We start from the raw sequence: 144,179 nt of genomic DNA, 5'->3' as shown, positions 1-144,179 counted from the left end.
AGAGTTAAAGAAGTGATGGGGGGGGTGTGATCACTATCATAAGTGCGGTGCTGCGTGTACTGGATATGGAGATCGTGATTGTCACAGAATTGTGATTTAGTGTCGTGAGACATTGTGCCTACTTCTCCTGTGCTTTTCACAGGTTGAGTGTCTGTAAAAAACTCGCCCCCCCCAATAGTGCTGTATCCTTTGAAATATTAAGTGAAAAAGGGGCCCGGGTGTTTTTCTCCTCATTTTAGGTTCTTTATGGAACACTGTATTAAATTTACGTTTTTTCCGATCTGCAAAATTATATGTTTTATAAGAGGAATCTGATCCACTCATATCACTTTCTGACTGAGTGTCCCTATCTGAGTGTTTAGGGGGTCCTCTAATCTGTGGACCCCCCTGGGATCTTTTTACACCCCCCTGTCTATCTCTTATATAATGAGGAAAATGTCTCTTTTGTTTATTCCAAAGATAGGCTTGATTATTTTCATAATCTAAATTGTCTCTCTCAAATTTGCGCTTTTTTATCTGCATGACCTCGCTATTTAAATTTTCCATGAAGGTTTTTAAATTATTGTCTAGTTGTTTAAACTCCTCATTTAATTCATATTCCTTTATTTGTTCCCAAATTTGTTTCTGTTGGGCCTTGATGGTTTCTAATTCCTCCATGTTATGTTGTTTGAGAAGTAACATTAATTTACTGGAACATTCCTGTAATATTTGTTCCCATTCAGTTTTAAACGCAGTCGGAATGTCTTCGAAGGAAGGAAAAATCTGGATACGCAATCCCCTGGGAACAATGTGACGTGTCATATATTCCTCTAGACAAATAACGTTCCAGAAAACATTTAACCTTCTACGTAATAAATTTTTGCTTTTAGTCATGAGATGAGATATAGAGGGAGAGCCACTCCCCGTATTAGCAGAATCTCCCGAAAAAACAGTTTTGGCTAACTGTGCCCATTTTGTATCATCTTGGAAAAATTCCATTGTTAAACTGCAATAAACCCTGCTGTGACCGATCTAACCATAAATTGTGCAAATAGATTGTAACAAGTATAGAAATAAGTATAAGTAATGCTGCTGGCGCAGCTTGGGTTCTGCTAGGGAATTCGAGTCCCACAATTGGATAAATTAGAACGCCGGGTTAAAAGAAGCAGACATCCACAGTTGCGCCAGCATTCAATTATGTATCAGTGCAAGGGGGGAGGGGTGTCCGCCACATTTAAAGCAATTATCCTATATACAAAAGAGGACTTATCCCCCTATCCCGTTGCACTGTAGAAATTTAGACACAATGTATTACAGTAAAAAGCAATATTTATTAATAACCATGCTAGTGAAACAAATTAAAACATATTTAAAAACCAACAGCGCTGCTGGAAACAAAAAACGGGGAATACCCTGATGTTAATTAGTGATCACTATTTTCCATACTGGTTGAAAAACCTTGCGTAAGTAAAAAATGTGGTTGGAGCAGTGTAGATGGTTTAGTAAAGCGTATTAGATGTGAACTCCCGGCAAAGACCACATTAAGGGCATATGTGCCAAAATGTCCCTTCTTCTCTGTATAAGAACTATATCCCAAGCAGGGTAGGGGCTGGCTCCCCTTGCAAGTCCCTCAGCAGAAGCCCCTTGAGCCGAGGTTAAATGCAGGGTAAGTAAGGAGTTAGCTGTAGCAAACGCTGGATCCAATGTAGTAGCCTAAAGGCTATATATGCAGAATCCCAGTTCAGTATGCCAGCAAAAGGTTTCCTATACTTGCCCTTGTGTGGATATCGTCCGTGGTGTGGGACGCTCACAAATATCCGTCAGATCATCCCCGGGATAAAAACTGCATCCAATCCGCAAGGGAAAAACACCGCTTTGAGCCCAGCAGCGCCGAACTGCTCGACAGCTGTTTCGCCACGAAAGTGGCTTTGTCAAGAGATCAAGCGTCGGAAATCAAGTGGGGCTTTAAACATCTCATCACGTGATCAGTCCTCTCGCTGTGTCATTGCAATTATGTTGTAAACTGCACTTGTTAGACAATGTTCATTGTGAAAATCGGATCCACATGCTACTCAGCTGTTACATTTTGTTCAGAGTTGAATTTGTATCCAGAAATGCCCGGAAATATCATTTCACTTCAATTGCTGTTCGCACTGTTGATAGTGCGCTGAAATAACATTAGTTATATCTCTGTGATCCATAAATGCTAGAGGGACAGTACGTGATTGCTATACAGTCACTGCATGGTATTATATCCTAAAGATTGACGTATAATGACATTAGAACAAAAATTATAAACAACAAAAATAACAAAAAATAAACAAAATTAAGGTTAAAGATTAGTAAGTGTTATGGAAGGCAATATCGCTCAAATAGAGCACGCTACCTTTCTCAAATAAGCAAAATAAATATTTTTATGTCTATTATTTACAATAGTAAGGATCTGTCACAGCAGGGTAATAATCCCCAAAAAAAAGGCATATAAAATATAATATACAATATAAATGCCACCTTAACAGGGAAGACAATTGTACTATCATAAACGTAATAGTTGGAAAGGGGGCATGTTGAGATTGAAATGTAAAAAGAGCTCCAAGGGGCCGTCCACATTTGCGAAAAAATAGTGATCCCAAATGTTAAGTGGAGGAACAGCAATTGAGATTACATGGGCCTGAAGATGTCAAGGATAAGTAAGTTCATACCAATATTAGTTCAGCTATGTATTTCATCATTTATTGATGAATGCCTGAAAGTTTAAATGCCCATTTAAGCCCCATTGTGATTTGTAAGTATTCAATCTAAAAATCCATTCCGTCTTACGGATACTAAATAATACATTAAAACATTTGATAAATTATATCAAAACGTGCCACCAGCATGGATTTTTGCAGCTTAGCTACCATGAAGTAGAGATTACTGTTTAATTACTCTATAGGAGACAGCCTTCCTCCATTTTTAGAGCTTTATAGATAATGGGTTTCCAGATAATAGACCACATATCCGTATCAGTAAAGCCAACTTACTTATTTACTTCTTAAGTCTGCTGAAATGGTCCACATTCATCATCACATACCTTAAACCATAATAATACCCCTAACTCTTGCAGCCAAAAGCAACAATAAGCACCAGATTGGTCGCTGAATTCTTACCTGTGTCCTAATATGCAACAATGCCTGCGTATTTCCATTAACATATTTCAGCTAGGGTTCAAATTTTGTTCAGTATTCAGCCAATTCTTTTTGAAAGGATTTGGTGCTTGGACAGATTGAAAAAAAGCGACAGATTAAATACATCCCTAAATTGAAACATTATGGATTAGGTACTGTACGTCCCTAATTCCACTGAAAAATTATATGGTCCTTGCACAGTTTGTATAAGAAAGGAACCTAGTGTTGCTCGAACCAATATTGATGCATTATTGTTCTACAATAGTGTACCTTCCATGCCATAATTCCAAAACCATATTTCATTTCTATTCCTTGTGGAATAAAGGAAACAATGAATATCACAGAAGACATGGAATAAAACAGATGTATTAAACATCAACCATTATATCCATGTAGTATGTACCAATATAACAAATATTCTAAGACTGGATTATAATAAGAATTATAATATCATTCAAAGGAGTCGGAGGGGCCTATGAAAATTTTGGAGGTGCAAACGTTATTGGAGGGTCACATCTGAGGGCATGCATCCAACTGCACAGCAATGTTCTAAAATAGTCTTAAAAAGTTTTTTTGATGGACAGTTACTCTTTGCAGAGTGCATAAATTGGCCATGTACAGTTTCACAGCTTTAAATACAGTTTTTTCTATGGTTTTCTGCATATGTTATTTGCAGGCCCGGACTGGCAATCTGTGGGTTCTGGCAAATGCCAGAGGGGCTGCTATAAGGTGCCATAGAAAGTCAGTATTTAGTGTGGTGGTGGGGGGCTGTTTGGGCCTCTGTGTGGGCTGAGTGGGCCTCTATGTACCTGAAATGCCAGGGCCTATTTTAATTCTCAGTCCGGACCTGGTTATTTGTATATGTTGAATTATATGTTTTAAGGTTGGTTGCACCCTTTCCTTCTAAAAATATAGCCACTGGGTATTCATCATGAGTTTAAGGCCTAATTTCTAATCATTGAGCATCAACAGTCACAATAACATTGTTGTCTATCTATCTTGGTTGGTCATAATCAAATCTCCCCATCTATAGTGCATGCAAGTGGCCACAAAAAAATGACAATTCTTTATTTTCTTTTTTTTTTTATATATTGTTTTGTATTATCACAAAATATTCAATAAAAACAAGATGTTGTTTTCTTTTTTTTTTTTAAAAAAATTATTCATTATTTTCTAAGACTGGTAGCCAGATGGTCTAAATAGAGGGATATTTCCCTTCCATTCATTAAATACAGCAGCAGCACTGATGTGCCTGCTAGTAAAAAGTCACACTTCTTTTGTGCAGAATAACCAGGTTGTCATTCTGTGGGAGGAGGATCTGTGGGAAAGTAGAGGAAACTCAAACCATAGCCTTGTGCTAATAACCTTGCTGTCAGCCAACAATTATTTGTATGCACCATGAACTCCCATGCTTTCTTCAGACAGTTCTCCTCCCATTGTAAAGCTCATGGACACAGAAAGTTGTGAGAAACTTTCTCAGGGGACTTTAAATTACTAACACAAGGGAAGTATTTTTTCCAAAATAATCTGCTATAAATGGCAGATAGATTCTCCTGGGAGTGTGTTTTTTTCCTTCTTGCAGACATAATCTGAAAATATAAATAAATATATTTAATAGAAGAATTTTTAATAAAGTGGGAAAATAAATCAAATTATCAATTTATTAAAAATATAAGAAACCAGATAATTATAAGAAACAATTTAATTCATGGGTTGATCCAATTTCATATAAATAAGGGAAGGGGGCCATAGAACAGGATATTTATTACTAAATATCACAGCAATTGGCTATACCACCAAGTGACATGGTGTCAGAATTAGTAATAAACATCATTATTCAGTGTTCTCTAAACAAATAACTAGTGACTAGTAATTCTACATGTAGCTTTGCCCAATGAGTGTCTCTGCTGAAGGTAATTTTGGTAAGTGTATTAAGCTGTTTTGATGGACAGAAAGAGATAATTAGGAAGAGAATAAACTTAGTCGGTCTTTAAGTCTTTCTGTTCGTCCTTTACACTTCCAACCTGTAACTATTATGTCCTTAACCACCCAAATTTCTCCCTACCCCCAACCTTATTTATGTGTCCCTATCTCTAACTATTTGTCTCTAATGCTCCCCTAAAATTAGCAACCAAGTGGTTTGAAGATACCTGTTTGTTCCTAATTTATCCTGCCTTGTTTCACTATAAGCCTTTAGCTAGCCACAAATTAACAGATATTTTATGTTGACCAGTTTCCAACAGAAAAACAACAAGATGAGTGTATTTGTGGCCTCCTTACATCACACAGTTGAGGCATAATGGAAAACTAGGATAACCAATGATCCATATATAGCATATGTACACAAAAGGGTCAAAGCTAGCTCATTCTGTGTTTTCTGTCTCTCTCTGGCAGATGCATGGGATACCATAGTGCTGCTGTTCTTTGGAGCACTTCTAAATGCCAACCCCCAGAAGTGACAGATCATATTCTCTCTCTCTATCTCTTAAAACTCTGGCAAAGCAGGCGAATGTACTATGCAGATACAACTATACCAGCAGCAGACTGATTACAGAGGCGCATATAGGCTGTGGTTTATGTGTCTGTAGCAAAAGTTCTTTGTGCAATACATATAACTTGTCTATGTGTTCCTTTCTGGAAACTGCACAAGTTTTGATGGCATTGGAACCAGTATTTGCCTGTTGTTTTCTACTTTATTTGTATAGTAGGAATAAGCACCCTAACTACAGCTCCCCAAATCCTTCTGGCTGAGGGTAGAAACCTGAATGACCTACATCTCTGCAAAATCGATCTAATTCCACCCTTATTATGCTGTCGATGCCAAATTATGTTCTCCATTTACACATCATTTACCACCAAAATAAAGTCTGGTGAATTTGGAAAGCCACGTTGCAATATACTTCTAAAAATTTTTGAGTAGCATTTTTGTTGCCTGCACATGCCAAAATGACTGCACCTCTGAATAGACTAGCTGCAGGCTCTCTAGCAAGAGGATCATAATGGGGTTAGCCCACTGAAGTTTTTCTGTTTTAAAGGAGAAAGAAAGCTACAGAGGCATTTTATTGCCAATATATTAGTGCAAGCTAGAATGCTATATTTATTATGTAGAATGAGTTAAAAAAAAAGCTGTAGAAGCTCTCTGTTTGTTTATGATAGCAGCTGCAGTATTAGCTTGGTGTGACATCACTTCCTGCCTGAGTCTGTCCCTGCTCACTTAAAGCTCTGGGCTCAGATTACAGCAGAGAAGGGAGGGGGGGAGGAGCAAATTGAGCATGCTCAAGCTGAAGGCAGGAAGTCTGATACAGAAGCCCATGTGTACACAACAGAAGGAAAGAAATGTAGTTTCTTTTGAGGACTCAGAGCAGCACTACTTTGAGGGTTTTAACATTTCCTTCTCCTTTAAAATGGCTCCTGAAACAATACTTAGTGTATATACTCAGTTATGTCTTATGGATCCCTTACAATACATGCGCATGCCCAGAATAGTAACATGGGGAAATGTCACATCACCATGCATTACCAGACAATATTAATAGAATAATAACACAATTATATGAAAAGGCACAAAAGGTTTTATCATTACCATTCCTTTCCCCCTGCCTTTGGCAGCTCTTACTAGATTCACTTAATACCACTTCAGAGCTTTTGGAATCTAATACATGTTGAATTAATGTAAAAAAATTGAACTAGTGTAGAATTAATGCTGGCATTGGTAGTCCTATACCTGTACTTCTTAGCCTAGTTCTGCTAAATGGAAGCAACTTTTGGATTATACAATGTAGTCTAGGTGGCATTTCAGCAATTCAAAGAGATGTTCTCACACTGAAAGATACATGTCAGCTGAAGAGTGGCAGCCATTTATTGCCCCAATTAATCAGACAAAGGCCCAGGACTCTTTTGAGATGTGCATGTGAGTGAAAGCTGTGAATATATATCCTGTGATAAGCCCATCTCACAAATGATTCCGGACATCTTGCACCAGGCGAGTCTTGCTGGGGGTCAGATCTTTCCCAAGTCCCCTACATATGACTCTATTGTGTCTGCCTTTTGTTCAGCGCACTTCATTTGTTCATGGGAAAAAGAAACTTAATCTTTGTATTTCATTGCATTGCCCCTGGAGGTGTAGCTGCAGGGAGTGGAGTTTGTAGAGGCTCGTGTTATTAGTTGCATATTTGTATTTGTTTGTTGTAAATACTATACGGCAAAGTCACTTTAACTTGGTTGTGTTGTTTTGACTCTGGTCCTTTATATTTTTCACCTTTTGTACTGCACTCTGGTTTGCAATGTTACTATGGTTTGACTAACTTAGCAATCACAGTGACATAGATGCCAGACTGGAAGCTGAATAGGGAAGGATCTGAAAAGAAAGAGAAAAGAGAAAGAAAAGTGGTAAAAATATTAACAACAATAAACATCTAGCCCCATGATTAATTTGCTTTCAGGTTAGCAGGATCAGTGACTCTGGCAACCACAAAGCATTTTAAGAGGCAAACTAAAAATGTTTCAGAAACCACAAATAATAAATAAAACCAACTGTGCATTTCCGCAGAACACTACTTTCTGCATCATACTAGAGAGTTCATTTTTAAGTGAGCTGCCTCTTTATGCCCTTAAATACCAATACCTGGTGCTGTAATTTGATAAATGTTCAGTCTAAAAATAGATAACAAGAAGGGTGCACTCCCCTCGTCTAAAATCCCCACAATCAATTTATTAAATGTAGATAAAATGCACTTACAAAATTTGCAGGCATCAATAGCGTATAGCAGGGATGGCCAAAAGGTAGATCGGGATTTACCAGTAGACCTTTAGCTGGTGATCAGTAGATCTCAAGAGACTGTCCACAAACAGCTTGTCTAACTCACCCTCCTGTTTCATGCTTTTCATTCAAATATTTATGTTACGGTTACATAGGAAATAATTGTTTGTTAAAAATAGCAAGAAACATTTTTTCATAAATCAATATTTAAGTTGTTCACATTTGAGAACTTTTAGGGGCCGATTCACTAAGCTCGAGTGAAGGATTCGAATGAAAAATACTTCGAATTTCGAAGTATTTTTGGGGTACTTCGACCATCGAATGGGCTACTTCGACCTTCGACTACGACCTTCGACTTCGATTCGAACGATTCGAACTAAAAATCGTTCGACTATTCGACCATTCGATAGTCGAAGTACTTTCCCTTTAAAAAAACTTCGACCCCCTACTTCGGCAGCTAAAAGCTACCGAAGTCAATGTTAGCCTATGGGGAAGGTCCCCATAGGCTTGGCTAACTTTTTTTGATCGAAGGATTTTCCAGGATTTGCGCTAAATCCTTCGACTTCGATATTCGAAGTCGAAGGATTTCAATTCGAGGGTCGAATTTTGAAGTATTTTTTACTTCGAAATTCGACCCTTAGTGAATCTGCCCCTAAGTGTGATGTATAGAGTGATATTCTGAGACAATTAGCAATTTGTTTTCATTTTTAATTATGTGTGGTTTTTGAGTTATTTAGCTGTTTATTTGGCAGCTCTTCAATTTGAATCTTGAGCAATCTGGTAACTATGGTCCAAAATACCCTAGCAACCATACATTGATTTGAATAAGAGACTGGAATATGAATAGGAGAGGGTCTGAATAGAAGGGTCAGTAATAAAAAGTAACAATACATTTGTAGAATTTGTTATTTAGAAGGGAGTCGGTGATGACCATTTTAAAGCTGCAAAGAGTCAGAAGAAAAAGGCAAATAACTATAAAACATAAATTATGAAAACTAAATAAGAAGTTGCTTAGAAGTGGCCGTTCTATAACATAATACAAGTTACCTTAAAGGTGAACCACCCCATTCATTAGGAATATATTAAGGACATTGAGACATTTTGTGCCTTCAGCTACAAAAATACCTTCCCTTTAAACAAAACAGAAATTGTTTGTCAATATATTGCAATATATTTGAAGTGGACAACTACATTAAAGTCATCCCTGGTCTGGCCAGTCCTACACTCATGTTCAACTGATTCATTAAGAATTCTACTCAGGGGCGATCCTGGCCCCTTCACTGCCTGAGCCCCCCTCCCCCAGAAATTCGCTCTTAAAGTACCAGGAGCAGCATTTTTGCTGCCCCTGGTACCTAGTGGGGCGCTGCCGCCTGAGGCGACAGCCTCAACTCGCCTCATTGGTGAAGCACCCCTGATTCTACTACTACTTTGTACATACTACTTTATGCTACTTTATACTACTTCTTAACACAGGGAAAGTTTTACCTAAAACTTGCTTGTTTTCAAGGCTATAACTCCCAAATGGCTCCCCCTTATAGCACAACATCTCCCTGTATGGTTGCCCCTCACCCCCAAAAATGTACACATATTTAACCCATCTCTTGCATGGTGTCTTACATAAATACTGAAGAAATTGCTAACTCGCTATGCACCATGCATTAAAGGAAAATGGTAATTAGCCAATCAGTATGTAACTGTCTGCTATCCATTTTTTTTAATTGGCCATGTTAATTTGTTGAACATCAATGGCACTTACACCAATGGCAACTGTTACATTGTATAATAACATGTAATTTACAGCTTCACCAAAAACATTGGCTAGCCAAGAGGCCCCTCTGAGGCTGTGTGCAAATCCCCTCCCTCCCCTTAAAGTTGGCACCACAAAGGAAGTGAGGCTTCATTTGGTTTATTTATATGTTGGTGTTTTCATTATTGCTTTTCTCTTATTAAGCCCTGATATGCATTTGCACTGGACTTTGCCAGATAATATGGAATTACCTAGTTAAAACAAGTAGAAAGGCGATGACTGGCCTTGATCAATTTTCCTGTGCTGACTCCAGATGGCCTGCCTAGATTCGGATATCCACTGAGCACAAAACAAAGTCCAATACCATAGCTAATACAGCATGTAGCCCGGCACACTTCTTTTGTTCTCCTTATGAATGAAGTGAATAGACAAAAGTGTGGGAAACTCTGAGCTACTTGGAACTCACAGGAGCTCTTAACAAAGTCCTGTCACAAGTTCAACATCTGCCTGCGAGAGAGAGCGGGAAACTGCACAGAGAGAAAGAGGGAAGGCCTGGGGTCGTTTAACAAATTAGATTAGCACATAGTTCTGATTTTGTTTTGCCAACATTCATGTACATAAGATATTCATTCAGGCACCAACATTTTGTGTGCCACCTGGTTCCTTTAAATATGATTGATTACCTTTAAATTGTATTATTGTTATAAGCAGAAGCCTTTTGTGTGGAGATAAAGTGTTTTTAGTAAGGCAAATGGGATTGTGCCAGAACTGTGAAATAAGGGGGTTATTTACTAAAATCTGAACGTTTCTCATTATTTTATTAAAACAACTTTGACCAAACCTCCATCCACAATTTTACCATATTTATCAAAAAAATAATAATTCAGTTCAGGAAAGATTCTATAAAATCTCAATAAACTTGTGAAAAAATCGAAAACGTACAATTTTTTGACACCTGAAAATTCCAACTTTTTCACATATTGCCTAAAAACCACATTTTTTTTTTAAATTAAGGTACGAAACGCAGAGCAACACATGATATTTTCTAATTGTAAAAGAGACATCTTCCATTGACTTCTACATGACCTCGGGAGGTTTGAGATGGAACATTTTTGGATTCGGACTTTTAGCAGCCTCGGGATATAATAAATGTTGAAAATTTAAGTTTTTTCCACGAAAAAATTATGTTTTGCCATTTAAAACTCTGACCACAAAAATTCAGACTTAGTAAATAACCCCTAAATGTCTGTACATACAAAATTCTTCTTACGAATATCCAGTATGTGGGCTCACATTATCTTGCGATAGCCATTCAGTCAAAATGCATTTTCATCTCCTTCTCATAAAGTTGCTGTAACATTGGAGTGCAGAGTTACATACACCATATTATGCTTTCTGACCTCAGAACTCACATAATATATTTGCACAGAAATCTTAAAAATGGTCATAATCGGCACAGCAATGTGAACCATTCTCAATGGAGGAGCATATATGCATACTGTATATTCACTTAACTGCAAACAGAAATAGAGAACTAACTGCTTCAACTTTTTCATTTATGAAACAAATGCAAAAGTTGAATGCAAAGTTGTGCTTTGCATAACACTTGCTCCTTGCTAATAGATAGTGTTGTAGAAAGGGAATTATGTATGTACATGTTAAGTAGCTGGGGCTTAAAAGCTCCCTGCTTTATCACTAGAGTGAAGGGTAAGTGCACTATGGACTTACTACTCAGTCACACTGTTTCCTGGGGACTTGTTGTTAAGTGCACTACAAACTTAAAATGCTCACAGAGACATGGCTGATCTTACATATTTTGGCCAAAGTGTGGTACTAACACCTAATTTTTTGTAATAACTATTTTAAAGGCAAACATGCACTGCCAATTTTTCTCTTTCTCTGTAGGTACAAATATTAATTTTTTAACTTTTATAGCAACTGGCCAACTCCAGATTGTGGGTTAGACCGAGCTGTTTCTAGCAACTGGTCAACGTTAGACTGAGTGCTGGCTATTTTTTCTGTGTTTTATGTACAAATTGTAGCCAAATATTGCCTATAGCTGCCATTCAGACTTTAAAACAGGCAATTTATTTATAGGTGTATGTTCTATACAAATCTTTAAGCAGTAATTTTGGAAAAAGTACTGCTCTCTAGTTTGATCTACAACCATATGCAAATGTGCATACAAGCCCTGAAACAGGTTGTGCTACTGTTTTCACAGGGTTCCTATTTGTAAATATTTCAACCCTGTGCCAAACGCCTATAAACCATGTTAATAATCCTTCTTGTGTTTACAGTATCTGTAACAAACATATCTTCCTGTCACATTAGATGGCTACTTATCAATAGCTTTGGCAACTGTTTTCCCTCAGCTATATGTTCTGTTAGTCTAATTAGGTGAAATATTCATGTCCTTCACTTTCCCACACTAACCCCCATAGAGCCATATTCATCTGTTCATAAAAGAAGTGTGCCGTGCAACAAAACTCATTAGCAATGCTGCTTGAATTTGCCTTTGTATTTGGTGGGAAAGCTGGTCATCGTGGTAACAGTGATGAGAGCAAATGATTACTCCTACTGACCACTATATAGCCTTTAAAGGTTTCAGACAGCCACAGTTTTTTTCACTGCTGCAAATTTACCTTAACATTAACATCTGGTTAAGTTACACTGTGGAATCAACAGGCACACTTGCACACAGTTCAGGAGAAGATACAGAACAGATGCAACAGAACTTAGAGCAACTGTACAGAAGTGCAAGAAGCATGTTTGGAGGCAAGTTCCTTTAATTAATAGGATTCAATAAGTGCAACATCTGTGTCCATTTTAGAATGACCACACTTGAGAATGCATCCATATATGACCCTTTATATAAATAAAAACAAGCTCACCATGTGCTTATTCAGAGTTCTGTCTGGTTGCTGTTATGTGTCCAAGAAGTCCACTTGAACCTCCCCAGATATACAGACACTAAAGAGAGACTGGCCTTAAAAATTTGAGAAATACTAGACTTTGATAGACCAAACTGAATCTGAACCCTAATTTGCATATGTAAATAAGGGGGGAAGAGAACCGTGTATGTATAACATGGATAAAAAATCTTTAGCTTGTTTGTATGATGAAAAGTCATATTTTTTTTTGCATTTGGATTGGCCAGGCACTTGGATTCAGATGAATCCAAGTCCTGACAAAAAAGGCTGAATCTTGGACAAATCCTAAACCCAATCCTGGATTCGGTTCATGCCTAGATATAACTACTTTAGTTTGCTTTAGAAAATGTTGTATATGAAGATTTTACTATTAGATTGCTACAAGCGCAATGGCTAGCACACGAAAGGGTCCAGTATTGCATCCCTAGGTCACAATTTCAAGAATACTGCCCTACCATCTAGGTATGTATGCCTGGTTGATTATTGGCTTTGGCTGATCTTGCTGCAAGTGAAGCAGCCATGAATGTGCATCCATGTATTTGCCCCCTGGAAGACTGGCCATTGAATGGCCAACTTTTTCAGTTAGGTTTTCCTCAAGCTGTTTTCCTTCTGTCTGCCAAAATATAGAACTTGAACAATCGCGTTTCGCAATACTGGCTTTGTCAAGGCGCCTTGACAAAGCCAGTATTGCGAAACGCGCGTCGGCGTTCTGAGTCCTTTTTAACCTTAACTTTTTATATTTAAGTCAATTGGGTTTTCAAAGTAGTGGAGGGGGTGGGGAGGTCTCAATACCTCAACCAGTGCTCGGTTCATACCTAATCTATCTGATACTAAAGCTCACATGAGCCCGTGGATTTGTGGTTTTTTAGGCCTATATAGCTCTCTTCCAGTTTAGGACTAGATTAAAAATTGAGACCACAGTCCCGGGTACTCTGCCTTCTTTGACTTTGTGGTGTCCCAGGGATAGAAATAATTAGGTAGTAGATTTGGGACAACTCCACCTCCTCCCTTTTTTCCATTTCTGACTTATTTTCTGAACCTGAGCATTGTGTGTTTTTTAATATTTATCCTATTTATTGCGGTCTCTATTTAATCAATTCTCTCAACTTTAATTTATTGCTAAGCACTATCGAGCACTTTAAATTTTATGAATTTTTGGTCAGTCTGGATGAAATTACTATTCTTCATTAATTGTTAAGCACTTGCACTTTAAAGTTTTTTAACTTAAAGTGATTGGAGGGGGTTACTATTAACTCTTAGACTATAATATATCCTGTAGTAAAAGGATATACACTATCGTGAAATAGAATTGGCTATAGCTAAGGGTATATGTGTACCTATTTTTCTTAACCCCTGCATATATAATAGAATTAATTGTATCACAATTATTTAATGAATTCATAATCATTGGATTTTAATCGGTTTCATCATAGCACAAGCACTTTTTTGGGATTCATATTTAAAGTAATTAGCAAATTTGCATGCAATTGAGACTATTTAAATTAGGTAGGTTTAAACTACTAGAGACTGCTGAGCGAGTTTTGAAGCTAGTGGGGTACTTTTTTCTCTTTTAAATTAGTAAAATACTAACCGTAAACAACATTTTATCTTGCTGTTTTTTCTGAAGCAATATATTCTCTAATTGTTCTAAAAAGAAGTGTGTGGGGGGGTTTTTTTCCTAGAAGGAAACAAAAATCAGATTTCACGTGCGTCTATTCCAGCCCCTGCATATTACTTTTGACTGGATGCCATATGATGCAAAAAGATGTTACCCATAGAATAAAAGGTCTGCCCTTTATGTGGAGCAGATTGCCCTTAGAAACAGAATGAGCTAATCTTTGGTTTCTTACAGCCCGGCTGAGAAGGAGTGGCAGACACTTTCCCACAAGTTCACAAAAAGGAACAAGGCCCAACAGCTGCTTCTCTATACAAAAGGCCTGACCTTATTCATTTAAAAACCAATGGAAAAGAAAGAATGGGATTGTGTACTTAAGTCTTACCTAGGTTTGGTTACACGAATGCCAGTAACTGTAAGTTATTGGCTGGAATATATGATCTTTGCATTCATATATCATTTAGTGCCCTGCAGGCATCTGAGCAGCCACTTTTCTTACAGCTTATGTCATTTTGGTTGAAATCGATGGCTATTTCAAAGAATACAATTATGCACTATGCACTACTAACATATGTAATAAAGTAAACTGAGCTTATTCCCTTCTCTCCCTCATTCATTTATGTGCATTGGATGATCCAGCTACTTGATTAGTTTAATCCAAAAAAAACATGGGACATTCAGCTAATCTGGTAAAATATTTAAAATTCTTTGAATAGAACAGAATAAAAAAGGCAGTTTTTAAAGAGAAACATATCTTTCATAATTATGACTTATTTGCCAATTATTTTGACCTAAGGAGCGAGATTTGTAGATACAGGTATGGGACCTGTTATCTAGAATGCTCAGGATCTGCGGCTTTCCTTATAACAGATCCTTCCGTAATTTGAATCTTCATACCCAATGTTTTGCTTCCAATAAGGATTAATTGTATCTTAGTATGAAAAACGTATAAGGTATTACTTTATTATTATTACAGAGAATCTATCTATCTAGCTGTCTCATTATATCTATATACTGTATCTATCACTATATAATTATAATTATATCTAGCTTTATCTCATGTTATCTAGCAATCTTTAATATTTATCTCTAACCTCTAATCCACCTCTATTTATCTCTATCTAATTGTATCTACTTATCTCTAATTTTATCTAATTACAGGTATGGGACCTGTTCCCCAGAATGCTCTGGACCTGTGTATTCCAGATAAGGGATCTTTCCATAATTTGGATCTTCATACCTTAAGTCTACTATAAAATCATGTTTACATGAAATAAACACAATTAATTGGTTTTGCTTCCAATAAGGATTAATTATATCTTAGTTTGGATCAAGTACAAGCTACTGTTTTATTATTACAGAAAAAAAGAAGGACATTTTAAACATTTGAATTATTTGATTATAATGGAGTCTGTGGGAGATGGCCTTTCCGTAATCGGTTTCTGGATAACGGATCCCATACCTGTATATCAATTTGTATATCTATAGCTAGCTGTCTGTCTACCTACCTATCTATTTTTCATCTATTCCTGTCAGTTTACCAGTGTGATCACACTACTGAGTTCATGTGCTCGTTTGAATCTATGAAATTCAGCTATTTCCAGCCAAAAGCAATGTGCAGCTAAATACATGAATTACTGGTCTCATTAGTGTGTGCTGCCAGAATGCTATTGATTGGTGGTATGAGTCAGAAGCCCACCGCTGGTAAAGGCAATATTTTCCCAGCACAGGTCACAACATTCTCAGAATACTATATCCCCTCTCACACACTCCCCACCTGCTCCTCTGAGAGGAGGTCATTATATCCAAGCCATTCACTGTCACTGCGGCATGACATAATGGATGCTTCTTCTATTGTACTCTTGGTTGTGCTGATTGGCTGCAGAGTGTGGGAAACTGCTGCAAGCCAGAGACCCACATATCTTAAGTCAGTGTGACGAGTATAAATGCAGAGCACATGCATTTTGACACTGCACATATTCATATCAGACTGACACAAGTGGATTGCTACTCCTGAACCTAAAAGATGGCACCCAGCACTGCTTTTCTAAAGCAACAAAATATTTCACCAAAGAAAAAAAATAAGGTACGTTGTTTTGATACCTAGATACATTAGTATTTTGTTGGAGGATAGCTGGGTACAAAGGGTTTCTTTAAAATACTCTACTCCAAATTAGCAGCTGGGAAATGGCGGCAGCAGCAGTCACCGTACCAAAGGGTGCCTATTCCTGACTAAAACTTAGCTCATGGCAACCTGTTTCTAATTACAATGATAAATAAGAGCATCTCCAGTGGACTAACCCAAAGTTCTTCTCTCTTCTTTAGCTACGAAAGCCAGTTGTGGAGAAGATGCGCAGGGACAGGATTAACAGCAGCATTGAACAGCTGAAAGTTCTGCTGGAAAATGTCTTCCACCAGCAGGAGCCCAATGTAAAGCTGGAGAAGGCCGATATCTTGGAGATGACAGTCACTTACTTAAGACAACAAACTCTTCGGCTAAAAGGTAAGAAATGATCAACACACATATCTCTTTGTCATTAGATTGGAGTTCTAAGTGCCTGGACCTAAGGTGTAAGATTTCAACAAGAATTCTTAGATGTTATTATATGAAACAAAGAGATGGAGTTTGTTTATGACTACTAGATATGTTTAATGGTTTTTAGTTTCCTATAACTGCTTTAAACTAGGCTTCTTTATGCTTAGGGATTCATGCAAAGAGTGCCAGTTGCTGGATATTTATACATTTGTTACATTAATAATTGAGGGGTGCAGATCATATCCGAGTCAATATTTTACAACCTTGACAGCTGAAATTGTTTTGTCTTTATGGATATTACAAATGCTTCTAGAGCTTCAAGGATTGCAGTGTATGAACACAATAGTTTCAGGTCAGTTTGCTAATCCTAGATTTGTGGGTGCCACAGACCAGATTTGGGTTCCTCTTCTCAACTGACTTATATCACAGTGGAACACTGGCTAGGGAAGAAGTATCTCGGAATTGATTCATTATATCACTCTATGACTCTAACCCTATTTCCCTCTTTCCTTCAGGTGAAATCCCTCACAACAATAACATCCAAATGGAATACAAAGATGGTTACTCCAGATGTTTTGAAGAAGTTATTGACTTTTTATCACTTCACCAAAAGCAGCCAGAAGCAGAAGCCAAGCTAATCAGTCATTTCCATTCAAATGCGGCAGCCAGCAGCATGTCGTCTTTTCCTATGAGATACAATCAATCCAAGCCAGAAAATAATATTGGCAACAGCAGCAGTCTTTGGAGGCCATGGTAGATGTGAAGAAGCTTGTCAATCAAGAACAAAACAACCCAGAGGATTATGTAACTTGTTCGGTTATGGTCCTCTTAGACTGTAGGAAATATTTTCCTGTACCTCTAGTGTAAGGGGTTTATATTTGTTTGTTAAAATGGAGTGTGGCTCCTTAGTCATTTTAGCCCTGCAGGTGCACTGACAATGGCATCCAAGAGGTCTTAATGGCTATGAGCAATATGGTTGTTAGCCCAGCACTCTGTTATATTGTACTTTGCAAAATAGTAGTGCATTGTATGTAAGCCAGTGAAACGCATATGCGTAGTTGCATTTGCCTTCAGTATAAAGATTTTCTATTAAGATGTATAGGTTGTACATGTTACAGTATTGGTAGGTTTATAACCCTTAGTACTTGCCAATAAGCGCTTTTTTCTCAGACCAGTTTGATTCTGCAAAGCAGAATATCACTGTGTAGCAGTTGCAGTAATGGATATCTCCATCTATAATTCAGTATAAGAAAATGTTTTAGGCTTTGAATATATAAATGTAATATATATATATATATATACAGGTATTATATATATTATGTCATACTATAATGGGTAACTAACTAGAACTTGGTTAGTCTAAAGAGCACATGGGGCACATAGCTTAAGCTATATTCCGTTCAGTTTAACAGGGGAAGTTAAGCAAAATATTGTGAAAATATTATTGCATATGCTAACCAATGTAAGGCTCAATTAAATGTAGAATATTTCTACAATTATGTTTGTTTTTCATAAAAATAGCATAAGTATATTTGCTTTATAGTAAAGAATATATGTAAGAGATTCAATGTATTTCATTATGGAACCAGTTCCCTGTTTTCATGGCAAAATGTTTTGTTGAGGGAAAAATATGTTAATGCATATTGTATATGCCAAACGTGTATCTTTATTTAACTGAGAAAATACATTTATTTTTGTTATAATAAAAATCAAGCTGCATGTTCATCTTTGTAAATGTCCCCACTATGTATTGATATAGACAATTTCAGCACACAATGAAGAGAGCAAATTAAATGGTAGTTAAAAACTAAAAATGATGATGGTGGTTCTGGGGAACTCATCAATGAATAAAACTAGAACACAAAGGTTTTATTAAACTGAGACTGATTTTCACTTGGAACTATGTAATTAGCATTATTAAGTACTCTAGAGGATCACCACCTAAAAATAGTTTTGCTTAAAGGGGAAGGAAAGGCTATTTATACTTGGGGGTTAGGCACCCCCAAGTGGTTGTATTTACTTACCTGACACCCAGACCGGTGCTCCTATCAGCAGAAAACTGCAACCGGCCCGGGGTTCTGCCAGAGAGTACCATGGAGCAATAGTCTTCATCTTTTCTTCGCTTTTCAAATTTCCTGGGGCAGACGCATGTGGAGTAGAAAGAAATAGCCGGCTTTTTCATTAAAGTTTGGCTTTTCGCACTACTGCGCAGGCGCAAGCTGAAAGAAGAAGCAGGAAGAGGATTTCTCTGTGGTGCTTGCTGGAATAACCCCGGGCAGGGCATCAAGTGAACAATGATGTGACCAATCATATAAGTTATTGTGGCTGGTACAGATAGACAGAGCCTTTAGTCTATCAGTTTCTCTGCACCCTGAACAGGCTATATAGCCATCCTGCTCTCTTCTGTAAACCCCTAACTGGCTATATTTCTCTTTAAATTTCAACTGTGTACCCCACAGTAGCTATATTGCTGTACACTCTTTATTCATGCACTCCAATCTGGAAACCTGAGGCACAGGGCCCTTAAATACTTTTCCCCTCTTCTTACTGTTCATTCTCTCTTCCTTTTTTCCTGTTAAAATGTAATTATCCCCTTTCTGTCTTCTCCTTATACTTATTCTTCTTATAATTTTTTCTCCATCTTTCCTTTTCTACTATCCCCATACTCTCTCTTCTGATACATTCTGTCTTCTCTTCATTTGTCTGTCTGTCTGTCTAGTTCATCATGAGCAGAAGAGCCATGAAAGGGTAACAGGAAAATTACTATACAAGTGTAGGGGTCTGATAAATGTATCCATGTTTACTTTGCATTCCCCTAAGGATTAGGCACAGAGGGTACCCTTAGTCTAAGGAAGGAGGTAATTCCCAATTTCCTGTGTTGCATTATGACCCTTGCTTTCCTGGAGTTGGCCACTAGGTGTCACTGGGTAATAATATATAATGACTGTGCCATGCGGTCTCAGGGCTTTTTGCTTAAGGCTCCTAAGTGAACTGAAGTCATTTGTGGCGCAATCATTAGTCTGGACCAGTGAAGGGTAATCCAATTCTGTAATAGTTTCTCTAGGAAAGCCAGCAAGGTTTAGGGCTACCTATATTGAGCAGCTCTGGGCTCCATCAAGAAGTGATAGAAGGCATTGTTGCCTAGTCAGGGAACTAGAGACAGGTAACAGGGACTTAGATAGATCCCACCTTGGTTCCACATAAGCAGTGTCCTCAGAGATAACAGAAGAAACACTGGGTAGACTGATATTTCCCTTTCAAGCACTACTAGAAGGAACACTCTGCTATTGGTTATAATTGTGAGTATACACTGGCTATCGTTCAATGACTATTCTTGGTTTTGTTTTGCTATTAACCTACGTGGATTTCTGTTACTAAATCAGTGCAACAACCAGTGGCACCCATTTATTACTGTTACATTTATACTGAACCCTTTTTACACACCATTTTGAGGGCTCACGCCTGAGGAATAAAGGTCTCATCCGGAGAGCAATTTGGGGTACAGCTACTAGTACAGAGCAACGCGGCCGTTCATTTAACTAGAAGCTTACATAAGCTTAGTTCTTTCTAGGGTCTTGAGGCCCAATGCCTTAATTGAGCCTTAGAGTGAGAGCTGTACTCCTGTTGGACAGAAAGGCCAGAGTTTAAGTGGTTTGGTCAGAGAGCTATGACACATGACAACTTTTATATATAAAGTTATTAGAGGTGATGTAAAGTAGTGGGAATTGGGATGGATTAAGTAAATCTGATAACTGTCCTGGCCTTAGATAGTGTTTTAGTCACATTCAAAATGTAAAAGTAGTAAGATGGAACCCTAGGTGTTTGCTGGGAGTTTACGTCATTTAACTAAATAGGCTAGGGGGACCAGTGACAGATCTTATGTAGCCATTGCAGTGCTGGCAAGGGGCTCAGTCACACACTTCCCCAGGCCCTATTATTTCCTTTAAGGTATTGGCTTCATAACTCTAATGGTAATTCCTTATTAGCCCCTCATAAGTATCCCTCTCATACTCATCCTTATCCCTCCTACCTACTTATGTACCCCTACTGACTACCCCTCTCCGTTTCTTCCACCTATAGTGCTGTCCCTTGGGAAAGGCCAAGACAGGGAAAGAAGGGGTAAAACTAAAGGCTGATTATGGGGAAAAAGTGAAAGTGTCAGTATGTCTAGAACTATAGGAGAGTGCCTGTTACACCCAAGTGTTTGTATATTTATAATCTTGAGTTGAGGTACCACAACCAAACTGTTTACTGCAAAAAGGGACCCAAGCCCAAAAGACAGCTTTAGCACTGAAACCATATATTGAGTATTTCTACAGAAACAGAGGGAAAAAGAAGAAGGGCAGGTGTAGAACAAAGACATCGCGTAAGAATTGAGGTGGAAATGATGAGGTGGCAGCAGAGGTCTCTGAGGTGAAGGAGCAGGGCCGGAACTAGGGGTAGACAGAAGTGGCATTTGCCTAGGGTGCCAGGGTAGGGGGGCACCAGGCACATACTGTACCTCTTTTGCCTGCATGTCCCTAGTCTGGCCCCCCAGAACTGCACATGCCGCCTGCTGCCACATTCCTGACCCCTTGGCCTGGCACTGCAGCTCACCCTTAAATGTAAAATGGGTAACAGGAGTTAAACAGTGGTTGCAAACCTTTTAAAATGTCCGCAATGTTATTTTTTCCATAGCCTTTTTCAACATAGCTTGGCCTTTGCATATCTGACAATTTGTTCACATGAATTTTAAAAAGAAAATACAACAATAAATATTAAAATAAGTACACCAGCAGCAACTCAGGTATACTTCATAGCATGATATTTAATAACAATCTAAAGCAAGCCTCCCTAGGCCTGACTTATTACCATGCCATAGGTGCCACCAGGTCTGGAATTCACAATTGCCATTCCAAGTAAACAGAGGCCCAAACAGCCCACACCAGCCCAATAACTAATGACTGTCTATGGCAACTTACAGCAGCCAAAACACACAGATAATGAAGGGAAAAGTGGGTAGGAAATGTAATGGCTATAAATAAGGGTAAAGGAGAAAGGAAAAATGGAGATAAATAACAAATTGGTTAAAGAATGAGTGCTTAAATTGTTCCTACTGCATTTCTGGGTGTCTCATGTACAATGTTTGTGGAGCTGACATCTTCAGGGTGTTGCTTAATTGGTAGCTTTCTAGATAATAGGTTTCCGGGTACATACTGCAAGGTGAGCTCTAATATTCCATATCATTATTATCTGACCCAACAGTATCACCAAACCCATGTTTGTACTGTAAAATAATATAAATGGAAACCCTACATCTGAGAAATGTATTAATTGCAAATACCATTAAAATTACAATGGTAGTTACAATGTAGTTAGGTTAAAAAAAAAACATTAAGGTTCCTTCCAGTTATGTCAACACAAAACCTTGTAGAGAGAGAACAGTGAAAATAATAGGTTGTATTTTACATAGTTTAGCAGGGCCAGATAATTTCAAACCAAAGTGTCCCTAGGCAACCACCGGGCTCCCCTGCCAGCAACCCAACTGCCTCACCCACTCCTGCTAGTGCCAATCTCTGGCACTGGGGACCCAGTTCACATGCAACAGGGGGCGTCATGCCGGCCATAGATTTTTTTTGTGGCCTGTCTTCAAATCTGGGCCTGTGATTTGGGGAATAGAAACATTTCTTTTCATTTGGTGCTAACTGTACATTGCAATATATTACATATTATCCACTTACCCCCACGGACTAGGCTTATCTCTAAATGTGTTTGCTACTGTTTAGGGATTGCACATACAAATGAAATTACAAATAGCCTAATATTATCACATATTAATAAAGCTCCAATATATTCCACAGTACTGTACAATAAATAGTTGTATACATTGAACATACAAATTTACATACAAAAACAACCAATAACCAATACAAGAGGTAAAGAGGGCCGTGCCCAAAAGTGCTTCAAAATATGAAGCTTGATGGAAAGATCAGTACTGAAAATATAATTACAAATTAAACCCTGGGGTGCCTCAACATTTCTTCCCTATTATTAACATTCGTGTATAATTTTTACTGGCTAGACCGGTAAAAAAAAGTTGGCAACACTTAAAACCAGGCTACATGTGCTCACTCCAAGAATGAATCAGACTGCTTAGCAAACTGCAGGATACAGTGGCAATGATTTCCTGTGGATTCCAGCAGGAGGAGCCCAAGTACAGGCAGCGGAGCTCAGCACTAATATTTTCAATTGCTCAGAACTATCATGTTGCTGAAGTGTTGTTAAAGCAGGTCACACAAGAAACATTTTATTGCAAAGTTATGTAATTCTACATTTAAATTTTATAAATATGAATCAATGTTATCACACTCTAAAAAGAATTATGGCCTATTACACATTAGAATTTGCAAAACTGAGAGACAGACAGATTTATGGTCCAAATGGACACAGGTATTCGCCCAAATCTGCACGAGTCAGCATTGCTGTCTCTGCATAGACTGTTGTTGACCCTGAGTACAAGGCAGCATTAGCCAAATTTTGGCAGCAGACTCAGAGATGACATCTAATATTCTTATATTTTACAACAGGGTGTACGGAATTACTTATTATACACAAGTTTCTGTGAGTCATGTTACACAAATTACATCTCTAAGCACCTATTACTTAATTAATGCCATCCCGATGCACCATTTATAAGGATATAATGTACAGGATATTCATGGCTCATGTATTATATAACAATAAGAGCATCAGGAATTAGGAATTCTTCCAGTTTCAAGAACTACGTGGTAAAAGGGAAAACATATTTCAAATAAGCTCAAAATATAGGGTGTGTATTGAAAATGCATTCTTCTATATGTTGTGCCATATAGAACTAAAAGTAACTAAAAGTAACTGCTTCTTATCTGTAAATCCAAGACAAATAAAGCAGTCTGCAAAAATAAGGAACTTTTTTTACAGTGCTCATAATCTAATAAACTAATATGGCATTTTCCATGGGTGGGAGGAAGAAAGGTCTATGGAGCCAGTCTGGATTTCAAACATCAGCAGCAAAAGCACCAGAAATCGCCCATGGCTTAGGAAAATGTCTTTAAAGGTTCAATGCTGGCATTTATCAAGCATTTCCAGGCTAAATAGTGTCTTGTTTTAGCTATTTCTCCTTCAACAGGAGAGGCTGGCCCAGTTATATCTCATTCGTGTATGCATTTTCTGACTGGCATGACCATCATGGGGACAGCAAAGAGTACTGTCAGAGGTATTACATATGCACACCTTCAGATGGTCGAGATAGACAGACCACAAAAGGGTGGAGAGTAGGGATTTTTGCAGTGTCGGACTGGTGACCCTTGGACCCTCTGGAGGAACTGACCTCAAGAACCCTCACTGCCACAGACCACCTTTGTGCGGATGACACCCCCCAAACACACACCCACACCAGTGGCGTAACTAGAGTACGCCGCCCCCTAGGGTTGCCACCCAGCCGGTATTTTACCGGCCTAGCCGGTAAAATACCTGCCATGGCCTGGACCGGTATTAAAAATTTACCGGCAATGTAGCTGCCGGTAAATTTGTAATACGATTAAAAGGAGCCCTCGGCCTGCCCCCAATCCCCTGGAACTTACCTTTTCTTTTGCTTCTTCTAGTGTCCTTGATGCGGCCCCGCCCCTTTTGATGTCACGGCCCGCCCCTTTGTGTCCCCGCCCCCAACCAGCCAGTAAAGCAATTTAAAAAAGGTGGCAAGCCTTCGCCCCCCTCCCTGCAAAAAAATCTACAGAGCGGCCCAGTGCATTCCGATCCCCATCCTCCCGCCCACTTCCCATCCCACTCTCCGCCCAACTCTGCCCACTCCCACCAACTTGCGTCCCCCTTACTCACCACAGGTCTGCTTCCTCTATAGTTACGCCACTGACCCACACTACCTTTTGTCCACTATGAGCAGAGTCCACCAGGATTTCTACGGGTACCCTGGTGCACCAGTCTGACCCTGCCTGTCTGGGTCTGAGAGATTTGGTCTACCAAGCTCCATTCTATTTAGTTCACAATGCCCACCCTGTTGTGTACTCTAAGAAATGTCCTCCCAGTACTGCATTTGGTACTAGCCATAGGCATTACTTTTGCTAACTGAGATTAAACTTTTCTCCTAGTTAAATTTCAGATTTTTCCATAGACAGAAATTGGGTTTTCACAAGATATACCAATGATTTGAATGTGGCCCAGTGTGCTATAACTGGCATACGCACAAAGGTGCCAAATGCAGAAATATGGAGTCACAGCCTTTATGTATGTAAGTGTAAGGGGGTTAACAAGTTGCACTCAGGAGAGAAATATATCACCATCAGGCTCATTCCTTAAGGCCTGCAGCATCTCATGAACAAGTTATATATAGACACAGTGTCTAGACTTTGCCTAAATGTGACACTGGCAAAACCCTGCTAAATCCCTATTGATGCATCACAAGACAAGACAACATATGAATATGTAAGTCCAACCTTTGCAAAGATTGTAGGACTTCAGTTAAAATAGAATGATGTGAGTTCTCCTGCAGCTTCAAACATAGATATACTGTAAATATTCAGACATTATAAGGATAGACCATTATAATAAATGAAAGTACCAGGGCCACAGGGTGCTTTGATGTGACATTATTATAAAAGAAAAGTTTAGTCCTGTTTGAGTGAATTGTTCTCTGCACATACATCTGTAACATGCCATTTAGCATTCATTTTCATTTATTGAATTTGTGCTCATGGTTTCTAAATGCAATGCATACCATTTCTCTGGGTAAAGTGTCTGTGGCCAATTAAATGCTTTAGAAAAGATTGCTATGATATTTTACCCTCTTTCCTTACTGGCACCATTCTTTCTAAGTTGAGAAAATCAGCAGAGAAAGAGATACCTTTGCAGAATGGGTTTCTGAATCTTTCAAGCTAGTTTGCTGAATGTTAAAGAACACATTATGCTTTATGTATATAGTGCCAACATATCGGCACGGCACTGTTTTACAGAGATCATATGTCTTTCACATTAGCCCCAGCCCCAGGAGGACTTACAATCTAAGGTCCCTATCCCTAAGGTCCCTTTCTCATTTAACACAGTAGGGTCATTATCAGAAATGAATTAACCTGCCTATTTGGTTTTGGAGGAAACTAGAGTATCCAGAGGAAACACACACAAGCATGGGGAGAACACACACTATTATTTGGATGGAATGGATTCCAGGATCTCAGTGCTGCAAGATTGCAGTTGTGACCATTGTGACACTGTTCTGCCAAAGTGTGACTAATTGAGGTGCCCTATGCAAACAACATGTGTGCCACTTAAATATTCAGGTAGTATTAGGTTATATGATTCCCATTGGGTATAATTCCACTCAACCGAAAAAACCAAAGAAACATAATGGTGTAAGCCACAATTTTTTGCTTATCATTCTGCTTGCGTTAAGCTTTAAGTGCAGGGTTCTTTTGCACCTGTCAGCTTCTCAAATTCCACTTGATTTTTAGTCCAGAGCAAGACTCAGAGTACAGTTTGCATGTGCAGTGGGAAGGGGTACAAATGATTATTTATGGGTTCCTGCTAATTGTAAATAAACCCATACTATAACAGGACCTCAGAGTCATATCCTTCTTTTGGTATTTTCCAAACATAGACTCATAGGCCCTGATGCTGGGAAAAGTGTAAAAGGTTGAGTCTCTGAGCATACTGTATATCATGTTTCTATTTCATTTCTGTGGCAATTATACAAGTATTTTCTCTTATTTGTATTATTGTCTGTAATGAGTGTTTTTAGTAGGGCCTGATCTTGGTTTTGGGACCTGATTTTTGCTTAAAAAGTATTAATTTCTGCACGTATCGAAGGTATTGATGTGGTACACCACTCATGTTTTTTGGAGGTCAAGCATGTCTGGTCTTTTTGATGATTACATGCTTACATACAGGCGTATATACAAGAAAGACATAAGCCAATGTATACATGACATACAGTCCATTGGATCTGATTCTGAGCCTTCTGTCATGTCTGGGTCAAATATTCCTTTTATAACTCAGGCCTAGTCAGTGTCTTAAATTATAAGCAACACACAGACCAGATGAAGTTTTCACTCTTAACAGGCTTATCATTCACTATGATCATATTTGTTATTACAGCACCAAATTTAAATTTCCAGCTGTGATTTCTTTTTGCCTTGACAGTCCATAATAAAACATACTGGTATTCCTGTAACTGAATTTGAGGAATATAAAATTATTTTTCTTCAGTGTGACATTCTTGAAAACAGAAGCATTTAAATGTAATCTGGTTTGTTTGCTGGCATAAATAGTAATACCCTCCCTTCTAAAAGCTTTTGTATCCAGATCAAGGTGTGATTTTATTCTTGTGTATCCAGATCAAGATGTGATTCATTTTTGACTGAACTGGTTTACAATTTTGGGGTGTTGCAATATACATTATTATATGTAGTTAATGAAGCATAAATGATTGCTGCTATATTTATAATTTGTGCTTTATATGTAACTTTTTCCAGGCCTGTTAATTACTTGTCTCAGAAATAAAAGTGTAACGCTATTTTGGCCTATATTAGACCAATAAAGGTTAATTTCCAGCTGATTAGTAGAGCACTTAACTCACAAGGCTGAACCTTCACTATGTGGAAGGAATGGTGTAGTTACACTACAACTCACAGGCTACTGTGCATAAAGAATAAAAGGTCCCAAGGAGGTTCTTGCAGCAACAAAACAGAACTAAGTTTATTTGTCCAAGACAAATGATCCAAAATCCCCAAAGGTAAGTGCAGTTTCAATACACTGTAACACCATGTGGATGTAACTACGGAGGCAGGCTGAAATTCTGTCATTGTCTGCATTCCATGCAGATGAATGATCAGGGAGCATAAATCTAAAGCTGGCCATAGATGCAAAGATCCGATCATACGAATCATCGTACAATCGGACTTTCCCATCTCCCGACCTGCCACTAACCATTCCGATCAAATAAAGTAGTTAAAGAAAAGATCAGCCGATGTTCTGCCCCTGACAGCAATCGTACGAAAGTTAGATATCAGCAGCCGACAGAAATCTTTTAACCTGTCCGATCAACCAAACGACTGATCTCCGCTGGACGAAAAATGACGGGACTCTCCACACACGGTCAGAAAATCGTACGAATCCGCGATTGTACGATCAGATCTTTGTGTCTATGGCCAGCTTAAGCCTCATTCCCTATCCAACTGTGGTTCCTTCACTTTAGGCAGACTCAGAGCCTAGGGGAGAGCTAATCCCTACTACATGTAATGGAATCTTCTGACCTGCTCCAAGATGGCGTCCAAAATGGCGATTCCTCTTCCCTGCACATGGTTCCGGCTGGTCGCAATCCTCCTGCATCATCTCCTTCTCGCCCTGTGATTGGTCGCCGGCGACGGAACGGACGCCGGCGTCAGAATCGGGCGCCGGCGTCAAGGCGTCAGCGTGGGGACGCTGGCGTCTGCGTCTGACGCAAGCGCGTCAATTTTGGCGCCAATAGACTGGACTATAAAGACCCTCATTTCCTTCCTGACCTTGCCCAATTATAGCTCTGTTTCATATAGTTCCTGGGTGCGATATATTCTGTCTTGATCTTCCGTGTTTTGAACCTTTGCCTGTTATCGACTTTGAATCTGTGCTGCCTGTCTTGACCATTCTGCCTGTTTGACGACCGTTCTTTGATAAACCCTTTTCTGTACTGCGAACCTGATTTGTTGCTTCCTCTTTGGTCCTTACTTCAACTGCGCCTTCGGGCATTACAGTATAATTGGGCCATGGACCCCTCGGAGGAGGCCCAAGTACCCCTCGATGTCGGAGGGGCCATTCGGGGGTTGGCTTCTCGCATGAAATCCTATGAAGCCCAGCAGTCTCAAATTGGCCAGGCTATTGATGTTATCCTGGAGAAATTGACTGCCATGTCTCCTGCGGCTCCTGCGGCTGTGCCTGTTCCTGCCATTCCTGCTCCTCTTCAGGTGTCTGAACCTCGTGTTCCTGCTCCACCTCTTTTCAGCGGAGACCCAAAAGCTTGTCGAGGTTTTATTAACCAATGTGAAATTCAATTCACTCTGCAGCCAGGCCAGTTCGTCTCCGAGCAAGCCAAGGTTGGTTATGTCATCTCCCGTCTGCAGGGGAAGGCTCTGGAATGGGCATCACCCCTTTGGGAGAAGAGAGACCCGCTGATCGACAACGCCGGGGCTTTTCTCCAAGAACTCCGGACGGTGTTTGATGCTCCAGGTCGTACTACTGCAGCCTCGGCTCGACTGTTCCAGCTTCAACAAGGCACTCGCTCAGTCCCCGAGTATGCCATTGAATTTCGTACTCTGGTGGCAGAGACCTCCTGGAATAACAATGGTTACCACGCGGCCTTTTACAACGGCTTGGCTATACGCATTAAGAATGACCTCGTTTCCCGGGAAATTCCTTCTCGGTGGGAGGATCTGGTGGCCTTGGCGGTGAAGGTGGATACCCGGCAGAGGGAGTTCCAGCTCGAACTCGACCGAGAGCGTACAAAAAGGTACCCCCGGTTCCAACCTTCTTTGGCCCCCCGCTTCCAGAGACCCCTGCTTTTCAATCCTGCTCCCCCAGTGCTTCCTCCTGCTCCTATGGATTCTGCTTCTTCCTCCTTGCCGGCTGAAGAACCCATGCAGATTGGGCGGGCCCGTCTGTCCGAACAGGAGAAACTCCGGAGAAGGGCGGCCGGTCTATGCCTTTACTGTGGGGGTAAAACCCACTTTGCCCAGGAGTGTCCAGTGAAGCCGGGAAACGCCAAAGCCTAGGTAAGCATGGGGAGACTTACCTGGGTGGGATTTGTCATTCTCCCCATTCCTCTGCTCTACGTTTCCTTCTTCCGGTACAGATCCAGCTTGGCTCTCTAAAGTTTTCTTCACAAGCCTTTCTAGATTCCGGTGCTGCAGGAAACTTCATGGACCGAACCTTTGCAGGACTCCATTCCATCCCTCTTCAACCCTTGGCTGTTCCTCTTCGTGTCCTGGCGATTGATGATCGTCCCCTGTCGTCTGCCTTCATCTCGCATTCTACTCAGGAACTTTCCTTCAAGGTGGGCACCATGCATTTGGAGAGACTATCCTTCCTCCTCATTGATTGCCCTTCCACTCCGGTTGTCCTGGGTCTGCCATGGTTACGTGTACATAATCCAGTCATTGACTGGTCCTCATTGCAAGTTTCCAGATGGAGTCCTTTTTGTTTACAAAACTGCCTACCCACTGTTCCGGTTGTCAAAGTTTCTTCTGTGTCCTCTAATTCCTCTATTCCCTCTGTGTACCAAGCATTTTCCGATGTATTTAACAAGTGTTCCGCTGAGACTCTTCCTCCCCATCGGCCTTACGATTGCCCTGTGGAACTTCTATCCGGCTCTATGCCCCCCAGGGGCCGCACCTACCCACTCTCCCCTTCGGAAACTTCTGCTATGAAGTTATACATCCAGGAGAATCTCCAGAGAGGATTCATCCGTCCTTCCACCTCCCCTGCTGGAGCAGGTTTCTTCTTTGTTGAGAAAAAGGATGGTAGTTTGCGGCCCTGCATCGACTACAGAGGACTCAACAAGATCACAGTTAAAAACAGGTACCCTCTTCCTCTTATTTCTGAACTGTTCGATCAGCTTAGGGGTGCCAATATCTTTACAAAGCTGGATCTTCGGGGGGCATACAATCTTATCCGGATCCGTGAAGGGGACGAGTGGAAGACCGCCTTTAATACCCGTGATGGACATTACGAGTATTTGGTCATGCCCTTTGGTCTCTGTAATGCTCCTGCGGTCTTCCAGGAGTTCGTTAATGATATTTTTCGGGATTTGTTGGGTCTATGTGTGGTCGTTTATCTAGATGACATTCTTGTTTTTTCTAAAGACCTTTCGGAACATCGTGCCCATGTACGTGAGGTCCTCTCCAGACTAAGGAAGAACAGTCTCTTTGCTAAATTGGAGAAATGCACCTTTGAAGTCTCTTCCATTTCTTTCCTTGGCTATATTATTTCTCCTCTAGGTTTCAAGATGGATCCTGCCAAAGTGTCTGCAATCCTGGACTGGCCTCTTCCTACCAGTGTCAAAGCCATTCAGAGGTTTGTTGGCTTTGCCAATTATTACAGACAGTTTATAAAAATTTTTCTTCCAGACTCTCTCCAATTCTGGCCCTGATTCGTAAGGGGGGCAAACCTCAACACTGGTCTCCCCAAGCCCTGGAATCCTTCAAGTCCCTCAAAGAGGCCTTTTCTTCCGCTCCAATTCTTCGGCACCCGGATCCCCTACAACCCTTCTTCATGGAAGTTGACGCCTCTGATGTCGGAGCTGGTGCAGTCTTATCACAGAGATCCATCTCTGACGGTAAACTTCATCCTTGTGCGTTCTTTTCTAAAAAATTTTCTGCCCCTGAACAGAACTATGATGTGGGGAATCGGGAACTACTCGCCATCAAATTAGCCTTGGAGGAATGGAGACACTTACTGGAGGGTTCTTCGGTTCCTGTGACGATTTTTACCGACCATAAAAATCTTGAGTTCATCCAAACCCTCAAACGTCTGAATCCCCGACAAGCCAGGTGGGCACTTTTCTTTTCCCGTTTTAATTTTGTCATTACTTTTCGTCCTGGCTCCAGAAACAGGAAGGCCGATGCCTTATCCAGAAGCTTTATTCCCGAAGATTCTGTGTCCAAGGAACCTGAACCTATTGTACCCTCTATCAAGATTATTGCTGCCTTGTTCCCTTCCTGTGCCTCCCAATTGTTGTCCGCTCAAGATTCTGCTCCTGCGGAAACTCCTCTTGGTGTTGCTTTTGTCCCTCCTGAATTTCGTCTTACTATTTTGTCTCAGTCTCATTGTTCCAAACAGGCTGGACATCCTGGAATTCAGAAGACGACCGAGCTTTTGTCTCGTCTAGTATGGTGGCCAACCTTAAGAAAGGACGTTAAAGATTTTGTCTCCTCATGTTCCACGTGTGCTGTGTCTAAATCCGGACATTCTCCTCCCAAGGGTTTTCTTCTTCCACTACCCATCCCATCTCGACCCTGGACTCATCTCGCCATGGACTTTATTGTAGATTTGCCCATTTCCTCCGGCCACACTGTCATTTGGGTTGTTATCGACAGATTCAGTAAGATGGCTCATTTCACTCCTCTCCGCAAACTGCCTTCCGCTCCAGAACTTTCTGAACTATTTATTAAACATATTTTTCGCCTCCATGGCTTTCCTGCAGAAATTGTGTCCGATCGTGGCCCCCAATTTGTGTCTAAGTTTTGGAGGTCACTGTGTAAAGCTTTAAATATTTCTCTTCAATTTTCTTCTTCTTATCATCCTCAGTCCAATGGTTCCGCTGAACGTGTTAACCAGGCCTTGGAGCAATTTCTTCGTTGCCATGTATCCTTGTGTCAAGACGACTGGTCGGACCTTCTTCCCTGGGCGGAGTTTGCTCATAACAATTCTTTTCATTCTTCTTCCCAGAAATCTCCTTTCTTCTGTGTGTATGGCCGAAACCCATTGGCATTCCCTCAGGATCTCTTACTCACAAACGTTCCTGCTGCTAATGATCAAGCCGCTCATATGCTGGCCATCTGGCAGGCCACCACTGCTAATTTGGAAAAAAGTTCGTCCTCCCAGAAGAAGTTTGCCGACAGGAAAAGAATTGCCGCTCCACCCTATGCTCCTGGTGACAAGGTCTGGTTGTCTACACGGAATATTCGCCTCAAGATTCCCACTCCCAAGCTTGGCCCCAAATTCATCGGTCCCTTTCCCATCATCGAGGTCATCAACCCTGTGGCAGTTCGTCTTCTTCTTCCTCCCGAGATGCGGATCCCCAATGCTTTTCATGTGTCTCTCCTTAAACCTGCAGTGTCTTCCTCCTCTTCTTCTTCCACAGCTCCTGTTGTTATCGATGACCATCTAGAATTTGAAGTCAGCAGGATTCTGGACTCTCGTTTTTCCAGGGGCGCTCTCCAGTATCTTGTCGAATGGAAGGGTTTCGGTCCCGAGGAATGCTCTTGGGTGAAAAAATCTGATGTCCATGCCCCCATCCTTGTTCGCAGGTTTCATAGGCAGTTTCCTTCTCGTCCTGGTCCCGGTGGTCCTGAGGCCCCCCCTAAGGAAGGGGGTACTGTAATGGAATCTTCTGACCTGCTCCAAGATGGCGTCCAAAATGGCGATTCCTCTTCCCTGCACATGGTTCCGGCTGGTCGCAATCCTCCTGCATCATCTCCTTCTCGCCCTGTGATTGGTCGCCGGCGACGGAACGGACGCCGGCGTCAGAATCGGGCGCCGGCGTCAAGGCGTCAGCGTGGGGACGCTGGCGTCTGCGTCTGACGCAAGCGCGTCAATTTTGGCGCCAATAGACTGGACTATAAAGACCCTCATTTCCTTCCTGACCTTGCCCAATTATAGGTCTGTTTCATATAGTTCCTGGGTGCGATATATTCTGTCTTGATCTTCCGTGTTTTGAACCTTTGCCTGTTATCGACTTTGAATCTGTGCTGCCTGTCTTGACCATTCTGCCTGTTTGACGACCATTCTTTGATAAACCCTTTTCTGTACTGCGAACCTGATTTGTTGCTTCCTCTTTGGTCCTTACTTCAACTGCGCCTTCGGGCATTACACTACAATTCTGGTTGGAGCACAGGCTGCTCAATATATTTAACCTCTCTATCTCACTAGAACGTGCTATTCGTTAATCTGTCTCTGGCTAAGCCTCATTCACGGGGGTCCCTGCTCCCTGACTTTCATTTGGGGTACAGGTCCCTCTAGGGCACAGCAGCTTTACTGGGCCCTTGTTGATCCTTTGCTCAATGGAACAGATGCAGCTGGGTCAGCAACCACAGACCAAACATGAAGATCCACCTTAACTAGACACTATGTTAAACTATGTGTGGCAGGAAGTGGTCATCGGCCAAAGGGCAAATAAAACAAATATGTAAATTAAGTAACTAGATACATGGGCATTTGTGTATCCTACCAACCAGCTTGCTGAAATTCAGGGGCTATTCTGGCCCCTCCGCCGCCTGAGGCAGCAGCAATTGCTGCTGCCCCCCCCCCGGTAATTCGCTCTTAAAGTAACAGGAGCAGCATTTTTGCTGCCCCTGGTACCTAGTGGGGCACTGCCGCCTGAGTCAACAGCCTCAACTTGCCTCATTGGCGAAGCACAACTGCTGAAATTGCAGCTTGGAGAGCTACTGATTATAAAGCTAAATAACCACAAATAATAAAAAGAAAAACCCCTTGAATGTTTTCCTTGGGTCGAAATAAGTACAGGGTTCGGGAGATGACTTGCCTGTAATCATAGAACATACATGAGTTGTACATGTGGATTTCTATGGAATTCCCATATGCATGTGTAGTAATATATATATGCCCCTTACATGTCAGGAGTAAGGGGCATGTAAGAAAAATTCTCTGCCGGTGTATAACAGAAACAGAAACAACTCTTTGCTCTTACACCACCAAGCACTACAAGGGGCAAAAGGTGCATTATGGGCAAAAAAAGCATGGCAATTTGCACTAGTTTTTTGCACTTTCCACCTTAGCTCCCCATTGTAAAAAAAAGCTTTACATCACTACTCTGGGAGGGTCACTTGGACCTTCTAACTGAAATTAATTTTATCGATAATAGACTCTAGTTGCTCTCTAGACATGAAAATAAAACACAGAAGCTTACTTTAACTAGAATTAATACTGCCTATCCCTATAGGTATTTGCTGCTGACCAGAAGACAGAGCTAGTAGTTTGCTTTACCAATGACATGGGCATTCTCTAACCACAAACTGATTAAATAAAGCCCAAGTATGACACTGAGTTCTCTGTGTATGTCTGGCAAGTACTTGTGAGTATATTTATACTTGTGCATACTTGTGCATATGTGAATATGTCCTGTATTTGAGGCATTACAATGCTGATAAACACTTGCTTCTTCCTATGTTGGATTCTCTCAGTAACCTTTGAGTAAAGTAAAAAATAAATCTTTCTTGCCAGATCAGTTTTGTAATGTGTTTCAGTTTTATAAGAGATTGCCCTTGGGGATGATGTGGTAGAGAATTGTTGTTAAACACTCAGGTTACTGAACCACACAAAATGTAGTGAGCTTTGTGTGGGGCTGCCAAGTACAGGCAGATGTGATGTGCTCATTCTGTAACCGTCTTAACTAACTCAGCAAAATCTGATTTATTGGAGCAGAAACCCTGTCAAATCACAGACAAAATGTGATTATATCCTGTTCAACTCTATTTACTAGAAAATAGCCTACCCATCAACTTCAATAAAATGCAGTCAGTAGAACAAATACAGTATGTTGGCTTTAAATGTGGACATTAAGTTGCATTTTTATTGAATTACTTATTGATTTAATTTTTGTCAATGGCAAATATGTTCCCTAATATGTTCTTATAACAACAGTCTTATGTAATATTTATACTATGATGTATTTTGGTCAAAGAAGGGCACAGCACAGATTGGGTTTAATTAAGATTTAATTCTGCCATAATCAATGGTATATACAGTACCGACATTTCCCAGTGCAGTAACATGATTTGCAAAGGACAGACAATGTTTTTCACCCATGATCCACATTCGGATGTAAAAAAGTTTGCAGAGCAATATAAGCATGCAAAAAGTTCCTGGTGGTGCCAAAAATAGGCTGTGATTAGCTATTGGTAGATTTTATTATAGCCTATAGTCTCTGTTTTGCAGTTCATCTGGTTTGTATGCCGGCAAAACTTGCCTCCAAGCCGGGAATTCAAAAATAAGCTCCTGCTTTGAGGCCACTGGGAGCAATATCCAATGGGTTGGTGAGCATAATGTTGCTCACAAACAACTGGTTGGAGACCACTGGGTTAAACCATCTCTTGTTGGGAGTATTGCTATGAGGAGGGAGTGCATAGAACATTCCTGCTAATATAATAAAAAGACAGTGTGCTTTTTGTATTTACAGACAAGTACAATGTGATCTGTACAGTGTCGACTAGCCCACCGGGATACCAGAAAAAATTCTGATGGGCCCGGTGTCAGTGGGCCCTCTTGCTTCTAAACAACTATTTCTTTATAGGGAAAGGAAACAGGGCTCATATGTAAAACCCTGCTTCATGTAAATAAACCATTTTCATAATATACTTTTTTAGTAGTATGTGCCATTGGGTAATCATAAATAGAAAATTGCCATTTTAAAAAATAAGGGCCGCCTCCTGGGATCGTAGGATTCATAGTGCACACAAACAAACCATACCTGCTAGGTTACATGAGCCAATCAACAGACAGAGTTCTGTCTTTTGCTTCCACACTTCTTCCTGTTACAGTTAGAGCTGCAGTATTTCTGGTCAGGTGATCTCTGAGGCAGCACACAGACCATCACTAAATGGTGGTTAAGGCAAGAGATGTAAAAGGGCAATATTTACTTAATTGTCATATTAAAGAATCTTACCAAACTGGAATATATATTTAACATGATACATGTTGCTAAAGTATTAATTTTGAGGGTAAAGTTTTCCTTTAATAATGGAAGAATAGAAAGAGATATAAAAAAACTAGAAGAATAAAGAGGTTGAGTGAGGAGAGGGGGGATTATAATTTGGAATATGGGCCCACAGCCTAAGGTTTTCTGGTGGACCCCGGGCTTCCCATTAAGACACTGGATCTATAAGAACTGCATGGTAAAGGCAGCACATATATATTTTATAAGATAATAAAATTACATGACATAATGAGAGGGGTAAGGTACCAGGCACTCAAGAGAACACAGGAGAGATGTGGCTATATAGCTGGTAGTCAGCACAGTAGCACAGTGAGAGTGGCTCATCATAAGAGCAGTTTTTTATTTGTTTTCACTTTTCTATATCATCTGGTCCTCATCTGCCGCTAACACTGCCAAACAAACAAATCAGTATGATTATAGGGCCCTGCTTGCAATTAAAGTGCTCTGCTGTCGTAACAGAGTAAAACTGTTATACTGCTCTATTGTCTTCAACTAATTATTCTGTTCAGGTTGGGACCCCAACAAACATTTTGGGTTCTTTACTCTGGTCAATCCGATGGTTGTAAAGAAAAAGGAAAAGAAAGATTTGAGAAAGGTTTCTAATTTTTTTCCTAAGCAGAAGAACATCAGATCAGCCCTCTTTCTTTCTCCTGACAATTCCCTTGACTACTGGGTGGTCAGAATGATCAGAAACTGACCAGCAGGTGGTGCTGTTGTAACAAAATTCATTCATATTAACAGTACATGTTTTCCTTAATATCTTGGAATAATAAAAAAATAAATAATGAATGCACATTGCAAATGTTCTTAGAATAGCACTCTCACCAATTTTACAGTCACTTATTTTAAAGGTTTATTTATCATTTAACTCAACTGTATGTATATATTTTTCCAAGTTAGACAAAATCGTACCTGGCATCTTGACTGTGTTTTTTCTTTCCATGGTTGGGTGCTGATGGACAATGAACACGAAGGTACAATTGTGCAACCTGACCATGTCTGATAAGGGTTGTAACCATGTACAGGCTGTAGATCTCTGTAACATGCCATAAATTCCTTAACCAACTAAGTACTCCATTGATCCCAATCCATTGGATCTCTGTGGAGGAGCTTTCACTGATGAGAAACTGTCAGAGATACTTAGTCTGGGAATTCTCTGGGGAAATATCACATAGCTGGAGAAATATCTTTGGAATTTCCCTCACAGCTGATACCTTTGCCTCTCCTAAATCCCTCTTGTAAAAATGACAAAAGACAATTACTCTTTTTATCCCAGGCTCAATTGCATTCCCTTGCAGAAGTCCATCTCAGCTAACCCCATAAAAACAAAAAGCTCTGGGTTGGCGGTAAATTCAATGCACACAATATGCTATAAATCTGTCTTACTCCGAGAACCTGCTGCTTTGGAATGAATGGGACTGAAAAGCATTCACACGCAAGGGAAGGGGCTTCACTGCACAGTTAATAAATCAGATGGTGCATAAAGCTAAAGCAAATTATTTTGAGCATTAATATATGAGTGCAGAATATCATTTATCCATCATAAAATAATAGGGAAATAATGTGACTTTTATTCCTTGGCATTAAACCACGTGTGCAATAAGTCATTTTTAGACGAGTGGTGTTCCAAGGTACTTTGGACAATATAAACCTGTTGTTGAAATCAAATAAGTCTACTTTTTCAGCAAATATTCAGATTCCTGATGGTGTTTAGAAACTCCTTAAGAGATGATTTTGGGGGAAAGCTGAGCTATGCAAACTGATCATTGATGTGGCCCCCAAACCCTGTGACTCATTCACCTCTTAAGATTGGAGAAAGATGATTGAGAGTTGATAACTTGGTGTTCAATGTAGAGATATTGCAACTGGTAATAAAAATGTGCCTCTTTGTATAGGAATTCATTTGCAAACTCGCCAACTCATACACATTTAGGGTCTGGCCACACGGGCAGATTCAGGGAGATTAGTCGCCAATCGACAAATCTCCTCTTCTTCACGGCGACTAATCTCCCCGATCTGCCTTCCCCTGCCTTCCGCCGGCTAAAATGTAAATCGACTGGGGGCAGGCACACGGAACGATTTGTTTTCCGAAGTCACCGAAAGTTTTCTCGTGAGGCAATTACAGACGACTTTGGAAAACGAAACGCTCCGTGTGCCTGCCCCCAGGCGAATTACATTTCAGCCAGTGGAAGGCAGATCATGAGATTAGACATTCGTTGGTGAATATTGCATTGCGCATTATCGCTAAGCAAAGGTTAGTGTTAACACCTGCTCTGGAGTTAAATATTTTGTCACAAAAACACTTTGTGATTGTGAAATTTTAATTTATACACTGCGAATGTTCGCAACAGCCATTTGCTCACAAACTTTGCAAGGAAGTTGCTGAGGTCTGTACTCGGTCAAAAAGGATGCATGGGCACTAATGTTTGCAAAGGTGCCTGTGGACATTTTTTGCACTAACACTAACACATGTTACATTCCCCCTTAAGTCCCCTTTCACGTTTACACACACTAAGGTCAAATTACCCTGCCTGTATGTTTTTGGGGTGTGGGGGGAATACAGAGTATCGGGAAGCATATAATGGTCACTTGCAAAAACATGTATGCGTATGAACATATAAGGGGTGATTTACAAAAACATTGGCATTAGGTGCATGTGCTCTAAAATGGACACAGTGGAGAATGCACACTGAAACAACTCAATCAACACAAGTTGTCAGTGCATCCATCCTGCCTCTTCCAAAGAATGATGAACAACTATTCTAATTGATGCTGGGCAGCCCTAGAGCTGCAGCCACCCTGGAACAATGGAAAGTTATGGAAAGAAACACTACATTATGGGTAGGGATGCACGGAATCCACTATTTGGGATTTGGCCGAATCCCCTATTCCTTCATGAAAGATCCAGCAATATATGCAAATAAGGAGCGGAAAATTAAAAAGTAGGAAAACATTTTTTTACCTCCTTGGTCTGTGACGGAAAGTCACGTGAATTTCCATTCCCACCCCGAATTTATAAATGAAAATCAGGATTCGGATTTGGTTTGGCCAGGCACAAGGATTCAGCTGAATCCTGGCAAAAAAAAGCCAAATTTTGAACTGAATTCTGGATTTGGTGCATCCCTAATTATGGGCCAAATAAATTGTTACTTGGGTCTGAAATTAAGGAAACACCCCCCAATTTAGTGTAAAACTTGTATTTCTATTATTTCTGCCAAAGTGCATAACCTTGCATTTATCAACACAAAACCTCATTTTCCAGTTTGCTGCCCAGTTTTCCACTCTGCAAGGTGACAAAATAACAGTTTAACACACTGCTGATAATATAATACATACCAGAAACTACTGCTAGCTCCAATAACTGCACTCAACTTCTCTTAACAAATCGTTGGCACATTCTTGATCTGGTGTAAATTTTTGATATTAACATCTTAAATTTATACATTTCCATTTCCTATGTGCAGGGCAGGGTGCAAAATGCTTAGGAGAATTGTAACGGGTCTTTTATCTCCAAAACAGAGTGCAAAGCAGCAATTACAGCAATTATGTAACCAGGTGTATAAAAATGGCATTTTCAAGTTTCTGCCCTTTTCAGTATAGAATGAGTTAAGTACAGATGGAGGAATTCTCACAGCAGAAAGCCAACCTTACTGCACTGTGTTTGTACCGTGTTCTAGAGAAGCCAGTCTTGGCAAGATATTATTACAGACCCGTCATGAAGAATTATTATTTATAATATTGCTTTACTTTGTTGAGTGCTGGAAAGAGCCCCTGTCTGGTGTGAGTTCACTTGTTTTAGCAACTGCTTGGTAACAGTGCAGATTCATCGCCTGGCTGGTGTTCTGGGTTCTCTCTCATTCTGATGTTATGTTCAGGCTCATTTATACAGAGCACATGCCAGCACGACTCACTTCCAGCCAGATGTATGTATGACTTATATTATTCCAGTCTTGTGAAGTTTACGATTATTGCATTTGATACACTTTCGTTTCATTTTTTTTCCTACCTTTAACGTACCGTAAGCTTTTGATGGTTAAGAGCAGTTAAAGTGCCTCTACCTTCAGTAGATTCATTTTTATGTAAATGTATTTCAAGCTGCTAATAACACACATGAATCCACCAATAAATATGTTCCCATATTCATGGGAAATGATTATGAAAAGTATATACTGCAAGCTGTACAACCTCCTAGAAACATTTTGCTTCTTGTTCTGCCTATACACATATATTACATCTGAATTTTAAACATACTTTGAATATATATACTTACATTTGTCCCTGTCTCTGGTGTGAGTAGAATATATAGTGAATAAAGTACCCCCTCTTGTAAAATATAAGGATATTATAAGTTACCGATGAGTTTCATGACCATATACAGTAAAAACACAAGGCCAAGGTAACTTTTAATATCCTCATATTTTGCAACTGGCGGTACTTTATTATAAGAGAATTTCCATAGGGAGGAAGCACACCAAACAATTGGCTTTGCCTTTTAGAACATTTATTCAGCAGAGTTGGCACAAGCTTTCGGGGTCAACCCCTTCCTCAGGTGCAATTATAATACACAAATTTCAATGAGTCATGTGACAGAAATGACATCAGAACTCACTGTTTATAACTGATGACATCAGAACTCACCGTTTATAAGGAAATAATTTACAAGATATTCATAGCTTTTGTGTATTATAAGGATATATTTAGCTACAGTCTCCCTTTAGGTAAGAGCACATAGTCCTAAAAACTGAACATAACTGATGCTCATAAGGCTCATATTAACACATTTGGGATCTATTATGCAGAATCCAAGGTTTTCTGGATAAGGTATAATGTGTAAATTGGAGTGCTAAAGGTTACTAAAATATCCAATCATTTAAAAAAAAAACAGAAGCTACCAATCAGCATAATGCTGTCTTAAAGGAGCTGTTCACCTTTAAATCAGCTTTCAGTATGATGTAGAATGTGATAATCTGAGACCGTTTGCAAGTGATCTCCATTTTTTATTATGTGTATTTAAAAAAAATAAAAATAAATAAGTATTCCAGATTGGCATTTCAAAAGCTATCTGGTTGCTAGGGTTCAAATTACCCTAGCAACCAATGGTGTGCATAAGACATTAGAATATGACTGATAGAGGCCTAAATAACAAGATAAGTAATAAAATATAACAATATCAATATACGTGAAGCCTCACAGAACAAAAAAAAGTTTTTGTAGGTCAATGACCCCCCCATTTGAAAGTGGAAAGAGTCAGAAGAAGAAGGCAAATAATTAAAAAAAACTATTTCAAAAAAATTTAATTAAATGAAAAGCTGCTAAGAATCACATGTAATAAACTAAAGAATATGTAAATCAGTCAGTAATTCTCCAGCACTAGCTTATTTAAGATAAAACTTGAATAGAATAACCTGGAAAATAACTTAAAAATGTAATTGCTTAAAATTTTCTAAAGAAACTAGTAGGTTTTGGTTGCAGAATTTTTCACTCACAAACAAAAATCATATTGTTCCATTTATTTTCAATAAGGCAATAAAATCTCAAGAGTTTTCATAACCTGGAAAATATCTTGACCATACAAATACTTTTTATTTTCTTAATCGCATGTACAGGTTCCCAGTGCCAATAAATAAATTAGCATAGCTACAGGGTGAATTGTGTGCCCATAGCTGTTCCCTTCTTTTGCCAATATAAATTAACATTAACCCGAAAGCATTTGTTTTTAAGTATAAAACAAAAAGTATATATATATATATGTATAGTAAATTGGCTTTGTAAGAGATTAACTGAAAAAGTTCTGTATTGCACATGAGCTCAGTCTGGGTGGCAGAGGGTATGACTGGGACACGGAGTAAAGTATTATGGCCAGTAGTCGGTCACTATAATCCCTGAGTGGGGGATAACACAACTTGCCAGTGATCCAGTGATTCTACTTTTCCTTTTAGTTCAGGAAACTGAATGCAACAGCTTTTTGCTAATAGATGATGCCACTTTTTCCTTTTTCTCATGTTATAATATGCAGGTTACAGATCAAATACAGTTCCATATTCAGCCAAAAAAATTATGGATTCAGTGCGTCCTTAGTAGCTTTTACACCCTCCTTCTTTCTTTATGAGCAATACCTTAGATACTAGACTGCACTTACAAGTCTCTTTGGGCAAAAAACTTAGCAGGTTTACAATGTCTTGTAATACAATTTACTAATACAGCTCACAAAGACAAAGAATCTTCACTTTGTATTATTTGTATTATTGTTGCCTTTCAAGTGCTTTTTCTGAACAGAAGTTAAAGAGGCACAAGGAATTCATATAAAACTTGCAGTATCATTTTAAAGTAACATCATATCATTTAGCTCTGTAAAGAAGAAACAATACCAGCAGATTTTGTAGCAAGGCAAACAAAACATGTTGTGATGACATTCGCATGAAGGAGCTTAGCATGGCTCAGGGTCCCTGAAGGGTGATTTCGAGTCATTCAGTAATAGCTCAAACATTGGGAAAAAATTGTATTTTCAAGTGTGACTGAGTGAGAACATCTGTTCAGTGTCGAATCACAAAAGAGCCCAATACAATGAGGCAATGGGTCTTAGAGAGCTGAGCTTGAACTACTCAATTCCTCCATCTTTCAGAACTGTTCAAAAGCAGATTTAGAAAGGTGAGGTTTAGGAAAGAGTCATCCAAAAAGCCACTGGGAATGTGCTGTGCCAGTAACAATATCTTAAACGAGTGGAATTTAGGAGTCATTTCTTCAATCTAAAATCATAATCTTAATTACTAATACTGCTACATGAATTTATTGATTGGCTAACCAAACAAATTGGGGTGAGTGATAGAGATGGTATTAGGTGTTTAATACAATTCCATTAAAACAATGTCACTACTGGGCAAGGGGATAGTCAGGGCCTGATAAGCTGGAGTTACTGACGAACAATAATCAGAACATGAAAAATGAAACAGAAATATTTTTTAAATAAAAACTATAGGTTTAAACTGAAAGTTACCCATATGTGAGATAGAACTCGTTGTTTATTTTAAATAGAAAACTGAAGCATTCTGTTGCCATGTTTTTTTAAGGCAGATTTGACACGGGTTCTGAAAACAGGTTCTCTTGGAATGTTTGCAAAAACTTTAAAAATGTCCTGCTGACCAAAATCAACCCCACAATATGATGCTACCAGCACACTTTTGCATAATAGATAAAGACCCACTATATCCAGAGCTCTGCACACCATTAATCAAATGAGAGTGTGGCACAAAATAAGCCAATACTCCAAAGTACCTTTGGAGTTGGAGTATAAAAAGTGACCCAATCATGTGGGAAAGGTTTTGTGGATATGATACCAAGAGCTTTCTGGCCAAAGTAAAAGAATTTGTGTAGTGAAATTTAACACTACCTATTCCCCATACATACACTAAGGACTACATGGCGTTGGCATACCTCCCAACTGTCCTGTTTTTCGCAGGACAGCTCAACCCGCAGTACCTGATTGTTACTGAAATGTCCCGACTTTCTCTTTGATCTCCTGCACTGAACAGCCAGAAAACGATACAGTGTTTCTAACTTAATTGGCTTTTGGCAGAGAGCCCAGAATAGATACTTTTGTAACAATTTAAGATAAGCAGGTCTCTTGGGGAAACTGTGACTTGCAGCTTAAAGGGCATTCACCTTCATTAGCAAAACTGTAATAATATAAAAACCACAGAAATGTGTTCAGACTTTCATAACCTGCCAAATTTTGTAAAATGGTCATGGTAATTAGGGGGTGTGGCCACAAAAATGGGTGGGTTAACAAAAATTTCACAGCACTTCGCACAGCAAATCTTTTTGTCCCTCTTTCTATTTCCAAAATCTTGGGAGGTATACGTTGGTAACAAGGTACAGCAGGGCAGCTTAAATATCATAAACAATGGTTTGTGAGTATGGATATTTTACTGCAGTAGCTCTTCCTAAGAGAATTAAGGAGGTCAAAATGAGCTGTATGTAGGGTTGCCACCTGTCTGGCTTTCACCTGGACAGTCCGATATTTGGAAGGGCTGTCTAGGTGAAACCTGTCCGGTTTTGCAAGTTAGGAAATCCAGACAGGACATTGAAAATTATGACAAGGCGATCCACCAATCACAGATCACCACGTCATCAGTCATGCCCCCCAACGTCATCAGTCAAGGCCCCGACGTCACTGCCCCATGACGTCACCACTCCCGTCCCGCCTCTGATGTCATCCGCCCCACCACCCTGCCCATTTTCCAACCCCAGAAAAAGTGGCAACCCTAGCTGTATGTTTTGTAATATACTGTATACTGAATGATATAACCCCCCATTGTAAAATATAAGGATTTTATAAGTCATTGAGGAATTCCATGACCATTTAAAGGCAAAGTGTTTCGACATAGCATGGGACTCTGAGTTAACTTTTATTACCCTAATTGTTACAGCAGGGGATATATTATTTAGTATAATACAGTGAGTTTCAGTAAGTCATGTGATACAAATCACTAAACACATCACTAAGCAATGTTTTTAATGATCTAATACAGACTATACTATGTTATATACTAAAATGTATTCATGTATATTAATCATACTCTCCCACTACCCAAATTGATATACCTATTTGTTACAGCTTCCAATAGAAAATCCAAAAATTGTAAAATCAAATTTCCCCTACCTGTCTAGATCAGGATGTATTAAATAGGAAAGTCAACTGAACAAACCTCACAATCCCAAATGAATGGTCAGAGATCCAGGTCCCCTACTGACCTCAAGCTTACTTTATTCCCCTCTAAACAACAACAACACATGGCAAATATAACGGACTCTTCTTTTTGGTTTCCCACTTTTCCAGCTTATAGGATGTGACAACTTTACTTTACAATAAAACAGAACATGGGTAAAAAAAACACATATACTAATAGCCAGTGTGTAGCCTTGCGGTCCTGAGTTTGCTTCCAGGGACTATCTGCAAGGAGTTTGTTTGTGCTTCCTGTGCCTGCATGTGTTTCCCCCAGGTTGATTGGTTCCTGATAAAATTGTAATAACAAAAGGAAGAAGGTGCTCCAGAATATTAGCATAAATCACAAATATGAATAGCTCACCAAGTTGAACATGTGGTCCAGGTGCCCCAGCCCCAGCCCCTCAGCCACGGGGAGCGGAAAACCGAATTGTATAACAGGAAAAGCGGGTCTATCCGGCACTCAGAGGAATCCACAGGGCCAAAAGTCAGTTAAAAAATACATTTTTATTGGTCAAAGTTAAGAATGTACATACATCTCCTAGGGCTCTACACGTTTCGTACCTTTAGAGTACTTAATCATACTTAATCACTAATCTAGAAAATGTATGTACATTTTTAACTTTGACCGATAAAAAATTATTTTTTAACTGACTTTTGGCCCTGTGGATTACTCTGAGTGCCGGATAGCCCGTTTTTCTTGTTATTCAATCCTGATAAAATATGATAGGGACCTTAGATTGTAAACTCCGCTGGGGCAGGCACTGATGTACAATCTCTGTAAAGAACTACAGAATCAGCGCTATATAAATACCAGGAAATCCATTGTATTAAAACGAGTGCTTGAGAGCTACTAGCAAGCCTTTACTGCCTCTAAGCATTATTCATTGAGACTCCGGTCACTGCTTAGAACCAGACATAGAATAGAGGGGGCCCTGTCAATAGTTATGTGTGGGTCAACCTGCAACTGAACCTAACCTGCCTCAGATCCAGCAAGGTACCACTATTTATAGACCCTCACCCCATCACTGAAATTTCAAATGGGGCAGAGTGGGGCAGGCATGTGCCTATAAATAAAGGCTGCTGGAAGCAGAAGTTGGGTAGAGTAAGGTGTCAGGTGGGGAGGGCAGAAGGGAGAGCTCAGCCCGAAACCCACCAGCTACATGGAAATCTTTTGGGAATGTCAGCCTGAACCCATCAGACCAATCAATACTGGGCAATGCAGGGAGGTTGGGCATCCCAGAAGAATAAAGTTAAATTAGGGGTGTTCCAAGTATGGCCCTACAAGTCTTGATGTATAGTAACTCCCAGTCAAATTTCTGTTTATGGGATGCAGGTTAAACATACCTAACGCACATGTCTATACATCAGTGGACTGATATTCTATCTCTAATGTTATCACAGGGATTTTTTTAGGCAAGGAGCCACTCTGAGCCTGAAGGATATATGCCCACTTTGCCCAGTCCTGTAGCTGGACTCTTCTACCAAACAAGTGAGTGTAACATTATAATAAAGCATTTATCAAACTGTGATGCATAAAATTCACTCAAACGCTGAGCATGCAAATCAGTATTGTTGGGCGACCTCCTATAAATTGTAGGTAGAAAGCAGGAAGCCTTGTTACTGATGGGGTTAAGTGCTCTTAAAGCAATGGCTGACAGCCATAGGAAGATCCAGCTGCTGCTTTGTGGTTTTGCTTGGCGTCTGACTATGCAGAAAGCCATGGAACAAATTCTGCATACAGGAACACAAATACATTTGATATCAAGGTAAGACTGCTGGAATGAACCTGCAGAAAGGATGGAGAGGACAATATTAATGATTCTGTTTGCCTCTCCCTTGAATTTGGGTAGAGCTGTGAAATGCATTAGTGCAATGGGTTATTACATAGTGTTCAGGAGGATGCAGCTGTATCCGTGCTTCCAGGTTATGTACATGGAGACTGCGTACCCAGAATGACCTCGCCAGCTCTCAGTCCTGTTACTCATGAAGAAGTCTAACGAAGAAGAACTGAGGAGGAAGAGCGTCTAGACGAGTTCACACAGCAATTAATGAAGTCATTTGCACATCATGACACTTGCGGTTACATCTTAAAGGAGCAGCTTTCTGATTAAAGAGGCTCACACTAAAATGAATCTAGAATGATGTTACTATATAGCTCCCAGAAGGCTCTAATGCAAATCAGACAAATGCAAAGTAACTATTCAAACTGAACTGTATCTCTCTGCATCTGCAGTGTTACATAGTTATATAGTTAAATGAAAACTAGTTGAAAAAACGGGTTGAAAAAAGACAAAGTCCATGAAGTTCAACCCCTCCAAATGAAAACTCAGCATCCATACACACACCCCTCCCTACTTTTACATAAATTATATATACCCATACCTATACTAACTATAGAGTTTAGTATCACAATAGCCTTTGATATTATGTCTGTCCAAAAAATCATCCAAGCCATTCTTAAAGGCATTAACTGAATCAGCCATTACAACATCACCCGGCAGTGCATTCCCCAACCTGGAAGAATCTAGGCAGAGGGGTAAGTATGGAGTATGGGGTATCTCCCTGGGGGGGGGGGGTAGTTAGCCTGGGGGAGAAGGGTGGGAGGGCTACCTGCGGTAGGGGTAGGGGTTTTTTTTCCCCTACAGGTTGATTTCTCCTTTGTTTTCTGGTGGGCCCCCAGCATCCCAGTCCGACACTGTCCCCTGCTATTTGTCACTCTATAATGTCCTCTAATGTACTTGTAAAGTGTAATCATATTCCCTCGCAAGCTCCTTTTTTCCAGAGAAAACAACCCAACCTTGACAGTCTTCCCTCATTATTTAAGCTTTTGATGTGCCGTGCCAGGGATACATTATGTCAACCCAGGTGCAGACACACTCGGATTTTGGTGCAGAGGATCAGATGAGCCTGATTTGGTCAAGCATGTGGGTTGCTAAATTGGCAAAGATAAAGTAGATTTTTTTGTAATAATATTTTTATTGACATTTTGAATTTAACAACACAGTGTGGATATCTGGCCTACATAAAGTGGATGTTTATGTGTATGACAAGCTTTAGTCAATTCGCTTCAGCATGTCATCAATTTAACCATGCGTATATATCTCACATGGTTATGATGCAGGCCTACAGTTTGATATCATTTGTTTAATAAAAATTGAGGGCTAATGTTTTGATTGCCTTACCAGCAATCTACATAAGGGGCAACCTATCAACTTAAGTAGCTGTTGTGGCTGGCTGGCTCAAGTGGTGATGTGGTGAAATATCACTGTATTTACATTCTAGTCCCTGTTCTCTTTTTACCCTGTTCAAACCTTTTAAGAAAGTGTTTGCCTTAGAGCAACATGATTTTACAGCTACTGTATAGGACTTGCCATATCCCAGCAATTTATAAAAACAAATGCATTTTTGCCTTGATCTTTGCTTAATCCACAACATTGCAATGGATAAACACAGACCAAGAATCAACCCCTATGCTGGCAACAGCCTTCTTTCTTTCCTGCACCTGGAACCTCTGCATCACACTGGGTGCTGGTACATGCAGTGCATTATGGTACCAAACCACATGAGTATGCACGAAGGCACCAAAATCTGCAGCGTATCCCAGCACCTAGGCCGACGTAGTGGTTTTGGGTGCAGGCAAGGTAAAAGGCTTATGCCAACATTGGGCTGATTCTCGGCCTGCAAATTATCTGAAGTCAAAAATTTGCCACATCTGCTGTTAGTCTAATGGGGGAATGTAATAAAAGTCACAAAGAGAAAAACAATTTGCACAAATATTAGGAAGGGTTTTTTTTAATGTGAGAGCTGTGAAGATGTGGAATTCTCTCCCTGAATCAGTTGTACAGGCTGATACATTAAATAGCTTTAAGAAGGGGTTGGATGGCTTGTTAGCGAGTGAGGGAAAACAGGGTTATGGAAAATAGCTCATAGTACAAGTAGAGCCAGGGACTGGTCCGATTGCCATTTGGGAATTTTTCCCCCTCTGAAAGAGAGGCTTTAAATAAGATTTTTTGCCTTCCTCTGGATCAACTAGCAGTTAGGCAGGTTAAAATAGAGTTAAAAGGTTGAACTTGATGGAGTCTTTTTTCAACCTAACTTACAATGTTATATTAAACATAAGAATAAAAATTCACATTTCACAATGTAATATTCTTCTACACTACGTTGCATTGCAAATTTTAATAACGCACTTTTAAGAAGTGCTTGAAGGTGTTGTAATCTTTTGGAGCCGACATAATGACTTTTTCAGTAAGAAGTTTTATTGCATACACTGCGCCCTGGCACAAACTATAAAATTCACAAACCTTCTGCCACTGTCGGAAGAGGTCGCTAAACAGTTTCCGGGTTTGCAAAAGCTATATTAAATTTGTGTTTGCTCAAAGGCATAACTTTCCGAATATTTTTCCGTTACTTACTTTTATTAAATTCCTCCCATAAGTGTTCCTTCTTCAAAAATACCAAAAACTTGTGTCATGGTTACCTTTGAATGGCTTCACACCTGCACAAATGGACACTTCATATAGTTGAACATTCTATAAGCAGTACCAAGAAAAAAATGAGGTTTTTAATTTACTTTACTTTCACTTACATCAGTTCCTTCAACCCAGGGGTGCTGCGTCAATGAGTTGAGTTGCGAAACTTGCCTAAGGCGGCAGTGCCACACCAGGTACTCCCTGTAACTAGAGTGGCTCTAATTCCATTCCTGCCCTGAGGTGATTTGTGATCCATGCTCACCTTTTCGGCACCGGAGAGGGTCCAGGGGGTCCATGTCAGACCCCCTCTGGTGCCGAAAAGGTGAGCATGGAACAAAAACCACCTCAGGGCAGCAATGGAGTCAGATTTATCCCTGCTTCAACGTTATCCAAGTACCATCATAAACTGATCCTTTATAGTCCTTATTTCTATTATGGAATACCGTTATCTTGGCCATTCATTTTTTCAAATATACTAATCACACCACTTTATATCTCTATGCCCAATTATTTCTAGATTTATTTTTAGGCCAGAAGCAAACATAGAAGCATACTTACTGCACACATACCGTACTATGGATACCCAGCTGGCACATTATTGAATCATTAGCTTCATGACTTGATTTATCTTACCAAAATAAAAGCTATCACTTTGTCAGTACGGTAATAATAGAAAATTCCAAACCACGGATTGTTCATTGTGCCTAGTGCATTAAATAGCTATAGTGACATACCACAAGTCTTGTGAAGCAGAACAGAGAACACAGGTGCATGTGGGTATAGCAGAGCACTTTTCTTTTTATTTGCTTAGAATAGGCACACTGTTCAGTTACCTTTAAACCCCTAAATGAGTGATTCCAACCAATAATAGCTCCTTATGCAATACAAACTCATTCTTTTGTTTTGAGTCAAGACAAACATTGTTTTGGCTTTAGCATTTATTTATAAAACAGCGGCCTTTGTCAAAGGAGCATTAACAAATGTGCAGAATGCAGGTACATACAGATTTGGGTTTGTATTGGGTTCAGAATTCAGATGAATGTTTTGCAGAAGATTCAGTTGAACCCAATCTTAGGGATGTGGTGTGTCCCTTATACAAACAAGTGACAATGTGCGAATGTGCTCTTAGCGTGAGGGCAACAAGCTAAAATAACAAAGAAAGATTGCAAAAACAGATTAAACAAGACTGTATTGCAAGATGATATCAGTCAGAGACACCTGAGCTTGTTTTCATTAAATAATAGTTCCTTATTTGCCACAAGCTAAGAGATTTCCATTGCTATAATGGAAATAGGTTTCGAATATTGCTCACTTGAGAAAAAAAAGGTTTTCATAACGCATGTGCCCCTTCCTTAGGGCTCAAACTCTTAAGCATTTTACCTACACTCCCCTGTGATTAGTTTTTATGTATTCCACCACAGGGGAGCACAGGACAAAATGTAGCCTATTCTTTCTTCAGGGCCTGTACTCACACATTCACTCACTCAAGCACTGAACACAGGTAAAATGCATCATATTGTGTAAGTACAGGCCCAGAAGAAAGAAATAAAGGGAATATCTCCAAGTGAAGCTTTGGAAACTGTCATTTGAACTTACATTCTCTTAAAAAAAAAAAAAGCATTATAGCGTTATAGGTCTGATAATTCTAAAGCAGTTTATCTACATAAGGCAAAGGTTATAGAGACATAACCATTTAAGAACAAGGGAACTGATGGGATGCACCCATTAGTCTTAAAGGAATAGTTCAGTGTGAAAATACAAACTGTGTAAATAGATAGGCTGTGCAAAATAAAAAATGTTTCTAATATAGTTAGTTAGCCAAAAATGTAATATATAAAGGCTGGAGTGAACAGATGTCTAATAAAACAGCCAGAATCCAACTTCCTGCTTTTCAGCTCTATAACTCTGAGTTAGTCAGCGACTTGAAGGGGGGCCACATGGTACATTTCTGTTCAGTGAGTTTGTAATTGATCCTCAGCATTCAGCTCAGATTCAAAAGCAAATGACCCATGTGGCCCCCCCCTCAAGTCTCTGATTGGTTACTGTCTGGTAGCCAGGGTAACCAGTCAGTGGAAACCAAGAGATCTGAAAAGCAGGAAGTAGTGATCAGACTGACATGTTATACCTCAAATCACTCCAGCCTATATACATTACATTTTTGGCTAACTAACTATATTAGAAACATTTTTTATATAGCACAGCCTATCTATTTACCCAGTTTTTATTTTTACACTGAACAATTCCTTTAAGAGAGCGTAGTTCAGTTTTAGTCATTATTTCTAATCTACTCAAAATTCCTCTTTTCTGATACAGTGCCACTAACTCATAACCAGTATTTGCTTTCAGCCTGTATTTACAGAACTGCGAATCTAACATTAGCAGTCACTTAAGTTAAGTGTCTAAGGTTGCATTCAAAGCTATTATTTTGTAGAACAGTATCAGGGGTACAATGATTCCATGGCAGAGACAGTTTGTCAAACAAATTGGCTTGCTCTGTAGTGCAAAGTGAATAGAATTCAGACAGCGGAGTTTCTGTACGTGTAGCCCTGCTTACAGTAGTTATTGTGTATCTTTTGATATAGTGCAACCTAATCACTTGCTATTGAAACTAAGGCCTCTCTATCTTAGCAAACTATTTGTACATGTAAAAACCTTGGCTGAAGGATCCCCTGAAGAGTATTTGTTATTGGCACAGAGGTGTATTTAGCCAAAATGTATTTAGTCGGTTTATTAAATAAATGTTGACACACCCCTTTTTTAATTAAATTGCTGTATTTTCTGGAGTACAGTCTCCCAAACTTCCCTGGCTCAATCACAATTCACCAGGATATCAGGTTGCTGCCTGCTTTTTTTAAGGGTGAGCACATCAACCCAAATTTCAAAATAGTTCCTTTAAAAAAGTGGTTTTGATTTTAGGAGTCATTTACAACCTCTAGTATAGTGAGCAAAGTCCTGGTGTGGATATCAGACTCAAGCCCCCACATCTGGGACCCATTTTCATGCACCTCTAGTTTTACTCTAGTCCTCCAAATCAGGTTGTACCACCTCCAGCCAGCCCCAAGGGGGGCAAGATTATGGGTGCAGTCTCATCCACTGCACCCCCTGTAGTTACTCCACTCATCACCATCCAGTCTGGAGTAACTCCGGGGTTCCCCTGCGTCAATTGGCACAGCAGTGCTCAATTCGAAAAAGGCTGCAGTAGGAAGGCAGCTGCTGTGAGCACAACAATGTGGAAGTACAAGGGGTGCATTTTGTCGCTGTAATGAACAAGATTTTCCGTGCAACAGACTGCCCGGCCTCTTGAGAAAGCTGAGTTGCAGGCAAAACAGTTGTCGAAGTGGAGACCAGTGCTGTTTGAGGGTGGGCCCCCTTTGTATTGTTTGTGTCCCCCGGGTCATTTCTTCTGTGCTCCAGGACGTATGTGACACAGGACTTTACTACGCATTGAAGAATCTAACGATTGAAAAAACTCTAGTGAAGTCAAATCATGTGTATCATGGTGGATAAGTATATTCTACCATTCTCGGGTACATGTTTTAAACATACATAAAGATTGGCACAATCTGTGTTTATATATGGAGCTTTAAAAGTACAGCACATTCAATTCTGTAATATCACAAGACTTAAGGCATCCAGAGGTGCCACAGTGGATAACCTTGTGTGATTAAACCTTGGTGGATTTCTGCTCACTTACAACATTGCTTTTAAAGTAAATCATGATGAGGAGGATTTTGAGATTATTATACTGTATGTACTTTTTCAGTTTTGACTCTAAACCTGGAGGCACAATTTTACATACACTTCAAGCTATTTGATGTGTGTTTATGATTGTTGTTGCAATCTAATGTGTGAATGAGAGTGTATATCAAAATTAAGTGTATGTACAGAGTGCTGTTTGGTGCTAAACTGTGAATGTGATGGGGGCCTACATGAATGGTACAGTCTTTGGGTTAAGTGTTTTAGTTATGCTGGCAGAGTTGGGAAGAAATAATGGCTTTTATTCATGGTATGATTCTTTTGGTTTATTTTGTATACTTATCAATTGTTATCTGGGGGTTATGTCAGTACAGTTGTGTTCTCTGCTGGGAAATTTGCAAGAATTCAACTGCGCTTGCTGTCATGAATGACCCTTGGGTCTTGGATGGCTTAGCAGCAATCTTTCACTTTACTCACACAACAGAAAGCATTAAAAGCAATGTGTCTGTTTGCCAATAGCACATAAAAACCTTGATCAACTGAATCCCCGCACAATGGTTCAGCTTTAGTTTGTGCATTTTAAATAAGTAAGAACCTAGAAGGCTCACATGACCAGGGGCAATTGGGAAATTGACAAAATGTCTAGCCCCGTGTCAGATTTCAAAATTGAATATAAAAAAATCTGTTTGCTCTTTTGAGAAATGGATTTCAGTGCAGAATTCTGCTGGAGTAGCACTATTAAATGATGCGTTTTGAAAAAAAAATGTTTTCCGATGACAGGATCCCTTTAAGGTGTGAAGATCCAAATTACGGAAAGACCTGTTATCCGGAAATCCCCAGGTTCTGAGCATTCTGGATAATAGGTCCCATACCTGTACATGGTTGCTAGCGTAAAACCCATGTCCCACTGAGACACATTCAGTTACATTGAGAAGGAAAAACAGCAGCCTGCCAGAAAGCATTTCTCTCCTAAAGTGCAGGCACAAGTCACATGACCAGGGGCAGCTGGGAAATTGACAAAATGAATAGGCCCATGTAAGATTTCAAAATTGAACATAAAAAAAATCTGTTTGCTCTTTTGAGAAATGGATTTCAGTGCAGAATTCTGCAGAATTCAGAATTACCTGATTGATTTTGAAAACATTTTTTTTTCAGTACAGTATCCCTTTAAGGGTTACCTCCTTCAACAAATGATAAAACCTTCTGCCCTTCTTCAACAGAGTTGCTTGTGACTACAGTATTCCATGTCAGTTATGAATCCATTGCACGGATCAAGCTTATATCACGGCAGGTGTTGAAATTCTAAATTGATGCACACACAGAATTATTTCATATGGTCCAACCCAAACACTGGCATGAAAAAAAAACGAATGTGGGGAAATTATTAGTTAAACTGTGACATTGATGTACAGCTTGCTATAAATTCTTAACTAAAAACACAGTCCTTTCAGCCAACTCTAGTCAACGTCACTGCTGTTCTATATAAGAGCAATTCCCCAAATGATCAAATGCCATAGATACAGAAAGTGATATAGGGGCTGTATTTTACTCTTTGACATGGGAAAGGCTAGGGCTTTTAGACACCATTGGCTGCATCTAGTCTGTCAGTTCTTATCCTTACCCATAAACTATTTTGTAACACTATTGCAGAATTTGAACTTTGTACCAATTACTTTTCTTCCTACTGGGAAAACTAGATGTGAAATCAGCAGAGGATTTTTTTAGTTTAATAGAAGCATGGTGTGGCATTAAAATTATTTAGCAAAGTACAGGGTGGGAAAGAAGTATAGCATTAGTGATACAGGTTAGGAGTACACAAGGCCATCCTTAACAAAAGCCAAGTGTTCATGAGAAACACAGACAAAGTACATTTTAAAGCACGGTGTTGCAAACAGACCAAACCAAGGTATTAAATGTTCTAAATCTTTGGCAGATATTCAGGAGCCTGGAAGAAGTGCCTCATGTGCGGATGCTTGAGGAGAGGGGTTCCTCTGGAGCCATACAAAAGGATAATCCAGGAAACATGAGCCTTATTCCAACAGGCATTTTAGTTTTGAAGTTGGCACGCAGTTAAGTAGGGTCAGACAGCAGCGAGCTATTCGTTTCATGCCAACATGTCCAAGTGAGGAATTCTTCTACAAGAGATATGCTTTGGAACTGACAGAAAGAAATACACATTTCCAGCATACAGAATATCCCAGCAGCTCAAACACTGCAACTTGTCCAGTTTGGCAGCTTTCAGATACTCTGCAGACAGCAGTGGATTTTCACATGTACCAAAATAAATGCGGCAACATACCAACGGAACTCCCAGATCTGATCATGCTTTAATGAGACAATTAAGTTTTCACTTAAAGGGGATCTGAACCCAAATAGAAAATCAATGTAAATTTACACAGAGGGCTGCTCCAAGCATTTTTGCAATTAATATTATTTTTATGGAATTCTAAGATATAAGATGCTAATACCAGATTTTTAGTTAGTCGCTATATATATGCCAGCAACACTTGGGTTAGGCTGACAGATCATAGTCAATTAGGGGCACCGACAGGGTGTAGCTCATTAGATCAGGAGATTAAAGGAGAAGGAAAGGTTAAAACTAAGTAAACCTTATCAGAAAGGTCCATCTAAATATACCAGTAAACCCCCAAAGTAGTGCTGCTCTGAGTCCCCGGTCAAAAGAAACACAGCATTTCTTTCCTTCTATTGTGTACTCATGGGCTTCTGTATCAGACTTCCTGCCTTCAGTTTAAACCTCATTGCCCTGGGCAAGAGCATGCTCAGTTTGCTCCTCTTCCCCCCCTTCTCTGCTGTAATCTGAGCCCAGAGCAGGGAGAGACTCAGGCAGGAAGTGATGTCACACCATGTTAATACTGCAGCTCCTATCCTAAACAAACAGAGTTTCTAGAGCTTTTTACTCAGGTATGGTAAAACATTCTACAGAATAAATATAGCATTCTAGCTTGAACTATTGCAGCTAATCTATTGGCAATAAAATGCCTCAGTAGCTTTCCTTCTCCTTTAAAGTCTTGAGAGTGTCTTCTAGTTAGGGATGCACCGAATCTACGATTTGGCCAGGATTCGGCCTTTTTCAACAGGATTTGGATTCGGCCGAATTAGGGATGCACCGAATCCAGGATTCGGTTCGGGATTCGGCCTTTTTCAGCAGGATTCGGATTCGGCCGAATCCTTCTGCCCGGCCGAACTGAATCCGAATTTGCATATGCAAATTAGGGGTGGGGAGGGAAATTGTGTGACTTTGTGTCAGAAAACAAGGAATTAAAAAATGTTTTCCCCTTCGGATTCGGTATTCGGCTGAATCTTTCACGAAGGATTCGGGGGTTCGGCCAAATCCAAAATGTATTCTGTGCATCCCTAGGCCAAATCCTTGTGCTTGGCCAAACCAAATCCAAATTTGCATATGTAAATGAGGGGGGAAGGGAAATCACGACTTTTGTCACAAGACAAGGAAGGAAAAAAAACCATTTTCCTCAAATTTTTCTTTCCCGTCCAGAATTTGCACATGCAAAATTTGGATCTGGTTCGGTAGGGATGCACCCAAACAGATGAAAGTGAGTATAGGACTGTCCAGACCAGGGATAATTGACCTTTTGGCCAGCTGGAACATATTGCAATATATGGACAGACAAACCCTTTTTCGCTAAAATAGGATGGTTTTTGTTTTAGTAGCTTGTTACATAAAAGCTCTTCACATCCTTACCATATTAATAAGAGTAAGGGGCAGATTTATCAAAGGTCGAATTTCGAGGTGATGGGAGTTCTTTTGAACTCCCATCACCGCAAATGCGAATAAAAAAAGACCAATCGAAATTTAAAAAAAAAAATAGAAGTTTTTTTTGCGGGTGAATAGGCTGTGTTCGATATATCGAATCGAATTCAGATCAAATTTGATTCAAAATATTTGAAAAAAAATCCTTTGATTTTTCAAAGTCGTCCAATTGACTACATATAGGTTCTAGCAGGTCCCCCATAGGCTAAAACAGCGGAGTTGACAGCGCCACTAAATTGTGTGCGACATCTGCAATGATACCATGGGATCTTACTTACAAACATGCCTCCACCTAATATGCAGAATGCCATGCTTTCTCTAATTTAAACCACAGTGCAATTGTCTCGAGTGCCGTGCCATTAAAATGTACAGACCTTCAAAACAAGCCTGTTTGTTCTTGAAATGCAAAGGCCTATTTTGAATTTCAGTCCAGACATGCTTCAGAGACAGGAAAAAATGCCCAACACCTACGTGCAATGTTGTGTGAAGCAGGGCAGTATGGGAAAGCCATTCTGCTTTATGGCTGGAACAGGGTCACTATTTCCGATTGCATGGAGGATTCTAACACTCTTGGCCATCGTTCAATGAGACAAATGCACACAAATTAACCCTTTAGCTAAATGGCTTATTTATCACAATGTTGCTTGAGATGCTTATGGCTGATTTAACAGACACTGTAAGGGCTCATAGCACATTGAGCATATGTTTCAGCGGGTGAAACGTGGCATTAATATTAATGGAAACTGACTGTCACCCAGAGTGACAGATGGAATGCAACCAACACACACATATTCTGGCTATAATTCAGAAGATACTCTGGTGGCCGAACTGCGATGCAGACTATTAGCCAAAACATGGATTAGGGCCCCTACACATGGGTAATTAAATATGCTGAAGTTAAAATGCAAGCTGAACAGATATGACTTATATGTGCTTAACAGACATTTGTTTTATTGTATTTTGAATGCAGATGAAATGCAAATTCAGCATTTAGGAGCAATAAATCCATGCATCAAGGGCAAATAGATTCAGGTGCCTTGGAGCATTTACTAGGGTGCCAGGCAGTTTCCTTTGAAATCCATCCATTGCTGCCGAATAAGACACAGGTTCTCCATGTATTTTTAAGCATATATAAAAAAAAAAATGTAAATGGATTTATTGAAAAAAATAAATCTTATAGACACATGTCAGTTTTCTAAGTGGCACCAGTAGTGTAACAAGGTAAGATTTGTAAAGCTGTTCCACTATTAAACATCTTCAATCCCCTTGACTGGTCCCCTGTATAAAAGCAGCAAAAATTCACCAGGGAGCAGGAAAACACATGCTGGAAGCGTTCACATTAGTACAAAGCTGTATCATAGCCCAGAGACTTTATTTTACCGTTGCTATGGCTCAGCTTGCAAACACAGCAACCCCCTGCTCATTTATTTGAAGTATTTGCTACAGCTGGAACTCGACCATGTTTGGGTGTCTAGCCCAGGATGCTCTTATTTGCGAGTCTCCCACAGAGAACAGGCAGCTTTAGTGCAGTTTATAGCAGAGCTCCACATTCCTCAGAACATTTAATAGACTGCCCACATATGGTCAAATATTGCAACAACTTTTCTTGGCCTTTGTCCTGTCTGTCGACATATTCACCGTTTATAATCAGTAGCACATAAGAGACATTAAGGTGGCATGAGAAAAATGTCAGTTATGGGTGGATGGGGAAAAAAAAAAAAAAAGCTCCTAAAATTAATGATAAAAAAAGGTTAGTGAATAGTGCCAGGCACAGAAATACACCGACGGGGCAGGAATACAGTGGCCACATTCAATGGCAAATCTTATAAACTACAGAAGACTAAACATGGCCACCATTTTTGATATTAACAAGCGCATTCCAAAATTCCCACTTAAATGTGCTTGTCAAGCTACTAATCTAGAAGCCCAAATAGCTGGCTCTTATGAAGCTCTTAAAAATATGTTGTACCGGGGCACCAAAGACTACGAGTCTCCCACTCCACTAATGACAGCCACGGTCAGAACTTGGAAAATTGCCTTACAACTTTGTCCGAAGCATGAAAATCAATTCTCACCTAACCAGCCTCTTTGGTTTAACCCCCAACTCCCACAATTACGGACTATACCGGACCCTACAATCTGGGCCCGGTATAACATAAAATACCTAGGGCAAGTCATGGCACAGGGCGAATTGCTTACTTTTGACGAGTTGAAACTTACTTTCAGTATGCCTAATAAGATGTTTTTCCGTTTTTTGCAACTGCGCCAGGCCATTACTACACAGTTCGGACCAGTCCGCCCAGACACTTCACCCCAAAAACTGGAGGTCCTGGCATTTACTCCAGATCTTGCCAAGCCAGTCTCCCAATTTTATGCTCTTTTGAATACCCCTAAGGACCCTATACTAAGTAACTTATACCACAAATGGCTACAGGATGTTCCGCAGCTCACCACTGATATGTGGAAAACTATTCTGGAATCGCATAGTTCAAAACTTGTTAGCTCTAAAGATAAAATGATTCAGTTTCGGTTCCTTCATAGGTCCTATTTGACGCCCCATAGGCTCCATGTCATACACCCTAATGTACCAGACGTTTGTCCTAAATGCTCTCACTCCCCAGCGAATTTCATACATATGGTGTGGCTTTGCCCAAAATAAGGAGATTTTGGGGAAAAGTGATAGAGGAAATAGGTCTTGTCCTAGCGCTTATTGTCCCTTTCAACCCTGAAACGGTTCTGTTAAACCAAGTTGAGGACACTACCCCTGCCACTGCAGAGCAGACTCTCCTTAATTTCCTGTTTATACAGGCAAAACGACTCATTGCTATGAGGTGGAAATCGGCTCTCCCCCCTCAAAAACTCCATTGGATACAGATGGTCAATGATGCTGTCCCTCCGTACCAACTATTATATTTGCAGAGAGGTTGCCCAAACAAATTTAAGAAAATCTGGTCACCCTGGATCTCTGAGCACCTGCCTGCTCTAGACTGTCATTTAACTAATCCCCAGGGAACCCACAACCCCCTTTCCCCTTGATTTACCCCCCCCCAAGTTAGCCAGGGAAGTAATGGTGGAATAATATCTTCAACAATGCTGATGGGTATTACGTTCTTTTATTTGTTTGTAGGATAGTTGACATCCAGGTATTCTGACGTTTTCCATTCTATGCAAAGGCTTATGATTCAATTTGTGTCCATGGTATATTTCTGACATATGCGTTGAACTAGCTATTCTTTGTCATATTTGCATACTAGATAACGAATGGACGTTGTAAAATCTGATGCACTTGTGATGTGGATGTATGTTTGTTTGAAAAGCAATAAAAAAAGAAATTTGAAAAAAAAAAAAAAGTGTGCTTGTCAAAATGTGTGCATGCAATCAATTTGCTGTTGCAGTAGAATGGGTTGTTGATGTCACCCAATCCCAGGGTGGAGTCACTACATTTGTGCTTGCAGCAAACTAGGCCATGGGTTTTATTATGTAATATGCAAAATTAGTGTAAACGTTCCAGATCACCCAGGAATTTGCATATTAACTGCACCCAAGATGGAGCAACGATCAAGAAAGAAAAAAACCTTCCTGGAACAGACATGTACCAAGAGGGGATGACAACGTGGCAAACTTGATCGTTAAAGCTGAAGGGAAGGTACAATTACTGGGAGGTGCCAAGTGTTAATTCACCCAGTGAATTCCTTCAGATCCCTGTTCCTGGTTACTGAAAACTGTCCAGGTACCTCTGTAGAAGCAGCAGCAGTATATGTCTGCATCCAGGCCAGCACACGTGCGGTCGAGTGAAAAGTTGCCTTTTTCACTGCACGGAGCATGTACTGGCCTGGGCCATTGAAGGTAGATGCTCCTACAGAAATACTCCAGGATAGTGCAGTTTTCAGCACCCAGGAGCCCTAGCATTGAGTATCATGTAATCCAGGGATCCACCTTTGAACCTGAGAGCAACATTCAGACGTAAACAGGGTAGGGGAGCAACACTAGCATGAAAAATTTTCTTGAGTTGTGATTGGCCATTTGGTAGCCCCTATGTGGATTGTCAGCCTACATTGAGGCTCTGTTTGGCAGTGCACCTGGTTTTTATACAACCAAAACTTGTAAAGAAAACTTATTAAAAAATAAGCACCTGCTTTGAGGCCACTGAGAGCAACATCCAAAGGGTTGGAGAGCCACATGTTGCTCACGAGCTACTGGTTGGGGATCACTGACGTAATCTAATCACTGTAGAGTGACAGGCATATGCATTCCCCATGTTTAAACCCTTCCTATTCTTTAGGACATGTAAACTCCCCACACAAAGTTTTAATCAGTCAACAGCCTTTTTGAAATCTGTAAATATTTGCCACTCTGTTGTTCAAAGGTTAATAGTAAGACTGCAGAATCCATATAATCACTTAGGATTCCTTGTCCTCTTCTAACCCACTCAGCCACCTCTCTTGGAAATTTAGCCGTTGGCTAGGGAGCATGCTCAATTCTTCTCATCTTAGATTTGGTTATGAAACACACACTCAGTCTAGCAGCCAAAGAAGATATGGCATTGCTGGTTCTCAAACACTGCTTCTATTTTTTCTCCTCACATCCTCTGAGCTCAACTTAACCATCACCATGCTTTGTCCAAACAGGACTTCTCAAAATAGGTTGTGCCTGTGTAAGCCTGCATTCTTGATTATATGAACTCTACAGAGAACGTGTCACTGAATGATGTCACTGATGTGTGAGAGGGAAAATGGCCACTAAGTGATGTAGCTGGCAAACAGAGAGGATATTTGCAGTACAAATGGTGCATGTGGGTGGGGAGATGTGTCCAACTTATATACATGGTAGAAGAATGTAGAGCTTGAGGTCCTTTAACAGTAAATTTTTGCAGACAAGTGTGCCCAGTTGGTTAAGCCATTACTATTCATATGCAATACCTGGGTGGTTTTAAAATTTTGAATGATTAAATGCTATGCAACCATTTTATAAAATTAATACTTTCTGCATTTAAATTACTCTTAAAAGGTAGCTGCAGTTGGAAATAGCATGATTGTCCCCTTTTCTGCTCTCAGTAGGACGTAGAGAGCGATATTCTGTGTGTTTCAAGTGGTTTAATTTTTTTATTTTGTTATTTTTTGTTTGAGTTACAAATTCAGTTTGCAGGGTTGGCAGGGCCCAAATTATGCTAGCAACCATGTACAGGTATGGGACCTATTATCCAGAATGCTCGGGACCTGGGGCTTTCCGGATAACAGGTCTTCACACCTTAAGACTAGAAAATCATGTAAACATTAAATAAACCCAATAGGCTGGTTTTGCTTCCAATAAGGATTAATTATATCTTAGTTTGGATCAAGTGCAAGCTACTGTTTTATTATAGAAAAAAAAGAAAAAAAAAGAATCAATTTTAAAATTTTGGATTATTTGATTATAATGGAGTAGGGGGACAGCCATTCCATAATTCAAAACTTTCTGGATAACTTGTTTCCGGATATTCTAGTAGACTATGAAGATCCAAATTACGGAAAGATCCATTATCTGGAAAACCCCTGGTACAGAGGGATAACAGGTCCCATGCCTGTAACAGGAGTCTGGTCATCTCCAGGGAGGGCTTCAACCAGCTGGTTTGCAACATTGTTTCATGAGAAAATGTAAAACCAATGTTTTAATAGGAATGCCCTTTATCCAAAATTCAGCCTTTCGGCCGCGTTTGGCAAAATGGAATCCAAAGCCTTAAAATCACGTGACTGACACGAACAAGGAAATTAGTGTGTCATGCATGACAGAAGTCAGCCAAATCCCAAAATAGTAGATTTGGTGCATTCCTAGTTTTAATAGCAGTTTCCAAATAAATTACACCAGAGATTTAAATTAATGGTAAAAAAATAAAATAAATCAAAAACGTTTGTCAACATTGCTCCTTGTAGTCCAATAACCAGTAGAGGCTTTAAATTTAATAAACTATTTCTTTATTACACATTTTATCTACAGATTTTATAAAAAAGATTAAAACTGTACAAACAAGTTGAAGACAGTAGGGAGACGTACTAAGCCACTTTTCTGTAGGTTGGAAGACTACTTGCACAAATAAAATAAAAGGCAGCAACTATATTTTCCTTACAGTTCCCCCCTAATTGTGCAATACGGCAAGTGTCCTAATCCAGCAAGAAAACAGCTTTTAGGGAGTTAAGAGATGGCACCGACGTACCCTTACAGCCTTGGCACCATTGTGCACCTTAGAAGAAAAAGGTCTTGTTGGACTTTAAGTACCCTACAGCAGCAATTAAAATATATTCACACTCCTACATACATTAATTCAACATTAAAAGTCACACATCCAGCCATTGTACCTGTACATAAACAGATGTCTTAATTTAAATTCATTTTGAACAAAACGGTCATACAAAAAAGGGGAGAGAGGTATCTGAGATTTTGGTTTGTGGGAGAAGTTCCTGAGAACTGGCAATTGCTGCAGTCTTTAGGAAACTGCCACCCAATATTTCACCATAACACTGAAGCAGAAAACTGTAGTACCCGCTGCATTAATTGGGTTTAAGTACAAAGGACACTGATTAATCTGCTGCTTAATGGCTTACACCCCCATCTTGCCTAGGTGTGGCTGGTGGAAAAAGGGTGCTCTGGAGAAGAGAAAAGATGGCAGAATTCCATAACTGGGGCTTTTCCTTCACAATTCTTCCAGCCGTGTACTAGAACATCCCATCTCTGCACAATTCACAGTTGCATATGAATGGGAGCTATCTTATTGCTTACATCTAATGACTGGAACCACCCCTGACTGCATAGTGCAAGGTTCTCTATGTACCCTTTATTTGGAAGCCATTGCAGGTGTTCTGAGACTTTAAAGTTGCAGTAACAAAGCTAAGCAAGTAAGATAGATCCACTCATACATACTGATGCAAATTAACAGCAGGGAGCTCCATGTACCCTATAGGCTATGATGATCAATGAAAACATGTTTTATGAATAGGAAATATACTTTCCATGTTACACAGCAGTGCACCCACTCGCCCTATACTAGGGTGGGACACAAGCAAGGCTGTTGCTCAGTTTACAGACCACCAACTTAAGAGTAAGACACTAAACAAGGACATTTTAGACAGCACATGTTTTTAAATTGCTTTCGGTCTACAGTTTTTGGAATATTTAGCTTTAAAATGTTTTTTCCTCCCTCTTGTGCAAGTTCTAGACACCTTGGGTCACCAGATGTTTCTGGACTACAACTCCCAGCATGCTTTAGTCTTGATTTTGTTAAAAAATTTAGAACATTGGATCCTTTTTTTTTTTTTAGATTTGTTCTAATTTAACACACGAGCGGATATATTGCTCAACAGCCTCAGCCCTTACTGAACATGGTTACCGAGCATCACTATAATAACACAGTGGTAACTTACAACATTGTTGTTTGGCAGCTGCTGCTCAGTTTATCAAACTAATGTGTAAAAAAAAAAAACACATTAGATCCAATGATCTAACTTAGATTAGAATGTTTAACACATTAGGTCGATAAACTGAGCAGTAGCCAAATGCTAATGTTGTAAGTTACCACTTACTGTGTTACTATAGTAATGTCCTGTAACCATGCTGAGTAAGGGCTGCGGCTGCTCAGCAATATATCAGCTCATGTATTAAATTAGAACATATCGCTTACTAAGGGACTACTAGGAAGGTCGAAAACAGGATCCTAAAAAGATAATATTCCTGAAAAACCAGTAGGGGAAAAGAAAAATTGTTAAGTCACTTGTCCTTTAGGTATGCTTGCCACAGTCTTGAACTTAATATTTAGAGGCACAACTGCTATTTGACAGACAAACATACAAATTTGACAGGTACATAAAAAAAAAAAGAAATTGGAGAATGCAGAATTTGGACGGTTCCCATTTAGAAATTTAAAAGCAACTCTGTTCTTTTATTAGGCCCACGGCAAATCCTTGTATTACTAAATATCCTTCACATAAAAGGTGCAATTAGGAAATCCAAAAACTCCAGGGCAAAAATGTGGAGGTACTGGAAGTCTGTAGCATGCATTTGAGCAGTGTAGAGGGATAGTAGCGCTACACCCAACAGTGAGGCAGTGTAGGTGAAAGGATTGGAGCCTCAGAATGCATAGTACTGTATAGATTACTATAGGCAGACGATCCCTGCATGTGTCAGTGGTAAAGCAGGTAGCCTTTAAGTGCAGCTGGTAGTGGAAGAGCTTGTATTTCGTTCAGTCTGTCTTTTCCCAAAGCAATGCGAACAGATCTTCGACACAGATCCATCAGTGGAAGTGGTTCAGCTACAGAAAAAGGAGAAAGCCATTACTCACACAAGTAGTAATCCTACAGTATTAAAGTTTGCATATGACTTATTGCAGTCACTAGGTCAGTTTTAGACTCAACGTACAAGATGTTGTCATAGAAACAAATCTGAAGAAAAATAAATAAAATAAGAGGGTTGTGTCTGACCACCAGTAAAGGACTCGCAGGGAGAATCTTTTCTATGACACACACCTAAATTAAGTTTGTTGTGATGTTAGCACCCTCTATAATAGACCCCCCCCCCACAGCACTTTCAGCCCAACTCCTTCCAAACTCATAAAAATTTAGCTTCTCACTCTGCTACTAAACATAGTTTAGAGGCAAATTAGTGACCTAGCCATAGGAAGGAATAAAGAGTGACATGATTAGGGGTGGAATAGACTAAAGGCAGAAGCCGGACTTGCTGGGTTTAAGCCCAAATTTTCACTCACATTTTTGGGTCACCCCTAAGCTCATGGCAGTAACAGGTACTGAAGGGAGAGCTGAAGGGCGTACAATTAAATGCCAGGAGAAGCAACTATACATTTGCTTATTAAATGCAACCTAGACAGATGTCTGTAAACATTTAATTATACCTTTCAGTGCTCTGCAGTAGACAAAGCATGCCTGAGGGGATTGGGGTAAGTGGTTTATTAAAGCCAAATGCTAATAAAGGCCAAGCAAACCATAGTATGTTACTCTCTGTGTGTAACTACAAGTTGTATGTGGCCATACACGGCAGATTTTTTACTTCTAAATGACCGATGGTTAAGTGTGAACTAACGATCGTTGGACGAACGATCGTCTCGACATCATCATTTGCAAAATTGATCGGATGAGTTTAAAAATTTTAGTCGTTCAGGGATAAAATCCCTCTTTGTGCAGGTCAGGATTGTAGCACGAGCCAACGAACATATACGGAAGGACCTGAACATTCTTTGCTGAAAGCGGAATTTGAAACCATATGAACTATGCAAAGAAATAAATTGGTGCTGACTGCAGGAATATCACCTCATATGTGAAAGAAGTTTGCCATAGCAAGACATAAATCCATATGGCTGCATGGAGGAGGGAAGGAGAAACTGAATATATACTACAGACAGGGACACAATGCTGCACCACTCCTTGTTTGTTGAACAACATTTGTCCGTACACAAAGCAAACAAAACTTATTTCTGTTCTCCGTGGATGGCATATCGTATTGTAAAATAACAGTCAGATGATCAGTTATCAATACGATCGTTCTTTGCAGAACGATAAAAGTATGGCCACCTTTAAGTCAGGTTTATGCAACTAAGCAAGGAGGTAGTACAGTGCAAAAATGTAAATGTTTAGCTGACATAAAACATAAAATAACGGCAGCAATATCAAGTTAGCCATAGGCCTTTTTTACATTTTAGGTTGTTCGGGTCCAATTTACCATAGAAGCCAGTCTTCAATTTGAATGATACGAAGTAGACATGGCCTGAACAGAAAGTAATACAATCAATCACACTATTTTTGGAGCTGCCAGTGTAAGTGCCCCCTAACAGACAGCATTTAAAACTGAAACAAAGATAAAAAAAAATTCAAAGCAATTTCAAGGTTGCTAAGAATAGTAGGACATCTTGAAAAGATTAAGTTAACACACAGGTTTACTAACCCTTTAAGTTCCCTTTCATGTTCTGCATGGCTGGCTTGGCTTAGTGCCCATCTTTTAATTCTGTAGTTTAAAGGATGTTTGTGCAAACATTTGCTTATTTTTAATGTATATACTGCCAATATATTCCCATTCAATAGATACACTTTACAAAAAAAAAAAAAAAAAAAAAAAAAAACTGTCCTGACATTTGCCCGTTTACTGGCCTTTGCCTGACTATTATCCACAATCATTCACTCTAATATGGCTTCGGACTCAGTTGTGCCTTTATAGATTTATACCCGGGTTACTCATCATACAGGCTCTTGCTGGTCTTTCCTCAGTGATGAAACATCAAATAACCAACTGCTACCAATCAGATTTGCTTTCGTTATTTTATCTGCAGCAATCAAATATAACTATTGGTTGGTTGTTATAGGATACTCGAGGGCATGTGAAATGTTTGTTCATAATCACTTGTTCATTACAAGACTATATACACTAAATGTTTAACAGGCACAGAGGAGGGCAATACACGTTGCTCTCCACAATACTTTTGAGAGGTGAACACAAGTCGCAAGAATGAAAGCTACATAGTGCTAGCATGCCAAGAGGTAGTATGGTGTTTAGATAGAAGTTCCTTACAGAAGAAGGTAAGAGCGGCAAGAAAGAAAGCATTAAGATGGAAGTGGGTGAACGAATTGCTGAGTTTTAGCAGTTGCTTAAGGGTGGTGGCAGACGATGCTACTAGGGGAGATTAGTCACCAAATGACAAATCGCCTCTTCCTCGGGCAACGAATATCCCCTAAATGCCTTCCCGCCGCTACAATGTAAATCGCCAGTGGGGTGGCAGAGATAGCTTCAGCTTTCCAAAGTGGCCCGAAGTTTGCTCGTGAGGCAACTTCGGAAAACTAAGCGTTCCAAGTGCCATCCCACCAGTGATGCCGGCAGGAAGGCATTTATGGGAGATAGTCTGAAGAGGAGGTGATTTGTTGCTGGGCAACTAATCTTCCCCAGTAGCCTCGTGTGCCCCCAGCCTAATGAGCATGAGGAATGGTATGTCCAGACTGAGAAGCACCAGCTCAATATACAAGTGGGCCCAAATATTACAGCCTGCACAAGGTCCAGAAATCTGGAGAGACCCATAGACTGCAGGGTGGCCTATTCTCTTGTGAAATAGTGTTTTTTACCCTCGGTGCACATTCACTCAAGCCACAGCACCAGTGGGAAGGGGGTGGGAATGTTCCAATGTGACAGATTTAACATGGAGCTATAAAATGATTTTTTATAGACAGAAAAAAAAAAAATTATGATTTAAATACAGGTACAAAAGAAAAGTGAAGAAAATGAGATCAGAAAATAGAGAAAGAACAGAAAATGAAGGAAAGGAGAGCAAAAAGTAGTAATCCCATTCAAACTATTGGGAATCTAGTTAACTACATCAATGTGTATTTACTGCAGGTACTGCATTGGTAATCTGGCTATGCTGCATTCGTAGTTTACTAGAATGCCATTTCCACATGTTAAACCTGCTAGTGATCCATCTTGGACACACCAATACTAATGTTTATACAGTGCATCTGTGTAGTCAGCTTCAGCTTGACAGAAGTGATGTCCTTAAAGGGGGAAGGAAAACTAGTTGGTGCAAAAACCCTCCCCCCCTCCAGTGTGTTGCCCACCCTCCCTCCTCCCCCCTGGCCTACCTGTCCCGCTGGGCAAATGCCCCAAACTTGTAACTTACCCGTCTGCTCAGGTCCAGTCCAGGGAGTTCACAGTCGACATCTTCTTTCACGCGATCTTCCTGCTTTGAACGGCGTTTTGGCGCATGCGCAGTAGGAGCATTTTGCCGGTACGATCTACTGCGCATGCGCCAAAAGTACATCGTGACTTTTGGCTCAGTAGATCCGTACCGGCGGAATGCTCCTACTGCGCATGCGCCAAAACGCCGTTCACAGCAGGAAGAAGATCGCGTGAAAGAAGATGTAGTCTGTGAACTCCCTGGACTGGACCTGCGCAGAAGGGTAAGTAACAAGTTAGGGGCATTTGCCCAGCGGGATGGGTAGGCCAGGGGGGAGGAGGGAGGGCGGGCAACACACGGGAGAGGGTTTTTGCGCCAACTAGGTTTCCTTCCCCTTTAAAGGGGCAGTTAAACTTCACTAAAACACAACAGGACTAATTGAACACAAGGAAAATATGCACCTCAGCAGTAAGGTTAAGGAGCTTTCATATTGGCTTTTCTCCAGAGAGAAGCAGACATGCACCCACTCCATTGTCTCTACACATAGGCCAATACCAGAGAAGATTTACTGCAGAGATGCAAAGCTATGCATAGATATCCACTTTGTGTGTAGGCCAACACTGCAGAGATACAGCAGAGAGAATAAGAGTACTTTAAGATTTAATATCAATTCCCACACTGTTTTCGAGTGGCAACCAATCTAAACAGTTTCAATTTTAGCTGCAACAGAGAAATGACAGAAATTGCTTAATCACTTTGTAAGAATTGCTTTGATGGACAATTCAAGAAGAATTGGGAGCATATTCAGCAGCCAGTCAAGGCCCTTGTTAATGCATAACAATGTTGCAGACAGGATTTAAATTGGTTTACCAACCATTTTTCAAGGCTATCCAGAACAGCAAATACATCTTCCTACTGTAGATGTACCTTCAAGCTGGACTTGGTAATTTTGCAGAGCAAAGAATTTTAAAAAAATAAAATGAAAATAACTAAATGAGACTTAGGATAAATTAAAAAAAACTCATTTAGTAGGCAATATAAGTATATAATATATGGTGTTGCTTTTAAATGGTGCTAAAAAGTATCTTCTTTAAAAAAAAGCCCCTTTATTGGAGTTCCCTATAGATGTTCTCTGGTCCCTGCCTGTTTCAAATGAGGGGAGGGTGTGTCCCAACTGTTTCTGCCAGAAGCACAGTAGGAGGGGGTTAGCGAATCACAGCCCTGCAGTCACACAAGCATAGACAGACATAGTCAGGTCCTGCTAGCTGCTGATTGGTTCCTGTCCTACAGTGTAGTGAGCGGAGAGCCGCCGGCTCCCCTGCACAGCCTGGGAATTCAGGGAGCAGGAAGTGGAAGAGAAGGGAGGGATTATTAGGGTTTTTGCAGAAATATTCAATAAATCAGCTTGAAACACTACTTTTTTAAGCACAATTCTTCCATTTATAAAGGCGTATAATGCACTGGAATGTTTGTTTTTTACACAAAATGTCTCCTTTAAAAAAATCAGTAAAGTTTTGTAGATGTGCACTGCACAGTTCTTAATATATATGCACCGGACCAGGTTGTCCCCAGAACAGCATGCTGCCATCTTATGTGCCACCCTGAGCGGATTGTACAGCATAATAAAGTCAGAAGAATTAGGGCAGTGTAACAAAGGATAGCCAATTAGATAGCTAGTTCTAAAAAAAAAAAAACTGGTACCCACATAGAGATGGGCCTATGTTATAATGCAGTTTGTTTACCAATATGGAGAGAAGTAAAGTTGAAATTTTAAACTACTCAGGGTGATTAGCCAATGCATTTGTGATAAACATTCAGGTGCTCAGCCAGACATACACATTTGCAGAAAACATTAATTTCCAATATTCCTGAAAGGGAACAAGCCATTTGAACTTAAAACTACTGAAAGCTTAAACTTTGAACGCTTGCTTTTTTATATGTACACTGTCACAGGCAAATTAGCAAATTGGTGTATAAAGAAACCCCACACATTTTTTGGTCTCTGCACCTAGTTCAAAGAAAAAGGGATTAGTATGGCATACTTACGGTCAAGTCCATTTAAGTATCGCATCCTTATTTCACAGTGACCCCACACTGCACTTACAACAGGATAAAGTTTTTTTCCCTTTAGTCCTCGGAAAGCAATTCCCATGTATTGTCCATCCACCACAAAGCTAAGTGTGCCATCATCCATATCAAGTACCACCAAGAAGGAATCCGGGACAATGAAAGTTTCGTCATGCTCCAGAAATGCAGGGTATGTTCTACTTGGCTGGTTTTTGCCATCATGATATAGTTTATTCCTGCCCAGGTCCCAGCCCCAAGATTTGCCATTACTGCCTATAAGTGTTGTATAGCCAACAGAATGAAGCGGTGCATCCTCTGTAGCCACTCCAACTACAGCATGAGTCCCTCGCTGTCGCATGACCCAGGTAATCTCCCAAACATGCAAGCCACGTGTGTAACCAAATTTGCCCCGAATAGCATCTGTGCTCTGTGCCACCGGATGCCGGTGAAAGACAAGTTTGTCATCCTCTTTGACAAACACATTTAGCGAGCGATCATTGTTATTCCAGGAGTGCTGAAGCTGTGCTTCTTGGGAAACTGGAGGCATATCCAATAAAAGGTCCAGTCTTGCAGGTTTACAGTAGTCAAGCCCTTGTAGATCTTGCTTTAGTGGTCTATATGCAGGGTCCCTCATATCTACAGTCTTTATACCACCTGTGACTTTCTGACCCATGATATAAAACGGATTTAATTTTAAGAGCCAAATACAAGGTCTTTCAGTTGGCCAGTCCTCAAGTTTCCTTTTGTCCAATGAAAAGCAGAGGCAACCGAGAATTCAGTTCAGTTTTACCACTTCACCTAGATCATGGAAGAGAAAGTTACACAGGTCAGTTAAAGGGGAACTCAACACAAAATTAACGCAAGCTTTTTGAAAAGTAAACCATTTCAAGCAACTTACATTAAAGTAATAAGTAATATACATTAAAAAATAAGCAGACTTTTCAAAATCTATGGTTTGGAAGAGATCCATAAGCCTAGCCCCCTGCTGATCTGTCTGATTGCTTTGCTGAGCTGGCTGACTACTTTGTATCTGCAGCCATCTGTCCTTGGCCTGCATCCTCCAAACCCCATAATTCCCTGCACACGTTAGTGATGTGTGGGCCGGCCTGACACCAGCGGGTTTACGGCATGGGTGGAGGGAAAAACTCGACCCACAAGTGATTTCAATAAGGAACAGATCACAATGCATTGTGGGTTATGCAGTTCTTGCATGCAGTCTAAGCTGTGGAGAAATTGTTACAATTTGTAACATCCGTGTTTAGCCAGGATTTCAAATGATGCAGAAAGAGAACTGTTACACATCTGGATTTCAGCATAGAAAATGGCATTTAGAGAAGGACTACATGGACGATTTTGGAGCAATCCGATGCGCAAAAACGCAGGCGTCACGACTGATGGATGCAGACGCTGCGTCTGCAACCGACAGTCGCGTCAACGCTGCGACTTCACCCGACAATGCATTGGTATTTAAACCAAACTGGAAATTTTTGATTAGAGGCTGGAAAGTGAGGAGCCGCTTCATAGCAATACCCTGGATTGTCAGAAGTCAATGATGGACAGACAGGAATAGACCCATTTTGAAAAAAGCATTCCTTTATAGTGCACTCCCTTAACATGCCTCATATTTGCACTGTAAATATGACAACTATAAACACTGCACGGTTGTGAGGAGGCCTTACCTCGTTCGCGGCACAACAGGAAAAGACTATACAAAGGGATCACTGCTTAGGAAAATAGAAGCAAATCATCTAAATAAGCTTTGTCTGCTTCAGAGTGAAGCAAAGAATAAAAAGTCTAGTTCTTGTGCCAATAGCATACACTGCATGTATACCCTGAGGTTAACTTTATAGAAGTACCAGTATCTGATCTGTTATCCGGAAACCAGTAAGCTGTTGAAAAATCCAAGCTGGGATGCTAAATTTAAAAGTTGCAAAATATAAGAGATAAAGACCAGTTTCAAATTGCCTTAGGGCTTCAGCACACGGGCAGATTCAGGGAGATTTAGTCGCCTGGCGACTAATCGCCTCAAACTGCCTTTCGCTGCTATAATTAGAAAACGCCAGCTCCAATGCATTCGCGGTTGTCTGAAATTTCCTCGGAGAGATGGTCGCCCGGCAGAAGAGGCTATTAGTCGACTAAATCTCCCCATGTGCTAGCTCACTAAGAACATGAATGTCTTCACCCTAAGATTGTTTATTTGTTTATTTTAATTTGGGGGGATGGGGGGAAAAACAGTTTACGGGTTAGTCCACACGAGGAGATTTTGGGAGATTTAGTAGCCTGGTGACTAAACGCCTCTACTTCTGGGTGACAATCTCCCCGAACTGCCTTAATATGTCTTCCAATCCACTAAAATGAAAAGTCGCCTGTGCCAAAGCACACGCGGTGCTTATTTTTCCAAAGTCGCCCGAAGTTTCCTTATGAGGCAACTTCTGGGAAAACAAAGCGCCACATGTGCTTTAGCACAGGCGACTTTTCATTATAGCAGATGGGAAGACACGCAAAGGCAGTTTGGGGAGATTGTTGCCCAGAAGAAGAGGCGATTAGTCGTCAGGCTACTAAATCTCCCCGAATCTCCTCGTGTGCTCCAACCCCAAGTAATAATTTGACTAAATCCTTAATATTCTGTTCTTGTGCATGAAAACTGCCAACCCCAGGAGGCAGTTACAGTGTAATCTGAACCTCCAAAGTGTACATATACCTTTATGGGTGCCATAACCCTTCTCCACATCAAGGATTTAGTACAACTGCTTGGGGGTGGAAGGGACTATGAGTAACATGACACAGGTCTGCTTGCTGTGGAAAGCAGTCCTTTTCAAGGAGTAATCAAGTCTATTTTCTAAATTTACAAGATACAAGCTCATTAGGTGCATTCCAGAGCTGCATTTCCATGCTTTTCCCTAGCTATTAGTCACTGCATTAATAAACCAATATTTACTGTATGCAACACAAAAGTGGCAATAAACCACCACATGTCTTGGATCAGCAGTTCTAACATGAAGCATACTGTTGACTAAGCAGAAAATACAAATGCAGGAAATATATGGGTATACAAGTCTTTTAACCAGGTTAATGTAAAGTAACCCTGTTACAGCCACTTTTCTTTACAGGGGGACTACTTGCAGATTCTGCCTTGCCCTATAGCAGTGATCCCCAACCAGTAGCTTGTGAGCAACATGTTGCTCTCCAACCCCTTGGACGTTGCTCTCAGTGGCCTCAAGGAAGGTGCTTATTTTTGAATTCCTGGTTTGGAGGCAAGTTTTGGTTGCATAAAAATCAGGTGCACTGCCAAACAGAGCCTCAATGTAGGGTGACAATCCACATAGGGGCTACCAAATGGCCAATCACAGCCCTTATTTGGCACCCCAAGAACATTTTTCATGCTAGTGTTGCTCCCCAACTCCTTTTACTTCTGAATGTTGCTCACGGGTTATAAAGGTTGGGGATCCCTGCCCTATAGAAGCAATCACCTAACCTTTATTACAGCTCTCCACTCAGCAAACAAGGTGGAGACTGGTCATGGGCAAGGTACTTTAAATGCCATAAGTGACCAGCAAGCAAAGCAAGAAACAAAAACAACCTACTATATTCAGCACGCAGTATAACTATGTACTAGGAAAGATTTTGTAATGTCCCCTCAACACAACAATTGTGTCCACACTTTAGGATCATTCACAGCATAAAACCTTTCTGAAGGTCATATTGCAAATAATTTTGTAACAGGATATTGATGTACTTGGGGGGGAAAAAAATGTATATTTCATAACAGAAATAGCATTAACATGCCAGGAAAAAATACAACCGGTTTTAAAATCCCTCCCTATATCTTCTAAGACTGCCAACACTAAATAGTTATAGCAGTATGAAGATTTCCAACTTGTACATCAAAAAGCCATAGCAATACAAAGTCAACATTCTCAAAGCATTACACAAGAAATAAGCAGAATTTAGGCAAATGCTAAAACGGGGCAGGTTTTGGCCTTAAAAATGTTTACAGGATGAAAATCCACCACATTTACGTAGTGGCAGGTGGATTGCACTCATGATTGCTGCCATGGGCAGAACAGGGCAATTTTAGAGTTTCCTTTGCTGGTGCTTTTCCACCAGCAGAGACATTGCCAAGTGTGACAGCCTTGCAAAGTCAAAACAAATTCTAGAATGCCTTCACAACAGAAAAGTCATGATCCCATGATTTTGGATTCAGATAAAATTACAAAAAAAATAAAAAAAAGTAAAAAGAGGGAATTTATGTTCATAGGATACAAAATATACGGAGCTTACAAACTACAATTTATAACTAGCGTATGACATTTTCATGGCTGATACTTTGACCATGAAAAAAAAAAAAAAAATCCAGTGAATGCCAGGACAGTGTAAACCAACTTTGCAAGCCAATAATGAAAACTTTATACACCTTATTTTATGGACTATTTGGGCATTCTGAAGACCAAACCCAACAGTAAGATGTTCCCTGCCAACGTGTTGGGAAATTCAATAATACACACAGTAGATTATGCAGAGTTCAGAATTCCAGCAGAAAGGATTTTCCAAATATTTGTCATTTCTGTAAAGAAGAATTGCCTTTTTTTCATTTTTTATTTTAAGGTTTTCTCTGAGCACGGCTTTCCTCTTAAACTCAATTCCTTATGTACTTAAGTGTCTATCACGTACCTGCCTTTTGAGCAGACGCCATTACAATTCCCAAGTCTCTCCAAATTTCCCTTTGTTGGATAGATTCTACTTTACTATTTTAATATATTTTAATATAGACTTAAGCTAGACATAAACAGGCACATTCTGTTGCTCGGAATGACCCAAACTAAATTAAAAAGTTAAACTGACAATTCATACATACATGGTAGACAATGTGAAGAGACTTGTCATATAGGATCTAACATGTTGACTGATGGCTGTCTGTCCCCTTATTTTAGTTTTGCAAAAGGCATCTGCAGTGAACAATTGCTTAATGATTAAACGAATGCCCCATCCACTGATCAATTTGTTTCACAACAAACATTTTTATACTGTCCAATTGACTGTTGGGAACAGTCTTGTCAGAATGGCAATCGTCTGCAATCTATCAATGTAACAAGAAAGTGATTTTAGCAGATTGTGTATAATCTATCATGTCACACAACAAAAGCTGCCCATGCATGGCTACCTATAGTCTTCAAAACAAAGGCACTGTGCATACTTAAAGGAGAACTAAAGCAAGCTAGAAATTAGAATACATTATAATTTGGGCTTCTGTACCAGCCAAAGGCAACTACTGCCTTAGCAGTAAAGATCTGTGTCTCCAAAGATACCTCAGCAGCTCCCCATCTTTTTTGCTCTTTGCTGCCGTCACTTACTGAGCCAAGGGACCCACTCAATATACAGTACACAAAATATAAATGTCACAATATGAGGCAGATTAATTAATACAGATAATTACTACATGGCAGCACAGAAACCAGTGCAATTTGCATCAGAATTTGCTAATTAGCCCTGTAGCATCAGCTTATATTACAGTCCAACCTCATTTTCTGCTGGATAATTTGCAACAACCCTTAAGCTTCGCTTCCCAACAGCTGCTCAGAGCCTACCGAGCATAAGTGTTGCAGAAACTTTCAAAGATGGTGACCCTCTATGACAAGCTTGAAGTCCTGGATCACTGCTGCTATTGACAAGCTGAAACTTAAAGGGATACTGTCATGTGAAAACATGTTTTTTTCAAAACGCATCAGTGAATAGGGCTACTCCAGCAGAATTCTGCACTGAAATCCAATTCACAAAAAAGCAAACATTTTTTTATATTCAATTTTGAAATCTGACATGGGGCTAGACATATTGTCAGTTTCCCGGCTGCCCCAGTCATCTGACTTGTTCCAGCACTTTAGGATGGAACTACTTTCTGGCAGGCTGTTAATTCTCCTACTCAATGTAACTGAATCAGTCTCAGTGGGACGTGGCTTTTACTATTGAGTGTTGTTCTTAGATCTACCAGGGAGCCATTATCTGGTTAACTTCCCATTGTTCTTTTGTTAGGCTGCTGGGGGGGGGGGAAGAGATCACGCCAACTTACAGTACAGCAGTAAAGAGTGACTGAAGCTTATCAGAGCACAAAAGTCACAGGACAGGGGGCAGCTGGGAAACTGACAATATGTCTAGCCTCATGTCAAATTTCAAAATTGAATATAAAAAAATCTGTTTGCGCTTTTGCAAAATGGATTTCAGTGCAAAATTCTGCTGGAGCAGCACTATTAACTGACGCGTTTTGAAAAAAAAACATGTTTTCCCATGACAGTAACCCATTAAAGGAACAGTTCAGTGTACAAATAAAAACTGGGTAAATAGATAGGCTGTGCAAAATAAAAAATGTTTCTAATATCTTTATGAAAAAATGTAATTTATAAAGGATGAGTGGCTTGATGTCTAACATAACACAACTTCTTGCTTTTCAGCTCTCTAACCAAGTTAGTCAGTAACTATAAGGGGGAGGGGTCACATGGGACATCAGTGATTTTGAAATGGATCATTTGCATGCAGGTCAGGTTCAAAAGAAAAGTTATTATCCATGTAGCACCATTCAAGTCGCTGATTGGTTACTGCCTGGTAACCAATCAGTGGCAACCAAGAGCTGCAAAGCAGGAAGTAGTGTTTTGGCTATTATGTTAAGACATCCAGTCACTCCAGCCTTTATACATTACATTTTTGGCGAACTATCTATATTAGAATTTTTTTTTTTAATCTTGCACAGCCTACTTACCCAGTTTTTATTTTTTACACTTTAAGTCTGGTGCAACGAGTTCAGAATATAAAATGGAAATTTTCAGCCATTCATTTTTAGGGTTTAGTTCTCCTTTAAATTACAACTATTGCAAATACACTAATAAAAGTGCACCAAACTCAGAACCTACAGAACGGAAGAAAGGTCAGGCATATTGTAGATGTTACAATACTGAACCTGCAACAAAAGCAAGTTAACATACAAGCACTATCAACTTATACAAGTGGACAATCTCCCTTGCATCTAAAATGCCTCACATATTACAAGCAAGTGCTTAAGCATGAGTATTTTTTCTGAAAACCAGAAGACTAGGCATCGCAAGACTAGGCAGCAGTTAATACTCTAATATAGAGAGATCCTGCACATCAGTAGACAAGCACATATGCAGTCATGTTGTAGCTAAAACACACAGGAGATTGACACAGGCCATAGTTCCAATGTAACAAGGACCAACTTGTAGTAAGAACAGGTTTACACATTCATAAAAAACACAAGCGTTAGGGGAAGTATCTGCAGGAGAACAATGCAAATATTGGCTAATCCAGCAGGAAATAGAGGCATGGAAGGAGAGATTGTGCTATCGCTCAGTTATTGACTTTTCAACTTTAACATAAACTAAACTACCCGTTATCTTATCACAGAAAAAGTACATTTTCAGGTTAACAGTACAGAGGTCTCATGCTGTTCTGTTTTTGGAAGCTTTCCAAATTGCTAAACCATTTCAAATGTACTATGTGGAACAAAAATAATTGTAGCTTTAAAGGGGCAGTATACCCACATGTTTGACATGTAAATGAATTGGAGATGCACACTTTAATGAATTTCTCTTTTTAAAAAATAAATTAAAAAAAAGCTAAATAGGACAAAAAAAAAATTGAATCTGCTTTCATTTAAACTGCAAACATGTGAGAGAAGGTAGTTAATCAGTTAATCAGATCATCAATGCACATGCTAATGACAATCAGTACAACTGCCTTAAATACACATGTGCACATTTTTTGGCCTGAAATACCTCTTGTTACAGTTTCCATTTCCCTGAACAAAATGCTGTTTCAAGAGTCTTTCCACTTGCCTGAAATATTCCAACAAAAAAACACTACACGTATTCATAGACTAACTAACTGGTTAGTGTCTGTAAGCTAAAAAGGAAAGTGGGGAGAGGTGTAGTTTATACAGGCCATTGTGTATTTAAAGGGGTGGTTCATATTTACGTTAACTTTTAGTAGGTTATAGAATGTTATAGCATTCTAAACAGTTTTTTAATTGGCTTTTGTTCATGGTTATAGTGATGAAATATAGGATGCTCCGAATACACTATTTTGGATTTGGCCGAACCCAAAATCGTTCGCGAAAGATTCGGTCGAATACTGAACAGAATCTGAATTTGAATATGCAAGTTAGGGGTGGGAAGGGGAAAATATTTTTTACTTCCTTGTTTTGTGACAAAGTCGCGCAATGACACTCTGCGCCCCCTAACTTGCATATTAGGATTCGGTTCGGCCAGGCAGAAGGATTCGGCCGAATCCTGCTGAACAAGGCTGAATCCTGGATTCGGTGCATCCCTATAGGATAGTTTGCTTGCTTTATGTTGAAAGGGGCATATAAAAATATACTACCCTTTTATCCACACAGCTGATTTTCAGATGCTAGGTTCTATTTCAGCTAGGGCATTGGAAACGCTCATGCAGGTGTCTGCAAACACCCGAAAGCATACAAGTAGAATGGTCACTTAATTTAGAGTCCTGCACGGGTCCATTTTTTTGGAACCCGTCCCAGCATTCTTACCCACAAGTACCTTATCCGCAACCCAGACCCGCTGACCATCAAGAATCAGGAAAAGCCGTCACTGTAAACCGGAAGTAGACGTGATCAGAAAAAAAAGTAAAAATTGCTATGAATAAGACCCGCAGCCCAACCCACTGCAGAGCTCTAACTTAATTCAACTGCATAGTTCTGCAACATTACATTGTTAAATTCCCAAGAAGCATAATCTTGACAGCAGTATGCAAAGTTATATTTTTCTCTGTGCTAAATGATACAGATAATGATTAACCACTCATCAGTTGAATATCTTGTATTCAGGTCTTTTCAAGGAAGCAAATAAAAGTAACAGGTTGCCGCACCTTCTAACCAAATGTCTTTCCCTAGGGATATCCCTTAACCGAGAGTTAGGAGCAACTCGGCATGGATGTGCTGACTACTCCTATATACGACAACCTGATTTGATGCTCAAGAGAAGAGACAAAAAGCGGAGTATATAGCGTCGCACAATCCCAAAGCAACCTTGTACAAACAGCTGTGTCTTCCAGCTTAATGTGATCAACTATGGACTTAATTAAATTAATGTGATTTTTGTGATCATAGAAGAGATGTTCATAAAAATCACATTAATTTAATTAAGTCCATAGTTGATCACATTAAGCTGGAAGACACAGCTGTTTGTACAAGGTTGCTTTGGGATTGTGCGACGCTATATACTCCGCTTTTTGTCTCTTCTCTTGAGCATCAAATCAGCTTTTCAAGGAAGCACCTGGCCATGCACCATTACCCTTATTGTCTGGACACACTGAGCAGTCTGGGAATGTCAGTTTTAAAGGGGAAGGAAAACCTTTTGGCACAAAACCCCTCCCCCCCGAAGGCCCCCCTCCCTCCGGGCAAATGCCCCTAACTTGTTAGTCACCCCTCTGTTCAGGTCCTCTCTTGCAGAGTTCACTGGCACCATCTTCATCCAAGCGATCTTCTTCCTGTTCTGATCGGCGTTTGGCGGCGCATGCGCAGTTGGGAGGCATCTGCTGGTTGGATCTACTGCGCATGCGCCCAAATTTCACAAAGTTTCCGATTTCTTTTTTCTGAAACTTTGACTTTGGCCGCATCTAACCGGCAAATGCCTCCTACTGCGCATGCGCCGCCAAATACAGAAAGAGCAGCAATTGGACGATGATTGCACCCATGAACTCGGCAAGAAAGGAACTGAACGGAGGGGTGATAACAAGTTAGGGGCATTTGCCCTGGAGGTAGGCGGGGGGGGAGGGGTTTTGCACCAAAGATGTACCATGTTAGCCACTGAAAAGATGCAGAAAAAGTAAAGCTTGGTAAAACCTTTTATTGGCTAACTGAATAAGTAACAATTGCAAGCTTTCAGAGCACACACACACACACTTAAGGTGGCCATACACGGATAGATCCGCTCGTTTGGCGATGTCGCCAAACAAGCGGATCTCCCTCCGATATGCCCACCTTGAGGTGAGCAATATCGGGCTGATCCGATCGTGGGCCCTAGGGCCCAACGATCGGATCCTATCGTTCGCCAAACGGGCGGTCGGATCGCGGGACCGCATCAACGAACAGATGCGGCCGCGATCCGACGGGATTTTTAATCCCATCCGATCGAGATCTGGCCGACTTTCGGCCAGATCTCGATCGGGGAAGCCCGTCGGGGGCCCCCATACACGGGCCAATAAGCTGCCGACACGGTCTGTTGGCAGCTTTTATCGGCCCGTGTATGGCCACCTTAAGTCAAAAAACAGTATTTTGCCTGACGAAGGGGTCCCTTGTGCTCCAAAAGCTTGCAATGGTTACTTGAGTTAGCCAATAAAAGGCATAACCTAACTTTTTCTTGGAACATCAGGAAATCGTAATTTGCACCAATCAGAAGGAATGTAGGACTAGCCATGCTTTAACTGAATAGTGATGAAAAGCAGAGTGCCCGAGTGGTGCAGATATTGGCCAATGTATCATTTCAGCCACAGCTTCTCACTCCAATGTGTCACATCCAACAACAGCAAAGCAGACGTGTTTGAGCAATTTTGTCCCACTAAGGACATTTTCACAGAGATGAGCTGCGTTTCTGGACTAGTTCACACCAGGTGCAGTAACCCATAGCGACCATTAAGATGATTAAACAGAGGCACATCGAATAGAAGTTAAGTAGCTGCACCTGGGTTTACTTAATGAGATCTAGCGTAGAACCCCATTGCATATGACTTGACACCGAGAAATCAAGCTAATACAGAACTCGCTCGACTATAACGCACGTGCAATTCATAGAAAGCAAAGACGTGTGAGACATACCGCCTAACAGTCCCGCAATTCGCGGGACAGCCCCGTTTTCATAACACAGCCCACAGTCCCGGAACGCCGTTTAAATGTTCAGCTCCTCCGCTTCTGCTCTGCTGTCCAGCTCTTCCAGACTTTCGTCACAGTCTCGCGAGATGAGAATTTGCCGTCACGGCTACAGTATATATAAGCGCCATGACGCAGCACGTAGCGCGGGGAGGGGGTAGATCATAGTCAAAAGCATATAACCAGCGTGGAACGCGCGGTAGTCTGTGCTGGTGTTTGCTGGCAATTTGTAATATTTGTTCACAACTAATAAGTTAATGTTTGTGGTAGTTATGAGACATAAGGCTGCCACCAGAGCCACTGCTCAAAATATTTGTTCAAAACTAGTTTTCTTTACACACTAGAACCCGTGCTTGTGCCAGTCAAAACACAGCGGAAGCTCTGTTGCCTGTATTTTATAAGGTCATTCCCGCCTTCTAGCTAATATTTGTGCATGGGAATAAAGAGAAAACAAACTTTTTTATTCCTTGTGGTTAAGTCCAACTCATATTCTTTCTCTGCTTACTGGAGCAACTACTTGCGTCAGGGAACAAAAATACAAAATGTTCCATGTGGTTACCACCAACAGACTTGGCTACACTGCCAATGTTTAAAGGAATAGTAAAACCAAAGAATTTTGTATTAAAAAAAAAATTCCCCCCCCCCACTAATAATAGGTCTACCCTGCATAAAGTTTATTAAAATCAATGCTTTATTAAAAAAAATACTGTTTGAAAACACTACTTCGTGTGTACTGAAAAACGGTGATAGGGCGACTCGCTCTGCGCTCTGCATCTTCCCCCTAACCCAACTTCTGCCAAAATTGGAAGCTAAGCGCTACAACTGTGACAGCAGCCCATTCTATTACACAGCGTACAAGCCGTATTTTGTGGGAAGTGGCAGCGATCCCCTTTTTTCCCCCAGCTTACCTCATAGTGGCAGGACTGTGGAACACTGAGCGCTGCCCCAGTGCTCTTTCCCATGCTAGCAGACAGGTGATGACAAGCCCGTGGTACCTGAGGAAAATAAGAAGTCAGCGCCTCGGGCCTGCACCCGAGCCCAGAGTCCGCAGCAACTCCTACCCCAGCTCCGACAAGAGCCCTCAAAGCCCCTTGCAGCAGAGACGAAGACCCCGGCGAACCTAAAGTCGTGGAGGAACAGAAGACCCGGGATTGCTGGCAACAATCCCCTGCTCTTTACACTTAGAGCCACAAAAAGACAACAGAGCCTCACGCATCAGAAGAAAAAAGCAGAACCAGAGCTGCCATTGCCACACCGCACAACCGCCACAACCTTGCAAAGTCAGCGCAGACACAACACTTCAACATCCTCCAGAGAGTATGCAACCACTCACAGCCACGATCCAGCCTCCATGTGCAGTCTGCCTCCGTTCTACTGCCTGGTGAGCAACTTTGCTCCAGCATGTTGGGCAGCTGAGGATGTTGAAGTGTCGCAAACAGTGGCTCTGCAGTAATTTATTAAACCCTGAGGATGGAAAAGTCTAAATCTGAAAATCCGGCGTCTTAGACCTGTCGAGGTTGCACATAAGTCAATGGGAGAAGTCCAAATGATTTTTTGATGTGCACTGGGTTTCGTGCAATACCTCAAAGTTTTCGGGTGAAAAGTCCGAAAAAAACGTGAAATTCGTGAAAATTGGTTGAAAAAATCCCAACAAATCGTGAAAATAGCATATTCACAGTTATAATCAGAGTGAGTAAAAAGCACAGTTAGTGCTTGAAATTAAAACTGTCTTTTCTTTGCCACTACCACTACTGTCCAGGAGATTTTATTATTTCAATTCTTTATATAGAGCTGATATAGTGTGCAGCTCTGTACAGAAATCATCCATCATTCTCATCAGTTCTTGCCCCAGTGGAGCTTACAATCTAAGCTCCCTGATACATTTACACACACATTATGATCTTTCTGATCAGGAGCCAACCATCCTGCATATTTTGAGAGTTAGAATTCCGCTATACTGCATGACAGTAATAATAATCACATTGTCAACATGCATTTCTGTGATGTGCAGACATTTTTTGCTGCTATACACCAACGGGAAGTGTTGACTGTTCCAGTATACCTAGAAATGTCCCAGATGATAAAATGCGCTTCAAGAATCCACTTATTTCAAGATACAATTTAATTACCTTGGTATTAATACACTCAAATAAGCACTGATGCAAATGTTGTTGTACAGGCTTGTACAGACTTTTATCCAGAAACCCAATCTCTAGAAAGCTTTGAAGCCTGATATGCAGAAACTGCCGAATTACAACACTTACAATAATTCTTTTAAAGGAACAGTTCAGTTTGAAAATAAAAACTGGGTAAATAGAGTGGAGTGACTGGATGTCTAACATAATGGCCAGAACACTACTTCCTGCTTTTCAGCTCTATAACTCTGAGTTAGTCAGCGACTTGAAGGGGGGCCACATGGGACATTTCTGTTCAGTGAGTTTGCAATTGATCCTCAGCATTCAGCTCAGATTCAAGAGCAACAGATATGACCCATGTGGCCCCCCCTCACGTCAATGATTGGTTACTGCTTGGTAACCAGGGTAACCAGCCAGTGGAAGCCAAGAGAGCTGAAAAGCAGGAAGTAGTGTTGTAGCTGTTATATTAGACATCCAGTCACTCCAGCCTTTATATATTACATTTTTGGCTAACTAACTATATTAGAAACATTTTTTATCTATTTACCCAGTTTTTATTTTTACACTGAACAATTCCTTTAATTCCATACATTTCATTCTGTTGTTTTATATGAAGGCTTCTGTTTGTCGAGCATTACGTCCACGTATTCCTTTGTAAAGTTCTCCACCTTCTAATGTTCTAATTAATTGTTCTTAACACTGATGACTTGGAACTCGTTTATCAAATTACATTATTTTACTTGACACCATCATTACCATCAGTTTATTCCAAAAATGAATTTTAAAGTCACCTTTTTAATTGTAAGCCATTGAATTCACTTTTATTAATCAATCTGTCACACATCTTACAAAACTTGCAATCATATTGTCTAACTTTGATATGCTAGTACTGTTTCTATTACAGTACTTGGGACATTTATCTAGGGATTAATTACAAATCTTACTGCGAGTTGACAAACTTTGTAGGTATCTATTATATATGTATTTATGTCGCTGTGTAATGTTTACAGTCCATTAATAGTACAGACAGTGAGCAAGCACAAAATAAATATGTACAGTTACAAAAATGATGTGCCTCGTGTAAATGAGGAAGGAAGTTCCTGTACCACAGAGAATGCATCCAATACAAAAATGAAATCTTGCAAATGGAAATGAACTCACCAATGTACAAATTGAAGTTCAGATTATATCTTATATAAATAAGATGCTTTGTAGCAACAGAGGCAGCCATGAAGGGTCCACTTTACATGGCAGGTAACAGGTTAATTAAAATAACTTCTTTTCATCAATGTCCACTTTACTATGATGTCCTTACTTACACAGCATTATAGTGATCAGGACCCTTTCTCATGGGTCATAGAAAGTGAACACAGAAGAAAAGAAGCTGGGTGTGGTCCTCCATCTTGTTCAGTTACAGAACAAATAACTGGATGGCCAGACTTAAATTTCCGAGGACCTGCCCTTTCTGAAGAAGAAAGAACACATTACATTAGTTTGGCCTCAAACAGAAACCAAATTGTAAAGTAAAATCCTCCTCTTTGGTGGTGCCAGAGACATTAAGGGACTGTCCACCAGGAAAGAGATTATCCATTAAGGGTGCGGTGAACTCTAAAAGGTTTACAGGTCACTTAGCTGGCATTTCTCACTGCATAATGTAAGAAAAAAGAAGAAGGATACTTTAGTTGTCCTTTCCAAACCAATCATTTCAAAAAGGCGTTAGTATTGTCAAATCCTAATAATCTGTGTAGATTGTATAAATGTCTAAATGCATTTGCCTGTAAAATGCTAACCCAGAACTCCTTAGGGGAAAATGTAACACTTTAAAGTGTTATTGTATGACTGACCACAAAGTATCTATTTTCATGTTATGTTTCATTGTAAATATTGTTCTAAATTAAGCAGATAACATACTTTCATTTTGTTTCCATATGGTTACCCAGTACACATAAGGACGTACAAAGGACTTTATTTTAGTATTTTTTTTCTTTTATTGGCTTGTTATCCTACCATGATATATACAGGACCATTTGACTCAGTATGAATGGAATGCATCATATTTTTTTATCGTATACCAGAAGTCCAGATTTTAAAATTGTCAAAAAGCTTGCTAATTCCCTATTGATTTATTTTACAGCCTGCTACATGGCACTTGAGTCTGTTACTGGGGTTATGTAATAAAAGGCACTAAGTTTGCCCAGGAGCAGTAACCTATAGCAACCAATCAGCAGGATTTTAACTGGTCACCTGTTTAATGCAAACATCTTATTGGTTGCAATGGGTTACTGCTCCTGGGCAAACTTGGTGCCTTTTATTACATATGGGAGTTAGTATTTTTGTTTTTAAAATAGCAGTGATTTTCTTGGTAATTTTACCCTACATACCTATCATTTTTCCCAAGATCATACTGCAAAGTATTGACGTCAGCAACCTGCATACTGTCATTCTTCATAGCAGTCATTTTTGTTATCAACTAAGTTATCAAAGTTCCTGCCTGTTGTATTCTTTAACAGATACAATTCTTTCCTGTTAAATCTTCTTTCCTTTAAAAAAAAAGGTATTGTGTTTCTCTGGAGACAATGTAAGAATACATAGCATTTGCATGCACCTCTAACAACAATAATGATGTTATTATACAAATAGAGAACCCTTGCTTCTCAGCTTGTCATGTGGCCATTAACCACTGCCCTGAGAGAATATTTTTTATTTTCCTTCTTCCTTCTCCTTGTAGTGGGAGTGTGTGAGATTTGGTGATAGCACTGTTCTAGCACTAGAGTAGTAGAAAAGAAAGACAAGGATAAAAGTAGTGCTACCCTTACCAAGGAGCAACAGTGTGGTTAATTTTAATTCATTTTGTCAGAAAAACCTAGAAGTGCAATAGTCTGTACTATAATTAATATTAATGTGAGTACTGAATATCAGATTTATTTATAATGCTCTTTCATATGATGAATACAGGCACCATATGATGAATACAGGCACCAGGCATCAATTACGAATAGTGCAATTGCCATGGGTTTTTTTAGAATTCCATCGTTGTTGCAGTCGCAGGGGGTGTTGTACCTGATGCAGTTGTTTTTGCTGCATCAAAATAATGAAATTGCACTTCATTATAAATCTGACCCAATTGCGCTGAAAGCTTTCCAAGTCCGACTGGTGTCATTTCTGGTGTTAGGCATGAGAGTAATGCGGGCAATGTACCCTCTAATTCTTTCTGGGCTATGTGCACACTTTTTAAGGTTGTGTGCGCAGATTTTAAAACTTTTTCGCAGCACAATTTGTTGTGTGCACTGGCCTCAAAATTTGTGTGTGTGAGCACAAGCTCACACCTTAGAGGAAACATTGAATGTGTGGGTGCCCAATCCTTTAGACTCAAATGCACTGTGCCCAGGCTCAAACTGGTGATTTGTGAATTCTGGCAAATGGCAAAAGCAGAGGTGCTACTGCCATGAGGCAAGTTGAGAAACTTTCCTCAGACAGCAGCAGCCTACATGACCGCTCCTGGTAGCGTAGCTTTATGACATTTCATCTCTGCTAGTGCAGAGAAGGCAATTGCGATCTCAGCACGAGTGCTGCGCCCCCCCCACACCTGCTCCAGCACTCAAAATGGTATGCCCCAGGGTGCGGGGGGGGTACCTTTTACGAATGGAGTTTTATGGGCAACTGACTATGGAGTAATTTGCACAAGCACAGCTGCGCATGTGGTCATAAATGAACCTGTATGGTTTGCTTACATTGTTACTTAATAAAACGACATGAAAGGGAACAATGGCTAACTTAAAAATCCACTGAACTTTAGGGGCAACACTTATTTGTGAAACATATTATTATGCATATTCAACAGCTGGGTGCATGTTTTAAACAGTGTATGGCAACATGGTCTGGAGGGGCCAGTTGGCAGTTATGTGTTATTCAGTGCAACTACAGCTAGCTGCTTCATAGCAATGGAAGCAGGCATTAAGGCTGATATTGGACTATAGAGCACATGTTTACATGACAGATATCATCCTCCTTCCTCCAGTGTCACATAACTTGTGCCACTTAATCATTGTTATTGTGTATATATATTTGTATTTTTTGCAATGTATGACCTCCCTGTTTGCACTATCACTATATTCAGGGGTGATCCTGACTCCATTGCCACCCTGAGGCAGCTTTTGATTTGCCGCCCGTCCCCCCCTTACTCAACTTTTCAGCGCTGGAGGGGGACCAGGTGGGTCCAAATAGGAGTGCAATTGCACTCTCCACACTAGAAGGGAAACCAGAAATTCAGCTCTTAAAGTTACAGGGAATAGCTTTTTGCCACCCCTGATAACTCATGGGGCGATGCCACCTGTATTGTACTGACTGTACTGTAAAAAGCACACAACGTTTACACAGTCGAGCTATTTAAATTAAAATATACACACATACATACATAAAGGGGTCTATTTATTAAATATCACGTTTTTTTAAAACTCAAATTTGTAGCTATTTATTATGTCCCAAAGCAGCAAAAAAATCTGAATCCATAAATACTCCAGCTAAAACCTGTCAAATGCATGTAAAAGTCAATGGCAGAGGTTCTTTTAACTGTTTGAAGATGTTTTTTGCCTTCACGATTTTCCGGTGCTTTGGGGTGTTTGATGCTGGTTTTCGCTCGAAACAAATTCAAAATAGTTGCACAACTATTAGAAAAAGTTGCACAAATTTTGATTGTCGCACGGTTTTGTTGCTTGTCCTCCAACTATTCTACGATCTCTAATACTGATTCTGGCCTGTCTGACTATTCTAACTGCTTTTGCTGGCCAGGCCTGCCTGTTCCTGGTGGTGTTCTTCCTTCCAGTATCCTGGTGAGATGAAAAGATATATATATAGGGTGCTGAACGTGACAGTACAACGGGTCCATGAGACGGAAGAAAATGGAAGAAGCTCCCACTATTCCGCAAACCACTGAACTGCTGTATTCGACCCTCCTCCAGCGCCTTGATGAACAAGAGGGAAAACAGAACTTTATTATTCAAGGTCTGAGGTCATTGGCGCGAAATTCAAACAGTTTAAAAGGGGAATTCAGTCTTCAGCAAATTGCCCGTTGTTAGGTTCTATTAGCAAGTTCTATTAGAAGTGAGAGCCGAGACCAGGGAGCTTAGCTTGGGTTCGGGATATAGGGCGCTGAACGTGACATGTGTATGTGACAGCTGAATCTTTTGATACCTATGCTTTTTCATATACTATTATCACACCTTCAGACCAAAACTTTGTAATCTTTGCTTAACAATATAAAAGAGGTTTGCCTTAGAGCACAGCCCCAAGTCTTACATCAGAGTGCAATTGCTAGAAACATGCCCCAAAGTGATTTCTAAATCACATGGATCTTAACAGTGTTCCCAGAATCTTAAAAATGACTTGTGGGTAGTTTAAAGGAATAATACTCCATATTAATGAAAAATATATATACTTTGTACAATACACTGAGATGACTCAGAAAAGGTTGTTATCGCTTCTAGTAGAAACCTAGTCCCTAAGTTGTTACATTAAAACATCACTTGGTTTGTCCTCAGCTCAAAGCTGGTAGTAGTTGATGGTAGGAACTAATATCACATTAATTACATACTGTATATAGAACATATGGAGTTAAATACATCACAACCAGGAGCTTACAATCTATAGGGAAGGGAATAAGACACAAGGTGTGGGAGTGGGCAGGATCAGAATTAATTGAGTGAGAAATGTGGTCCTGTATGTGGTATTGCATTTGGTAGTTAAGCAGAGTGAATGTAGGCTTCTCTAAAGAAGTGCATTTTAAGAGATCTTTTGAAAGCAGAAAGGTTGGGAGAAAGTCGGACAGAGTGTGGGAGAGAATTCCAGAGGAGGGGTGCAGCCCTTGCAAAGTCTTGAATGCGAGCATGTGAGGCGGTAATGAGAGAAGAGTTGAGTAGCAGGTCAGTAGAGGAGTGTAGCAAGCGGTTGGGTGAGTATATAGAGATGAGATCAGAGATGTAGGGTGGGGCAGAGTTATGAAGTGCTTTGAATGTCAGGGTCATTAATTTGAATTTGATTCTGAAAGGTAGCGGAAGCCAGTGTAGGGACTGGGGTGGCAGAGGAGGAGTGGTTGCTGAGGTTTATGAGCCTTGCAGCAGTGTTCATTATGGACTGGAGAAGTGACTGGAGGGGAAGGCCAATTAAAAGAGAGTTACAATAGTCTAGACGTGATATGACGAGAGAGTGAATAAGAATTTTGGCAGCATCTTGGCCGATAAATTATCGTATTTTGGCTATGTTCCTTAGTGACATGGTGGAGGACAGGGCAAAATCTAGGATAACCCCAAGGCACCAGGCCTGGCTTTGTATAATGTATAAGGGAAAGTGGCTTTCCCTTTAATGCATGTTCTCCCAACCCCTGCCCCAGTAAATACAGGGATGTAGTTCAAGAAGATATTCACAAAAGCTCACAAAGCAGAATGGTTTCTTTGGAAGAGGTCATGCCAAATAAAGAGATAAGCAGGTATGGTCTTTCTCCTCCCAAAGAAAATACTTTTTTCACATAGTCAGGACTGATGCACAGACACTGCCTTGGCTGGGTGCATCAGCTTATGCATACTTTGTACAAACCATGTAACTAAAAGTGTCTCTTTTTTCCAAATATAGGCGTTTTCCTTATAATCTGACTTTTTCCTAAAAAAGCTATATAGTAGGTGTGCGGGGTTAATGAGTTTTGTTCAATATATAAGCCACACACCCATGCACCCAACTGCTTTTAATTGCAACATGAGCTGCATTTTTTGACTTTGTAATGGTGTTAGTTAGAGGGAAGAGAACCATTTCCATTTTAGAGAGGTTTAATTTAAGGTAGTGTTGTGACATCCAAGTAGAGATAGCGGACAGGCAGGAGGAGACCTGAGTTAGGAGTTCTGGGTTGAGATCAGGAGATGAGAGATATATCTGAGTATCAGCATAAAGGTGGTAGTGGAAACCATACTAGTTGATTAGTTTGCAGAGGGAGGAAGTATAGAGGCATAATAATAAGGTTCCCAGGACAGAGCTTTGAGGAACCCCAACATTAATTAACATTAATTAAGGCCTCCTGGGCCCCCTGTAGCAGCAGGGTCTTTTTCCTCTGTAGTTACGCCTACAAAGTAACATATCCACTCATAACCAGCTATACTCCAGTGTAAACAATCCCAGCTTATCCAACTTTTCCTCTTAACAGAGACTTTTAATTTCTTTATCAGCTTAGTTGCTATATTATTATCCAAAATTACCCTTAGCTCCTTTTTTATCAAGGATGTGACTAACTTAAATAATAGGGTGTAAGTTGCTTGCATGTTTTTGTATCTCAAATGCATAAACTTACATTTTTCAACACTGGATCTCAATTGAGGTTTTTGGTCACCAGCAAGCACAGATACATTGCTTAAGATGCTCTGCCCCATGTGATCTATGTTATTTTAAAGCTTGACTTTGTATAAAACTGAGAATCAAGTGAAAACAAAGCAGACAGAACAGCAGGAGATCCAGCTGGAATCAGGACATTGTTCATCTGCTATAATTCATTGAGTGCAAATAGTTTTTTGAGTTCACAACATATATATTGCTGCAAATGAATGGCAGCAAACAAACTGGTTATGTAGCATATTCAAGCAAGTTACAAGTTCTTGAGCTTAATATGTGTTCCATAGTCAAACTTTAGAAGATGGATATAATGCTGTTATAACTTGAAAATTATCCCCCCTCCCCAATAAAAGGCAAAACGTTTGCCCAGGTGCAAAAACCAATAGCAAGCAATAATTGATTTGCTTTTAAATAGGTTTACATTAAATGTTGTTTGCTGATTGATTGATTTTATTACATAACCCCAAAAGTAAATAATCCATCTCTATGGTTACTGGACTGTCAGATGATGTTAATGTTGTATCAAGACATTTTCTAGATGACTTCTGTTTCTAAATATCTAAAAATGTCATAACATTCTCTGTGAAAGATGTCATGTTTGAGTCAGAGATCTGTTCAGTTTGTAATCACTTGTATTAAGAGAGTAATGTTTGACTGGGAAAAATAACAAAAAAATTCATTTTTCGGCCAGAAATCTGGGTGTTTCCCTGATAAGTGAGGAGAACTGGCTAGTGTACTTGGTAAAAGGCAATTCATCATCTCACAAAACCTTATTTTCTGAAGTATTCAGGACTAGATTGTTCCCAATTCTAATTATATTAAATCAGAGTTAATGTACTATTGTATTGACTATTTTGCAACATACATATTACCGTTGCAATTCATTTTATTTTTTTCAACTGCTTGTTGTAAAACACTCTAAATTCTCTTTAACAGGATTAAGTATGCTTCCAATAAAAATATGTCAGTTGTCCTTTCTGTGTGTGTAGCATAAGACACATTTTTGTACCACCACCCCTGGACCCACCCATCATTTCCCCTTGCAAGGATTGTTCCAAGCGCTTGTGCTAATAAATTGCCTGAGATAATGCACCCATATGTTCCCTACAGTATATAGACATGTACAGACTGTGGTGCTACAGTACATACTGCAAGAGAAACATATATAATCATATAAAAACATCACTACATCCATCACTGGATTGCATAGAATAGAGTCACAATGTCCAGAGTAAGAGAGTGGAACACAAAGTGATATGTAGTGACACTGGCTGCATAAAAACAAGGAAATTGTGTCTGGAACCTTGTTGCTGTGTATTAATTTCCAAATATTCTTTATTGATTTTCAGAAAGAAAAATAGAGCAAGTTGGGTATACAGCATACTTTCGTACATCATACACATTTCTTTACGCATTACCGAGTACACCGTTGGGGAAGGGAGGGAAATCCTATTTTATCATGTAGCAAGCAAAATTAACTTGATGTCCATGCCCTGGCTACACAATTAAATGGTTAAGAGAACTGGGGGAATGTGGGGAGAGCAGTGACATCTAGGAAGTGCTGAATGGAAAGTAATTGCTTGCCCCGCCTCTATGCCTAAGGTATAGAGGAGGGGCAGTCAATATTTGATTGACAGCTGAGATTTTAAACAGCTATAAACACTTTCATAAAAAAAAAATAATTTGGATTTCATGTTCAATTTGAAAAGAACTTTTATTATACAGCTTTTTATGTCTGGGTGACAGGTCCACTTGTCAAGGCATGGAAATCCAAATTACAGAAAGACTCCTTATCCAAAAAAAAACCCCAGGTCCCAAGCATTCTGGATAACAGGTGCTATACCTATATACTAATATAGTAATTTTACATTTTTAGAATGTATAGTATGTATACGCACTGCTAAAACATTTTGAGGGTTCACTGAGGACAAATAAACTAGTTTAGTGGCAGCTCTCAAACAGAAATTTGCACAAAATGATGTTGCATTTACTAAACCTAAACAACAAGTATTTTTGTATACACTGCATCCCCTTTTGGGACTATATTATACACATATATATCTGCATTCATCTACCAAGCCAGATGAACCTCTACTCATTTAAAATGCTCTGTATGAGAACAGTGATTAATATCACATGATAAATGCATGTGATGAAACAAACATATGTGCAAGAAAACATGCGGAATACAAGCCTTTTCTTAAAGGAGAACTATACCCAACCAAATGAATACTCTAATCAACTGAGTAAACTCCTTCCCATTTATGCATCATATGGAGACCAATTGTGAAACAATAATACATGCATTTGAACTTTTCAATATTAAAGCAAGCCTTTTTTTAAGTACAGTCAAAATCTCCCTAGAGCCTTGCCCAACTCAATAGTCCTCATTTAGTATCCTTAGACTCTTGTTTATACCTTGCACTGGAATTCAAAGGTTTTCCACTATGTAAGAATCTTTAATTTACAGACAACCTATTTCTTTCAGGACCCGGTGAACAAACAGCAAGTATGAAATATTCCTTGATAAATGATTTTCAACTGTTTATTAAAAGATTATTCTTTCCTTTTACCAAATATATCACCTTTTTCCAGGACCTTTGCCAAAAGAAAAAAGCACTAACAAGTAGAAAAGTTGCTGTTCAGAGGTCCCCATCTGACTTCATTACCCCCCTGGAATTTGAGTGCTTATAATGTATTAAAATGCATTTAACAGCACAGCACTAATCCCTCTGTTGAGACACAGCCAGGTACTTTCTGAAAATGCTGTGTGCCTAGGCTAAAAATCCCATATAGAGAACATTAAATATTTAGTTAGTAGTAAAAAGGAAAAGGATTTAAAATAGAGTTTTATTATTTCTTAGTTATACAGAAGTTTTAGAAATGTTCTGGTCAGTGAAATAAACATTTTTCAGTGCTTGAAAATATTGTCTAGTGTTGGGTTCACTAATGTTGTGGAAAACATGACAAATTTAAATAGATAAACTATCACATTTTTTATGGTTGCTCAGTTATTTTCACCTTTTTCTACTATGTCTGTTTTGTAAGTTTTACAGACATAGACATTCACTCTATAATTTTAGACATATGACTTTGTATTTTTCCGAAAAGGGAAACTTTACCATAAATTAATTTTAAATTCTGTCAATGCTCAAGTATTTTCTATTATTTTGTGTTAAAGAACTGAGTTATAGATATGGGCTGTTCTGCTTTATTTCAGTAGTTTTTCCCCTGGTTTCATTACAGATATTACTTGCCTTAGAAAAGTTATTTTCAAATCACAACTTCCTTCTCGAAGTTTCTTGCATACGGAAGTGTGTGCGTGTGACTGTCATGTTGGAGTCCTATTAAAACACTGAGAACCAGTATAGAAAAGCCAACTTGACAGTTCATGAATTATTTAAGTTTCTGTATGCTTATTCCCTTATCATATATATATATATATATATATATATATATATATATATATACAGTATATATATATATATATATATATATATATATATATATAGATAGATAGATAGATAGATAGATAGATAGATAGATAGATAGATAGATAGATAGATAATGCTTTACAGTCTTGTAACATTGAGATAAAACCAAGTATACCATAAAAAATCCATGTAAAATCATGCAGATTCCCATTAGACAATTTGGTAAATCAATGTGCCCAATGACTGTATTGTATATATACTGTATGTCTCTGTAATTATTTAGCACAAAGTAACATGAATTTATAAAGTGCCAACATATTCTACAGCTCTGTACAATGAATGGGTGTTTACAATGGACATACAAGATTACATACAAAAAAAAACCTCTTTTCTTGGAACACTACCAACTCAAGGCAAGATTTATTATCACACAAGTGTTTCTCTAACGTTTGGCTGGAGATATTTTTCCTGTGCAGCAAGTTAAGGATAAGAACACATGTGTAACGCATGCTTTTTCCTCTTATACATTATATGGCCTGTAAAGGAATCTGAACTATTATCAGGTACCCTGGGGCTTTTTTAATGGTTCACCAGCACTTGACTTATTGTCTACCACCATTTGCAGCTAGGTACAGAAATTACCATATTTTCATTTTGACACTAATCTACCGTTATATCGTTGCACAACCTTTCATGTGCTTTTTATAGCGTGAATCCCTTCACCTGGGTCACCTTGTGTTTCTTTCATGACTTTACTCTACAAGTAATAAATACATATTTCATTCTTTTACTCCATAGTAAGGAATTTCCTGTGCTTCCTTTCCCAAGCCAGACCATAATCTATAAATGTATTCGTTGGACAGTCCACACTGGAAGTTCATTTAGCATAACCTAAAGCCCCTATCTAGCCTTTTCTTTTAAAGAAAATGCAGAATGGTATAAAATTTTAAACAATAATTTTTAGAGGGTTATTTATTAAAGTCCGAATGGTAAAAACATGAAACATTAGATTTTTTTTACTATAAGATCCAAATTTTTAGTGGAAAAAAACCCTCAAATTTTTGAGTCCGAATCCGAAAATACTCTATCTTCAATTTGTCGAGGTTCTGTAGAAGTCAATGGCAGAGGTCCTATTTGCAATTTGAAGATATTATTGTCTGCGTTGCTTTTTGCACGATAATCCAAACATTTCAGCTTTTCTGCCAATTTAACAAAAAATTCAGACTTTATTACGCTTAAAATCTGAAAAATTTGGATTCTTTGCACGAAAATCCAAATAAGTCAAAGCTTTTGTGTGACAATCTGCGTTTTTTTGTCGATTCAATTTTTTGTGTTTTTTTTTATTGATAAATAAGGGTAAATCTTGGATTATAGTTTGGTCAGATTTTTTTTATTTAAAAAATCCGAAAAATTTGTATTTTCATAAATAACCCCCTTAATGTTTTCAAACAATCGAATGACACAGATACAGACTTGTGAGATTTTTAAAAATTTCAATATATTATAATTTTTAAAGAAATAACACATGAGAGAATTTTTGCTGACACATTTGTATGCGGAAAATATATTGGCAAATTTTTACAGCAAATTGACACTAGGAGAAAATTCACATCTCTCTTGCAAGAGTGTACTTACTGTTATTAGTAACTATGAGATGTGCCATTAAAACTCACCTTGTGAACTGAGGTGAACTTTGGTGAAATGAGACGAGGAGTAAATTCACACTTTAGTAAATGTGCCCCATTTTTTCCAGTTAATACAAAAACCATGGCCTTTTTACATGGAAGAGGCTTTCTTAAAAGAGAAAATGTACACATGCCTTATGCCACAGACATAGCACTAATTTAAAGGTAATAGTAGGTAGAGTGTTTTCAACTGATTTCTTTTTTTTGATATTAGTTTTACACTGGACCTCAACTTCTTGGTTTGCTGGAGCAATTGTTGGAAAAGGAAAAGGCAGTTTAATTTAGTGACAATCGCCTTTGGCAGGAACCACTGGATTCCAGTGAGAAACATTTCTGTACAGAAAATGTGATATATTTAAGCTGTGTTACGTTAGTCCTGACTCATAGCACCTAAATGGATTCCTGGGAGGCCTGACAAACCAGTTAGGGGCAGCCTCAAACCTTGTCCATACAAGCACAAACATTTCCTTTTATTTCTGCATGTTACACTTGTCAGGTTTACACGATGGAGTTTTATACTTTGATTTTTGGTTCTGGAATCAGTATAACTATTATCCGCAATAAAAAGCATTTCAATTATCATGGTTTAGCTGAAACCTGAATCTTCTTCTCCAGATTCCGACGAATCCTTCTCATGTCCGGAAATTGGGAGTGTGCAGGTGGAAATTACAGATGCAGGTGCACAAAATGATGAGTGCGTGTAGCACATGCGGCTAATATATAGCTTTCTTTTTTTAGGGTTTGGATTCAGTTAGGCCAGACTCTTGGATTAGGCCGAATCCAAATCCTGCTGAAAAATGCTTGGATTCGGTGCATCCCTTAAAATTATTAAATATCGAAGAGACATACAAAAATACTATAATAACCTGCCTGGAGTTGAACCAGGGACCTGGTGCTTCTGTGCTGTCTGAATTACCACTGCTCTATTTAAACAGACAGAGTGTTTTGCCAATCTGTAAAATCTATAACACCCCCTACACTACTTTGACTCATTGCCCAACATAGGTCTATTTTCTGGGTGTGATTCCTGTCAGCAGGCCTGGATTTGTGGAAAGACCACCAAGGCCCTGGTCTAGGGAAGCAGGATTTTAGGGGGTGGCAGCAAGCCCAGCCACACCCACATTGGTTTGGAAGCTATGGTGCTGACTATGAAATACAATCGTGTATTAAATTTCCCATGCCCCAATCCCCAGTGCTCCCAACCTGATGATGACAATTTGTGCATGTGCAAGAATGAAGGTAAGGGAACAGAGGTGATGAGTGGCAGCGGGCCTAAGATTGCCCTAAATACGGCCCTGTCTGTCTGATTATCCATTCCTGACCTTTGCCTGTTTTGACCTTGCTGAATCGCTGCCTGCACTGACCCTTGCCTGTTTGACCACGCTTCTGGATACTGACCTTGTACCACCATATTACCAATTGGTTTTGACCCCAGCTTGTTTATCCTAACTTCACTCCTGGTTCCTGTACTGCACTGTCTGGTTGGTACTGCCCCTGCCTATTCTACGTCTGCACTCGTTTTTCCTGTATACGATACGGTTCCCTTGTGGAGGGCACCTCCTGAGCCATCCCTAAAGGAGACATCTAGGATAAGTGAACCTCCCCCCCCCAATATTTTAGGCAATAATAAAAAATATATTATGCTGATTTAACTTTTGGCTAAAAATGAATATTAACTTTAAAAATGTGTTCTTTCTTGGAGCTCCCTAAAATGTTTCTGTAACCTGTCCATGTATAAATGGGGGGTGTCCTAACAGTCCCTGTCAGAAGCGCAGCAGGAGGGGGATAGCCAATCACAGCCCTGCAGTCACACAAACAAAGACAGGCTTCAGTCCCCTATAAGGTCCACTTAGTTGCTGATTTGTTCCTATTCTACAGTGGTAGTAAGGGGTTGTACCATGTTAGCCAATGAAAAACTGCAGAAATGTGAGGTTAGGTGATACCTTTTATTGGCTAACTGAGTAAGTAACAAATGAAAGCTTTAGGCTGAAAGATGTTAAATTGTATGAAACTGTACTGGAAGACATTTTTTACATACCAAGAGTAGGGTGGGGGTTTACATGGGTTTCAAAAGTGGAAAACAGACAAGAAAAAAGGGAAAAGACAAGATAAGGGTCCACTAGGTGGGATAACAAATGGGATATTGATCTTATCAGATCTTATCTACTTCACAAGTCCATATCTGACTGTAATAAATAAACTACAAAAGGGAAATGTGACATGTAAAGACAAGATAATATTTCAGACAATGTATTGATAAGCCTCCCATAATAAACAACTAAGCTTCACTCTGCCAAGGATGCAAATACACGTGCAATTAGTACCTTTCTAGGTGGCAGATCTCTTAGTTAAAGTCCATGTCTAGACAAAAAACTTCTGTTCCTGTTGAGGCAACATTCTAGGGTGTTGAAATTCTTCATCAGTTTGAATTCCCACTGCTTACGCTCTTGTTGTGTCCTGAAGTTACCCATTAATATTGTGACCCAAAGATCTTCGATGCTATGGTTATTGTTGTGCCACTGGGGCATCTGTGTTGCCATGCTTGATGTTGAACCTGTAGTAGTTCATCTGTTGTCTATTCTACAGTGCAAATTCTAAATACCACCAGCTCCCCTGCACAGCCTGAGAAAGGAGGCAACAGGAAGTGGAACAAAAGGGGCAGAACTAGTAGGGTTTTTGAAGAAATTTTCAATATACCAAACACTTTTTTAGCACTTTCTTTCTATATTTAAAAGAGTATAAGGCACTGGCACATTCTTATTTTTCATACAAAAGGTTTAAAAACTCCTTTTGTTCCATGGCCTCCTTTACTATATCCACTTTTAACCCCTGAAGGCTGCCTGGGACTTCATATATATTAAACAGAGTTATATACAGGGTCGGATTGGGCTGCTGGGACACCAGGAAAAAACCTGCTGGGCCCCCGGTTCTTGTGGGCCCGCATCTAGGGTTGCCACCTTTTAAAAAAAAAATTACCGGCCATGGTGGGGGGCGGAAAAGAAAGGGGTGGGACGTGATGCAAAAGGGGCGGAGACGATGAGTGGCACCATAAAAGGGGCGGAGCCATGGGGGAGTATCGTCACAAAGGGGTGGGATCATGGGGGAGTAGTGCCGTAAAAGGGGCGGGGCCACCGACTGAAACTGACGAAAATGTAAGTTTTCATCGGCGGGCAGGGGATTTTGTAAATGGTATTACAAATTACCATTTTATTTGTAATACTGGCCCCGGCCGGTGTTTTACCGGCTAGGCCGGTAAAATACCGGCCGGGTGGCAACCCTACCCACATCCGCTTCTTAATGCCGCAACCTCCCGTTGCATGCGCACAAGCGCGGCGCAGCGTGCCAGAGCGGCAGGGGGGCCCTGGGGCAGTAGCCCCGGTGGGCCCCAGGCCCACCAGTCTGACCCTGGTTATATATTTAAAAACAATAGAAGAGGTTCTCTGAAATGCTCTAGTGCATTAACCCATAGGGATCTGCAACCTTGGCTCTCCAGCTGCTAAAGAACTACAAGTCCCACAATGCAATGAAGGCGTCTAATGAAGGATTCTAAGGGCGAACGGCTATTCAGATATATTCAGATGTTGTTCTACATGTTAACTAAAGTACAGTCATAATTTGTTGCCACACTGGTGCAAATCAGCACCCATATTAGTTAGTATATTAGGGTGTTTATTATTATTATTATGGGTGCAAGGTCCAAGGAAAACTAACATGTTTATACCTGCCCAAAATGTAAAGAAAACTCCACTGGAGTACAAAGTTGAAAACCTGCATTATTGAACAAACCTTGTAGGATCACACTTTCTACTAAGAAGAATATTTAATAAAGCGCTCCTGTTTTCTAAGGCTTTCATTTTCCTTTCCATTCATAATAAAAAGAGGTATGGAGTGAGAGTCTTCTCATTCAGAATGGAACATTTCACAGACATGGATAGGTTCTCAGTAATCTCGTGGGGACTTACATGTGTTCATGGAACCCTTTTGAACAGCATCTACTTTTAGAAGTTTAGAAATCAATGTTTCTTTTTAAGACACTATACTAGGCTTGGCCATATGCAGGTTTTTTAATTTTGCTCCTGTGCTGAATTGAATTACTAAAAAAAAATATTTAAGTTAGTTTTAAAGTAGTTCTTAACTCTGGCTAATAACAGGGAAAACTGGAAATACAGAAATCAGGATTTCTGCATTGACCTATTAACAGGTTAATTAATAAAATTGACACTAAAATGACTGTATATCCCCACCTATAATTAGCAACACAACCGCTCCCATAGCTAAGATAAGGTTACAAAATAAAAAGCTGCAATTTCAAAATCAGGTAATGGTTTATGCAGGTTTAACAGGTTTACTTGGACAATAAATGTTTAATACAACTAGTAAATGTGTGTAACTGTGTGGTAGCACACTGCAGGTTGGCCTAGTAAGCACCAGCAGGGAGATGGTGAGCCACGTCCTCAAACTCAAGTATGAAGTAGAGGGGGCCGAAAATGTTCATTTTATTAGGGGGCCGGGGGCCTGGAAGTCCTGTCCCTACTAGTACACATCCACATGGTGTTAGCTGAATAGGGCAACTACAGGACTGTGGCACAAATTGTGTCTTGAGCAGGACATTAAACCACCCTGCATGCCAGCAGAACTATCTATAGGTTACAGCAGTAACAACCCCATAACTACACTTTTTGTATGCCCTTCTCAGACCAGGGAAAGTAAACACATTGCACTGCAATCATCAGATTTATTTTTTAGGGTATGGGACTACATCATTAATGCTTACTTGTCACGGCCAAGGTGGAGTTTGACATCATATGTAAACCTAATAAACACAATTTTGCTCATTCAGATATTTTATGAATCCAATATTAACATGTACAGCTTGATCTCAACATGGATGATTTCATGGACAGACAGAATATCAAAGGCTATTGTGATACTAAATTCTATAGTTAGTATAGATGTGGGTATATAGAATTTATGTGAAAGTATGGCGGGGTGTGTGTATGGATGATGGGTTTTCATTTGGAGGGGTTGAACTTGATGGACTATGTCTTTTTTCAACCTGATTTAACTATGTAACTATGTAACAGACTGAAGCACCTGTCTGGGGGCTTCTTTCACTTCCATCTATCCTACTAACCTTTGACCTCCTGAGTTCAGGGTAACAAAAAAAGGATTTGGCTTCCATTATTATGCAAAAGCAGATTTATGGGCCAACTGAAGTTCATGATTTCTTATAAAAGACACCCTGTACTCCCTGATCACCTAGTCTAAAAATGAATCGTATTTTTTAGATTGTAATTTAAAAAGAGCATATACAGCATCTTAACTTTCATTTCTGACCTTGGTTTAGTCAGTTTAGTTTTTTTACATTTTCTGGCTCCTCTTTTAGTTTTTAATATCCAAGAAAAATGATACTTTATTAATACTTTCTACCATGAATACACAGCTTATAAATGTTACACTACTATCACCAGCATAAAACTGTACATAGTCCTCTGGCTTTTCCCAGTATGAATGTGACTTACATTGCTAATAATATGTATTGACCTCCAGCTACAGCCAGACTTTCCACAGGGCTCTAGCTAAACTGACTATGTACTGTATAACCTACTGGTTTTAACATTGTTTACTGTGCATGGCTCCATCTATTGCTATAATTTCCTTATTCCCCCTGCCAGGCACTGGCATAACCCACATGCCCCCTAAAGCATTCGGGGAAGTGTCAGTTAGAATGACACTGCACCAGCACTAGTAGCTGCACTGAAAAACAGTATTTGTCTGTCCGCTATTGTCGGTTGTCATAGCTCCTTTAGAAGAAATTATCAGGAGTATGATCAGACATTACTGGCAGCATGGCCTGATAGAAACACTTGGTAATGGAAAAGTACTGGAACGGTTGCAGCAGGAACAAGCTCTGCACATTCTATACTAACAGGGTCAGATTGGGGGGCCCAGGGCCCACCGTGGGCTGCTGTCACAGGGCCCCCCTCTGGTCCCCCTGCAAGCGGGTTCCCCGCTGTGTATACGTGTTTGCGTCCTGCGGCAAGAAGATTAGCGCAGGGAACAGGACTGGGCCGGCAGGGCCCACCTGGTTTTTTCCCGGTGCACTGCTGACCCAGTCCGACCCTGTATACAAAGCCATACCACTTAGATATTCTTCTGTATTAAGCACAGTTCAGCAGGAGATGTTTTGTGTAGAGCAGCAAATCGTTGACTCTTTTTGTAATATTCACTGTATTCAAATGAAACCTAACACAGTACCTGCTCAATAGGTGGTATTGGCAGGCTGACTCTCTAGCTGTTGCTGCTATTTTAAACATTACCAAAATTATAATTAGCAAAATAATTATGAACAAACCTTAATCTCATTAAGCTTGTGGAAAGTAGAGAACATGTAACTAATCCAGCATGCTTCTGAATCAATAAAGTGGCATAATCTGAGTTTAATAGGCTTAGAAATAACTTAAGACATGAAGTCTTTGCCAGAAATCCTACTCCAATACAAGGACTATCAAAGGCATCTCTGGCCTGTGAAATTGTAGCTGCTGCAAAAACACTGTGTGCAGCCTTCTCTCCCTGGTTTAGCTGTGTAACATGCAATTTGATTAATTACAATGCAGATATATAAAGATACAATACACCCGTGCAGTTAATCAATCTATACTTATTGGCCTATACTGTAGCAGTGGAAACCTCCAAAACATAGGAATAAATGTAAGGATAATGTATATAATAAAATATGTTATAAAATTATAGAATATGCTGAAATGAGGCTGGTAGCACAGTAGAACAAATGAAAAGATCTAATGAAATCTAATGGATAAATGTAAAATGAAATTCCCAACATGATTCTGCTTTATAGAATATCAGAATGCGCCTCTCTGTTGCTGCCTTGGGTTGGGAAAAGGGCGCCACCAAGTGAAGATTTTGTTCCAAATCTAAAGGATGGAAAAGACAATATAAACAGCCTGCTAAACAGCCTGCGAAAATGGTTTTCAAAAATAAAACACAGATGGTAAATGTTGACAAATGTTCTTTATTAAATCAGGCAGATAGGAAAAATGGCAGTGTTTACAAAACATCAAAAATATTTGCCTGCTTGCAAATCTTTATCTATGATGTCAAAACATTGGAAGGTAATAGACTTTTTTAATGAGATCCTGTAATATATACAGTAAATAATTATATCTAAAGCAGATCTGTACAATGCTTTCTATGTGTTGGGGAAACCAGTGTAATACAGCATCAATCCAATAATAGAGGTTAGTTTAAATTACATTTTAGTACCACCCAGTGACATTTGGGGACTATTTGTAGCTCTGCTTCTTTATGGTTTTCGATCATTTCGCTATGTAGGTTTATAGTTTAGACTTTTAATCTTAAATTGCTCTACCAGCTGCATCTGGGAAAATAGTGTATGCAATCTGGGCTCTGCACCTTATTAAAAATCTTGCAAAATGAGCACAGTGAAAACAATGCAACCCAATAATTAATTAATGCCTGCTATATGGAAGCAGTAAGTACAAGTCTCTCCTCTACCTTGAGCCCAATGGGGTTGCCCATCTGAATAAAACACAAGCTAGGGGGCATTTACATGGACACTCATATCCCATACCTTTCTGTGTATTCACAAGAAGGCGCGGCTCTTTTTATTCCAATCTGGAGGAGCAAAGCGCCCTGAGCAATGTTTAATAAACTATGTAAAAAAAACAATTTAGCAAACACACATTACAACACATTTCTGTTCCAAACAGCAGACATAAAACAAGCAAACAAAAACCAGACAAGGCAACATCAAACCCTGGATTGTATATGGATAGCTCTGATCAAGATTTTATGATGATTGAATCCTGACTATATTGTTTAGCAGACAGTTTATCACATTATATCAGTTTCCAAATCTTTGCACACGAGACACAAAAAAATGTCGCTCTTAAAGGGATGCTGTCATGGGAAAACATGTTTTTTTCAAAACACATCAGTTAATAGTGCTACAGCAGGAGAATTCTGCACTGAAATCCATTTCTCAAAAGAGCAAACAGATCTGTTTATATTTATTTTTGAAATCTGACATGGGGCTAGACATTTTGTCAATTTCCCAGCTGCCCCCAGCCATGTGACTTGTGCCTGCACTTTAGGAGAGAAATGCTTTCTGGTAGGCTGCTGTTTTTCCTTCTCAATGTAACTGAATGTGTCTCAGTGGGACATGGGTTTTTACTATTGAGTGTTGTTCTTAGATCTACCAGGCAGCTGTTATCTTGTGTTAGGGAGCTGTTATCTGGTTACCTTCCCAGTGTTCTGTTCTTAGGCTGCTGGGGGGAGGGAGGGAGGGGGGTGATATCACTCAATTTTGCAGTACAGCAGTAAAGAGTGATTGAAGTTTATCAGAGCACAAGTCACATGACTTGGGGCAGCTGGGAAATTGACAATATGTCTTGCCCCATGTCAGATTTCAAAATTGAATATAAAAAAATCTGTTTGCTCCTTTGAGAAATGGATTTCAGTGCAGAATTCTACTGGAGCAGCACTATTAACTGGTTCATTTTGAAAAAAAAAAAAAAATTTTCCCATGACAGTATCCCTTTAAATTCACAGATTGCACATTGCAACAGGGATTTCGTTTGCAGATATTCTTTTGGAAGTAGACTTCATGTGTAACCATTTCATCCATGTGTATAAGCCTGTTATAGCCACATTTGCAATACAAAAGTAGAAAGATTTTGTGTCACTGGTTACTCTATATTTAGCACTGGAAAGTATCCCATCCATATCAAGGCAACAAATCCTGCAGATAAACAAGCTGCCTGTTCCCTTATTATGCATGGAATACATATCAGTGTTTCAGAAATGCTACAACTATGGCTATTTAAGAAACGTTTGCACCTATGTGTCATTACCTACAATCTTCCAGTTACTCAGTGACACCATTTTTACTGTAAGTAGTCATTGGAATAGGTTTCAGTAATCTAATAAGGCAATAAAATACTGGCAGTGACTAGATGAAGAATGAACAAATTATATTTGAGAAATAACATTAACAGGGAAAGAAAATATAGAGAAAAAGACGCACTGAAAATCAGGCATTTTTTCCTCTCGTACAAGCGATTTTAATAGGTTTATTGAGGTCAAATCTGAGGCAGGGAGGGCAAATAAAGCACAGCAAATTATTAACATACATATGGCCTTACTTGTTTCTCCTCCAAACAGTTTGTGTTCTTTTCACCATTTTACGTCACTAGACTTTGAAACAAGTACAGAATCATCTACATAAATAAAAAAACAGTTTTATGGAGATAGTTGTGCAGTAGAAGTAAATGCTGGTCTATTTATCTTTCCGATTATGGTCAGATTAGGACACCGGGAAATATAGGCTAATGCAAGAGCTGTGGCATAGCTGGTCTATGATATTTTTATGTATATGGATTTGCTGGAGAATGGGCTAGAAATGCTTTATTTATGAGCAAATCACTTCTTGTCCATAACATATTAAAAATGTACCTTCACCTAGCACATCTTTCTGGTAGGGCACAGAAAAGGCACTTCGGTGGACCAGAACAAGCATGGTAAATTTTACTTCAACAGAGCATCATAATCAATGTACCACACCAACTTTCCAAAAGTCGGATTAACACCAAAGATTGGCCATTTCATAGGGTTCCTTTCTGCACGGCTTATTAGTGTAACAATGTCATGCTTGCCTTTTCCCAGAACTAGCACTGCAACCTTACAAGCTTTGTTGATCAGAGAAAGACTTAAGCTCATCCTCCGGTGAGGTTGCCCAGGGCTTTCTGTAAACAACACAGATTTATCTCCTTCAATCCCATCCTGTGCTCCTGGGAATATGGAGGCTGTGTGACCGTCACTGCCCAAGCCTAAGAGCACCATATCAAAGCTGGAATTGCTAACATGAGCAGAAATCTCTTTAGTATACACCTCTGTGCCAAGGTCTTCCTCTGAACAAATTCTTTGGTTTCTGTCTACTGGCATGGGATGAATATTTATATAAGGTACTCTCACATGCTGCAAAAGATACTTTTCAATGTTGCCAAAGTTAGAGTCTGGCTCTGTGAAAGGTACGCAACGCTCATCAACAAGCCATAAGTGGGTGCGTTTCCATGGGAACCCATGGTGATGCTTCGTTAACCTCTGAAACAAAGCCAATGGGGTGGAACCACCAGAGAGAGCAAGGTGAAAGACTCCCGACTTTTGCACTGCAGATTCAGCTGCCAGCTGTATATCCTGTGCAAGCTTCTCTATCAGTTGTTCAGCCCAGTTGGACACCATTGAATTGCCAAGAAAGGTAGAATGGATAGAAGCAAAACTTGACTTATGTTCCATGCCCATTATTTCCAGTGGCTCAACTGCTGCAAATTGCAAACCACCATTCTCTATTACAAAGTCAAGCAACTGTCCATTTTCTCTGCCTCCTGGGTACACTCTAGGTGACTCTCTATCCAGAATTTCCAGGAGTGGAGTCCAGAATGTCCAAGAAGACAATAAATTTTCTGTTGTGACGAAAGTTTCCTTCTTTCCATAGAATATATTAGAAATCAGTAAAGAATATGCATCCATCTCTTTTACAGGACGGTACACGTAATAATCAGTGAGAGGCTGCCCAAACAAATGGAGGGAGGGAAGCTCTGTTGCTTCTTGCCAATGTCTTGAGGGAAACTTTGGTTTAAAAAGCCCACGGCTAACTAAAATAGCAGGGAATCCTAAATCCCCATGCCCAATGTGAAAAATAATCTGTTTCCTTTTACAAAATGTTCTGTCAGTCTCTCCATTAGTTTCTTTCTGAAGACAGAAGGAATTGTCTTTGAACAGAACACGAACATATGCAGTTCTCTCATCCAAGGCTTTTCCAGATGTTAATATGAATGGAACCCCTTCCCATCGAGTGTTATCTATTTGAACCAACACACCTGAAAAAGCAGCACATTTAATTATTTAATATCATATAATATGTTTTGGGATATATATATATATATATATATATATATATCATATTATGATGTTTGTGCCAACAAATATACTTAAGTCTGAGCTTATCAAGTACCTTGCTATATCCTGTATACATTGGCATTAACTGTATAGCATAAGTTTTTAAACGTTCCCTTTGGACATATCAGCTGTGAGTATCATTAAATCAACAAATAAATAAATTATAAATAAATTATTTTGTATAGACTACGGTTTAAATTGCTGAAGTAAAGCAAGGACATACTGGAAAGTAATATTTGGCTTCTTTTGTTGCGGAAATGATTATTCAAGATTTAGTACTACAATCAAGTTCAAGCAAAATGTTTCTGATTAACTTTTTACAGTGTCAGTGAACTGATGGTGACTGACTTGTTTGATATTTCAATCTAGAACTTCAAAGTCATGACTTCTAAAAAAGGGAATCTGGAACTAATTGCAACTTTTTTTTTTTCAGAGAAAGACATAGAAATTTAAGAGGTAATGTAATAAAAGGTGCAAAGCTTGCTACTTGTTTAATAACTTATAGAACCCAATAAGCAACTGCTTAAAAATAAAACTCTTTGGGGGGGAATGTAATTAAAGTCGCAAAGAACAAAACAATTCGCACTAATACGTTTTGTTACCAACTCTTATTACATTCCCCAGCTTGTGCTTGTGCTTTGTATTACATTATACTTTAAAAGGAGAAGGAAAGGCATATTTACTTGGGGGTGACAAAAGTTGGGCACCCCAAGTGATTGTATATACTTAGCTCACTCCCTGGCCAGTGCTCCTATCAGGAGAAAACTACACCAGTTCCAGGGGTTCTTCCAGCGAGCACCACAGAGAGATTGCTTCCTTCTACTTTCTTCAAATTTCCCGGGGCAGATGCATGCATAGTAGAAGAAATAGCCGACTTCTTCGTTAAAGTTCGGCTTTTCTTGCTAATGGGCATGCGGACTCGCATGAAGAAAGAAGCGATTGATCCGTGGTGCACGTTGGAAGAACCCGGAGCCGGTGCAGTTTTCTCCTGATAAGAGCACTGGCCAGAGTGTGAGGTAAGTATATACAATCACTTAATTAATATACAGTGGTGTGAAAAACTATTTGCCCCCTTCCTGATTTCTTATTCTTTTGCATGTTTGTCACACAAAATGTTTCTGATCATCAAACACATTTAACTATTAGTCAAAGATAACACAAGTAATCACAAAATGCAGTTTTTAAATGAGGGTTTTTATTATTTAGGGAGAAAAGAAATCCAAACCTGTGTGAAAAAGTAATTGCCCCCTAACCTAATAACTGGTTGGGCCACCCTTAGCAGCAATAACTGCAATCAAGCGTTTGCGATAACTTGCAACGAGTCTTTTACAGCGCTCTGGAGGAATTTTGGCCCACTCATCTTTGCAGAATTGTTGTAATTCAGCTTTATTTGAGGGTTTTCTAGCATGAACAGCCTTTTTAAGGTCATGCCACAACATCTCAATAGGATTCAGGTCAGGACTTTGACTAGGCCACTCCAAAGTCTTCATTTTGTTTTTCTTCAGCCATTCAGAGGTGGATTTGCTGGTGTGTTTTGGGTCATTGTCCTGCTGCAGCACCCAAGATCGCTTCAGCTTGAGTTGATGAACAGATGGCCGGACATTCTCCTTCAGGATTTTTTGGTAGACAGTAGAATTCATGGTTCCATCTATCACAGCAAGTCTTCCAGGTCCTGAAGCAGCGAAACAACCCCAGACCATCACACTACCACCACCATATTTTACTGTTGGTATGATGTTCTTTTTCTGAAATGCTGTGTTACTTTTACGCCAGATGTAACGGGACGCGCACCTTCCAAAAAGTTCAACTTTTGTCTCGTCGGTCCACAAGGTATTTTCCCAAAAGTCTTGGCAATCATTGAGATGTTTTTTAGCAAAATTGAGACGAGCCTTAATGTTCTTTTTGCTTAAAAGTGGTTTGCGCCTTGGAAATCTGCCATGCAGGCCGTTTTTGCCCAGTCTCTTTCTTATGGTGGAGTCGTGAACACTGACCTTAATTGAGGCAAGTGAGGCCTACAGTTCTTTAGATGTTGTCCTGGGGTCTTTTGTGGCCTCTCGGATGAGTTGTCTCTGCGCTCTTGGGGTAATTTTGGTCGGCCGGCCACTCCTGGGAAGGTTCACCACTGTTCCATGTTTTTGCCATTTGTGGATAATGGCTCTCACTGTGGTTCAGGCCCATGTAGATTTGGAGTTTTTTTTTCTCCCTTAATAACGTAAACCTTCATTTAAAAACTGCATTTTGTGTTCAATTATGTTATCTTTGACTAATAGTTAACGGTTTTTGATGAGCAGAAACATTTAAGTGTGACAAACATGCAAAAGAATAAGAAATCAGGAAGGGGGCAAATAGTTTTTCACACCACTGTAGACTCTCCTTCTCCTTTAAGACAGTGAAGAGGAAAAGAACATTTCCCTCTGCAAACAGATTTCATAAAATACTATAATTCATATGTGAATGAAAGGCTTGAAAAGTGTCCAGAAGGATTCTGAGTTTGTAATAGATCTATTACATGTATTGAAACATGTACTTTTGTCTGCTGAAGCTTTGAAAGAGACGTATGAATAGCTTGCCTTTGTACTGACAAACATACACTGCCAAGAAGTGGTAAGAAATGCAAACTGAAAGGAAGGACAGTCTGTATTTTATCATAGTAAAATAAAATAGTGTATTAGAATTTACCATATTGTGAACAAAAGAAGATGGGTTAAAATGGACATAACACAGCAATAGAGCCAAGCTTAGCGTTTACATTCCATCATTATACTAATTTTGAAAAGACTTTGGATGTTTTAAAAAGGCTTCTGTATATCTGCTCGATATGCCTTTGTATTTAACTAGAATAATTCTGCTTATCTTTGGTTAGTCAGTCAAAATATGTGGGGTCCCAGTATTCTACTGTATTTGTGCAATTACTTTGTATACGCAGGGACATCTTGTGGTAGAAATGGGCTACTGCCTTCAAACAGTAAAGTTTAATCCCAATAAAGTAATCCCAGAAATAAAAATACCCTAATGGGTTTGCATTTATGGATTTATATCTAAACACAAAGCAAAGTAAAAAAGCAGTGCCTTTTCAGAATTTTACAGGTGTTATTTCTGTGGCTGCTTTGCATTCAAACACCCTCTAGTTTGATTGTATTTAAGCATATAAATGAGCTCTATAATTGCCATTATTTATTTAAATAACAGTTACAATATAGATGAACAGAGATTATATTTAAGTCGGCAATAAAAAAAAGCTTTATTGTAATAAAAAGGATATAAATAACTGGAATGCAACCTAATGTTAATATAGTGTGTGCAACCTGACTGAACTATTGTTCCCCTATTGCTACCCTATTCTCTCCGAGAAACCTTTCACTCCAAGCAACAAAATACTGTAGTTTGGTGCAAAAAGACTCACAAACCATACTAAACTTGCAAGATTTTTTTCATGCATTGTTTGGGGTTTTGTACAGAAGGTCTTACTATTTCTGGCAACTCCAGGGGGCAGATTTACATAGGGTCGAATATCGAGGGTTAATTAACCCTCAATATTCGACCGCCGATTGTAAATCCTTCGACTTCGAATATCGAAGGATTTATCGCAAATAGTTCGATCGAATGATTAAATCTTTCGAATCGTTCGATCCGAAGGACTTTAATCCATCAATCGAACGATTTTTCTTCGACCTAAAAATTGTTACAAAGCCTATGGGGACCTTCCCCATAGGCTAACATGGCACCTCGGTAGGTTTTAGGTGGCGAACTAGGGGGTCGAAGTTTTTTTTAAAGAGACAGTACTTCGAATATCGAATGGTCGAATATTCAAACGAATTTTAGTTCGAATCGTTCGATTCAAAGTCGTAGTCGAAGGTTGAAGTAGCCAATTCGATGGTCGAAGAAGCCACAAAAATCATTCGAAATTCGAAGTTTTTTTTATTCTATTCCTTCACTCGAGCTAAGTAAATGGGCCTCCAAGTTTCTGCAACTGGTCTGGCATTTTCCAAAATAATCTGTTGTATTGGGACAATGTAGAAACTAAAAAAAAAATTGGCAGTCCTGGCATAGATTTAGCATATAGTGTTCCTTTTGATGACTTACCCGCAAAGGTTTGTGTGTTTGTGAAGAAATTTGAATTTTTTTCCAGCTCCTCTCTGACCTGCGCAAGATAGTTCTGATACTGGCCAATGACAGCACTGCTATGATCAAGGCTTTGAAGAGCGTTCATGACCTCCAGTTTTGCTTGTAGGGCATCATATGACTTGCTGTAATTAAGTGGTACTTCCATAGATACAGATGTCAAGATTTCTGTCAGGTGGTTCTGGATGACATCTCGGATGACACCATATTCCTCGTAGAAGCTAGTGCGTGCTAGGAATAAGACATTTAATGTCATTTAAGACTGTGGAGCTATCGGCACCTTAACGTCCTAAATATGACCTAAGGCAGTATGCAAGAAATTGCATTCCCTGCAGACAGCCAAACACCAGAAAACACATTCACATGGCACCTTACCTGAATTGCCATACCCAAACAATTTTAACCATGTATTTGTGGGAATTACACACATATCACCTGATTTTTCATTACTATAAGCACAACTGAACATGAGGGGGATGGTGGATTGATTGCTTCTCTAAGGAAAAACAAGCAGTGGTCAAAACATTGATATCGAATAAAGAGCACCATGGCTGACAAACATGAAGTGGTGACAGGTGGAGGTCTCCCCTTCTACTGCTCTATCTGTTCAACTCAGGGTGCTTTTGATTTAATATATCAGCCTATGACTAAGTGCCCACAAGGCACGAAATGCGTTAGGAATAAACCTTTTTATTTGCATCACATTTTGGAGTGAAGTCCAGTTTTTGTGCCAGCCTACAATTGAATTGTTCTTGTATGATATTACCTCCCTAAGCTGAACGTCTGGGGCTTGAGCACCTGGACCCCCCATCAGTATTGTTAAGTGTACCTTACTGCTCACCCATTTACAATAATGAATATATTTCTCCCTTTCCTTCATGTTACCCCGTTATTATATTAAACATGAAGTTTTGACAGGTGGAGGTGTCCCTTTCACTACTCCATGTGTTCCACTCCGGGGTGCTTTTGATTTAATATTATCAGGTGTAGCAACTGAGCATTTAAGCTACAGCTGACCTTTGTCAGACAAGACACCTAGGGGGTTATCAAAGTCCGAATTTATCTCAATATTTTCTGCTACTAACTCCGATCAAATCCGCTTGGGTTTTTAACCCTTATTTATGATTACATTTTCCCGACAATTTGCTTTGCGGAAAAAAAAAAATCAGATTTTCACAAATTTCTCAGACTTTTTCATCTGATTTTCACGATTTTTTTGTGATTTTCCCCCGAAAACTTCGGGGTTTTGCCCGAAATCAACCGCACATCAAAAAATCATTGGGACTTCTCCCATTGACTTCTATGCAATCTCGACAGGTCTGAGATGCCGGATTTTCTGATTCGCACTTTTCCCATCCTCGGGGTTTAATAAATTCTGAAAAATTCGTGATTTTTTTAAAAGTCAGATTTTATAAAAAAAACAAAACAAAAAAGATCACGAATTTTTCGTGATTTTTGCATACAGAGTTTAGTAAATAACCCCCTAAGTGTGGCATTGCCCTAATGGAAGCTCCAAACACTCTGTTTTTAGTTTATGTCAATAAGAAGTGGCTTTAAAGTGGTTTGAAGCGTTTCTCTGCCAGTTAAAATATACTGCTGAAAAACAGCCTCTAATACCATTGCCTTCAGATTAATTTAATACAGTAAAGGCTATGATAGATAGATAGAAAGACAAACAGAGGCACACTTGCAAATAATAGTAGACTTATTTCAAGACCAATATGCCCACATCCTAAGCGGACACCTTAAATATATTACAGTGACAGGATTTGTGAACTTTAGCCTGAAATATACAGCAGGTTTCAAGCATTTTGCCCATCAAAATATGGTGTGAAATTGCCTGCACAGCTGAAAATGCTCCTATTAATTACCTTGTGCTAGGCATGGGAATAACACCTAGCAAACCATTTCCATACCTCAGACCTTTAGTGATGCACTGGAGGTTACCAAGCAATGCATTTTTGAGGCTTTACCTTTCAATCTGCCATATACTGTACATCACATGATACCACTGCCCCTCCTACAGATCGTACATTGCATAATCTGGTAAGAAGGGCAGGCCAATAATTCACTTTGTGTAGCCTTTACCATGCTGGTCTTACTGATGTGCAAACACTTAGAAGCATAACGTATGATCAGCACAGTCGGTAGATTAGAAAGAGGGCTTCATTTCTATATGACACTGTTTAACTAAAGCAAAAAATTATTTTAATTGCACGTAACCAAAACGTTCCAAAAATCCCTTTATCCTTTGGTCACTGTATTTCAACATGGCAAAATATGTATACAAAAATGCATGGCAAAAATGTATACAAAATTGTAAATGTTTTCCGCAAAAAGTACATGAACAAATACAATTTTAGATAAAGTAGGGATCATTTACAAACTTAAGTTCTAAAGTGCACTTGCAAATAGCAACCAATAAGAACTTTGTGGTCATTTTCTTACTTTTATGGCTATAAGGAGCAAATCATGCAGCAACGGGTTCTAAGCCTCTCCCATACCTTACTCCGCTCCCGATGTGTGGGTGCTATGTGGAGTGGACAACTTCCTTTGATCACAATGCAATCTTTCCATATGTTTATAAATGTAAACATGAGTGTGCTGATCTTAGCCTGTTTGGAGTGTGTTGGGAGTGTGAGAATGGGGTAAGCTCTGCTGGGCTGCATGCAGCTAAAAAGCACTTTTGATAAGAAAGTACAGTGCATTGCTGCATGATCAACAATAATGACATTGTCTATTGTTCTAGGTCTATTTTTCTGTATCTCTGAATTATTTGCCCTGAGCTTCCACCCCCCAACAAGGAGCTGCAATGCATAAAACACATACAGAAAAAAAAGTTGCCAAAATTACCAAATTGTCTCCAGTTAGGTAACTAGCACATAAGATGGATCAACTGACTTTAAATAAAAAAACGTTCCAGTTGAAGCACCAGACATTAATAATAATAGTCATGTGAGTGCTGTTGTTCATTTGTTCAATGTGTCATTCATGGATGATACTACCACATACATGTACATCCATCTCTCATGGAATTGTAAATTACCTTTTGCATCAACAGTTTCTTTTAGAACAATCTCCACTCGCTCCACATGTTCTCGGTTCCAGATGGGATCTAGGTGCTTTCTATTCTGTCGTCGAAAAGGCAGAATCTGTTCAACCGTCTGAAACATCAAAAACATAGGGAAACCAAAGTTAAAACCTTAAAAACACTATTATTACTATTTAAAATTTCTTATTTAAATAAAACTGGCCTCTTACACATTACCCAAAGTGCATATTGTGCAAATAGTGCTGAAATGAAAATCTGTTAAAACCATAGACTATAGAGCGGAGTATAAGTGGATGTGGTGAGAGTGGAAACTGTTTATTTTGACTGGTGTTGATGGGCCCACAAGGTGACATATGCACTTACCCAGAAAGATGGGTAGTATAATAAAAATCAGTCAACTGTTTGACTAAATGACGATGTCCAGCTTGACCTGTTTGTTTTTCAGGAAGGCCAAGGAAGTACATTTGTCCCAGAACCAACAGGACCCACGGAAAAAAGTGTAGAATATATATACAGTATACTGTGTAAAAATGGTCGGTATATATTTTTATTATATGTGTTTAATTAGAGGAATAAAGATTAGGAAATTAAAATGGTAGGATTATATACTGGATAAATGACTACTCAGATTTCCATTAGGAAGGATATTGGGGTGGAACATACAACCAACTAGCAAGATCACTAGGACATGCAGGCATTACATTACAGAAGAACAGATCTTTCCAGATTAGGACTATCATTTACAGGTAAGGGGTCCATTATCCAGAATACTGGAAAGACCATCTCCCATAAACTCAATTTAATCCAAATAATTCAAATGTTTAAACTTTATTTCCCGTTTCTCTGTAATGATAAAACAGTACCGTGTACTTGTTCCCAACTAAAATATAAATAATCCTTATTGGAGGCAAAACAATCCTATTTGATTTATTTAAAGGAACAGTTCAGTGTAAAAATAAAAACTGGGTAAAGAGATAGGATTTGCACAATAAAAAATGTTTCTAATATAGTTAACCAAAAATGCACAGCTTATCTATATACAGATTGTATATCTGTAGAATCATATATGAGTATGACGTTAGCCCATTTCTAGCTTTATGTTTTAAGCTTTTACTTTTTAAATAGATTATATAAGACACGTTCCTCATTTCGTTTAATATGCCAGAATGAAAGAACACTGCATTTCTTAACCAGATATTTAACTATAAGATAAGTTTATTAAAGGGGGTGGTTCACCTTTAAGTTAATTTCAAATTGTTTGAGAATATCCCTCATACTAAAAGTTAATTCAAAGGTGAACAATTCCTTTAAGATCAATTACTAATGTTTTACACCTGCTTTCCCAAGTAATGATCAATTCTATAGATCTCATCCTCTTTGAAGAACAGCTGTAGGTCAGTGGCCAGTTGTTGTGCAGATGCATAATCATGTCCAAATGGCTTCTCTAAGACAACACGCAGCCAAGCACCAGGCAGTGGTCGACAAGTGGCGTTTATGCTGCGAGCAATATCAGTGTATGTAAATGGTGGCACAGACAGATAGAATAACCTCCCAGCCTCGTGTAGTCCCTCCTCTGACATTGTATTTTGGATGTCCTGGTTCAGTGCTGTATAATTCTCAGCAGTCTTCAGTTGTCTGTAACGGCTGAGCCTGAGAAACTGATCTTTCAACAGAGCACATCTGTCTGGTGTGACATCCCCAGGACAGCGAAGAGACTTTAGTACATCAAATATTACACCCTCCCCCTTTTCTTGGGGTGAAAGAGCACCTCCATAAAAAATGAAGCTGTGCCCAGTATCAGCTTCATTCAGGTAGAGATGGAAGAGTCCTTGCCACAAGTACTTCTTTGCTAGGTCTCCAGTGGCTCCTACAAGAATAACAGATATGTGCCCCTTATGTTCTGTGCAGTCAACAAAATTGGTTCCCAGCAGCAGCATGATAAGAAGGCCTTTCAGCAACATGTTGTTGACTCCTAGTTGTCTGTGGGAATAGAAATATAAATATTAATCAAATCATATAATATATACACCCATTTCTGAAGGCTGCTTTACCAAACATAGGTCTATAATGCTGAAATCCACAGTAGCAAAGAAGAGCTGTAAGGTCCTAAATACACCTTTTTATATTTGGAGGGAGAATAGGAGTAAAGAAAAGTTTGCAAATTCCAGCTAATGGTGGCATGGTTACTAGCCTGAACTATTATACAACCAACATAACAAAGTAAACCATAGCTTTTCTGACACTGGACAAATGCCAAAGCTACAACATGGGAACGTGTTTCTGAGGATTTATTTGGAAGTATAGTTAGTGCAATTGTGCTTTCTGCATTAGTGATGTGGCCCCATCTTGCCCTGTTCTGTGTACAGGACAGGTAGGAGAGGAGATGGGGACACAATGGGTCTGCACCAGAATCACTTCTGGCAAATATACATATCCAACAAACTAAACTATTCTGAATATGGACACGTCTGATCTAAGGGGATCAAACAAAACTGAAAAAGCAATGCATGATTACTGGGTGCCTATACAGTAAGCATGATCATATGCAAGGCCTCTGATTTTGAACACTGATGGAGTTGAATAACTCCAAATACCAAAAACCCACTGTTTTTTTTTTTTTGAGAAATTGCAATTACAAACTGTTCTATGAACGGGTTTACCAACTCTTTATGCTTTTTCCTTTATGACCTTTAACTGTATTTATCTATGACTTAAAGGAATTGTTCAGTGTAAAAATAAAAACTGTGTAAATAGACAGGCTGTGCAAAATAAAAAATGTTTCTAATATAGTTAGTTAGCCAAAAATGTAATGTATAAAGGCTGTTGTGATTTGATGTATATTATGTCAGTCAGAACACTACTTCCTGCTTTTCAGCTCTCTTGGTTTACACTGACTAGTTACCCTGGTTACCAGGCAGTGACCAATCAGAGACTTGAGGGGGAGAGCCACATGGGTCATATCTGTTGCTTTTGAATCTGAGCTGAATGCTGAGGATCAATTACAAACTCACTGAACAGAAATGTACCATGTGGCCCCCCTTCAAGTCGCTGACTAGCTCAGAGTTATAGAGCTGAAAAGCAGGAAGTTGGATTCTGGCTGTTTTATTAGACATCTGTTCACTCCAGCCTTTATACATTACATTTTTGCCTAACTAACTATATTAGAAACATTTTTTATTTTGCACAGCCTATGTATTTATCCAGTTTTTCTTTTCACACTGAACTATTCCTTTAAAGTAAATATTTATGTATAAATCTTACTGCGTGTCTTTCCTATGTATGTTTTTTTCAACAATGTTCAGTGGTTTTTGACAGTGCTTTGATTTGATATAAAGAATAATACACATATGTACAGTAATAGAAAAGACAAATTGATGGCAGTTTGATTTGGTATAAAGAATAATATACAGTCAAATTGACTTCTGTCCTCAGTTATGGGCCAATATCAACTAGCTAGTATACTATAGTATAGTATAGTATAGTTACTCCGTGGGCCTTCTAAAAGGGCTTCCCGATTACCCAGTGAAACAAACAACATGGAGAAAATGGTTTGTAGTCAAAAGAAAAAGACTAAAAGTTACAGGATACACAAACCAAACAGTAGTAGACATAGGAGGCCTGCTTTTTATATTGTATTGTATGCACTGTGGCTCTAGGGCACATAGGGCAATTTTTATCATTTCAGCGTGATAACACACAACATGGGAAGCCAGATTAGCCACCGTTATTTTACATTGATTCCAGTGATAGTCACTCTAAAAAAAAAAAACACAAAAATTTTACTCCGTTTTTTACACGCCAAAGTGTGGTGTATTATTCCTCTGCTTTTTACACCGCATAATAAATATTCCCTTAGTATGATGTAGAGACTGATATTCAGAGACAATTTGCAATTAGTTTTCATTTCTTAATATTTGAGCTATTTTGCTTTTTATTTAGAAGTTCTCCAGTTTGCAATTTGAGCAATGTGGTTGCTAACATTCAAATTACCCTAGCAACCATGCATTGATTTGAATAAGAGATTAGAATATGTAAAAGAGAGGGGCCTGACTAGAAAGATGCATACTGAGTACCACTAACAATATATTTGTAACCTTACAGAGCATTTGTTTTTCAGATTTGAAAGCTAAAAAGAGTCACCTTTAAGACACCTTTAAGTATCAACACTTAATTTTTAAAGCATCATTTTTACCTCCAGATAACCCATGCAAGAAATAATAGACAATGTGAGTATGTACATCTCTGCCGAAGTTTTAGAGAGGCTTAGTAAGTAAGCTTCATCAAAATTCATGAGAGGTGAATTCCCCACAGAGCACTATGTAGTACAAGGTGGTTTATAGCCTTAAAAAAGAATTACATCCACTACCTCTGCTATACGAGTCACCTGCAATATTAGGGCACTGCTTTGACATATACAGGTATGGAACCTGTTATCTAAAATGCTCGGGACCTGGAGTTTTCTGGATAACAGATCTTTCCTTAATTTGGATCTTTATACCTTAAATCTAATAGAAAATCATGTAAACATTAAATAAAAAGGCAAGTTTTGGATTCATTATATCTTACTTGGGATCAATTACAAGGTACTGTTTTATTATTACAGAGAAAAAGGTAATTTTAAAAATTTGGATTATTTAATTAAAATGGAGTATATGGGAGATGTTAATTCTGTAATTCTGAATCCTGTTTAACGGGTTTCTGGATAAGGCATCCAATACCTGTATTGTAAATTCTGATTTATTGAGTAAATTAGATGGCATAAAAGACCATTATAATGCTCAGCGTGTAGTCCACTTTTCTTTCACAGATAGGATATTACTTGCATTACTTTTATTCATATAAATAGTACAGGTAGAAGAACTGCTGAGATATACAGTATATGACTAAAATATACAGTTGCAGGTATACAGTTGCATGAAAATATGTTGGCAACAAAGTCAGTTTTAAAGTAAAAAAATGTAAAAGCATTTAAACCAGCATTAAATACACTCACCTATATATGACTATGCAACCCAGCAGAACTCCTGACAATATCACCACATGTGTGCATAAACCTAGCGTACTAGGAATCGGTCATTGTAACATCTTAACTGGAAGGGGCAGTGCAAACATCTCCAAAATTAATCATTACACAAGAAAACCTTTCGCAAGTATTCTTTTCCTGGCAATGGGATTTCATGCATTCCCAGCACTAATGTTTAGATAAGATGCTTAAAGCTGAATTTCAAGTGTTTAAAAAAAAACCCAATGATTTTATAAGCTTAATTTCACAGTATAATGATAGGGTATGTCAATACAAACCAAGTTCATTCAGTGCTTATACTGCGAAGTCTTCAATTGGTGTAAAGCTGGCCACAGACGCGAAGATCCGATCGCACGAATCAACGTACGACCGGACTTCTCCATCTCCCGACCTGCCACTAACCAATAAAGTACAAAAGAACAGATCAGCCGATCTACTGCCCCTGACAGCAATCGTACGAAAGTTATGTCCGACCAAAGCTAGTGACAGTCTCCCTCTGAAAATCATACGATCGCCAATACATGCAGAGATATTACCCACAGCCGACAGAAATCTTTTAACCTGTCCGATCGACCAAACGACCAATCTCCGCCAGATGAAAAATGTCTACAGGGAAGCGCAAAGATATGTACTATGGTGCAGTACCCTTAATTATTTATAATAAAGTACCAAGTGCAACACACTGTGCTATGTTAATTTTGTGAAACTTGTTTAAAAAAGTGCCACGTGCTATAGACCCTTTAGGTGAGTTAGACTAAGGATGATAAGTCTGCCACCCTATGGTAAAATTGCCTACTCACCAAACTTTCAAAATAAACAACAGGCAAGCGCATGCTGTTTTAATAATTTATTAAAATTTGCTACACTATATACTGGCTTCAATTTTTTATGTCCAACCTGTGGAGAATTGGAATATTTTTTTCACCGCTGGAGCATTTGAAGATCTGCTGCAGGACAATTTGCACCTTTTTGCTCTCTATTTGGGACTGGGTTAAAACTTGTCTATATCTGGTGAGTAGACTGACTCAATTGGTGTGCAAAACAGGAGAGATCACACAAGTGTACAAGTCACTTTAAGTTGATCTTTTTGTATACACACAATTTTGTATTAACTTACTACACTATATAGTTTTTATCTAATGTGTGCTTACTTCTATATCCAACTGTATTAATAAAATGTGTTGCACTGTTATTCCAACAAGTTGCAAATGGTGCATCGGATCTGGGTAATAAAACAGCAATAGACAGTTTCTGGAATTACACCTCCACCCTTTTTACCTAAATCGTAGACAGGTGCCTCTGTTGCTAACCTATAGTTCTGCCCTTGCAAACCATCTGTGATAAGATCTACTCACCCTGGTGGTCCAGTGGTGCAGCGGGGACGCACCACTGCATCTCGTTGTACTTATTGACACGGACGTGCAAGCGTCTGACGCAAATGCGCAATGGCGTGAAACTGCCGCCATAAAAAGCCCAGTTGGGCTGCTAGACCTTGCCCGTAATAGGATCTTGTTCCTGGTGCTTTGTGATTCTGATTCTGGTTTTGTCCCCTGCCTGGCTATACGATTATCCTGACTTCTATATCTGACCCTTGCCTGAATATCAATTATCCTTCTGCTGAACCCTCTTGTCTGATTGATTACCCAGTTTTGACCTTTTGCCTGCCTGATTACGATTGAAATCTGCCTGCCTCGACCCTGCCTGCTCTGACTACGATTCTGGTTTCCTGTTTTGTACCGGGAACCTAGGCCTAAAGACTCTTGCTAACAGTCGTGCCCCTCTGCCTATCCAGAACCTCTAGCCTTGCACCTCTCATTAAGTCCTGGTGGCATCCAAGTAGCTGAGGGCTCCTCGCGAGACAAACGGTGGTCACACTACAGGTGAAGCATGAGCCAAAACCAGGGTGCTTGGCATTTGTTCTGGTGTTGGGTGCCGACCGTGACACCATCATCCCACTTTTTTACCCACTCGGACCTGCTATCTCATCAACCCCCCGACTGCTGTACATGTGCAACTCAACTGTTTAGTTGGCATTAAACTGGAAGTCATGTGATATGAAAGTGGGGGGTAGGTGAATAAGTCTGCAACTGCATTTATCTACTTGAAACCTGCCCAATACCCACAAGGAAAAATTTAAACTGGCAAACCACTAGCTTCCATTGATCACAATATTTATTTCTGTGAACAGAATTCAGGAAATTCAAATTATTTAGCAAAAGAACCTTCTGATTTTTAGAGGGGTATTTAAATCAATTAAAACACAGCTGTGACAGCTAACTGGCTACCAAGCACTACCAGGCTCATTTACTGCATCAGCAGCAAAGTCCATTCCTAAAATATTTACATACTGACAGTCAATTTTACATACAGGAATCTCCCACACTGCTAGCTGCTCAAATAATTCAGAATAGAGTCAGTTGTAAAACAAGCTTTAGTCAAGTTCTTGTTACCCACAGAACTCAAAACTAGTTATTGCTAATACCAACCTCTCACTTTTTCGTTTACAAGAAAACAAAACTAAACATCCCAAGGACAGAATGTATTGTAAAATTCTGTCCAGGAGCTGCTATGTCAGCTTAAATTAGAATATTTATATCCAGGGTTGTAAAAGATACATGTTTAAATTATATTTTTTATTACAAAAAGCTTAAAATATGATTTTGGCTGCATACAGAAATTAAAGGGGCCTACAGTTTGTATGTAGTTGGTCTCCATTTTTAATTATTTTGTGTTTTTTTATTTACCTATTTGTTCAGCAGTTCTTCAGTTTGAAATTTCAGCAGCAATAAGGTTGCTAGGGTCCATCTTACCCTGACAACCATGGTTGTTAATATATGCCAATATGGAAATAAGGTAAGTGAATGCATTGTCAGATGAAGTCGCAGTGTTGATCCGATACGACACGACTGTCGGATGCAGACGCTGCGTCTGCATCAGACAGTCGTGTCGCTTGGGATCAATGCTGCAACTTCATCCGACATTTCTATCTCTTACCTTATTTCCCTTGCATGCGTTTTGTCACAGCACAGCGGACCGCTCCAAAAACATCCGTGTGGTCCTACCCTTAAGGGCTGAACTCAACGGCACACTTAGGTCCGACTTGTTGCCATGCGATGACACAATGTGACGAATCGGATGTGCAGAAGATAATGGAACTGAATGTGAAATCGCAGGTACAAACTACATGTGTCCAACTGTCAGATAAAAAACGCAGCATGCACTGAGTTTTTTCCCTAGCAAAGTGCCTTACTCGCCTAGTAATAAGGGGATGTCATTGCAAATTGTCTTTTTAGCGAAAATTTGTCAAAAAAACTGAATTCGATCTTTTGTAAATCTGTCTCCATGAGAGTAAGTCATGAGCGCAGGAAGAAACACATCTGATTCATTTGAAGGGGTCTGTACTGACAAAAGCGCCATCTTCCACTGTTTGTTCTATGGATGCACCAATATTTTGGATTCGGCTGAACCCCCGAATCCTTTGCGAAAGATTCGGCCGAATACCAAACTGAATCCTAATTTGCATATGCAAATTAGGGGTGGAAAGGGGAAAACATTTTGCTTCCTTGTTTTGAGACAAAAGATCACGCAATTCCCTCCCTGCCCCTAATTTGCATATGTAAATTAGGATTCGGTTCGGCCAGGAAGAAGGATCCCGTCAAATCCGAATCCTGCTGAAAAAGGCTGAATCCTTGCAGAATCCCGAACCGAATCCTGGATTTGGTGCATCCCTATTTTGTTCACTTACATAAAGGGGATAAATTATTTTAACAGAAACAGGATTCTATCTGTTTACATAGATAAAAATGAATTGAGAAAGGATTACTACAACCATATATTTTTTCCCCTCTAACCCGACAAAGCTGTCCCTATCCCAGCCTTTGAGTGTTAGTTCGCCTGTTTAGAAAGTGATCGAGTGGGGGTGAGCAGCAGTAAAGTCTTCAAGAGAAGACGAGGTTTGGCACTAGCTGTGTGCAAAAATTTAGTTGGACTAGGGTTGTCACCTCACCCCATTAAAACCAAAAACGTATGGAATCCACAGCCTGCATGGCTAATTAGCAATTCATTATGATGCATGGCTGCACATAAATCAGTTCAGTCTGCAGCATGCATCTAGATCAATTGCTAATTAGCCATGCAGGCTATGGATTCCATATGTGTTCGGTTTTAAAGAGGTGGCAACTCCTAAGTAGGGCACTTCCAGTTTTTCGTTTGACACCAAAGTATTTTTGATCAGGCATGTGCTATTGTGAGTGTTGGGGGAACAAAGAACATTATTTTTTCCTTGTTTAGCCTTACCTCAAACTTCTCTTTGGTCCCTGCAAATCGTCAGGAAGATGACTGTATACATTGCTCAGCTGGCGGATGCCCTGTAACTGCTTCCTAGTACATATAAAAGACAGATTAAGCTGTGACTAACATGTAATGTGTTAAAAGAGAACTGTCATGAAATATAAACCCTACTCTTTTTCTGATTATTATAACAAAATCAATTAGCACATTTTAATCTCTACCAACCTGCATCAAATTTGTATTTAAAACTCACTTATCACACATTTCTAACTGTCCTCCACACCAGTCATTATTAGAATCTGAAAGTAAGCGTGTCCACTCTAGAACAACATTCACTTAAGCCTGCCCACGGTGCCTGAATTAAGATAGTACCCCTCCCCTTCATCTTCTAGTGACATCATTTGTGTGCGCCACACTTCTCTTCCTGTTGTTGTGTGCAGAGAGGGAAGCATTATTATTCCTGACACGGAAGCTCTTTTCCCACAGATTGTAGAGGATTGTTATCAGCAGGGCAGATCCTTGTCAGAGAGGGAGGGGGAGGTTGATCACAGCTCTCTGGCATTTGCTTACTTTTTTTTTTCAGTCCTCCGGCTTGGCTGCATCTACTGGGATGGGGTGAAGTGTGCTGCTTACTGAAAAACTAAAATAAGTTTGACAGCAGGAGCACTTGTTTGTCAGAGAGAGAGCATTCAGGGATTATAAGCAGCACCATTTTATTGATTATGCCGTATTTATTTTTTTACTCTCCTATTCTGATTCTCTGTTTTCACATAAAGAGGAACTATCCTCTGTAGTCTCTGGGAAAAGAGCTTTGGAGAGGAAGTGGCCTTCATACATCCCAACTGTCCCTTTTTCGGAGGGACAGTCCCTCTTTTGACAGATCAACCTGCAGTCCCTCATTTGTACTGGAAAGTCCCTATTTTCTCTGCACTGAACAGCCAGAAAAAGAAACAAAGCTTCTCACTTAAATGGCTTTTAGCAGAGAGCCCAGAACAGCTACCAGTAGTGATATGCGGGTTTGAATTTCCCTGACCCGCACCTGACCCCAACCCGCTCTGCTACGACCTGCACACGCTTCCGGGGGTCCTTTTATAGACCTGCCCTGCCGATGAAGTCACAAAAGGGATGGGGCAAGCTGACGCAAGACTATAAAACCGGAAGTCGGATGCCGGCATTTAAATGTGGCGGGCAGGGAGAGCAGGAGAAGAGCTCAACCCGCACCCGCTGCTCGCAAGGATCACTGTGAGGTCGACCCGAACCCGACCCGCGGGTATCGGGTCGGCCCGCACATCACTAGCTACCAGGACCAAATAAGATACTTTGTAACAATTTTGAGACACAAAAAAACAGTTTAGATGAGAAATATTTTCAAACTTTCATAACCTGCCAAATTTTGTAAAATGAACATGGTAATTAGGGGGTGTGGCCACAGAAAGGGACGTGATCAAAATGCTGTTCTACGAGCGAAAAAATTTTTTGTCCCTCTTTTTACTTCCAAAATGTTGGAAGGTATGGCGTTAACAACAGTGCACCAAGCCCCCCTGCAAAAAAATATTTGAAGGGAGATGGCACATCTACCTGTAGCTCTCCCTTGCATGCCTGCACTTGACCCCTCCAGCAGGGCCGCCATTAGAAATCACGGGGCCCTGTACAACAACATTTTCAGGGTGCCCTGGGCCCTGCCCACCCTGGTGCCCAAGCCCCACCCCAGATCCTGCCCATTCCACATCAGTTAAAAGACCACACAACATCAGCGCTAAAAAAATAAACCCCCCACACACACAAGTTATAAAAAGCTAATGATGGTCAGGGCCCCCTTATAAGTTAAAAAAAAAAAACACTGGCGCCAAGGCCCCCCTTACAAGTAAAAAAAAATTGGGGCCCCAAATTTTTTTTAAAAAACATTGGCGTCAGGGACCCCCTTACAAGGAAAAAAAAATTGGGGCCCGAAAAAACATTTTTTTTAAAAAACTTTGGTGGCAGGGCCCCCCTTACAAGTTAAAAAAATTGGGGCCCCAATAAATATTTTTTAAAAAAACATTGGTGCCAGGGCCCCCCTTACAAGTTAAAAAAGTTTGGGGCCCAAAAAATATTTTTTAAAAAAGCATTGGTGCCAGTGCCCCCCTTACAAGTATAAAAAACATTGGGGCACCAAAGAATATTTTTTTTAAAAAAACATTGGTTCCAGGGCCACCCTTACAAGTAAAAAAAACATTGAGGCCCCAAAGAATATTTTTTTTAAAAAAAACATTGGTGCCAGGGCCCCCCTTACAAGTTAAAAAATTGAGGCCCGAAAAAATATTTTTTAAAAAAACATTGACGTCAGGGCCCCCCTTACAAGTTAAAAAAACATTGAGGCCTCAAAGAATATTTTTTTAAAAAAAAAACATTGGTGCCAGGGCCCCCCTTACAAGTTAAAAAATTGAGGCCCGAAAAAATATCTTTTAAAAAAACATTGGTGGCAGGGACCTATAGAATATTAAATAATACATTGGTGGCCAGAGGATTTAAAAAAATAAACACAAATTGGTGTTCAGTAGAATTGAACTCATGGCTTCAGGACTTCAACTTTGCCTCCTTTCGTGACTTTTCGGGTCTTTTCACCTCTTCTGGACTTCCATTTCAGCTGTTTTCGTGACTTCGGGTCTTTTCGCCGCTTCAAGACTTCGGCTGTTCGCCTTTCAGCACTTCCGCATTTTGCCGAAGTGTACTGTATTGTTTCCTTCCAGATATACTTTAGCAAAGTCAGAGTAAATACCAAAGCATTTTCTTGAATTTTTACAAAAGAAAACATTTTTGGGAGTCAACATTTTGGGAGTCTACTGATCAGTGTGATCCTGGTCACATTAAGATGTTTATAGTGATACTCTGACATACTGTACCTCCCATCATTTTGGAAATAAAAAGAGGGACACAAAAGTTGCCGCGCATAGCGCAGTGAATTTTTTTTAGACCACACCCATTTTTATGGCCACACACCCTAATTACCATGTTCATTTTACAAAATTTGGCAGGTTATGAAAGTTATACATATTTCTGTGTTTTTTTCAGTTATTAAAGTTTTGCTAATGAAGGTGAATTGCCCTTTAAGATGGGAGTCTAACTTTTCCCAAGGGACCTGTTCTCTTATATTGTTACAGAATAAACAGGACCTGGGGCTTTTTGACTAATGGATTCATTTGCTTGTCTAGAAATTGTTACAAATGTATCTTATCTTCTGTTGTGGCTGTTCTGGGCTCTCTGCCAAAAGCCAATTAAGTTAGAAACATTGTTTCTTTTTCTGGCTGTTCAGTGCAAAGAAAAACTGGACTTTCCAGTACAAATGAGGGACTGCAGGTTGAGCTGTTAAAAGAGGGACTGACAGTTGGGAGGTATGCTCTGAGTATTCTACACTATTGCATGGAACAGGTAATTTCCCTGGTTTCTGATAGGCTTCTCACTTTACATACCTCCCAACATTTTGGAAAGTAAAAGAGGGACAAAAAAGTTGGTGAGGGTAGCGCAGCAAAAAAAATTTGAGGCCCATTTTTGTGGCCACACCCCCTAATTACCATGATAATTTTACAAAACTTCGCTAGTTATGGAAGTTTGAACACATTTCTGTGTTTTTTTTTCTTCTGTTATTACAGTTTTGCTAATGAAGGTGAATTGCCCTTTAAGTCACAGTTTCCCCAAGAGACCTGTTACCTTATATTGTTACAATAACTTATTTGCGTATCTGAAATTGTTACAAAAGTTTCATCTGCACCTGGTGGCTAGTGATGTGCGGGCTGACCCGATACCCACGGGTCGGGTTCGGGTCGACCTCACAGTGATCCTTGCGGGCGGCGCCACATTCAAATGCCGGCATCCAGCTTCCGGTTTTATAGTCTTGCGTCTGCTCGCCCCGTCCCTTTTGTGACATCATCGGCGGGGCAGGTCGGCGCGGGTCTATAAAATTACCCCCAGAAGCGTGTGCAGGTCGTAGCAGGGCGGGTTAGGGTCGGGTGCGGGTCAGGGAAACACAAACCCGCACATCACTACTGGTAGCTGTTCTGGGCTCTCTGCCAAAAGCCAATTAAGTCAGAAACATTATTTCTTTTTCTGGCTGTTCAGTGCAGAGAAAAACGGGACTTTCCAGTACAAATGCGGTACTGCAGGTTGAGCTGTCAAAAGAGGGACTATCCCACTAAAAATGGGACAGTTGGGAGGTATGACTTTAAGCCATTTGAACATCACATTAACTTCTGAAAAACTTGAGCCACTCAACACAATTGCAGCAGAAATTAACCGTAATGTAATGTCCTTTACGAAGTTGGCTGTCCTAATGATTGAAAATGAGTCCCCTTCAGGGTCGGACTGGGCCAGCGGGATACCAGGAAAAAACCCGGTGGGCCCTCAGGCTCTTGGGGTCCCCGCCGACCCAGATCCGCAACCTGCCTTCTTTTTCCTTTTTTCGTGACACAGTGAACACAGTGCGCTCATTTGCGCATGTGCATTCGCTCATACACGCATGCACGCTCACTCATACGCGCAGGCTGACCAGTCCGACCCTGGTCCCCTTTGGCAAACAGTTTGTGCATACGAAAGAAAACACCCAAAAATTAATTTGCATGTAGATTCCCATAGCAATGTATCCAGACAGGATTCTGACACCAATAAGGTGCTTCCTCCAAATGGTGCTGTCGTTTTCCTCTAATTTTTCCTCAATATCTGATAAAATAGCAAAACTCTGAAAAACTTGTTTTCTGGTATTGTGAAGTCTTGTTCCAGACTGGTATCTGAGTGATAGGATTCATATAGTTCTCTTTCCACCTATATATTTTCTTGTTTTGAATCCAATGGCGATTCAAGACTATCATCCACAGACCCGTTTTCAATAACCCAACTGTGAAACACTGTAAGGTTGATATCTTCAAATTCAGATTTTATAAACGTTTTTTATTGGTGTCGAATGGAGTATGTTGGGATAACTATCACTCGGCAACTGTAATGAACTGGGCGGAACAGACTAACTTATTTTGATGTTTGGAGGCACTTAGTAGGAGTTAATGCTGATAACATCTTGTCGCTGACAATGGGGTCTTGGCTGTGTGGGATTGAAAACAGCATGGTTGATGATGGAGGGGTGAGATAAGGCTGTTTTTTTCCAGAAACTACTTGGCTAAGGCTAAGGCCACACTAGGCGATAGCGCCGCGATTTGACTCGGGAATCGCGAAAAATCGCCAGCGTAAAAACACACGTGGCGATCTTTTTTCTATTGTCGCTCGAAATCGCCTAGCGAGGCAATTTCGAGCGACAGTAGAGAAAAGATCGCCGCGTGTGTTTTTACGCTGGCGATTTTTCGCGATTCCCCATAGACGCCAGCGCAAAAGTTTCCCCAGCGATTGCGGCTTAAAAGTCGCGGCGAAAAGTCGCCGCGAGTCAAATCGCGGCGCTATCGCCTAGTGTGGCCTTAGCCTTAACTTGGAGAAAACACTTTATTCTTATTTACTGTAAACTTTTCTGAGTAGAAATCCAAAGACAGAGAACAGTTTTTCTAGTGACAGTTCTCACCATGGGCTGACCTTGTACCCTCTTCACCCTCTTCTGAATGAAGAAGAACGCATGAGGTGCCACACATGTTAATCTACATTCCTGCAATTCGGTAGGTTTTAGATGGCGAATAGTCAAAGGCAAATTTTTAAAGAGAGGATAAATTTTATAAAATTTTAGAAACATGATAAATTTTCATATTCAAATTTTCACATTTTTTTAAAATCTTTATAAAATTTGGACTATTCCCTAGTCGAAGTACACTAAAGTTACCTAGAAATTCAAATTTAAAAATTTGATTTTTCAATTCGACCCTTGATAAATCTGCCTCTAAGAGTTTTAAACTCCAGACGCTACTCTTTAGTTTATCATTTTTAATGAGCCCTTAAAGTTCCGGGCCAATTTAATGTGGATCTAAACACAAAAAATATTATAGTAAAATTGCAGAGTATTATAGTAAAATTGAAAAGTCGCCGCGAGTCAAATCGCGGCGCTATCGCCTAGTGTGCCCTTAGCCTTACATTGAGAAGGAAAAACAGCAGCCTGCCAGAAAGCATTTCCCTCCTAAAGTGGAGGCACAAGTCACATGACCAGGGGCAGCTGGGAAATTGACAAAATGTCTAGCCCTATGTCAGATTTCAAGATTGAATATAAAAAAATCTGTTTGCTCTTTTGAGAAATGGATTTCAGTGCAGAATTCTGCTGGAGCAGCACTATTAACTGATTTATTTTGAAAACATTTTTTTTCCCATAACAGAATCCCTTTAAGAGTTTTAAACTCCAGACGATAGGAGAGATGTCAAGGCACTGTGTTGGCACACCGTCAGTACAGGCAGCAAAGGTTCAGGATTAAAAATTCAAGGCTATAGGTCAATCTTACAATCAGAAGAGAGAGCTTGGTTCACACTAGTACTTTTCATCACTTCACAATAGGAAATAGAGATGTCGCGAACTGTTCGCCGGCGAACTTGTTCGCGCGAACATCGGGTGTTCGCGCTCGCCGGAAGTTCGCGAACGTCGCGCGACGTTCGCCATTTTGGGTTCGCCATTGTTGGCGCTTTTTTTTGCCCTCTCACCCCAGACCAGCAGGTACATGGCAGCCAATCAGGAAGCTCTCCCCTGGACCACTCCCCTTCCCTATAAAAACCGAAGCCCTGCAGCGTTTTTTCACTCTGCCTGTGTGTGCTGAAGAGATAGTGTAGGGAGAGAGCTGCTGCCTGTTAGTGATTTCAGGGACAGTTGAAAGTTTGCTGGCTAGTAATCGTTTTGATACTGCTCTGTTATTGGAGGGACAGAAGTCTGCAGGGGTTTGAGGGACATTTAAGCTTAGGTAGCTTTGCTGGCTAGTAATCTACCTTCTACTGCAGTGCTCTGTATGTAGCTGCAGTGGGCAGCTGTCCTGCTTCTGATCTCATCTGCTGACTGCTGCAATAACAGTAGTCCTTGTAAGGACTGCTTTTATTTATTTTTTTGTTGTTTTACTACTACTACTACTACTACTACTATAAGAGCCCAGTGCTATTAGTCTAGCAGTGTTGGGGAGTGGGACTGGTGTGCTAATCTGCTGCTCCTAGTAGTTCAGCAGCACCAACTTTAATTTTTTTTTTTAATATTCATTTTTTTTTTATTTTACTTTTTTTTATTTTACTACCGCTGTAGTAGTGTATAAGTTGACCTTTTAGGCATTATTTGCCCTGTAGGCATTATTTGCACAGTGTTTTCTTCAACTGCCATCTAGCTGTGTGACCTTGTTCACATTCTGTCTAAATATCCATAATATTACCGTCTCCAGAAAAAACACCGGAGTGACTTTTTTCAAGCAGCCATAATATATTTTACGTAATCCGTATCCACCGCTGTAGTAGTGTATACGTTGACCTTGTAGGCATTATTTGCACAGTGTTTTCTTCAACCCGCCACCTAGCTGTGTGACCTTGTTCACATTCTGTCTAAATATCCATAATATTACCGTCTCCAGAAAAAACACCGGAGTGACTTTTTTCAAGCAGCCATAATATATTTTACGTAATCCGTATCCACCGCTGTAGTAGTGTATACGTTGACCTTGTAGGCATTATTTGCACAGTGTTTTCTTCAACCCGCCATCTAGCTGTGTGACCTTGTTCACATTCTGTCTAAATATCCATAATATTACCGTCTCCAGAAAAAACACCGGAGTGACTTTTTTCAAGCAGCCATAATATATTTTACGTAATCCGTATCCACCGCTGTAGTAGTGTATACGTTGACCTTGTAGGCATTATTTGCACAGTGTTTTCTTCAACCCGCCATCTAGCTGTGTGACCTTGTTCACATTCTGTCTAAATATCCATAATATTACCGTCTCCAGAAAAAACACCGGAGTCACTTTTTTCAAGCAGCATTCATATATTTTACGTAATCCGTATCCACCGCTGTAGTAGTGTATACGTTGGCCTTGTAGGCATTATTTGCACACTGTTTTCTTCAACCCGCCATCGAGCTGTGTGACCTTGTTCCCATTCTGTCTAAATATCCATAATATTACCGTCTCCAGAAAAAACACCGGAGTCACTTTTTTCAAGCAGCATTCATATATTTTACGTAATCCGTATCCACCGCTGTAGTAGTGTATACGTTGGCCTTGTAGGCATTATTTGCACACTGTTTTCTTCAACCCGCCATCGAGCTGTGTGACCTTGTTCCCATTCTGTCTAAATATCCATAATATTACCGTCTCCAGAAAAAACACCGGAGTCACTTTTTTCAAGCAACATTCATATATTTTACGTAATCCGTATCCACCGCTGTAGTAGTGTATACGTTGGCCTTGTAGGCATTATTTGCACAGTGTTTTCTTCAACCCGCCATCGAGCTGTGTGAGCTTGTTCACATTTTGTCTAAATATTGATAATATTATCGTCTCTAGAAAAACCACTTGAGTTACTTTTTTTCAAGCAGCATTCATATATTTTACGTAATCCGTATCCACCGCTGTAGTAGTGTATACGTTGACCTTGTAGGCATTATTTGCACACTGTTTTCTTCAACCCGCCATCGAGCTGTGTGACCTTGTTCCCATTCTGTCTAAATATCCATAATATTACCGTCTCCAGAAAAAACACCGGAGTCACTTTTTTCAAGCAGCATTCATATATTTTACGTAATCCGTATCCACCGCTGTAGTAGTGTATACGTTGGCCTTGTAGGCATTATTTGCAGAGTGTTTTCTTCAACCCGCCATCGAGCTGTGTGAGCTTGTTCACATTTTGTCTAAATATTGATAATATTATCGTCTCTAGAAAAACCACTTGAGTTACTTTTTTTCAAGCAGCATTCATATATTTTACGTAATCCGTATCCACCGCTGTAGTAGTGTATACGTTGACCTTGTAGGCATTATTTGCACACTGTTTTCTTCAACCCGCCATCGAGCTGTGTGAGCTTGTTCACATTTTGTCTAAATATTGATAATATTATCGTCTCTAGAAAAACCACTTGAGTTACTTTTTTTCAAGCAGCATTCATATATTTTACGTAATCCGTATCCACCGCTGTAGTAGTGTATACGTTGACCTTGTAGGCATTATTTGCACACTGTTTTCTTCAACCCGCCATCGAGCTGTGTGACCTTGTTCACATTTTGTCTAAATATTGATAATATTATCGTCTCTAGAAAAACCACTTGAGTTACTTTTTTTCAAGCAGCATTCATATATTTTACGTAATCCGTATCCACCGCTGTAGTAGTGTATACGTTGACTTTGTAGGCATTATTTGCACAGTGTTTTCTTCAACCCGCCATCTAGCTGTGTGTATTATCGTTTCCAGAAAAACCAACTGAGTTTTTGTTGTTGTTGTTGTTTTTTTAAAAATAATGCCAGGCAAAGGCAGGCCGCCACGCAGAGGCCGTGCTAGGGGCCGTGCTGCTATGCAATCCTGTGGCCCTAGCAAATTGCCCAGTTTTAAAAAGCCAATGACCCTGAACTCCCAAAATGCTGAAGAGGTAGTTGACTGGCTTACACAGCACACCCCATCCTCTACCGTTTCTAACTTTACCACAACATCCTCCTCATCCTCCACTGCTATGGCCACCCCACGTAACACTTCCTCCACCACCGGTGCCCCTTCTTCACTGGGGTCAGAGGAGTTATTTTCCAATGAGTTTCTTGAACTGAGTAATGCGCAACCATTATTGCCAGAAGAAGATGAAGGAGATGAGGACCTTACACCAGATTTAATTCTGGCAGAGAACACGATAGAGATGGACATAATGAGTGATGAGGAGGAGGTCCCCGCTGCTGCTTCCTTCTGTGATGTGTCAGAAGAAATTGATGCATCTGAGGAGAATGATGATGAGGAGATTGATGTTTTGTGGGTGCCTAGTAGAAGAGAGCAAGAGGAGGGTAGTTCAGATGGAGAGACGGAGAGTCAGAGAGGCAGTAGGAGAATAAGACTTAGAAGAAGCAGGGAGGACAGCCCGCAGGGATCAGCAGGGCAACAACATGTATCGGCACCTGTGTTCAGCCGGCCAACGCACCCGCCATTGCCGCCAATACCGCCAACTCCGCCAACTTCTACTGTTACCGCCAGATCGCACACTTCCAAAAAGTCAGCAGTGTGGGATTTTTTTAATGTGTGTGCCTCTGACAAAAGCATTGTAATTTGCAATGAGTGCAGTCAGAAACTGAGCCTTGGTAAGCCCAACAGCCACATAGGTACAACTTCTATGCGAAGGCACATGAGCGGCAAGCACAAAGCACTTTGGGAGCAACACCTCAAAGGCAACAGGCAAACTAAAAGCCACACTCCTTCTGGTCCAGCATCTTACTGCTCTACCTCTGCTCTCCTTGACCCGTCTGAACCACCCTCCACTCCGCCTTCCACCTTGACCACCTGTTCCCATTCCCAGTCATCTGCCACCAGCCAAGTTTCTGTGAAGGCCATGTTTGAGCGTAAGAAGCCAATGTCTGACTGTCACCCCCTTGCCCGGCGTCTGACAGCTGGCTTGTCTGCACTCTTAGCCCGCCAGCTTTTACCATACCAGCTGGTGGACTCTGAGGCCTTCCGCAAATTTGTAGCAATTGGGACACCGCAGTGGAAGGTACCCAGCCGCAATTTTTTTCTAAAAAGGGAATACCACACCTGTACCAACATGTGCAGAGCCAAGTTACCGCATCTCTGTCACTTAGTGTTGGGCCAAAGGTCCATATGACTACTGACGCATGGTCCTCCAAGCATGGTCAGGGCAGGTATGTCACCTACACTGCCCACTGGGTGAACTTGGTAATGGCTGGGAAGCAGGGAATGGGTAGCTCAACAACAACAGTGGAGTTGGTGTCACCGCCACGGATTGCACGCGGTTCTGCCACCACCTCTACTCCTCCATCGCTCTCTACCTCGTCTTCTTCTTCTTCTTACTCTGCTGCTGGGTCCTCCTTCTCCTCCTCCACACCTGTGCACCCCCAGCTCCCCCTAGGCTATTCGACGTGCCAGGTACGCCGTTGTCACGCTGTCTTGGGGATGACGTGCCTGGAAAGCAAAAACCATACCGGATCTGTACTCCTGTCATCTCTGCAGTCACAGGCCGATCGGTGGCTGACCCCACACCAACTGCAGATCGGAAAAGTGGTGTGTGACAATGGAAGCAATCTGTTGGCAGCGTTGAGACTAGGCAATTTAACACATGTGCCCTGCATGGCACATGTGTTAAATTTAATAGTCCAACGTTTTGTCTCCAAGTACCCAGGATTCCAGGACGTTCTCACCCAGTCCAGAAAGGTGTCGGCCCATTTCAGACGTTCCTACACAGCCATGGCACGCCTTGCTGACATTCAGCAGCGCTACAACATGCCAGTCAGGCGTTTGATTTCTGACAGCCAGACTCGCTGGAATTCAACGCTCCTTATGTTGGAACGTCTGCTGCAACAACAAAGGGCCGTCAACGAGTACCTTTTTGAACTGGGTGGTAGGACTGGATCTGCACAGCTGGGGATTTTTTTCCCCCGTTACTGGGTGCTTATGCGCGATGCCTGCAGGCTCATGCGACCTTTTGAAGAGGTGACAAATATGGTCAGTCGCACCGAAGGCACCATCAGCGACCTAATACCCTTCGCTTTCTTCCTGGAGCGTGCCGTGCGACGAGTGACAGATGAGGCTGTAGACCAGCGTGACGAGGAGCTGGAAGCGCACGATTTCTGGTCGGAATCACCAGAACGAACCCAGGCACCTGCTGCAACGCAGGGAGAGGTGCCAGAAGTGGAGTCAGAGGAGGAAGGTGGCTTTGTGGAGGAGGAGGAGGAGGACCAACAGGAGCAGGCTTCCCAGGGGGCTAGTGGTGACCTTTTGGGGACCCCTGGTCTTGTACGTGGCTGGGGGGAGGAGACCGTGGATGATGCAGTCCTTGATAATGAGGAAGCGGAGATGGATAGCTCTGCATCCAACCTTGTGAGAATGGGGTCTTTCATGCTGTCATGCCTGTTGAAGGACCCCCGTATCAAGAGGCTTAAGGAGAAGGACCTGTACTGGGTCGCAACGCTACTAGACCCTCGGTACAAGCATAAAGTGTCAGAAATGTTACCAACATACCACAAGTCCGAAAAGATGCGGCATTTACAAACCAGCCTGCAAAACATGTTGTACAATGCTTTTAAGGGTGATGTCACTTCAGGAACTCATCAACATTCCAGGGGCAGAGGTGCCAGTAATCCTGCCACGAGCACACCTGCAAGGACAAAGCCCTTTGGCCAGTCTGTAACGTCAGACATGCAAATGTTTTTCTGTCCAAGGCAGCGCCACAACCCTTCTGGATCCACCCTCAAAGAACGCCTCGACCGGCAGGTAGCGGACTACCTGGCATTAACTGCAGATATCGACACTCTGAGGAGCGATGAACCCCTGGACTACTGGGTCTGCAGGCTTGATCTGTGGCCAGAGCTGTCACAATTTGCCATGAACCTCTTGTCTTGCCCAGCCTCAAGTGTGCTCTCAGAAAGGACCTTCAGTGCAGCAGGAGGGATTGTAACTGAGAAGAGAACTCGCCTAGGTCACAAAAGTGTCGATTACCTGACCTTTATTAAAATGAATGAGGGGTGGATCTCGGAGGGTTACTGCACGCCGGAAGACTTGTTCTGACTTCTATGCAGCTGTCCTTCTCTTCAAGCCTCATGACTCCACACACAGCTGTCCTTTAGCGTCCTCCTCCTCCCTCCGCCACCGTTACAAACTAGGGTGCAAACCCTACTGGTTTAATTTTTTCTGGCCTCTGTGCTTCAGTGGCTGCAACCAAAAAAACTGGGCAAACAATGTCTACAAGGTCAACGTATGGCAAAAAATGACTATTTTCAGCATTTATATGGCATATTTTTTCTGGCAACTGTGCTTCAGTGGCTGCATTCCAAAAAATGCATATTTTCTGCATTTATATGGCATAATTTTTCTGGCCTCTGTGCTTCAGTGGCTGCAACCAAAAAAATGCATATTTTCTGCATTTATATGGCATAATTTTTCTGGCCTCTGTGCTTCAGTGGCTGCAACCAAAAAAATTTATATTTTCAGCATTTATATGGCATAATTTTTCTGGCAACTGTGCTTCAGTGGCTGCGACCAAAAAAATGACTATTTTCAGCATTTATATGGCATATTTTTTCTGGCCTCTGTGCTTCAGTGGCTGCGGCCAAAAAAACTGGGCAAACAATGCCTACAAGGTCAACGACGTTGACCTTGTAGGCATTGTTTGCCCAGTTTTTTTGGCCGCAGCCACTGAAGCACAGAGGCCAGAAAAAATATGCCATATAAATGCTGAAAATAGTCATTTTTTGCCATACGTTGACTCAACGTATATGGCAAAAAATGACTATTTTCAGCATTTATATGGCATATTTTTTCTGGCAACTGTGCTTCAGTGGCTGCGACCAAAAAAATGCATATTTTCTGCATTTATATGGCATAATTTTTCTGGCCTCTGTGCTTCAGTGGCTGCAACCAAAAAAATTTATATTTTCAGCATTTATATGGCATAATTTTTCTGTCAACTGTGCTTCAGTGGCTGCGACCAAAAAAATGCATGTTTTCTGCATTTATATGGCATAATTTTTCTGGCCTCTGTGCTTCAGTGGCTGCAACCAAAAAAGTTTATATTTTCAGCATTTATATGGCATAATTTTTCTGTCAACTGTGCTTCAGTGGCTGCGACCAAAAAAATGCATATTTTCTGCATTTATATGGCATAATTTTTCTGGCCTCTGTGCTTCAGTGGCTGCAACCAAAAAAATTTATATTTTCAGCATTTATATGGCATAATTTTTCCCCAAATGCCTTCCCGCCTGCAAGAATACGAATTGCCGGCGGGATAGAAAGAGGAAACTTTGGGCAATTCATATGCCATCCCACCGGTGATTCGTATTCTTGCCGGCTGGAAGGCATTTGGGGGGGATTAGTCGCCCGAAGTAGAGAAGATTTGTCGCTGGCCATCTAACCTCCCTGTCTCCCACTACAATTAGAGTAAACCCACACAAAACATTCCTGCATGTTTTCTGCATTTATATGGCATAATTTTTCTGGCCTCTGTGCTTCAGTGGCTGCAACCAAAAAAGTTTATATTTTCAGCATTTATATGGCATAATTTTTCTGTCAACTGTGCTTCAGTGGCTGCGACCAAAAAAATGCATATTTTCTGCATTTATATGGCATAATTTTTCTGGCCTCTGTGCTTCAGTGGCTGCAACCAAAAAAATTTATATTTTCAGCATTTATATGGCATAATTTTTCTGGCAACTGTGCTTCAGTGGCTGCGTCCAAAAAAACTGGGCAAACAATGTCTACAAGGTCAACGTATGGCGAAAAATGACTATTTTCAGCATTTATATGGCATATTTTTTCTGGCAACTGTGCTTCAGTGGCTGCGTCCAAAAAAACTGGGCAAACAATGCCTACAAGGTCAACGTATGGCAGTTGTTTAAAGAGAACAGCAGATTACTAGCCAGCAAAGCTACCTAAGCTAAAATGTCCCTCAAATCCCTGCAGACTTCTGTCCCTCCAATACAGAGCAGTATCAAGCAGATTACTAGCCAGCAAACTTACTATCATCTGTCCCTGAAATCACTAACAGCTCTCCCCCTACACTATCTCTTCCAAGCACACACAGGCAGATTTTTCAGATACATTTTTGCCCTTGATCCCCCTCTGGCATGCCACTGTCCAGGTCGTTGCACCCTTTAAACAACTTTAAAATCATTTTTCTGGCCAGAAATGTCTTTTCTAGATGTTAAAGTTCGCCTTCCCATTGAAGTCTATGGGGTTCGCGAACCGTTCGCGAACCGCTCGCGTTTTTGCGCAAGTTCGCGAATATGTTCGCGAACTTTTTTTCCGACGTTCGCTACATCCCTAATAGGAAAGAACCCTTTGTGTCTATTGGCAACCTGCATGCAGGGCCGCTCCTGCCATGAGGAAAGGTGAGAACCGTGCCTCAGGTGGCGGCAAACGGCCAGTTACAAGGGGCGGCAAAAAGCCACCTCTTGTAACTTTAAGATCCGAATTTCCAGATTTTAACCCGGAAATGCTCCACTAGTGCAGAGAGCACTATTGCGCTTAATGCCAGTGGCATAACTACAGGGGGAGCAGGGGGTGCGATTGGGCCAGGGTCCGCACCTCCTCGCGACCCCCTGGCAGCTCGCGCGCCACTTATTCCGGCCTGTTCCAGGGGTACGGAGGGGGCGGGGGGCTCGGCTCTGCGTCCTGTGCCAGGACCGGCCCCCCTCTAGTTATGTTGCTGCTCAGTGCACTAGCAATGTTGCCCCCCTATGACCCACTCCAACACTGAGCCCGCATGCACCATGCATCAGGCCAAATAAGCATAATTGTATGGTACAAAATGCTGTGTTAATATACAGTTAGGTCCATAAATATTTGGACAGACAGATTTTTTTTTCTAATCTTGGTTCTGTACATGACCACAATAAATTTTAAATGAAACAACTCAGATGCAGTTGACCTGCAGACTTTCAGCTTTAATTCAGTGGGTTGAACAAAAAGATTGCATAAAAATATGAGAAACTAAAGCCTTTTTTTAATACAATCACTTCATTTCAGGGGCTCAAAAGTAATTGGACAAATAAAAAACTGAAAATAAAATATGCATTTCTAATACTTGGTTGAAACCCCTTTGCTGGCAATGACAGCCTGAAGTCTTGAACTCATGGACATCACCAGATTCTGGGTTTCCTCCTTTTTAATGCTCTGCCAGGCCTTTACTTCAGTGGCTTTCACTTGCTGTTTGTTTGTCTGCATTTCGGTCCGAAGTTTAATGTTCAACAAGTGAAATGCAGCTCAATTGGGTTCAGATCAGGTGACTGACTTGGCCATTCAAGAATATTCCACTTCTTTGCTTTAATAAACTCCTGTGTTGCTTTGGCTGTATGTTTTGGGGCATTGTCCATCTTTATTATGAAATGCCTCCCAATCGATTTGACTGCATTTAGCTGGATTTGAGCAGACAGAGTCTCTGAACACCTCAGAATTCATTCTTGTGCTTCTGTCCTGTGTCACATCATGGATAAACACTAGTGTCCCAGTGCCACTGGCAGCCATGCACGCCCAAGCCATCACACTGCCTCCGACATGTTTTATAGAGATGTGGTATGCTTTGGATAATGAACTACTCCACACCTTCTCCATACTTTTTTCTTGCCATCATTCTGGTAGAGGTTAATCTTGGTTTCATCTGTCCAACGAATGTTTTCCCAGAACTGTGTTGGCTTTTTTAGATTTTTTTTTTTAGCAAAGTCCAATTTAGCCTTTCTATTCTTGAGTGGCTTGACCTTGCAGTGCACCCTCTGTATTTACTTTCATGCAGTCTTCTCTTTATGGTAGACTTGAATATCGATACACCTACCTCCTGGAGAGTGTTGTTCACTTGTTTGGCTGTTGTGAAGGGGTTTCTCTTCACCATGGAAATGATTCTGAGATCATCCACCACTGTTGTCTTCCATGGACGTTCAGGTCTTTATGCGTTCCTGAGTTCACCAGTGCTTTCTTTCTTTCTCATGATGTACCAAACTGTAGATTTTGCCACGCCTAATATTGTAGCAATTTCTCAGATGGATTTTGTGTTTCTTTCAGCTTAAGGATGGCTTGTTTCACCTGCATGGAGAGCTCCTTTGACTGCATGTTGTCTGTTCACAGCAAAATCTTCCACATACAAGCACCCCCCCCCCTCAAATCAACTCCAGGGCTTTTATCTGCTTCATTGATAATGACATAACAAAGGTATTGCCCACACCTTCCCATGAAATAGCCTTTGAGTCAATTGTCCAATTACTTTTGAGTCCCTAAAATGAAGTGATTGTTTTAAAACATTTTTATGCAATCTTTTTGTTCAACCCACTAAATTAAAGCTGAAAGTCTGCAGTTCAACTGCATCTGACTTGTTTCATTTAAAATTCATTGTGGTTATGTACAGAACCAAAATTAGAAGAAAAAGTTGTCCAAATATTTATGGACCTAACTGTATATACCACACTTACTTGCATCAATACATGCTGAGCATCCAATGACCTCTGTTGTTGGATGCCTGATATTGTCATTTAATTCTGTCTCTTTTTAGCCTGCAATTTAAAATGCTACCTACTGCTAGTAAACAAATTGAGGTCAGAGTTTTATTTTTATTAATATAGAGGTACATTATTATTTATTGTAAATAAAACAAAACTAAAAAAAGAATAAAACTTCTTAAGTAAAATAAAAATTCGTGGAACACCCCCATAAGCATCATACTGAACTAATATCAAAGTAAATTGCCCCTTTACTCCCTTTGCAAAGATGGAACTGCAACAATTTTTTAGAAAATGTTTGGACAGGGTACATAAATAAAGGAAATATAGTTCCTATTGAGGAACAAAAGTAACAACATTTCAAAACCAATGTGGCAACATTACTATACCATACACAATCATTGGATATTTGGCTGTTTGCCTTTCCAAACACAGTGAAACCAGCATTTCCCAGGAATTCCTTTGTGACCACACTTTCCAACATTTCTTGGCTACCTCTTCCAACTTATTGATGTGCATGCTTCCTGTCTTTGTTTACTTCTACTACTTTGTTTACTAGTGTTTGGCCAAGAATTCCAAGTACAATAAGAGTACTGAACACAAAGTACATTTCAGTCTATAAAACAAATGTCTTATAAAAGTGACAGTGGGTAGAGGAACAGGGGGACACTTCCTCTACAGTCACATGGAACCCCCCACAGCCACTCTCTTACCTTCGACCAGGGAAGGGGAATGCAGGCCATTCTATCGCTGGGCTGGCATGAGGTGGGGAGTGGGTGAATGCAGGGCGAGCTGTGGGTTGTGCATGCAGGTTGGGAATTGCAGTAATCCAGGGCCTCCAAAGATTTTTTTTCATGGGGAGCCGGTGCATTGTAGTTACTCCACTGATTAATTAGTTTTTCTAACACCAATAGTACACAGTGTGGGACTGGCACACCGGGATACCAGGAAAACTTCCGGTGGGCCGAAGTGTCAGTGGGCCCTTCTGCTCACCCAACTATTTGCCTTATATGCCTATACAACAGCAATTGCCCCATTTCTACATAAGAATAAAGAAAAGAAATGAGGAGTGACTGAGAAGTGATAAAAAGATTAAAGAAAGTGAATGACAAAAGAAGGAAAAATAGTTTGGAGAGTGGGCCTGTGGCCAAAGTTTTTCTGGTGGCCCCCATCCCGGTCCGACACTGGTAGTACATATTGCTAAAGAGTCCAATGTTGCCAGTTATTCTGTACATACTGTACGTGTAGAAAAACAAAATAAATGCCTTCCAGCCGGCAAGAATACGAATCACCGGTGGGATGGCATATTTGTTCTGTCTCTAGTCAAAGCAGGCTAACCTGTTTGGCTTTTAAATTTCAGTAGTGCAATACTCTTTAATCCCCAGCAGAGGGATGTTTAGAGCTTCATTTGACCGCTACTTGCTACAAATCAACAACAAAAGCTGTGCTGAAAGGGAGAAGCAGATTAATTGTCATTCTCTTGCTACTAGAATGGAACTTTAGGGAGATAGCATTTACTGAAAAAAAATATTGGTTGTATTGAATTGATGGGGTAAAACATCAGTAGGCTGCATCAAAGGATATGGACAGAAGTTACAACTAGTGATGGGAAAATAAATTCGCCAGACACGAATTTGCAGCGAATTTCCCCATATTGGGCACACATCAAAATTGCCGCACACATAAAGATTGACGCGCGTCAAAATTATTTTCTCTGAGCATTTATCTCAGATTTCAAAAGCAACAGTTATGACCCATGTGGGGACAGTTCTCATGTACAGGTAGGAGACCTGTTATCCAGAATGCTTTAAATAAACCAAATAGGCTGGTTTTGTGTCCAAGTAGGATTAATTATAGTACGAGATAGTGTTTTATTATTTCAGAGAAAAAGGAAATCCGTTTGTAAAAATATGAATATATATTTGAATAATATTTCTGGATTAGGTTCAGGATAACGGATCCCATACCTGTACCTGTATTATTACATCTGAATGTTGCTCACGGGTGGAAAAAGGTTGGGGATCCCTGTTCTAAGGTAATAAAGTAAAAAAAACAAATTCAATGAAAAGTACAGACATATTGCAAGGACTTGTGTCTTCAAAACACTAAGATGATGATCTCCTTTACACCAAGCTTCATGTCATTTTTCCTGTGTGGATTTTTATTCCATAGGGAATCATGTTCATATAGTCTTGGTCATTGCAGATGTTACTGCAGTAATACAAGCTAATGTAATTCATCTCTCAATTGCTGCAAGGCCAGTGCAGTGTAAAAACATCCATAAATGGCTGCAACCAGTTACCCATCCCTCACTGCAGCAATACAATGGCCCTGTCAGAGACCAACTGAACTTTTCTTTTTTTTCTTTTATGAATGTTGAAATATATACAGCCCTCTGTAACCTGGGGAAAAAAATTATTCAATTAGTGGGCTAAACTAATTATTTAAAAATTATTTATTTAAATTATTTATTTATTTATTATTATTATTATTTATTTATTTTTATTAAAATTATTTGTTTTTTATTTATGTAAAAACTCTAAAACTTAAACACCTCTAAAGGTCCAAATGTATTTAAAATGGTCCAATAGGATCAGCATAGTTCGTATTGACTTCTTTTGGACCTTAACAACTTTTACCTGGCAAATTTTTCTATTAGGTTTTTTCGTGGTTTTTATACTAGGGGGGCTCAAGATTTTTTTAACTATAAAATCCAAATTTTTTTTCGAGATTTATTATACCCCGAGGCTGCAATAAGTCAGAATCCGAAAAATCCGCCATATCCTGCCGAGGTTGAATATAAATCAAAGTGAGAGGTCCCTATCCTATTTGGAAGTTTCTGTGGTCTGCGCTGGAATTAGTCTGAAAATCCATCTATTTTGGGCAAATATCTGAAAATTTCGGTTGTTTTTTGGGGAAAAGCCCTAAAAAAAACAGTATGATTCGGGAAAAACCTCAGAGTTGGGTTTTCACCTGATTTTATCAAGTTTTCTCCCCATCCAATTATTTAATAATAAATAAGGACAAAACATGGATTCTAGTTTGGTCAGACTTTTTTATGTTAACAAATCAGAAAAATTTGGATTTTAATAAATAACTCCCTTAATAAAATTTTCTAAATTTTTTTGAGTTTTAAAGAAATATAGGAAAACACAATTTTTTTAGAAAAGCTCTGGAATGCTACAAATGTAATGTTATTTCTACTTTTTATTACTGATCTTTCTATTTAGGCTCTTTGCTATTCTATTCATATTCAAGTCTCATTTAAATCAGTGCATGGTTGCTGGGATAATTTGGACCTTGCTGAAACTGCAATTTTTTTAATAATAAACTATGTTTGCAATTTGCAAATAACATACAACTCTTGATTAACTATTTATTGTGTGTAGCGTTAATTGCAAATTCCACTAAATCAAAGGGCCATTCCACATGACACGTATTCACTGCTGGGCCTCTACTCTCTTTTGATTTGTTAAAATGTTTCAGCTCCAAAAGCATGGATACAAACAAAGCAGATAGGTTTCTCACCCCCACTGGAGTAGATGCACCAGCCTTGTGTGACATAGCCCG

The 144,179-nt window shown here is 40.0% G+C and overlaps 3 protein-coding genes across 5 annotated transcripts; 1 reads left to right on the top strand and 2 right to left on the bottom strand.

Moving 5' to 3' along the window:
* The first annotated feature begins 16,218 nt into the window (after window positions 1–16,218).
* Window positions 16,219–18,610, top strand: hes5.2.S (hairy and enhancer of split 5, gene 2 S homeolog). The gene is made up of 3 exons (NM_001095626.2): window positions 16,219–16,283; window positions 16,523–16,700; window positions 17,249–18,610. The coding sequence occupies exons 1-3, from the start codon at window positions 16,224–16,226 to the stop codon at window positions 17,488–17,490; spliced, it is 480 nt and encodes a 159-aa protein (NP_001089095.1). The 5' UTR covers window positions 16,219–16,223; the 3' UTR covers window positions 17,491–18,610.
* Window positions 18,611–62,794: 44,184 nt separating this feature from the next.
* spsb1.S (splA/ryanodine receptor domain and SOCS box containing 1 S homeolog) lies at window positions 62,795–81,510 on the bottom strand (the record flags this gene model as incomplete). Its single annotated transcript, NM_001086733.1, is given in 3 exon segments — window positions 62,795–65,144; window positions 70,548–71,366; window positions 81,409–81,510. Coding segments are annotated over 2 exon segments (822 nt in total). The 3' UTR covers window positions 62,795–65,016.
* A 23,130-nt stretch (window positions 81,511–104,640) lies between these two features.
* h6pd.S (hexose-6-phosphate dehydrogenase (glucose 1-dehydrogenase) S homeolog) lies at window positions 104,641–123,999 on the bottom strand. 3 transcript variants are annotated; one of them, XM_018227847.1, is made up of 6 exons: window positions 123,792–123,999; window positions 123,573–123,656; window positions 115,588–116,233; window positions 114,248–114,365; window positions 111,163–111,432; window positions 104,641–107,000 (listed from the first exon to the last, which is right to left on the bottom strand). In XM_018227847.1, the coding sequence occupies exons 3-6, from the start codon at window positions 116,212–116,214 to the stop codon at window positions 105,649–105,651; spliced, it is 2,367 nt and encodes a 788-aa protein (XP_018083336.1). In that variant the 5' UTR covers window positions 116,215–116,233; window positions 123,573–123,656; window positions 123,792–123,999; the 3' UTR covers window positions 104,641–105,648. The 3 variants fall into 3 exon arrangements, with proteins under 3 accessions (XP_018083336.1, XP_018083335.1, XP_018083338.1); XM_018227846.1 differs by having other exon boundaries at window positions 123,820–123,999; XM_018227849.2 differs by lacking the exons at window positions 123,573–123,656; window positions 123,792–123,999 and adding an exon at window positions 119,247–119,327.
* Window positions 124,000–144,179: the final 20,180 nt, after the last annotated feature.

This window comes from Xenopus laevis, chromosome 7S, assembly GCF_017654675.1.
Source record: "Xenopus laevis strain J_2021 chromosome 7S, Xenopus_laevis_v10.1, whole genome shotgun sequence".
NCBI lineage: Eukaryota > Metazoa > Chordata > Amphibia > Anura > Pipidae > Xenopus > Xenopus laevis.
Note: the sequence above shows the minus strand (reverse complement) of the source record. Positions and strands in the feature narration are given on the sequence as shown.

Excerpts from the sequence above, each read along its gene's own strand:
- hes5.2.S (NM_001095626.2), top strand. The coding sequence starts at position 16,224 with ATGGCACCCAGCACTGCTTTTCTAAAGCAACAAAATATTTCACCAAAG. Across the intron at positions 16,284-16,522 it reads CACCAAAGAAAAAAAATAAG|CTACGAAAGCCAGTTGTGGA; the intron begins GTACGTTGTTTT and ends TCTCTTCTTTAG. Across the intron at positions 16,701-17,248 it reads ACAAACTCTTCGGCTAAAAG|GTGAAATCCCTCACAACAAT; the intron begins GTAAGAAATGAT and ends TCTTTCCTTCAG.
- h6pd.S (XM_018227846.1), bottom strand. Across the intron at positions 114,366-115,587 it reads ATCATTACTTGGGAAAGCAG|ACGGTTGAACAGATTCTGCC; the intron begins GTGTAAAACATT and ends TTGATGTTTCAG. Across the intron at positions 107,001-111,162 it reads AAACACACAAACCTTTGCGG|GTGTGTTGGTTCAAATAGAT; the intron begins GTAAGTCATCAA and ends CTGCTTTTTCAG.